Source organism: Drosophila takahashii, chromosome X, assembly GCF_030179915.1.
Source record: "Drosophila takahashii strain IR98-3 E-12201 chromosome X, DtakHiC1v2, whole genome shotgun sequence".
NCBI classification, from domain to species: Eukaryota; Metazoa; Arthropoda; class Insecta; order Diptera; family Drosophilidae; genus Drosophila; species Drosophila takahashii.
Genome location: NC_091683.1, coordinates 2679605 through 2823783, shown reverse-complemented (window position 1 = coordinate 2823783; position 144179 = coordinate 2679605). Strand labels below are relative to the sequence as shown.

At 39.2% G+C, this 144179-nt stretch overlaps 3 protein-coding genes across 4 annotated transcripts; 1 reads left to right on the top strand and 2 right to left on the bottom strand.

Moving 5' to 3' along the window:
* Positions 1–1602: 1602 nt before the first annotated feature.
* Positions 1603–46658, bottom strand: NetA (Netrin-A). 2 transcript variants are annotated; one of them, XM_017139785.3, is made up of 7 exons: positions 45061–46658; positions 18331–18519; positions 8145–8294; positions 7305–7457; positions 3211–3276; positions 2390–2753; positions 1603–2226 (listed from the first exon to the last, which is right to left on the bottom strand). In XM_017139785.3, exons 1-7 carry the CDS (start codon positions 46226–46228, stop codon positions 2085–2087), a joined length of 2232 nt encoding a protein of 743 aa, XP_016995274.2. In that variant the 5' UTR covers positions 46229–46658; the 3' UTR covers positions 1603–2084. The 2 variants fall into 2 exon arrangements, with proteins under 2 accessions (XP_016995274.2, XP_016995275.2); XM_017139786.3 differs by having other exon boundaries at positions 2091–2226; positions 7301–7457.
* A 2012-nt stretch (positions 46659–48670) lies between these two features.
* Positions 48671–76364, top strand: LOC108056077 (gamma-butyrobetaine dioxygenase). The gene is made up of 3 exons (XM_017139716.3): positions 48671–48867; positions 73610–74693; positions 75262–76364. The coding sequence occupies exons 2-3, from the start codon at positions 73792–73794 to the stop codon at positions 75584–75586; spliced, it is 1227 nt and encodes a 408-aa protein (XP_016995205.2). The 5' UTR covers positions 48671–48867; positions 73610–73791; the 3' UTR covers positions 75587–76364.
* Positions 76365–85586: 9222 nt separating this feature from the next.
* Positions 85587–143923, bottom strand: NetB (Netrin-B). Its single transcript, XM_017139715.3, has 8 exons — positions 143165–143923; positions 140899–142442; positions 87833–88021; positions 87312–87461; positions 87099–87215; positions 86967–87032; positions 86667–86898; positions 85587–86546 (listed from the first exon to the last, which is right to left on the bottom strand). Coding segments are annotated over exons 1-8 (2442 nt in total). The 5' UTR covers positions 143167–143923; the 3' UTR covers positions 85587–86404.
* Positions 143924–144179: the final 256 nt, after the last annotated feature.

Sequence of the window (144179 nt, the reverse complement as noted above, 5' to 3'; positions counted from 1 at the left end):
GACATTTTAATTTTTTGTAATTTTTTGCAAAAAATTATGATGGTACCCCTTATCAAAAATGCGAAAATTGGGTCCCAAATTATTTTTTTTAATTCAGACAAAAAGTGCACTGATATTAAATATTGGTTATTAGCTGCTCAAAACAGTGCGCTTTTTTGATTTTGGAGCATTTTTGGACAATTAACAGCAATAAATCCCTTAAGAAAAATGTCAAATTTGTACAAAAATCAAAATCCTGATTTTCCCCCCAAAAAAAATTGTATTTCGGTCATAAAAATGGAAATAATGGTCCAAAAATGGTGTGTCCTACCTTGTTGAACTCGTAGTTTAATTTTGAATCGATTTGCGTTCAAATCTGGACATTTTAATTTTTTGTCATTTTTCGCAAAAAATCATGATGTAACCCCTTATAAAAATTGCGAAAATTTCTGAAATTTTTTATTTTTCCAAAAGTGATGGGAATCGTTAGTTTAGGTTGTTAGCTGTTCAAAACAGTCGGTCTCTTAGCTCTCGGCCTTGATTTGTCCAAATTACGGATAAAAACCCGAAAAAAGTATATTTTTGTCTAAAATTCGAATAGCTTGCTTCTAAACTTCTAAACTATCATATAAATAAAATGTGCCGTTCTTTAGTAGCTGGTTAAATAAAAAAACACTAGATGCTTGCAATCATGATAAATTGCCGAATAAAAAGTGACAATTTGTAAACAAAGGGGAAGTAATTACAACGTGAGCAAAAAATGCTGAGTACATGGCATTCCCCTTATTTGTATTAAATCTGTTTTTTTATAACTAATTTATATTATCTGTTTGTCTTTTTTTTCCACCACCTAGCAGTTACTGAACATTTTAACTTAAAAATGTTTTAGAGACAAGAGAAAATAAACTGTTGCCTTTTAGGGTCTGCTAATGGGCTTGAAAGCTTATAACACATACGCACTGTTGCCAACGCATAAAAGTTAATTTAATCTAGGTGCAGTACATTTGGCATTTGTACACCAGTTATTCCAACGAAATTCATAAATTATCTGATAAAAATGGAATATATTATTTTTATTATTCGCTCAAATCCCAATCGTCATACGTGGCGTATGAGTAATTTGAAAGAAACTTTTAAAACCTAAATCTTAAAATCTTAAATCTTAAAATTAAATATTGTAGTTTTTAAATTTATTAATTGCTTATCAAAATCTACGATATTTAAGGGTGAAAATAAGATTACATTTTTTTGGACCGCTTGTTTTTAAATTCAAAAATCCCCACAAAACATCTGTTTGGCAATCGATAGTCACATGCGATAGTTTTTCAACAGTGTGGCAGCGCCCACAGCCCGCCAAATTCAAAAATCAATGAAATATGTGTGCATGTAAAATCAGTACTTTCGAAATATGGAACGCCATACCTTTTTGACCTCTTAATTGATGTATTCATATTTCGATCCATAAACGAAAACAAAGTAATTTAATGGAGCAGAAACCCATCCATTTTTTGACTACACATGGCAACGCCGGTTTACGAGTGGCAGCACCAACAATAAAAATGACATGGTGTGGCAGCACTACAATTCTCCCGCTAAACTTTTGAAATTGAAACTCTCGATTGATTTGCTCTGTACAATATTTATTAATTACGATTTTTTGCGAGTCATGCATGCATCAAGGTGCTTCTTACAGATAAATTATTGCTTACTGGCGCTCTTTTCGCTTTCTCGAGACTGCCCTAGTACGTAAATCGTTCACAAATGCTTAAACTGGGCTGACAGGAATCTTAATTTAGCGAATAATACAAGTCGTATATATAGATTACATAGATTACATGTATAGATACTTTCGTGGGTTTGATTGATTGATTGATTGATATATTAATCAATGACCGATTGCCTTGTAACAATTGAAGTTAATTAAATAAATTAAATACAGCTAGTTTGATTTTTAACTGCTACAAAATCGGTTAAATTGACATTGACATTTGACAAAATCACAAAAAAAAAAACAAAATGACACGATTTGATTGTTCTCCATGCTCTCTCAATCATTTCTTAGAACCTAGATTCTTGGGACTACTATTGCATAATCGGCTGGAGGATTACGCACAGGTGCGCGCCCTCCGTTGGAAGCGCTTCATGCGTCGATACCAGTCCTCCTTCCACTCGATCACTATGGAGTGCGGCCCGATGCCCAGGTAACCGGGTGGCGCCTCCGAGTCCCGACCCAAGATCAAATAGGATCTGCAAGAGATTGGGAAAGGAAATTAGAGGATAATATACCAAATAAGTAACAAAGCGAAAAATATTCATTAAACATTGAATTTAACTTAAATATTTTCCACTTTGATTTAATCACATAAAATATCTAATATTTCTAATATTTTCCATCTCCATTTCTGTTCACCTGTTTACTCTGATCTTGGGGCAGCGGCACTCCAGGTGCTTAGTCGGTATGATCCAGGTCATAGGACCGCGTTTTAGGATTGTACTCGGCATTCCGTAGACGTTCCCCGCGCCGCTGCTTTCGCCTGGCCTGCTGCGCTTGAAGACGGCCTGAATCTGCAGATCGTAGCGCTCCACTTCGCTGCTGCTGTCGCTGGGACTGGAGTTGGGATTGGGATAGTGATAGTCCGCCGGCGTAATCGATCCCGGCTGATCCTGGTCCATTTCGTAGTCCTCCCCGTCGGGATCCATTGCGCGTCGTGGAGCCTCCCTGCTGGCCGCCGCCTCGCTGCTCGTATCGCGACCAATTACTTTGGCCATTATTGCTAACGGGAGAAAAGGGTCGATTAGTAATGATTTTTTCAATGATAATTGAATAAAAACCAAAAAGTACTCTTTATTATTGGAAAAAATCTATTGTGGACTGTACTTATTTATATTAAAATAGATTACTGGATGAATAATATTTAAACAAATTTTTTTAAATGAAGAAATATATTAATATGTTATATTCATTACTTTAATTTTATTTTACTTAATTTTTTATTAAAGGAAAATATCTTTTGTGGACTTAATATTAAAATAGATTAAAAGCTGAATTTATTTTATCACATATCACAAATAATAAATAATATTTAAACCGCTTTTTAAATTTTAGTTAAATATTTTTGGCCAGAAAAGGATTTATCCCATTGGCAATTAATAAATAAAGAAATTAAGGAATATAATAATATATTTTCTTAATATATTCCTTTTATGTACTTTGTGATTTTTCAAACTCACCGTAGTCTCTTTTGCAGAACTTGTTTAGGTTTAGCCTTTTGGTGCTGACTCTGCATTTGCCGCATTCTAAAAGATCAAAATTCGAACGGGTTTACAATTAGTTTGGTAATTAGTAAAAAACGCTGTTCGCACTGTGTTCGCACTCGTCCTCAAAGATGAGTGCCACACAGAGCGAGCAATCACGTTCGCATTCCACACTTCCACATTCCATAGATGACATGAAGCTGAGCTAATGGATCGTAGTGATATTGTGTTAGGGGTTAATTGGGGATAGGATTTGAATGGGGCTCGTTCCCTATCCCTGCGATTTGTCCTTCGGCTGGGGCATTCCACTTTGGTGTTTACAATTTAATTGCGAAATTTATGTCTTTATGGCCAATGCCAATTAGCAGAAACAGAAACAGAATCAGAAACAGAAACAGTGGCAGCAACAACAGCAGTGATGCTCGATCAATTTTACATTAAGACTGCACTCGGAAAAATAATGCTATTTTATTTGATCGATTTCTTGATATTCCATTTCATAACTTCATCTGAAGTATTCGCGAAACTAAAAATGATATTTCACTTGATTGATATCTTGATATTTCATTTGTATGCATATTTCAAGTATTATTTTATTTTATATTTTCTGTGCTTTTTTATGCAATGAATTTTATTTAAGACTTAAAGTCTATTGAATTCTCTCTCTGTACTTTGACTTCGTGCCTTGGGCCGCCTTTTGTGGCGACTAAAATTAGCCAAGAAGTTTATATTTTGTTTTTCCTTCGGCTGGGAATTGCAATCTGCAATTTGTTTTTCTTTCTGCCGCCGATCGCAATGTCAAAGCAAACGTGACACAATTGCCACAAACTCGTCGATCTGTTCTGAGGCATAAACATTTTCTGTATTAAACAATTGAACTGGATGGAAAAGCGAAATAAACTAAAACTAAAATCGAAAGTGAAATGGCACTTTCCCTTGTCTATTTATGGAGATCTCCGCCTCTCCTCTCCTTCGATTTAAAGGCATTTCTCCGATGCACTTAGCTTACAAGCGATATTTATCGCCGTCATTTAAAGATCATTAGCCACGCCCCGAATACGAACGAAAATAACCGAAAATAATGCTGGGAGCTTCCTACAAATTCTGACTCACTACTTGGGAATCCTTCTATTTGTATGAAGGTGTTTTTAAGTGGGCCAAAATATCATTGAATTTCCAAGGAAATTTATAATTTCTCATCCCAAAAACTCTTTAGATAAATATAAAACTCGATCTTAAATATATTTACATTTATTTCTCATCCCAAAAACTCTTTACATAAATATAAAATTCCATCTTAAATATATTTCAATTTTCTTACCAAACTTTTAAACCTCTGGAAAACAGTCCAATCCACTTTAATTTGTGCAAATTTCGAGCAAACATAAATCTTGCGAGTAAAATTTTGCCAGTCATCAAATTAACATAACATTAAAATTGACCCACGACCCCCGGTAAACACACACACACCCACACTTTTCGCAACTAACTTTAAATTAACTCAAACTTGGACAGAATTTGAAATTAATTTAATAAGATTATCAAATTATAAATTCATAATTAACATTCATGTTCGCGCTGAGTGGTGGAAAGTGGGCGGTGCCCGAGCCAGCGCCACGCCCCCTCGTGTTGTGCCAATGAATAGCAAAGGACGAACTTTTTTGAGAGCCTGTGCCTGTGCTCCTCTGTCTGTGTGTCCATTTGCCTAACTCGCTTCTTGGTTACAGGGAAATGGAAAAAGGAAAACTTTCCACCGGCAACTTTTGCAACTTGCGCTTTTCTTTGCCGTTGACAAATAAATTTAAGAGGGGGCGCTCTTTAAACGCACTCCTCATCTCGATTTGCATTTTTGGCATGATGGATACAGGATGGTATAAAATGGTATGGGATGGTATAGGATGGCTGCTCCTTCAGCCGGAGGCCACTTGATATGCAACAATTGCAGCCAGAAATTGATCCTAGCCGTCTGGCAGCCATTCATATCTGGTTGCAATTTTAATGGACTTGCACAACTTGCTCCTCTGAGGTTGAGGTAATAAAATATTCTTTATCCACAGAGCATATTCTTACGAAAACTCAGAAAAAAATATTCCTAAATTTAAGGAATTATTAAAAAATAACAAAGAAATTTTTAAGATTGATTCCTATTTTTACGATTAGTTTTTCCCATTTACTCCTAAATTTGAAAAATATTTTACAAACACTTTGATAAGTTTTAGTTTGATAAAACCCTCCAGTAAATTAAATAATTGAAAAATACCCAAGACCTAAATAATTTAGAATAACACCTCCCAATTCCCTTTTTCTTTCTCATTTTCATTCGGTCACTTGGCAGTGACAATGTCACTCTATTATGATTATGATCAACTCGGCGCTTATATTTCCTGTGGCTTTTTAACTTGCTCAGTCAATTTGTCATTGTTTCCACTTGCAGCTGCATAAACGGCTCATCTTCGTCCTTGGATCCCTGGCTCCTTTCGGCCATCCTGCAGTGACTTTGCCTAATGCCTTGAGCAAATAGTTGGCAGCAATTAGCGGCAAAAAAGGAGGCAAAAGTACTGTTCATAAGTATATGCACTGAGTCCAGTACAGTGCGACTGAAAAGTAGGCGACTGACTGCTCTTCTCTTTGCCGCTGCAGCTTATTCATGGGAAATTAAATAAAAAACTTTTTTAATACATTTGCTTTGCCAAGTTTTCGCCTGCTCTCTGTCATTCTACACTTTCCTTCTTTCCCTCTTCCCTGTTTTTTTGCTTTCTTTTTGTCTTTTTGTGATGTTTCTTTTGGGCCCGCTTTGTTGTTGTTTTTGCCACTGTTGCTGCTGCTGTTTTAATACCCTGTAGTCGTAAATGTCCAAGGTATATTATATTAACTAAAAACTTGGAATATCATAAATCATATGATATATCTTTAAATAAAAGTTTTTAAAGAGAAACTACATTTCAAGTTTACCATAATTATTATTAAGTATTCGGATTTGAAGCAAGAAGAATGCAAATCAGTAGGAACTTTTCAGAGGAGGATTGAACTCTTGATCCAACCTACATTGAAAAATTTTAGCTTCTTTTTTGATTTATAATTTATGATCTATAATTTAATTTACCTATTTTTATTAATTGTTTAGAAATATCTAAAATAAACGTAGTGAGTACCCTGTATAAAGATCTGTCTTGTTTTTTTCTTCTTTCAATTTTATTGCAAAGTTTGTTTTGCTGGGAGTGAGGGAGAGTGTGCGAGCGAGAGGGGGCTAGAACTGGGCTTAGCATGATTTATGCTGCGTGGCGCATTTTGTGTGTGCTTGTTGCACTTCTCCCCTCGCTGTCCCTCCCCCTCGGGGCCCCACTGTACTTCCTTCGCCACTGTAACTAAAAGTTGCGTACAAACATTTGCGTTGTCTGTTAAGTGCCGTTGTCCTCGACGTTCCGCTCCCCCGCCCCCCGTGCTCCTTGTTTTTCCGCTTCCACTTTTCCTGACCGACAACCGACTGCACTTTAGCGGATTTGTGTTTTCTCACCCATTTGAAAGGATTACAAAGGCGAGGCAAGCGCCACGGCAAACTAAGCGGCTCCTTCGCCGCGGGCTTTAAACAGTGGGCCCTCGCTAATTGAGATATGCCATTTAAATACCATTACTAAACTTAAACGTCCTGAATTTTGCAGTTCTCTAGAAAAAGGTCTAGCTCATATGATCATTAACAAATTCCAGAAGTTGCCACATACGATCATATATCATATCATATATAAAAATTAACCCTATAATAACTTTTGTTTTTGGCTAAATGAATTTACTAATTAATTTAATATTTATATTCTGCTGTTCCTATCTCAAGACACATACTAGATATCATATCATATCATCCATAATATGAGTTAACCTTATTTTCTGATAATTAATTTATCTAATTAATTTCTGGTTATCTTTGCCCAGACTTCACTGTAACCACTGATAAACAATACTACCAGTTAGGATAGGAACGATGGTAGCGAAAAGGACTGGCATCCGGATAGTCGGTTGGTTAGCACACAAAACACAACAGATAGATATGGATATGAGAGGAGGCACTTACTTACCCCTGCCGCCCTCTGTGCGATAATACTGCGACTGGGCGGCCGTTCCGGTGGCGCCACTGCGATCGCCGCCCACAGCTGGCGAGGATTGGGGCTCATCCGGCTCGGGAGCGGTGTTCTGGGTGTCCAGCATGTTGATCATTCGCGGCGGTTGCTCTGCAATTGGTTTAGATGATAAATAATATATTCCATAATATATCTGCATGTCAGAAGAAATCATAGAAAATCCCTAGTACCCTCGAAGACTTTTAAATGTATAGGAGAATAATTTTCTAGTATTTCCAATATTTTCTAAAATTTTCTAGTGTTTAAAAAATACAGAGTAATTTTATTTGTCTAAGGGCCGGTTTCTCGAGTGCCGGCTAACATTTCTCGAACAGATAAAGTCCCTGCTAAGGCATTTTGGCTTTCTCGAGCATAAATGTGAGAGCTAACTTTGACAGGGACTCGGAGTCCCTGTTAAGCGTTTTCGACTCGATAGAATGACAGCTGATTTCCCAAAGCCAACTATGAAGATGAAACGAAATCACAGCTGACTTTTCCTTTAAATTATACCCAAACAGCTGATGAAATAATCGAAGCACGCCATTTTTTACCCTTCACAGCACAATTCTGTGCGTTAACAGCACTCTGTAATTGTTTCTCGTTCAGATAAATTAAAGTAGTCGAGAAAGCCGATTTGCTTTTACGAACAGTTTATCTGGTATTTAAGTTTTTCGAACAGATAGCTATCAGGGACTTTGACAGGGACTCGAGAAACCGGCCCTAAATCTTTAAAATTTTTCAGGAACGGAATGAAATCCTTTGGGCTACAAGAACTCAAACTGAATAGGGAATACTCACTTATGCAGGGGGCGATGTGGGAGCGGCTCTGCTGGTATCCCCTGGCACATCGGTTGCAGGTCAGTCCGGTGACCCCGTCCTTGCAGGGACATTGACCGCTGGTGCTGTTGCAGATCTTGCCAGATGAGCCGATCGGGTGGCACTCGCAGGCTGGAAATAAGAAAAAGACATACAAATTAGCTCGGCTAGATCACAAATATCAGATGGATGGAACGAACAAGATACAGATGCTGCTGACTTTCTGATTTCTGCTTTCGTGCTTGCCAAGCGTGCTGAGAGCTTAATGGACACGGTCCGGCACTTCAAAGACAAAATGGCAATCGCAAATCGCCAATCGCAAATCCACTTGAGTTTTACTTAAAGTCTTTCAAGTTCTGATTCTGATTCTGATACCCATTTGTGGTGCATTTCCCACCGTCCTTGCTCTCAAGCAGATTCGTTTATGAGCCGTGGAAATGTACATTAACAGATACGATTACGGTTTCGAGCATTCTGTATTGTATGTACGAATGCGAGTATATTCCGGCAAATTGAGTGCACGCCACCAGTTAACGGGGCTGTCCGCCGTGGCCGCTCCATGTCCGTTTCTTGTCCGTCCGCACACGGTTAATTGCAAATGAGAGTGCAAATGGGCCCGCCCAGCATTATGTTCGGTCCCCTCAACCCACTCCCCTTGAGCTTTTTGCCTTTATGGAATCAGTGTGCACTGGAACAATGCCAGTTTTTCGCGTCCCTTTATCAAAAGAAAATTAAATTCATTCGAATACGAGGTAGAAGCTGAATTATAAAATGAAGGCAATCGCGCATGCATCATTTAAGCGCAAAAATATGTTAAGGTAGACACTATTATAATTTGTCTACTTAAAGGAGTGAAATATATTTAATTTTATTTATATAGTAATAATTAAACCATATTTATCTGATTTTTTAAAGTCTTTTTCTGTGCTAAAATTTCACTAGCTATATGTATACAAATTCATTTCTGTTTCTAGAGAAGAAAGCAAGAAAGAAAACAAAATCTGCGTTATCCTTTATTTCACGACACTTGTCCTTGTTTTCGGGGGATTATTCGTGTCACATGTGTGGGTCTTTGAGACTATTGTGAAGGAAACCAGACCCCACAGTTGTTTCCTCAGCTGGGCCTGCTGCCTTCTGCCTGTGGGTTGTTTAGTTAATAAGCCGCTTTTGGCCACATTTAATGGGTCTTTGCGACGGCTGTTTGGCCAAAAGCTGTTGCATATTTAAAGATTTAACTTGTGGGGTAGGCAAAGGTGCAAGTCAAGTTCTGAACTGAATACACACTCGTAGCACTTAACCCCTTATTCAAGTACAATCGTTTGTAAAGATGCACAACGAAAATTGTCCTCTAAAAATAACTATTTGTTGGAAGTAATTTTTTGGGATACAATGTTTATTGTATCAGAAATTCATAGTTTCGATTTCCATACGAATTTTAAAGTAAACCAAATTATCGGTCGACTTTTTGCCATTGCAAACTAATGGGTTAACTAGGCCTACGGTTCATATCCCTCTGTCCTTTCATTTCCCCCATATCTACGTACATTTACCGTGTTCGTTTCGTGCGTTCGTGCAACATTTGGTAATTTAATCCGATTTACAATAAATTAAATGCGATTTATATGCACACAGTGACACATCCGGATGATAACAACAACAATAACGACAACGGCAACAACAGACAATAATAACTTGCAACAACAGCAACAATTCAGAGTGTCCATTGTTGCTGCCTGCAGGGCGCTTCATAGTCACCGAATGTTTCTGCATAGTGGGCAGAAAACAGAAAACATAAAGGTACGATAAAAATATAAAATGTGAATGAAAATAAATATAATAAATATTAACAAATAAAACTTTAGTCCCCTCTTCGTTTTTCACCTTGCATCAAATATCAAAATAAAAAAAGTACTTTTAATATTTATTGGAATATTTTTAGAAGACCGTAATTTTAGTTCCCCAAAAACAGGTATCGCATAACCTCTGAAAAGGGCCAATTTGTTGACCCACCTGGCTCCACTGTGCGACATACGGTGGGTTTGAGGCCAACAATATGACAACAATATGCGAGTTGTGCGCGTCGCGCTATCTGCGAAGTTCAGAGTGTGGGCCATTTGGACCTGGGGAATATGGTATATGGAATAAGGGATATGGGATATGGATATGGAGTATGGGGATGTGGGACTTGGGACTTTCAGCTTTTGGATATTGTTAAAATAAGCAAGCCAGGGAAAAAACGCAATGAAAGAGTTCATTACACATCCACTTCCACATCCACAACCCAAATCCATATCAGTGCTCGGCATTGGCATTGGCATACATATATCCCCGCATCCGTATTCGGATCCCATCTGCATTCCCGTTGCATTCCATTTCCATTTGCGAGTGCCTTTCCCTCTGTTTTTATCCCATATCCTATTCGGTATTCGCTTGGTTCGCATTGGCCGAGCAAAAGATTATGAATTTTCATTATGAGTGGCTTCATTTTCCTTTTTCGAATGCTACGTATGGATTTCCCCCAGAGCCATTTGGCATTTCTATTTAATTATTGAGGGAACAGGGAGTGCGCAGTGAGTCAGGGAAGACCTTTCACCACAGCAGATCTGATCTCCTTTGAATTTGGCTTGAAGAACTGGAACAGTGCGACCCGAATTGGGACAAAGAACGAGTCACTCCTTTTGGCTCTTATCCCCAGATCGATTCGGGTCAGGGTTTCCCGAAATAAATGCGCTCCTAAAGAGAATGAATCATGATTCGTGAAATTAATGCCCTGGAATCCCAGGGAAAGTGAAGCAAGTTTGGAATTTATACCATCTATTTTATATTTCTTATTTCCCATTTTTTTTACAAGGAAACATTAATTTCCCTCGCAGCGGATGCAAATCAGAATTATTTATTAATCGAATCCATATCATTATTGACTCACATTTTCCGGGGCTATGTACTCACCAGAACTCACCTAGAACTGATGATTTAAGGCCATTATCCACTCATTAGATCATTGATTTAACACAAATTTCTCGATAAGCAGTGCGCACCGATTCAGAGTTACCTCATTGAACGACCTATTAAACAGTTGAGTGCACAGAAATAAACATACACAGGTTCATGTGCGTATGTGCCGAATATATATTCGAATATATATATTTCGATGTTTATTCACATTTGCAGGTATGTTTTATGTTTTATGGCATCTGCCAGGCCCGGGATATTTTTAAATCAATCATTCGCAGTACTGGCAGGCTGGCATTCATTTGTGGATGAAATACACCGAATGAGAATGTGTTTTACCTCTCCTTTTACTCCCCTTGACCTCCGAGCTCCGACCCATTTGCATTTATTTTCGACAATTTTCTGGCTTTGAATAGGTGTATTTTTTATTACCCCAAAAAATGTGATTAAATGCTGCTCGATTGGATAAACGCCCAGAATCGCCTTAAAGGACCTTAATACCTTAAAAATTTTGTAAAGGTGTGTATTAAAAAAAAGGATAAAAAAGGTATTAAAAACCTAGCGAAATATAGAAGAAAATTTTTAAATTGTACCATTGATTAAAAAGTTATTGCAAAAAGGGCAATGCAAGCAGTCGAATTACTACTTGCTGTATTAATAATGGGTATCTGACAGTCGAGGTGCTCGACCCTAGCGTATTTCCTAGGTTTTCCTATTAAATTTGTGCACTTGAAATTAATGTTTTGCTTGCGATTCCAGGTAATATCCATTTAAGATCCCCTTCTTACAAGCACCCACACTATGTTTTTCTTGGCTTTCGCTTCCTTTCGCGAGGCAAACAAAAAATTAATTAAGCAAACCACCCACTCACTCACCCAACCAAAACTCAGGCCAAAGTACTGGGCCCAGTGTAAACATCATAAAGCAAATCAAGCGCAATTTGTTATTGTTTATTTCAACTTTGCGCAAGCAAACCCCCCATGCCCCCTCCCAAAAACCAAGAAAAACCACTGACCACTTTCCTCCAGGAAAGTGCGTTACATAAATTCACCGCAAAAGTCTCTTCCTTCGGCCATCAATTGCCATAAAATATTACCCGAAATTTTCTAGTCGAAAAACGAAAAGGAAAACCAAAAATTGTTGGCCATAAAGAGCACAGCTGCCACTAGTCAGGGGTCTATTGTTGATGCTCCTGGTAGCTATTTGTTATTATTAGCAAAAACAAAAGCCCACAGAAACATCGTGCAGTTTTCGAAAGAAAACCAAACAGACGGCGAAGAATTATGAAGAAGATTTCGCAGACAAAGTCTGCCCATCTCCGTCGGATGATTTGCAGTGAGAGATTACACCTGACCTGAAGTGGGATCTACGGCTCCTCCAGCCTTTAACACTAACCAGAACCGATCTATAAATATGGATAGTGACTGTACTTGTGCATTCGGGGAAAATCCATTTGTGCAAGTATACTTGGTAGCTGGAAAAATAAACCATCTGATAATTCTGCAAAACAATTTAATTTCAATTTCAAAAAAAAAAAAATTTAGTTTAATTTTGGAACAATTGAGTTATATTATAAAGTAAGAAATTTCTCACAGTTTTATTTCTCCATAATATTCTTTATTATTACTGCCGAATGCTTCAGGCTCCACATGCTCCTTTAAGTCGCGGATTACGCATTCAATTAAACGCACATATTCGCCATTCAACTACCGCCAATGATTCTCTCGAATGATCCACCAATTGCTCATGAATTTAAATGAGCCATTCGATTTAGCCCGAGAGCCTCGAAACTCGAACTTCGAACCTCGAAAGGCGATTCACCTTTGCCATCGCACTTCACACTTGAGTTTCAGTTCTCAGCCGGCGGGCGGAACTTTTCCTTGGGTCTTATTAATAAATCAAAGGCTTCGCGCGACACTCCAGGAAAAGTTGCTTTCCGATGGAAAATGGTTGGGAGGGGGGATTTTCCCTCGGTAAGCGGGAGAAAAAAGTTTATCGCGGTTGCAACTGGCGCAAAGTTCGCTCAACTTTCGTTCGTTCGGCGTTCAAATGAGCAAAAGCAAAATGTAAGGGAAAAGGAAAAGCCTCTTCTCGTCTTGCTACAATTTTCTGTTGCATGTACAAAGTTTTCCTGGTTTTCCAGCTGCAGGTGGGGAAATGGGGGGCGAAAATCGTCTCAGACCAACAGACGGATGGGAAAAAGGAAAAATAACTTTTCGCGCTTTTCAAATTGTGCGTTAAAGATTGAGGCGCCTCGGGAAATGGGGAAATTTATTTTCAGAGGGCCGGGGTAAACAGATCTGAATGGGCCTATTGAAAATCAAACGGCGCGCAGTAAAGTAGGCAATGCCGAATTGCCGAATTTTGTTGCCAAACTCTCGCTACTTCTGGCTGAAGTGCACCGTTTCGGAAAATGATTTTCCAACTGAAATGGAGAGGGGCTTAGGAATGAAGAGGGGCTGGGAAAGGGAAAATCGGGTGAAATGGCAGCGCCAATTTGACGCTCGAACAATTTGCACAGCTTTAAATGTCAGCTCGCATGCAAAATGTCATAATTCAAATTCGCCCTTGGGCGAAAATGTCCGAAATGTCCGTGGATGGGGCTTTTGGGTGCTTGTGGGTTAAACGGTGTAGTAAGCACATGTATGCACTGAAAAAATTAGAGTTCTAGAAAAGAAACCGGCTGAGAAAGGCAGAGCTCATAAAAAAAATTAAAAATTATAAAGGACAAATTATTATTATTATTAGAGGAGTAATTATTTAAAATCCCTTTACCTATTTTATATGATTTATTAATATTAAAATATATATTTTTTATGTATTATACATTTATTTATTTATATAATATAATATTTATTCTATATTTAAGCTCATCAAAAGTACAATAAATCATATAAAAATGGGTAAAGGGACACTAACTAACACAAACTTAGCTCAAAAATAAGTCAGTCTATAAGAGTTTGGTTCTTTCCCCAAAAGTTAATCAATCAAATCTGCTGAAATTGACTAGACTTTTGAGAATTTCGAGAGCATAAGCGATTCGTTATGACCCTCATGACCCCTTTTCCCTCATAAAAATCGTATTTGTTCCTCTTCTATCAATTTTTTTTATGCTACTTTGGGTTTTGTTTAGCTTTGTCACAAAATATTTGAAAGTTGTCTGTGTTCTGGGCATGAAGTTTTATAGCCTAGCCAGCAGAAAATTTGTCACGGGACTTAGTTTTGGTCGGCCCTAAACCCACCACCCACCACCCACTGATTCTACCGATTCTACTGACTGTGTAATAGATTTTTCCGGCTTAGTTTTTCGAAGCCACCTTGACATGTCGTATGATAAATGCATTTCGCGCTGGCATTCCCAAATTTCCGAAATTTCAATTAAGTTGCCAAGCGACCCTATCTGCGCCATCTAAAGGTTAACCTTTAACCTTTAAGCGATTCGGCACAGTTGCAAAGACGCGTTTTATGAAATTCTAATGATGTTTGACTGATTCATCCCGGAATCCTCCCCCACAAATGCGATGTCCTTGCCAACCTCATCCTCCCCCTCTTCGTTTTTTTGTCCGCATTTTCATGAACTTTGGGCAATAAAGAAACTTTTCCCCGCATTTCTACTACGTGTGTGTGGCATTATTTTAATTGCCGCTCCTGCTGTTTTCCATCCATGTTATTGCTGTAACATTTCGCACGTGACTTTCTGATTTTATGGCTTTTAATTTCACGTATTTAGTTACGGATAATGTTAATTGTATTCCAGGACATTCACGACACGCCCACCGCCCCCAAAAAGAGCGGGGGAGTTTTCCCCCATTTCCATGCGACACATGCGATTCGGCTGAGTCTTTTGTCACAGTTGATACGCCTATGAGTTCCGGGCAGTTGAAAACAATTGCCAGGCATTCAATTGTACGCCCTAATTACTGGGTTACGATGATAAACGGTAATATGATGGCAGATATGATATAATATGGGATAATGGAGGGCTGGCCTTGTCAACACAAAGGAATCTGTGGTCACTCGCAGCTCATCATCGCTTTGAGTTGATATAATAATAAAATTCATTATAAAAGGGAGAGTTTTGGAAGATGATGTTTTAAAATATATTATTTAAATGGCTACCAATTAAATAAAGAATAAATACCAAAGAATTATTAATAAATATTTAATTTAAATTTTTATATTAAGTATATAAAAATATAGAAAATTATTAAAATAAAAATCTATTTACAGGGCAAACAAAATTCGCTTTAACGATTTGCTCCTCCTGTTTTTATTGCCCTTATTTGGCATGGAAATTTAATGATGTCAAACGAAGGCAGCATAAAGTAGAGTATACTTTTCTGGGGGTTCAGATTCAGAGTCAGATTTTAATTATGAAAAGAGCAACGAACACGGCAACACATGCGGACAAGTGTATGAATAACGATTCGTTTACGGCCAGGATGTCGGGATGTCGGAAGGCTGCTCTCGTTGGACAAATAATAATATGTAATTTTCCGGTCATTGAGGCATTTGCACAAATAAGGAAATTGACTGAGCCGTTTGCCGAAATGAAATGGCTTTGACAACACGTGTCCGTATCTGTCCGTATCTGCAGCTGTCCGTATCTGCATCTGTGTGTAATTTCAAATTCCCAATCCCAATCCCAGTCCCATTTTCACATCCCGACCAAAACTCCTCTGTCTGGGCGATGAATTATGGCCTTTGCTCCATTAGACTTGACTTTGCCTTTGCCTTCCTCGAGTAAATCATTTGAATATTTAAATTAAATCAACTTCAAATTCAACTGCTGTATGCATAGTTTGCGGAAGTTAAGCTGCTTCCACACTTCGACCTAATCTTTTTCATTTAGGGCGGTAATTATAATGCGAGAATAAGTGGAAATATAATTTCCATTAACTAAAAGTTAATGGCTTTGAGTTTGAGGATTCGGAATGCAAAATGCGGATTGCGGTGGAAAGATTGCAGGTGCACAGCTTAAAACCACTGATTGATTGAATGGAAACTCAATGCTTCCATAAAATATTAACTATAAATTCCGAATTTAATTGCGGCTGTTGATTAAGAGTCTCTGAATCCTAAACTAATGTGAATTTGCCATTCAAAGGCAGAAGTTTATTTAAAGAAGGAATATGGGTAAATTAAATAGTTACATAGGCATTAAAAAGATTGATTGTGATTTGGGTTGTTATAAAAATGTATTTTAAACATACATTTTAAATAAAGAAACAAATAAATACAAATGTTACTTGTTAATCTTAATTATTCTTCTCTTTTAGACAATTTAAGGTCTTCAAATGGAATTAAATTTTATTTTCTGCTACCGAATATTAAAAGGAAAATACCTTTGTACACACAAGCCACAAAACAAAATGCCATTAGTAATGTGAAATTATTTTAAATTCATTTCGAACGCTTTTGGGGATGTGAAAAAGCCAAGATGAAACGAATAAATCACCGGATGTCCTCCGACAGTCGGCATCAGCTGGAGAGCATTCCTCATCGGCTCCTGGGCCACAAAGATTTTCCCCAACAATTTCGGTTGACTAATTGAAAGTTCGGGGCCAAAAAAGATGGAGAAGGCAGAAGGGGGTGAAGCATTTGGCAAATGGCAAACATGACGTAAAACATTTTGCCAACAAGCCAGCAAAAAACAATGACAGCCACTGTAAGGCGGGAATGTAAAAATCTTTCGAAACAAATTGCACGCGTGTCAAAATTAAAACGAATACATTTTTTATGGCCCCCGAAGAAGGGGATATAATTTTAAAAATTGTCGCAGCGGCGCCTTTTGTCTCGAAATCGAAATCGCAAATTCGGGGATATTTACGATGTGGCTTCGTTCCGACTTGGCTGGATAATTAATTAAAAATCGATACGAATTTGATTTGGATTTAACGGCTCTGGCTGAGCGGGCGCGAGAATTATGATGCTTAGTCAGCCGAAAGCCAAAATCCAGAATGCCGAAAGCCAAAAGCGGTTTCGACCAAAACTTCTGACATCCCAATGACAAACGACAGGCGGCACCCCCTAACACCTCCCAAAATCCCACCCCCACTGGGGCCTTTTGTGTTTGTTTACGATACTCGCAATTCGCAATTAGGTATAAATTTTTTGAATGTGAATTCCCAGCGGGATATTATACATATATGCATATACTATATATATTCGACACACGAAACTATAAATAGTCGAGTGGCTCAGATATTTTAGCCATGTGGGCCACCTGATTTGATTGTTTGCCAATGAAAATGATTGCAGGCCATAAATTTTGGTTGCTTCCTCTTTTTCCCCTCTATAAACCACATCCGTGTGTGGAGTTCTCGAAATTTACATATTTTTGGCAGTCCAATAAACATCTTCCATATCTTCAACAAAGAAAAGAATAAAATCACCTTAAATTTAAGGAATATTTCCTCTTTAATCATTTTATGATAGTTTTTCTTATAATAACCCACGGTATCCATCGCTTTTTTCTGCTCGATCTTTTTCTTCCCTAAATTTACATATTTTTGACAGTCCAATAAACATCTTCAATATCTCCAAGAAAGAAAAGAGTAAAATCATCTTCAATTTGGGAATATTTCCCCTTTAATAATTTTTTGATAATTTTTCCTATAATAACCCACGGTATCCAAGTATCCATCACTTATTTCTCCTAGATCTTTTTCCTATTCCGCGGACTTTGCTTTATTTTTATTGCTTCGATTGGAGCGCGTGAATTTATGGTGGTCATAAATTAGATTACAAACAACACACTCGAAGGTCGCCTGGGGACGGCCAAAGGGTTGCCACAGGGGGTTGGGTGCTACAAAGGGGGTCGTAAGGGGGTCAGAAGGGGGCGGCTGGCCCAGTTGGATTTCACTGGGAGCTAATTATTGTAAATTGAGCATTAATCTCGGGAGGCGGAATTTCCGATTTCACAATGCTATGCTTAAAATCACTCTCTTTAATTCGAATGATTGACTTCCTGGGGTTTTGGTTTTATAATTAAATCTTAGTATATTTTAAACAATTGCTTAAGATGAGAGTTCTGTTGAATGAGTCAGAGGCGTTGAATTTGTTTGCCATTTATATGATTATAAATTTCTAAACCTAAGAGGCATTTTTAAACATTCTTACTAATTAAGGTGACCCAAAAAAATATTTTTTTTTATTAAATTGCATCATATATAATATTTGCGATGGATTAAACATAATGTTTCTGATAACTTACCTTTGCAAACCTTGCGGTGGGTGAGTGGCTTGGTGGTGTCCCTGTAGAATCCCTCCTTGCACTGGTGGCAATTGCGTCCGGTGGTCGAGTGGCGGCAATTCTGGCAGACTCCGCCGGAGACGCCTTGGGACAGACGGAAGATCTCCATGTTGAAGCGGCACTGGCGGGCGTGCTTGTTGCAAATGCATTCTAAAAGAAAACAAGAAGACAAGTTCGGATGAGAAAAGACACATTGGTTAAGTGGAAAAGAGTCCGCTTTCAACGGCTTTAGCTTTCGATTGCCCAATGCGATAAATGGGGGAAAAATGGCAAATGGCTTTAGATTGGAAGATGAAATGAGTTGGGTTGGGAAAATGGAAATGGGATTGGCAGTGGATACTTGTCTAGCGGGATAAGCTGGATAATTTATGCGGCGATTTGTTTTGAATTACTGGGACTATCAGGCGGCGTTTTTCCCCTCGAATGGGAAATTTTAAATGTTAAGAATTTTTTAGAATTATAAATATTCTTCCTGTATTTTCTATTTATTTTTAAATTTAAATTAAATATTATAAACCATCTAGAAACCGGAATTTAATCTTTTAAAGGCAGGCCAACTGGCATTTGCCATTCGATCACCGAGGACCGGAGGCTTCTCCTTTGCTTATTCTGCTTATGCTGTCGCCTGCTGCTTGTTATGCTTTTGGCAAACAGTTTTGCTATTGACATTCGATGGCGACTGCTGCGGTTAGTACACAGAGAGAAATAACAATAGGAACCAAATGTTGGAAATTTCACAATAAATTATTATTATTATAAAAATTTAAAAGGATAAAATTGAGCTCCTTTTTCAAAGAAGTTACCCAACTTTTATTGCAATTTCCAATCTGTGGATACAAAGTACATAAACCACCTTTGCTTTTTGTATATGTGTACAACTTCTGCTGCTGAGTTGGCATCTTTTTGCTGAGGTTTGGGCTTGGGGTTTTCGGATCGAAAGGAGGGGCAGTCGGAAATGGACAGCTGAGCTGTCAATGCCAAAGGCCACGAATCTTTCTGCTGTTGCAGCTTGCGGCTAGACAAAAACTTGAAGCGCCTCAACCATTGTCCACCGGTCGAGGGCCCACTGTCTGCCGTCTGCTGTCTGCTGTCTGCGAGTCAGTCAGTGCAATCGACAGCTTCAGTTTTGTTCTGGACTGGAGCGCACATGCTGTAATTATCTTGCACAGAGGCAGACGAGGCGACTCTCGACTCCACTTTCACTCCACTCTCACTGGTTCGGAATCGGTTCCCTTGGAACCCGCAGCTCCCTTTGGCCTCCTGCTCCATTCCTCATTCTTCATTCCACAATCTCTAATTCCCGTTCCCCTGCCAGCCGCAGACAAACTTATGTCAGCGCAAATATTTGAACGCAGTCAGGGACTGTCGCATTCATACACGTCAAATAAATTCAATAACCAAGAAGTAATATACAATTAACTTAAGTATTAACTTAAGTATTAATTGCCAAAAATATTATATACCAAGAAATCATAAATCAGATATTTTTAGCATTATTATGAACAATTAAAAATTGTTGTGGATATTTTGGAAAGGTAAATTATTCAAACTAAAATAAATTATTCATTTTTGGGTCAATTGTTTTAAGAAATAAAATAATAAATCATCCTCTTTTAAATATTATGGAAAATGCATATGGCATATGACAAAATCGTAAAGATTTTCTGCACATTTTTTATCCATTGTAACCTTTTTCTACCAGTGTAGTCGCCGGAGCAGTCGGGAGACCGTTGTAGAACCGTCAACAAAAGCCAAGCAAATATTTAGAAAACGCAGAGAGCTCAAAGCACGGCGTGTGGCTAATTGACAAGCTACCAGGCTACCAGATATTTATACTATATGTACATATATATACCCCCCTGACTTCCGCCCCGAAAAGGGTTCGGTTCGGCTCGGTGTTAAAAATGCTAGATAATTAATTTTAATGACACACTTACGACCTGCGACTCGCGACTGCCGGCGAATGCCACTTGATTTATGGGCTGGGCGAGAGATTTTCGTTTTTCGGCCTTTTCGGGGCCATGTAAATTTGAGGCTCAGTTCAGTTCGGCGATTCGATTACAAAATCCCAGCCCATCCAGCTCAATCAAATGCGACTTAAAGCGATGCATAAAACCGCTCATTAGCCGGACCCCAAGCTGCTGTGTTATCCGAGAAAGGTGAGCCCAGTAATTAAGTTCAAATTTGATAAGTGGCCCTCAAACACTCTCAAAATCTCATCCCCCAAAATCCAGGGAGACAATGAAATCGTCAGTATCGTCGGTATCTGCATCCGTATCTTTGTCGCAGTTGCAGTCGCCCGAAATTAACTGCCTGGGAGAGTTTCCAATAAAAACATTTTTAGGCCGCTTAACTTTCGACTCGAATTAGTCACTCGGCCAAGAAAGAGGCATTGATTTTGACAGCGAAAGCTGGTGGGTCGGAGAAAACAAGGACATGAAAATGATCTATAACAGCTACAAAAGACTTTATTAATTTAACTTTTTTAAAAGCTTTCAAATTCACTTTGGTAATAAATAAAGCTAGTATTTCCTCGCAAACAAATACCAAAATAATACAAATATATTCCCACTTAATCAAAACAAAATTAAATATGATATGATTAATGTCAAAATGATGATTAAAACGTATCAATTAAAATACCGTATAAAGTATTTTTTTGTTTTTATATTTTTTTGGTAATAATTCAAGTTTGCGGTTTCTAAATTTTAGAAAAAATTGTTTAACCTCTTTTAAAGAGCCCATAACTCTGCGTTAATGGAATAGGACCTTTTTTAAAGAGGACCTCAACTCCTCTAGTCGATTGAGCTGAGTTATTTCTTGCCGGCCTCCAGAAATCGCCATTTGAATGGCTACTGCTTCCGGTACGCGATGCAAGTTGACACAGTGCAGTGCTGCAAGTTGCCAGTTATGAATGGAGGCCCTTTGATATCTCCCCAGTCCACAGCGAATCTCTAATTAACTGCCGCACAGGCGGAGTCGAATATTTTTGTTTTTCGTCGGTTTACTCCTCCGGGGGATTTCGTGCTTCTGTTCGTGGATTTCGTGGATTTCTGGTTTCTGGCCAGAAGCCGGAGCTTAGCAGCTCAGAATTGGCCAGCGAGGGCTGCTCTGCATCGAAGACCATTGATAATTGTCCGAAAAGCGTTCGCTTTGGCCACTGCCAATGCCCAAAAACAAACCGAAAGCCAAAACATTCCGGATCCATTCCGGAGCAGACCAAAAGCAAACGCAAACCAACCAAAAGCCAATCCAACGTTACGCTTTTGACTTGCTCTAAAGTTCTCTAATGTTTATGCGGGGGTTTCTTTATGATAATTAAAGCCTATATTTTTGATAAACTTGTATTATGCTCTGAGCTGGGATAATTTTGAATCAACTTTTTATCATAATTAAATTTATGAAAATAATTAATTTAAAATTGAAATTATTTTAGTTATTAATTTTATGAAATTATTATCATTATAGTAATAAAGCCTAGGTTTTTGATATTACAATTTTTACAATCCCTGCATAATTTCGCAAATTGGCCCCCGCATAAACGTCGTATCTGTTGATGGCTTTTTTATCCCCCCGTTTTTCGGGCCGGGGCTTTTCCTTGTCCATGTCCTGGCTGAGAGTTTTCAATTTTCCTCGCTCGACCCCTCGTTGTCGACATTTCATCGTTTTATGATTGATTGCGTTCGCCTCGCAGTGATTTTCGGTTACCGAAAATTGTGAATTGAATTCGTGGCGATGGAGGGGGGAAAATGGGAGAACGGGTAGGCGGGTAAGTGGGGATTTCCCCCGAAAAAGAGGTGGCTTCTGGTTGTTTGGTGCGATTGCGGTTGCGGTTGCTGCTGCTCTTGCGTTTTTCCACTGCAATTTGACAATTTCATCGCAAAATTGTTTTGGTGTTTGTGGCCGTGTTCTGTGCTCTCTGTGTTGTGTCTCTGTGATTTATCAAAAGTGGTCGTTTTACACACACAAAAAAACAGAAAACAGACAACGAAACAATCTTGTTTGGTAATTAATAATTTGAATTTTTGCGAGCCGAACAAAGCGAAATGCTTGTTCGCTTACTGAGTGATTCACAGAAATCACAAGCCGGGCAATTATGTCATCTCATCTCATCATCATCATCATCATCGTCTAGCGTCTGCATTCTGTCCAAGTATTCTGTATTATGTATTCTGGTTAACCCAATTTCGCCACTCTTTGAACTGAGCACTAGAACTACCAAGCACTAGAACGAACGTATATATTTAGTGTTAGTGCAGGGCGAATCGTATTTATAAACATTTTCATCGTAAACGCCCCGAAAAAACGGTCGTAAACAGCCAGAGCCACTTTCATAAATTGTTCGCACCGACTTCGCTGGAAGAGTCCGTCCAATTTCCAAGAGAATACCAAGAAACGCGTCCATCCTCATCATCATCCTCATCCACATGGCCCCAAAACATCCAAACAATGATAGCCCGGGGTCCACAAATGCCCCCTTTCTCACTACTTTCCCCCGATCCTAAATCCTAACTGCATTATAATGGGTAAGAGCAATTAACTTGTAGGTCTTTCTAACATATTTCGTGTGTCACCTAACGATCAAAAAGTCGCTTTGAGCCAAAGCTATTGTGGGGATTCCTTTTGAAATTCAGATACTTTGGTTTGAGTTGTCAGTGAATAATTGTTATGGAATTGGCTTGACGCTAAAAGATCAATAGTGAATTTGCAATTTAAAAGATTTAGCTATTTTTAATAAGTTACGAAAAATGGCGAAGAAAGTAAAGTAATTGTTTGACAGCTCCAAAAAATAAACTTAAATTGTATATTATTTAAATCACTTTTTTCAAACACTAACCGCCCGAAATAAAAATCTGTTAATTATGAGAAAATTATTCAAAACTACTTGAGCAACCCACGTCCGTTTTCGGACAATAGAACAAGAGTAATGGATTAAAGCTGGCCATGTTTCGTGGCCCACGCCCATTTTCATTCTCATTTCCCATTTCCATTTCCATTTCCATCTACATCTAATCCACTCCACTGCATTGCATTGCCGCCCCCTCGAGGCTTTTTCGGGGAAAATTTGAAAACATTTTTCTTTTGGCGCTTCCTTGCAGACTGCAAAACTGCAATTAAGGCGACTGCAGCTTTTGTTTTCGGTGTCTTTTTTTTTGCGTGCCGCAGCTGCAACATTTTCCTTGTCAACTTGGTGGCGAATAAAAAACAACGATTACAAATTGTTTGCTGCCTGTGGCCAAAATAAATAAATACAATAAAAAAAGTACACAAAAAACATCCCAGAAGAATGCATGTAGAATGCTTATAAATACATTTTTGGTTCAGCCATCGCTGGGAGAAGAAACCAAAACCAACTTGTTTTCAGCTTCAGCTGCATTCAGGGTTTTGTTCTCTAATTAACGCCGGGCGAATTAACATATAAATATATATGCTAGAGAAGGGGATCCAGCGATATCCTGCCGCTAATAAAAAACAATGTTCATGGCTTCACTTTGGGCCACACAGAGGCGTCGAAGGAGAAGGGGGGTCGATATAGGAAAAAGAATTTATGTTTGGTTTTTCGTCGAACTGAGCGTTCGGGAAAATGTTATGTTCTCTCTGTTTGTTTTTGGTTTTTTGTATTTAAATCAAGGCCCCGAAATTATTTCTGTGTTCTCTTCTCCTTTTAAATATTCGAATTCCAATTCCAACTTCAATTTTCGTGGTGCATTTTCTACGTTGCCCAAAAATTCCCAAATTAGTGCGGAGGACGCCGAGGAAAAACAATAAACAAATTTCCCGAAAATGCTTGTGTGGTGTGCTCAGCTTCGATTCTATAGAGACTATATGTATGGTGCATATAGGGTGGGTTAAATAAACGACTCGTTAAGACACATAAATAAGACGCTCTGGTTGCCTAATTAAGTCGCCCAGAAAAAGCCAGAAAAGTGGGCCCGAAATGAAAACAAAATAAGTTAAGTGAACGAACGAACGAACGGAGTTTCGAAATAAATTCTAATGTCCACTTTATACAGTGTGATCTATAATATGGCCAATGCTTTAGCAAGTTCTCCATTTGTGTATTTTATGTGCAGCCAAAAATAGGTCTAAAATTGTATGCTTATTTAAAAAAATATTTAAATAAATTTATTCATATTCTTCTCATCATTTTTAGTCATTTCCGATTCTCAAAAACCTCAAAAACAAATAATTATTAGGCAGCATAATTTTGAATTACCAACAAAAAGTGAAATCAATTATCCATTATATATCCCAACATAATTCTCTTCGCGGCAGTCCTCATTAATTAGTTTGGACAACTTGAGATCGCAGACAAAGCAAACTCAATTGAGTGTTGCCGCTCGCCCTTGTTGTTGTTCCTGAGGTTGCTGGTGTTGAAATGAATATGTATCTGTGTCGGTGTGTGCGTGTGTATCTGGCAGATAAACAAAACGGCAGCTAGATAAACAACACTTGCAGGTGAGGTGAAAGGTCTCCTCGGTCGCCCGCCCGCTGATCGCCCGCACCGCTCATGATCATCCTCATTCTCATCCTCCATCCCTTTCTCATTCCCCTTCACCCTCCAATTCCCATTCCCCTCGTACCGCTCAAGTGCACGTACCGCATCTTTGTTTTGATTGGGATTCAGATTTCGGATTCAGACTCGTGTGCGGATCGAATCGGATAGGAGAATTGGGATTTTTACACATAGAAAATAATAACCCTACACTGATAAAAGAAGCGTAGTAATTGCAAAGATTTTATATTTCATTAAAATATTTTAAAAAACTAAAAATGTTAAGCTTTGAATTTAATATGAAATACCTTTTTTTAAAAAAGTAAAAAATTGAAAGAAAATTTACTTTGCATCTAATAGTTTCTACCTTGAGTTAAATATTTTAAAAATAAAGATCGCAATTTTATTTGTTTTATATTAAATAATACGTTTTTTTATTTATTTAATTTAAATGCTTAATAGGAATCTTTGAATAAGATATGCAAATATTTATTATTATTATGCCATTTTCTTTACTGTGTATTCGTAAGTCTGCTAAAATATCTGAAATCTTTGTAAAAATATCCACTTTTAAAATTTCATTATTAATCTAAAATCAGGAATATGATTTTGAAGTGAGGTATAAATAAATAAAGATAATTATAATTTAAATTGTAAATAAAATAATTATATCAAAACTATATTTAAAATATCAAATTTTATTCAGTTTTATTCCCATTTTTTCTCTGTTCGTGGATCAAAGTGCTGCTGGTTGGCTTTGGAGCCAAGAGTTAAGAGTTAAGAGTTTGGAACTCGCGGTGCTCGTTTTGTGGTGTTGAAATGTCAGCCCGACACTTGCCACTTGCACATGGCCTCCAATTGCGGCAATATGTTTTGTTTAACATTTTTCTCGCCTTTTTCGGGGGCCTTGCATTTGCTGTTGCATTTGTATTTGATTCTGTTGCACTTGCATTTGTTTCATTTGCATTTTGTTTGTTTATCTTCTGGAGCTGTGCACGTGTGTGTTTTAGTTTTCCGAATCAGTTTACCATTTTCCATTTTTCTGTTGTTTGCTTTGCTGGGAAATCGTGGACTCTGTGCCCATGGGCCACGCCTTAATTACCATTTACCATTTATCTGCCGGGGGCTAATTCGAATAAATGATTTTTAAATGCGCAAAAATGCCCAGGCTACTGATTCTCAATAGAGTTGTAGATTGCATTTAATTAAGCAGAAAACTCCGTCACTCCAACCCTTTATGTTTCGTGTTTTCGTTGTGTGAATGTCAATTAAAAATCGTATCTGTGGCATCTCCCAGATACAACTGGTCTATCTCCGATGTCCGTTGGACAAATTCCCCAGAAACCTTCCATGAAATGCGATGCCTACGAAAGGTCAAAGATGCTGCTGTCGGCCACCAATGAAACATAAATCAGCTCCTCGTCCACAGAAATGCAGAAGAGTAGGAGGATGGGGGTCGAACTCTCTGGCGGAATTTTCAATGTCACTTGCAGATTTCTCAGTTTTTATTCTCCGATTACTTGACACTTGTTGCCTTTTTCTGGTTGAGTCCTACTCCACTCCACTAAGGGGTTATATATTTTATATTTTTAGTTTAACCCACTTTGGGGATATATAAATTATGGATTACAGTTAAATTATGGTAAAATAATTAAAAATATTCAATTTCAGCGTATTAGGATCTGATCTTATAATTTTTAAGGTATAAAATAATAATATAAAAAGCAAATATTTATGAAATTATTTTAGAAAGTAACGTTCTTGTAATTTTTATGTTTTCTATGCTTCAAACTCAGAGTGCAAAATAAAATCCCCTAAGTTAGAAATTATAAAAGACAATGACTTTGCACTTCTGATCCCAAAGATGATCATGATCCCTTGCCGTTCATGTGAAAAGGTCACCTATAATAATTTCCCGTAGCGCTCCGATTGCAAGTTATTTCGCAACTGTTGTAAGAGCATTCGGGTTTTCCCCAGAAATCCAGCAAACCAGCAATTCACTTTTTAAGTAGTTCCTCCCTCCTCTTTGTGTCATTTTCATTTTTTTATTGTAGTTTTTGGCAATTCGTCATGGTCAGGACCTGAGATATCGGAGTACGTGTAAAATCTCCAGCTGGGCGGCCTGGGCTCAGAAACTTAAATCCTTTTGTGTCTTCGGTCTTCAGTGTTCAGTGCTCAGTGTTCAGTTTTCGTTCTGTTTGCCATTTATGGCACTTAAGCAAATTAATAATAAGATGCCACCAGAGACCCAGAGAGTCGCACAATGCCACTGGATTTTGGGATATGACAATGAGCCAGGAATGGAATATGGAATGGGATGGTATGGTAACTACATATATACATACATGGCCATCATGAGATAAAACTAGCCTGGAAAAAAAGGGGGCGTGTCGGCCGCCTCAGTTTCGTTTTCATGGATTTTAATCTTTGTACCCCTCCGCTTTTTGCCACATTTCGGAGTTTTTGAGGACCAGGCTTCCATTGGTGCATTGTGCATTTATTGTCTGTTTGAGGCTTCGATTTGGTCAATTGTTCAATGAGTTTTCCGAGCAGCAGCTGCTCTGCTCTGCTCTTGCCATGTTGCACATTTTGGACCCGTCTCCCAGGCCCTTTTAATGCACTCGAAACAATGTTTAACAAATTTAGCATTTTCATAATTTAATTAAAAAAATATAAAACAACTAAAATAATTTTTAGAGCCATTTTGGGAACACTTTATAATTTTATTTTTAACGTTTAATACTTTGAATTTTTCTCACCGATTTATTAAATATTTCCCTCAGTGTTATGGAAGGAAAATGCATGCAAAACTATGTGCAAAGGCCAGGCAGAGGAGCCGCGTCCCTCGAGCAGACTTTGCATTTATTTGCATTTGTCCGTTGTCCGTGAACATGGACAGTGGGCACACGGACAGACGGACAGACGACCAGAAAGGCAGACGGTTGCGATGCATTCAAATTCGCATTCACATTCGCATTGACATTCATTCATTCATTCGCCGGGAGAAAGGGAGGGGGTTTCCCAACGGCCAAGCCTTTTCTTCTCTCGGCTTTCAGTTTTCAGTTTTCGGTTTTCGGAAATCGGAAAAGGGACCTAACAGGTGTGCAAACGGTGGTCGAAATGGAAATGGGAAATGGGTGCAGGGTGCAGGGTAGGAAATGCCGACTGGGCAGGGATAAAGCTGCTGCTAATCAATTAGTGACAACATAAATCGATTTCCATTGAGAGCTATTAAGCCATAAAAGTGGAAATCATGGATGCATCTGGAAATCGGGCAGATGTGAGGAGGTGAATTAAGGATTTGATAAGGGGATGGGATGGATGTACAGATGCAGAGTATTCAAGGTCTACAAGTTAATAAACCTGGCTCCCACATCTTTAAAGATTTTCTAAAAGTGTAAATGCCATTTTGTTGTGTTTAGTAATACCTATCAAAGTGTTGAAGAACATTTTAAAATTGGACCATTTATTAAGAAGTTCTTGGCAAATAATGGAAGCAAGCAATGCGAGCAGTTGATTTACTGCTTGTGATCCTTTCAAATCTCCCGGATTATCGTTCTTCACAACTCAAACTCCAATCTTCCCTGAACCATCTCACCTAAATTTCCACTGGATGTCTCATCATCATCACATTTCCTTTGCTAATACTTTCTACATACGATTCTAATGAACCTGTTCGCCTTGGCCTGGGGATATCTCTAGTCCCATCTCTACATCTCTAGTCCATCCCATAATAAACATTATGTTGTCCGGCAGACTGAATCAGAGGCCATTAAACCGAGTTCGAAGCGCTGTGATAAAATGATTGGATCCTTGGGAAGAATACCAAAAGCTGAAGAATCGGATGAAAGATGCATGGCATTCTAATGGATTATTAGTTTCTCACACGACTTCCAGGTCGCTTCCAGATGACTATCTTCCAGGCCAACGTGGGTTAAGTCAAGTCAAGTTGGGCTATGTACTCGTAGTTTGTAGTTTGACAAAACGATTACCCGATAGCTACCATTTGTGCGGCCCGAGTGCCATTCACCTGAGTGCCGCATAAAGTATATTGTCAATGGGACAGAGATATAGATACCGATGCAGATTTCGATTCAGATTCGGCCTGAGATTCAGATGCAAGTCGTGAAAGTAACATGAACGGGGCCAGCCAAAAGCAAATCACAATGGGCCAAAACAATGATAATAAGTAAAATGTGCAAGACTTTTTCCGCGACAAACAGCAATGTGCACTTGAAGAAAAATGTGGAACAATATTCTTGTGTAAAGTGGAAAAATACAATGTTAAATAATAATATTAAATAATATTTATAATTTCGAAAAATGCTAAGATTCCCCAAGGTTTTTGTTTATATTTAAATAATAATATTAAATAATATTCAAAATTTGGTTCTTTTGTTTTCTGTGTGATCATGATTCCAACCCAGCAGCTCAGCCGAATCTTTATTAATATTTGTACATATATTTATCTGGTCTTCGGTTTTCGGTTCGGTTTGCTGTTTTCTGTTTTCCAGAAACGCTCGAGGTCAAAGAGATAAACGGAAGCTGATCCGCGCTCCAATTGAACCTTAGGACAACGACTGCCGTCGGAGGGTAGACAATGCAATTTGCATATTAAGACAATGGTATCTATATCTATACATCTCCTAAAACTCTGCCAAATGTATCTGTATCTTCTGCCTTTTTTTCTGGCCATCCAAGCTATCCACTTTTCTATTTCTTGGCTTAGTTTTTTGGATAGAGAGAGAGTGAGAGGCAAAAGTTAATTGCTGGGGAAGAAATTAACACTTGACTGAGGGCGACGAAACCAACATTCAGTCCTTCAAGTCGTAAAAAAAGGAGGAAAAAAGCAGGAACAGAAACAGAAACAGAAGCCAGTGCAAAGTTACAGGCCAACAAGTGCAGATAATATTTATGGGCAAGACAAAGCCGCAACACAAGATGGCCATGTACGAGAGGAGTATCTCCCTTTACAGCCTTTACAGCCAGTTTTGTGGTCAGTCGTTCCCGTTCCGTTCGCCTACTATCTTATGCCATTTTACTTTATGGGACATTTTGCTATTTCATAAAGCAAGCCCAGAGGATTGGATGGGATGGTATAGGGACATCCTGGGTGTCCTGGCTGTGTGTTTATTAAATGCTATTCACAAAAGGCAGCCAGCAGAGGCAGCAGGCGGCCTAAAAAACAAACAAACAACGGCCACAAAAAAACAACAAAAAAAAAGAAAAGGTTCTTGCACTGCCCCTTAACGACTTTTGATTGCCGTTCCTTTGTTTATATAGCCTATCTTGAAGTTTTTGAAATATAATAGAATTATCAAAAAGTCAAAGAAGCCTAAAAATGTTCCCTAAGCTAATTGACTTTGGAAATAATTGATTTTTTAAAATGAATATAAATTTAATAAATAACATCGATTAAAAGAATGTGAGTATTACTTATGTTAAATATATATGAATATTAAATAAATATATATAACTATTGAATAAATATATTAAACATTTTCCGATACTTTTACTTGAAGAGTATTCTGTTCTTCGACCCAAGGCTTTTAATTTAAAGTTTTTTCTTCGTTTTTCTGGGGACACCCTGCTCTTTTTTCGTTGTCCTTGGCTATCACTTTTTCAACTTTTTGTGTGTCACATTTATCGCACTTTATAATTAAAAGATGAGCACAGAAAATATATGAAAAACGAGCCAGGGGATTTTTTCTTCGAGAGCAGCGGGATGGGATACGGATACCCCCTTCTGTAGCTATAGCTATACGAATTCCCAAAGTCCCTGGACGCTGACTTATCAGTTGGCTAAATAATGATAACAATAAACAAAAGTCGGGGCATTGTTGTAAACGGTTTCTCAGCTGCCGTTCCTCCGCTTCTTTTCCTTTTAATAAATTACATATTTATGCATCTTCACTTGACTTCTTCCACCGACCGACTGAAACTGAGTTGGCATAATTGTTGGCCCCACGCGATGCGATGCGAGGCGGCGGAAGATTAACAACTTCCGAAATGGCTTTTTTAATGACACCAATTATGAGTTTCTTATCGGGACAGCAGCTGGACACCTCAGCTCTTGGCTCCCTTTTTTCGGACACTTCTTCTTCATTTCGAACTTTTAATGAAGTAATTTTTCCTCTCGCTCCCCAAAAACCGGGGGAATCTTTCAGTGGGGGAGGTAAGTGTACCTACAAATATTATTACAGGGCAGGCGTCGTCGTTTTCCCGACTTTCGCTGCATTGTTTGTCATTTTTAATCTCGACTTCACCCACTTTTTACACGAGGTTCGAGGTACTCGTGGAGTACTATAGTGTACTAGATAGGTTGTTGCGGATAGACACGCTTTATAGGGTGGGGATATTGAAATTTAACTAAACCGATAAAAAATGTTTACGAATATTTTTTAAAGGCCTGGGTATTGCCTGAATAAATGTTATAATATATAAATATTAAATTAATTAATGGGTACTACATAGTCGAGTCACTTGGCAAAGCCATTTTCCCACATTTGTTTGCATATTGTATTGTTTCTTTTTTCCCGGTTCTTGGCTATATTTATTTTTCGGGAGCGCTTTGTTTGCCCAGCTTCTTAAATAGTTGAGTGTGATAAGAAAACTTTGAAATGGGGACAAAGTTGCCGTGAGGGAATCAACATGGGTAATTGGTAGCATTTAGTGTATAAAGGAGAATAAAATGTTATTTTCACAATTTCATTTTCTTCCGGGTTTTTATAAGATCCTATTCTATCATTGGGGTAACCTTTACGCTGTTAAAAAGAAATCATGGCTCTGCACTTCAAACTCCCCTTCAATGAGCGATCACCAATCTATTCACATCCACATTCATTCATGCAGGCCTCGACCATCCGTTCATTCATCGTCATCTTCATATTTCCACCTTTCACTTCCTCTCGATGGACTGAAACTGCAACTGCAATGGCCATAGCATTCCAAAGACCGGAATCGGTTTCGAAATATATTTATATTTGTCGCCTCCAATCAGGGGAACTTGACCGATTTGTTTACGCATGCAGATGGGCAACTTCAATTTGTTTGAGCCGATAATTTGGTGTTTGTCTTTATGTCGCTAATGAAGCCAATGTCGATTCGCCAGTTCTTCAGCTTGAGACTGCGACTGAGATAGAGGTTAAGATTGAGACTTAGTTTCCCCGACGTTTTTTTATACCCTTGCAGAGGGTATTATGATTTCAGTCAGAAGTTTGCAACGCAGTGAAGGAGACGTTTCCGACCCCATAAAGTATATATATTCTTGATCAGCATCACTAGACGAGTCGATCTAGCCATGTCCGTCTATCCGTCTGTCCGTCTGACCGTCTGACCGTCTGACCGTCTGTCCGTCTGTCCGTCTGTCCGTCTGTCTGTTTCTACGCAAACTAGTCTCTCAGTTTTTGAGCTATCGGGATGAAACTTTCCCAAAAGTCTTCTTTCTATTGCAGGTAGTATATATGTCGGAACCGACCGGATCGGACAACTATATCTTATAGCTCCCATAGGAAGGATCGGAAAAGAAAACGTTAAAAAAATTCTAGCTTCGGTGTTTTTTGAAATATCACCTTCTACTTTTGGGGATGTTATTTTTTAAATATTTCTGAATTTCGAATTAATTATTTAAAAAATCGGACTACTATATCATATAGCTGCCATAGGAACGATCGGGAAATTAATGGAAAAGTAATAGGAAATAAATTCTAGCTTCTTTCGTTTTTATTGTATTATCTTCTACTCTAGGATATGACTCTTTTTAAATATTTCCGAATTTCAATTTTAATTTGATCAAAATCGGACGACTATATCATATAGCTGCCATAGGAACGATCGGAAAATTAATGAAATTAATTGAACATTTTTGCGATTTGTTAATTAATAGGAATGATCTGCAAGGGTATTTAAGCTTCGGCTGGCCGAAGCTAACTTCCTTTCTTGTTACACCTTTCGATTGTGCAACGTCACTGTGGCGGAGGTGTCGGAGCTCCAATCTTCTGCCAGTCTGCTTGATTAATTAAATGTAATTGAGTTTTAATAAGCCGGCAGAGAGGCCAAGCCCTTCATCCCGCACCAGATACACTAGGAAAAATTACTAGCAATAACTTAATCCTTAGATTAACGATAGATAGATAGAGAATTTAAATAACTTAATTATTAAATTACTATCTGATATGCATTTAAATTCTTTTGATTTTATTAAAATATTAATTAATTGTATAGTTTCTTTTTTATGTTTTTATAGTTAGGAAAACCCTTTTTTCCGAGTGCCAGATGCGGGTGTCACCGAAGGTCGTAGGCAGTTGTCGAACCGCCAGACTCATTAACGACTTTAGCTTCAACTTCGGAATCTGTGATTTCTGAGATTGGGAAAGCCATCGAGCTGTGAGCCCTGAGCTCTCCACCAGCGCTTAACAATCACTTAGCGCATTATTAAAAACGCTTTTGATTGCGCTTTGGCGTGTTGGGTCGGTGGATCAACAGGGGCCCCTTGAAATAGATAGGCGTTACCTATCTTGGTTTTGGCCAGCGGCTTAGTATTAGTTACCCTAAACTTGCAGGGGGACTACCTAAAAATACTGATTAAATTTGTAATCATTTCTAGGAATAAAATATACCAATAGATGATAAAAAATAAAAATAATAAGGAACTGATTTGTATTATTCCTTAAAATATATTAAAAACTTCTTAATCTTGACCAAAACAATACAGTTTATATTCCAAATGGAATAACATTTAATGTTAGATGGTAAAGAAAATAAAAATATAAAAATTAAATTTTTATATCCCTCAAAATATAAAGATATTTTAATAATTCCAAAATTAGAGTATTTTCCATTCCGTAGTATATTCATCTCCTTGGGCACAAAAATTTCTCCTTCTCTATTTTCAGCCTTCGCCACATTTTAATTGACCATGGCCAAGAAGTCGCACTTGGAAATGTCTCAATCAAAAACAAAAGGCCAACGAAAAAGGCAGAAAAAACCGAAATCGAACAGAGACACACAACTGCCCACAGTAAATCTACATAAATTTTGTGGTCAAGAGGAAAGAGACACAGAATTCGGGAGGGAAAATAAAGTGAAAAAATCAAATAAAATATAAAAAACCAAATCGAAACTTTTTCTTTTGTAGATTTAGATGTGGTTGTTGGTGTTTCTGTTTTGGAAACACGCCCCAAACATTTTTTCTTCTTGGTTTTTTTTCTTTTTTTGATAATTTGCATTTGATTACAGCTTGTTGTTGTTGCTGGCTGCGAAAATTGTGGTTCCGGCAAAAGGCTTTGATTTCTAATCAGAGTTGTTGGATCTTGTAGAACGAAGATTAGGAGGTTTTCGTTTTGACACGGGTCTTACGAGATACTTGATCCCCAATCCAACCCAAAACTTGTCTTGTTTCCGACGAGATGATGTTGTCAATGTTCTTTGGGGACGACGTCGGCCTAATAGGATCGTTTGCAGACCTCAAAAATTAATAATATGGGAATTAACAACGGGAAAACGCAGCGACAAAAGGCCAAACTCAATAACAATAAAAGTAACAAGATGTCATAAAATTTGGGAATGGAGTGTGGTTCACTCGAAAATAAATAAGTAAACAAGTTGCCGGAATGCAAAAGGCCGGAAAAAGATGGTTGTAAGCGTTCAAAAAAGGATAATTACGTGCTTGAGCAGCAAACAAAAAAAAAAAGAAAATAAAACCAAATTAAACTGAGCCCGTCGTTTTGCCTCCGGCAAGTGAATGCCACTCCAACCCAAAATAAAATAAAAATAAAAATACAAAAAAAAACAGAGACAAGACCAACCACCGAAAGCAAAAAATGAAAAGGAAATCTAAAATTTGTCAAATGAAAATATTTTCAAAACAGGGAAAACGATGAGTACCCACCCAACCACCCCCAAGACAATGAAAGTTAGATTATTGTTGTTGGCTTTCCGAGTTTCCCTTTTCCGAGTTTGCCGCTTCGATGACTTAATCTCGTCGTCTTTTGGCGCCTGTCAGGATGCCAAAAAAGAGTCGAGAAATCTCGAGACAAGATAGTCCCGTCCCCGTCCGTTGGAAACCCTTTTGGATTTCCTTACCTTTCGAACAGGTGACCATTTGTCAGACCATCCCCATTCCCGAATCCGAACCCTCACCCTAACCCTCACTCTAAGCCAAACCCAAAACATCCCCATTCAGTCTGCGGGGGTTGGCTACGTTGGCATAGAACTTCAAATTGGTAAATACTTTCGCACAAAATATTTGTGTAAAATTTAATTAAAGCAAAAATACCCAAAATAACATCGATGGATGCTTTGGGATGTTTTGGTTGAATGAACGCCAGGCAATAACAAACTAGAGGGCCGAAAGTGAGCTGGGATCGATGGGGTCTACCGATGTCCAACTACCATTTTACAGTTCACATCCCGGACATTTTCTCTAATTGAAGGTAATAAAATGTAAATTTATTTAATTGTAAGCCAAAAGTAGGAGAGAATATTTTGATTTATTTTGCGCATTCGTTCTAAAGTCTTAAGGTATTTTAAAAAAGTGTTCTAAAATTATAATAATAATATATCCTTACCAAAAAATGCTAGAATATAGGTAGAAATTACACTAAAAATCCCCTTAAAGTCACACCTCCCAGGTATTTCCCATTAGATAGTCAGTTAGATCATCTTCAGTCCGATCTTGAGGTCTGTAATTAAGTTCCCAGAAGAAAGCTCTCTGCCGAAAATTCCCCGTGTGTCTGTGTGAAATGAATTTCGGACCCAGACCCACAAACACACTCGATGCCCTGAAAGCTGAAAACTGATGCCTCTGCCCGATAGGCGGCCTTTCGCAGCTTAAATCGGCTCAGAGTTAATTATTTGCCTGACCCTGGGCGAGACGTACACACACCTGCTCGAATGACCAAACCCCCCCCCCCCCCCCCCCACACACACCTCTTTTGGCCACGCCCCCTCTGCCCACAGCATCATCATCATTCGACAGTTTCAATTTTAATGGCTTTTAACAACGTCTCCCGCCTGATTTTGGATTTTCGGAGCTTTGCTTTTCCAACTTGAAATTTGCTTTTCATTTTCATTTATTTTATCTCATTTTATTTTTCCCATTCCTCGCTTGTTTGTTTATCTTTTGTTTGCCATGGGGACGGACGGACAGAGGCAGCTGGAGGGTTAATATTTGAATTGGCTTTTTTCCGCAGGCGTGGCAGCCGCCCTCCCAAAAAAAAACACAAAAACAAAATAAATAACAACGAAATTAAGAAACATGTTGCAATTTGGTCAACTTGCCTAATGAGCTTTTTATTTGACTAAAAAACTCAGACTCAGACGGAGAATATGATGTGTGTAAAGTGCTGGAGGGGCACTTGGATTCAGGGTTTTTCAGCACTTATTTAAAGAGAAGGTACAACTTTTTGTACTATGAGTTTAAATAAATCAGTTGATTGCTTTTTTTCTGTATTTTAAATAAAACGAACTAGATGTTCTAATGTGTTATTTTTGTTTTCTGAAGAACGAAAATAAAGCTGATATGAAGTAAAATTTTTAGGAGGAAATTGTAGTTTTCACCTCTTGATTGCACTTCACACCTTTGATGCACCTCATTCACAGCGCCTTCGTTTTTTGGCTTGGCCACTTTGCACACAACTTCTTCGCCTCTTTTCGGGATTTTATTTCTTTTTATTTTTTAGGATAAATTTACCCGCTGACAGGCAGAAATGTTCAGTACTTTACTCTCGATAATTAGGTGTATTTGGAGCAGATTTTATGGCATGTTCGCGGGAGGTGAGAAACTCGAAATGCGTACCAATGTTTCAGTGTTTGTTTATATATAAAACAAATCCAAGAACATATCAATCAAATGGGCTGACTAAATACAGCCTCAAAATGGGTTAGTCAGGCGCATAATCGGCAAACATACGAAATAATTTCAATTTTCATGGGAAAATAAAATACATTTTTTCATTTCCCGTTGATTTTTGGAGGGAATTGTATAAGATTTATGAGCAAATAAATAAATCAATTCAGGGAATGGAAAAATCTTATTAGAATCTTATTATCAGTAGATGAAATGTAAAATGGGTACACTGATAAAAATAGTAGTACATTTTAAGATATAAATTCCCTATATTTGAAAGAGTCTTTCCAGCTAAAGATAAATGTAAATGTTCCTCGAACACCAAACTGCATAGCTGGTCATCCGTAAATCTTCCCATAACCAACACGATCCCTATGTTTCATTTCTGTTTCTGGTCATTTTATGGCGCCCACAACATCGACTTCTGGGTTTTTTCTTCTTTTCTTGCAGTTTTTTTTTTGCATGGGCCGAAGGCTGAAGGCAAGGTGCAGGCGGCAACAATAAAAAGGCGAGATGAAGCCGCCGTTGCAAGTTGTGTTGCCAGTTGGTAGTGTTTCTTGGCTTTTTTGTATGTTTCTGTATGGCTGTTGCTCAAATCTCGAATCGCATGTCCAAGTGTTTTGAAGCGTGCAAGTTTGGGGGCTGAGGAGCTGTAGATGGGAAGCTGGGCGGCTGGGAAGCCGAGAAGTTGTTACTGCGGCATAAGTCAACATGTCGGCGGCAACACCATGTGCCATGTGCAATGTGCAATCTGCAATTCTGCCTCCTGCCTCTCTGTGTTGCATGTTGTAAATGTTAAGCGCGGCAGCAGCAGAAGCAGCAACTTTAGCAGCAACTTTTAGTAAGGCGGCGTTTTGTCGACGTTTTTCATCTGAGCATTTGCGCTTCACTGCGATTTATTTGCCCGTTGTTTGTAATGCCATTTATTGCCGGGATACTGAATACTGGATACCGAATGTTATGTTGTTGCTATTGCTGTTAAATGCTTATTTACATTACGTTTAGTGGCACTTCGGCTGCAGTTGCGGCGATTCCCCCGAAAAACACAGAAAACTGAAAACAGAAAACTTAAAATCGCCCCTCTTTTCCCGCCGAAGGTGAGAAGTTGCAGAAGTTGCCACTGCACACATTTTGATTTATGTGCTGGCTTTTTTTATGCTCATGTCCGATATGCCATACATATCATTAGGCCACAGCCAGTGGGTTGATCAAAGAGATTCGATGGGATTTAAGGGGTATTTGGATAGTTATTAATAACTATTTTATCACAAATATTCTGGCCATTGAATTACTTAATTATTATAAATTACTTTCCCATTCTTAGTGAATAAATGTTAGGGACACAAAGAAGAATCGACGTGTGCCCAATGCAAAATAGGCGTGTAGAGGTCACACTCCTGATTTAATGTATTTAAAATATTTTTTGTAATATTTTCTAGTCTTATTAATTATTACTCCACAACTTCTCCATCCACCCATGGACAGCTTCCTTTTTCCCGTGGCTTCCGTGTCTATTGTTGCAGACAGTTGATATTGATGTTGTTGTTGCGCATGGGCAGCTGCCCCAAAGTCGCAAGTTCGCCGCATTTCACATTTGGAAGGGAATTTTCGCCATTCGCAATTGAAATTCAAAGGAATTCCCAAGAGCAACACCCAGTATCAGTAAATTGTGCATATGCTTCTGGCTGCTGCCGCTGCTATTTATATGTACAAATGTATTAGCAACAAAAATGATTTAATAGATTCCACGAACAGACAGAACCCACTCCTCTGGAAACCCTACAAACAACCTGACTGGAGAGCCGCTGGCATTCCTCGACATTCCTCGAGTTTGTGTTGACATTTGCCCAGTTGGCCTGGCATTCACATTCACAGCCTATTAAAAATGTATCCAACAGCTCCAGCTTCAGCTCCATGAAGTATGCAACAATCTCTTGTGCCGTTTTCTTTGGAATCCCGCTGAGGATGCTGATGAGGATGATGGGTTGGTTGGATGGTTGGTTGGTAAGATCTGAAGGCAAAGGCAGCCAGCGCCCCTGATCCAATTAACTGCTTACACAAAACTCAAATGGCCAGACAAATAGACAAACAGACGAGCGAAGGGGTCGAGTCCTGTAAGTCGTCCTGCAGCCAGAGACATATGTATATAAATGTATACCCCTCCAAGTAATAACAGTTAAAATCAACGCACGGCATTCGTTCTCACATCCTTGCTGGCCCTTGGCCATTTTCTAGCAGACACACACAGATGAGGGATTTAAGGGGGGATTTTACCTTTTCCACCTTTCGAAGCAGTGGCATAGATGAAAAACCCAAGAGCAGTCCTTGCGCATTTTTAAACGATTCTGTACTGCCTCAGTAAGTTATAATCAATACAATTACTAAAAGTGGTAAAAAAAAAAAAACCTGATATATAACATATTCCCATATTTAATTGCCTTATTTAATATGAAAATATTCGAATTAAGGAGGAAAATATTAAATGAAATGTTTGTCATATTTTTTTTTTTAATATTTTGCGTCCTTGCAAAAATTATTTCATATTTAAATTCAAAGCTTAACATTTTCTACGTTTCTACTACGTTTTTTCATCAGTGTACAAATTAAAGCAATTATTAAAAATTGTGAGCCTGGTCAAAATATTGTAAAAAATTTTATTTTACCACTATTTATCTACTAAGTTTTTATGATTGGTCCAGATCTTTCAGATATCCTTATTTAATACATTAGTTAAAATCAAATTCGAGGTAATTTATAGAGTATATGCAGGTCCTTGATTCGTAATCAACTGATCCGCCTCAAAGCTGCTGACTTAACGTTTCGTCCTGTTTTGTTTTGGTTTTGTTTGGCTTTTGAGCTCCCTGTATCTATGTATCTTTGTATCCTTGTATCCTGGCCGCTGTTGCCCTTTGCTTTTGACGTTCGCTGGCTGATGAGCAATCCGGAGCGACGCTTTTTGGCTGCTGGCGTTGCGATGTGTGCATAAAAAATAATCATAATCACTTGAAAGCCAAGACCGAACCCAAAACCGAAATATGCAGAATTTTAAAGGGAGGAAAACATAAATTTGGCTACACAACTCAAGTGATTTCCATTTTCACTTCACCGGGCCTATTAAAAGGTATTTCTAAATGAATTCCCCTTCGGAATTCACAAATGTTGAAGCGCAAAAATTAAAGCAGGTGAGGTGGCCAAAGGTCGAGGGATGGGGTGGGCTATACAGGATATATGTGGATATGTCAGGACGACTGTGTGTATGTGTGCTGGCCAGTAAATCAGAGCGTATGGCGATGACAGCCTCGTCATAGACAGCCGGCCATCATAACGAATGGTCTAGGTGTCTAGGTATTCCAGTGCCCAAAACCCGAATCCCAAAGCCCAAAGCCCAGACCCACCGAATGGCAGGGCACCACCTGGGGGCTTTCATTTAGCACTGATGTCATTCTTCTTTTTTTTAACCCAACGTACCTGGTAATTTGAAATTTAGATTCAAGTACTTTTTACAAGAGAAATAAAGAGACTTTAAAATATTTCTATAAATAATTTCAAAGTTTTTGATTCTATTTTTCTACGAATTTTATTATTAGATGTTTTTTTTTTAATATTTAGAATTATTTTACAGGGCATCTCCTAGTCTAGAGCCTTGATTGTCCAGCTATTTCTTTTTTTTTTAAATTTTTTCTTTCGCACTGAAGTGCGCATTTGACAAGCCCGGTAAACAACAATTAAAATGACAACGGAGAAGATGGCAAGGCGAAAGGATTTTTGCACGTTTCGCTTTCTACTCAGGCCATCTTCCACCTCCTTTCAGCCCTTTGCCACCCATTTTCCTTTCCACGAGCTACACAAAAAAAGAGAGAAAATTCATGAAATGTAACTGATGAAAACTGACATAAGGCGACTGGGAAAACTGGGAAGGCAGGGCGAATGCTGTGCGAAATTATAGCCACAGGACATTCACACACAAAGCAGCGGAATCACAGCCAAACAAAGCCCTATCCCCTCGAAAAGGACGAGCAAATAACTTGAGGACATGCCAATGCAATTTCGAATCAATGTCCAGGAGAGCCAGCGAAGAAAAAAGGAGACAAGCCCGGAAAATGACAGGGAAAAAATCTGGTAAAAGCAACTAAAGCTGACTGATGGAAAATGCAGCCACAAAAGCAAAAGCAAGGTGATGGGGCCAAATAGATGAAATATATTCACGAAAGAACTGAGATTAAAATTTCCCTAGCCCCTATCAATTAGCTTTATGGATATATTAGGCTAAAAAGGGAGTTATGTAAGCAGTAAGTTGACTGCTTGCACTGCTTGCCTGCTTGCATCCAATTATTTGCTCATAACTTATTGATTAATGGTCTGATTTGAAGAGTTTTTTCTACATTTCTATAGGTATTAATAATCTTAAAAAAAGGTATTTGCACTTTTACAAAAAACTAAAACTACAAATAAAAAAAACAGCAAGTAACTCAGTTTCAATGACCTTGTGATACACTTTTCTAGATGACTACCTAATCATTCCATTCGACTTTGGCTAGACAAATTGTTTGGCTAATTTGCGCGGCATCTTCGTAAGCCCCGGCACATTTATCACCCGTCCATCAGAATCCGAATTAGATTCGGAGAAACTATTTCTGGTGCGGCAACAGCACACGGCGTATGAGTAATGTCTTGATTTGCCAAACGTTTTAACGGATTTAAATTTATTTATTGCGCGCCATCTCAACGCAGCGCAACACAACGCCAGCATTTAATTTTAGCCACCTCTTGAGTTTGTTTGTTTTTGTTTAAATTTAAAATTGAATTGAGAATTCCCTCTCTATTCTCCGCTCTTTATGACTCCCGAGTGCCTGTGCATACAAAGCCAACTATACCGATCTAGGAGGTGTGATAAACTGCATTCGCCTTATGATTGAGGGGTTAAGTGCGGGTCAAAGTTGTCTGCCATCTTAACTCATTAAAAATATATATGGATAGGAGGTAAATGCGCTCCTTTGTTCTCGACACCTATAAATCTAATGCGATTTATGCTCCGAGTTGGAAGTGCGAGTCTGAGTTTGGCAATTTATGGTAAAAGAATGCTCAGGATGGATGGTTTCCGGCGCGCAGAGAGAAATAATGGGATTGCATCTGTGCATTAATCACCATTTCTGGAGATGGTTTCGTAAAATTAGCGCTTTTCGGTTTTCATTTTGTAATCCTAAAGATGGCTTTATTATTTGTTGATCCATTTAATGATCCATAATTTTGGCCATCGGAAATATCGAAAAAAGCAGGCCATAAAGAATCCAAACTTCCGCCTTTGGGTTTTCCGTTTAAAAAAAATGCTCGATTAGAAACATATGCATTTCCAATTGTTTATTGCTCTTTCGACATGAAACAATAATGATATGTTACATTTTGGCATTTGAGGGCTTCCTATATTGAAGTTTAATGAAAAACATATTAAAGTAAGTAAGTATCGATTTTCATACTTAAATACTTTAATTGTCGATATTTCGAATTATGATACATTTAAATGAACGATATATTCTCTATTTTTGTCGACATAACATATCAGTCGATTCTTTTTGAAATACATCCCTAGTAGACATACCTGTTAATCTTATAAGACTTTTTAAATGTTGTTCCCTTTTCGTTTGGGAAATCATTCCATGTGTTTTTTTTTTGGGAGTGTGGGTGACTCCTAATTTGGTGAAAATGGCTTGCAAATTGCCTGCTGTCGCCGCCTCCTCATTAAAACCCCAGCTAAATCGTTTCGCAGTTAGTTAAGAGATAATATCTCGTTCCCTTTCATTCCTTTCCATTCGATTCGATTTCCATACCCAAATACCCATTTCGTTTGATTCGATTCGAATGCAATCTGCTCGCATATGTTCGTTTTTCCGAATTTTCTGTGGTTTTTTTTTTGTTTTTGCTTTTCACACCGCTCATCGGAAATATTTTCCGGCCTGGACATTTTCCGTTTCCCTTTTGCTTTCATTGTTGTTGTTTTTGTTGGTCGCTCGGTCTGTAATTGCTGCCTGTTGGTTGTTTTTGTAGCCGTTGTTTGAGGTCACATTGAACGTCGAAAAGCGGCGATGGCAACGTTAATTTCGTTTGTCCATAAACATGCTACATATGTGCATGAGCCGGGTTTTGTCCTTTGAACAGTTGAAAAATCGAAAAATGCGAAGGGGTGAGGGGTTGTTGCATTTTGCAACCCTAATAAACCGACGAAGGACGAGGACGGCGAGTCTGGCACACGTGCCGTCCTCTGATAAGAGAGCGTCTGCCCTCCATTTTCCATTTCCCATTTATCCATTTTCATTTTCCCGCCCCGAATGTTGGGTGTGACTGTGATTTATGCACTAAACAATGGTCCAAAGGTCCCGGCTGCATGTCCATCTCAACCATCTCCCCCTCGGAATGGATCACAAAAAAATCGCAATGTTATGGCACGTGATGACCACGAAGGACACTTTCATCAAGTGCCTGAAACACACACACTGAATGATGGACAAGTGTTTTTTGGTGCTCTACTATTACCAAGGATAGCATCTAATGAAAAATGGGTTACACTTTGTGTTCGATAATGATTTTTTCTGTTTTTGGTTTGATATGTGGAAAGTTTTGGAATACACATAGTTTGGAAAATATATACCATCTTAAAAAAAGAAAATAAAATTAATAATAAGCAAGTTCTAAGCCCTTTAAAAACAACAGTCTAAAAATCCTCTTAACTTATAGAGAACCCTCATAATTTTGTCAGTTCAAATTTTTCATGTAAAATATTGTAAATTGCGCAAAATCAAAATTGAAAACCCAAAAAAACCTTCCCTTCTCATTTTGTGTGTTTTATTCGCTCTTGTTGAAAATGCTTATCAAATTAATTTCGCTTAAATTCGCGCTTATTGTTCTCAGCTCAGCGAGTTTTTAGAGGGTTAATTGCGAGGGTTTATCCCGGGGACTCTGGATTCTGGATTCATGACTCAAAACTCAGTATTTGGGATATCGCCGTCGCTCTATTGTGTGTTGATTGAATGTTTGCGCTGTTGTTGTTTGCTTGTTTAGCCTGGCCAAAGGTAAAGTCTCGATTTCGATTTCATTATCGTTTTCGTGGCGAGGGTTGGTCCAAGAGTCTTGGATATACCAAATACCTCCCCCAATTTAAACGCCGCTCTACCTTAACTCTACACGTGTCCATCGAGTTGTTCAATTATGGCTAAGCCAAATCCGCAGCACAAACATTGATGCCTTCAGGTTTACCTCCTCGGATTTTGAGTTTCCTCCGGAATTCTTATCCTTCTGCCGGCAGAAAAAGAGCAACCCCTGGGCCCAAGTTAAGATGAAAACTAAACACACGCGACTGGCTTAAAAATTGAATTCTAATGGAGCTGTCGCCGCCTCCTTCTACCCATAATATCTCCATATCCATGCCAGATTACCATTTGCAACCCTGCCGCTGCTCTCCACCGATTTCTCTATATATATTTTAACTTTGTGTCCCGATATGTTTGCCCAACAGATTGGGCTGGATGGCCGAAAGCCAAAAGCCAGAGTCCTTGGGGGTTTTCGCATCGAAATTTCCCTTTTTCGGCTGGGATTGGTTTTCTGCATTTCTGGTTTTCTGATTTTCTGTGGGGGAAGTTGACTTTGCTCTAGGTAAAGCGAGCCCGGGATATTCCGCACAGCAGCCGGCAAAGGTTTAGGTAAAAGAGCCTCCGAGGCCCAGGTAAGATCCCTAGAGGCTCGAGCATTCCCTTTAAGCCCACTCAATAATATTGGCCAATAAAAGAAATCGTAATCCCATATTTCTATCCCCGGGGCATCTTGCCAATTTAAATATTTTATAAATATCGGAATTTGATGATGACATAATAATCGGAGGTACAAATATACTTGCGGCTGGTCCCAAATAATGTTTATTTGGTGAATCTCCTTTCATTACTAATAAATAAACAAATAGGCTTTATATTTCCAACCCTTTCCTAGAACTAAATTATTTGTTTCAAGCTTCCAACCTGCCCTTGATAATGAACAGTATTCTATTTAGACCTGAGTAGTTTTTAGATTAATATTTTAAAATGAGAAGGAATAATAGGTAATATATGGAAATATTTGATTTCATATTTCTTCAGATAACATACAATTTTTTTAATAAAATAAAAGAATATTTTTGAATAAACTAATTTCATAATCTCCCCAAAGTCTGTGTTTTATATATGATATATGTATGTAACTGATAATATGATATAAGTAACATAATATATAGTAATGACTTATTTATTATTAAATCATATTAATTGTAATATCTATATCATATCATATATTTTTTAATAATGATCATATATTTTTTAAGACTCACCCTTGCACTCGTTGGTCTCCTTGGCGGTGGCCCTTGCCCAGGGGCGATCGAAGTGGAAGGGCTTGCAGCGCTCGCAGTCCCTGCCGGCGGTATTGTGGCTGCACTCGCAGTTCAGCTGCCCGCTGGCGTCGGTGGAGCACTTGGAGGCGTGGCCGTTGCACTTGCACCGCCCGCCCACCGCGAAATCGGAGATGGCGTAGTGCAGTCCACTGCCGCTGCCGCTACTGCCCCCTGCGCCCTCGTGGGACAACTCGATGTTGTTGCCAGTGGGACCAGATCCGCCGTTGGCCAGTGGAACGCTGTACTTGCCCCCGGCCAGATCCACCGAGGCTCCTCCGTGGCCGGCATCCAGCGAGAGCACGGCCTGCGGATCCCCCACTCTCTGAAGGCGATGGAACACCACCCGAATGTCCGTGGCCGTCACCCAGTCCTGCATGACGGGCGACGAGTCCAGATCCTTGCCCGACGGTCTGCCCTCCAAAGTCCTGAAGGCGATCCTCGAGCCGCCCATGGGACGCGTGAGGTCCGAGCAGCGGGCCTCGTGCTCGTTGTGCCGCCCCGTCGCCTGGCGGGCTGGACGACCGAAGAGCCGGCGGCACTGGGAGCTGTAGAACTGGAAGGGCTGCCAGGTGAGGCCGTGATCGGTGCTCTTGTAGATGGCCATCGAGTCGGGACGCGGTGCGTGGGGACACAGCTGCAGGACCACGTAGACCAGCTCGAACTTCTTGCCCAGCGACAGGGTCAAGGTCACATTGTCGCCGCTCCCGAGGACGGGCTCACTGCGCCAGCAGGTCACATTGTTCGAGTTGTTGTTGTCGGTGAGGTAGCGGGCGGGAAAGCTCCGTAGGGGATCATTCGCATCGCAGGTGTGACAGGATCGCTCGTGCTCCTGGAACTCGCAGTACCGCTGTGGGTTAGCCGATGATCCCATGGATCCACAGGTGGAGCTGGCCACCACGGGCGCATCCAAGGCGGCGTTTACGAATTCCGGAACGCAGACCTTCGGCTCGCGGGCCCTGTCGTAGCACAGGTCATCCTGGGGCGGCGCCTGTTGCGGAAACATCTTCAGGTACTGATCGTTGGGAATGCCCGCGGTGCCGGGAATCCCCTTGAGGATCCCCAGGACAGCCAGGAGCCAGAGGCCACGGATCGCCGCCAAGGGAGGCATGATGTTCGTAAGTTTCACAGTCACTAGCGTTAAAAATCTTTAGTTTTTAAATGTTCCAAAATCTTTACAAAGCACTCGAAAAAAATAGTTCTGTGTTTTTAATCTCCAAATTCACTTGGGTTCACAATCTTTAGTTTTTAATTGTTCCAAAATCACAAATTTACACTTGAAAAAAATTCAGATTTTGAAATCGTTTTCCAAATTCGTTACTCAAAGGCGTTTGATCTCATCTCAAAAGTCACTGGAGTCACAGGGAAAAAAAATCACACACTTGAAATATTCGAAAATCGTCGCGTTGCGCAGGCGCGAATCGAAAACTCCGGATCTCCAAATCGCCAATCTCAAATCTCCACTCTCGAATCGCGGCGTTCGGCTCGTTCGGTTACGTCAAGTCGGCCTGCTTGTCCACAGTCGACTGTGTGTTCGTTTTCGTTCGGCTTCCCGGTTTCTCGTTTTCTCGGTTTCTCGCTTTTCCGCCTGCACGTGCGTGTGTGCGTGTGCGCGTGTTTCGTGATCGCCGCCATCAACATGTTGCCGCCTCTAATGATGCCATCGGATGCTGAGAGAGAGCGAGATGCTTAGCAACATTCTCTTGCTCTCTACCGCTACGCCGCTCTCTGCCTTTCCGCCGCTCCCTCTCTCTTTCGCGAGTTGCGCAGCTTGCCAGCAACATTGTTGCTAAGCACTCGGCGACACATTTCATTGCCGGTTTTTCGGTCGGCAAATAGCCACTGTTTTTTGTTGATTTAGCCCCACAAACACAAACGGGGCCACTCAGAATATCAAAACATTTGGCCCTCTTTCTGCACAGATCATCAGTCCTTTTTGACGCCAATCAAATATATATGTGTATACCTACAAACATCCAACACTGGGAACCAAAACTCAGGACTGGAATTCTATGGATCTGGAACCTGGAAGCTGGTAAGTTTTCCGTTTTTGCTATCTATAGCTGTAAAAAACTTTTTTGGAAAGGTAAAAACCATTTATTTCTATTTAGAATCAAAATTGAAAACAATAACCAACTACTACTGCAAATAAATCACTATCTGCAATAAAGATGTCTAAGCATGAGACCAAAAAAAAAATTCCAACCTTTTACGATAGTTAAAAAAAATAATTGTTAATAAAGTCAAGAAATTCAAAATGAAAACATTTTTCTGTAATTAAAAAAAAAAAGAATTTTTTAAAGGTCAAGAAAATTAAAGTAAAAGCATTAAATTTTTTTGGAGTAAGATAATTTTTTGTTTTACTTGTAAGTATATTAACCTGATCAATTTGTTTTAATAAACAAAAAGCTTATAAAATCAAAATCAATTTTTTTTTATTCCCAATACCAAAAAACGCGAAAGGGAGATGTGTATATTCCCATTCTTCTGCATCTTGTGTTTCTGCCCTGTGTTTACCTTTCGATGGCTATCGATAATAAAGACGCCTCGAATCTCCAATCTCCAACTCGAACTCTCGTTCTCGCGTTGGCCAAGTTATTAACTTGTCGTTAATGAAAATCATCAATTTTCGAGAGGGGGCGCGTAATTACGCCGAGCCGATGGCTGATGGTCATGCCGATGACGATGGCTTCATTATATGAAGCTTTCCCATTCCCATTCGCAGTCCCCCATATCCCATATCCCACTTCCCATTCCCAATCCATATCTATATTCATCCCACAGTATTCGGTATTCCCCTGCCCACTCCAATATTTTCTGCATTTTGCCTGCACCTTTCCGATAAGCGTTTCACTTTCAGTCCCCTTGGCTTTGTTTTGGCTTTGTTTGTTTTTATTTGGAGGCGCGTATAATTAGCTTGGATGTGTGGTCGGGTGGGCGTTGGGCGTATGGGCGTGGCAGCGGTCGAAATCGTATCGGAATGGGTCTTAATTATTCGATTTTTCACGAGGGCGCTGGAATATTGGTAATGCTCGCACCTAATCCGTAATTTAAATTAGAGGTTTTACCTTTAACTTTTAATTAGCCATTTTCCAAAATTAATATAAAATTGGTAACATTTACATTTGGTAAAGAAATGGGTAGAAAGGCTAAATGACTAAAATCCATAAATATTATTAATATAAGTTCCAAGTGCTTAGTTTTCAAAAGACATCACTAACATCTCATAAATAAATAGAAATTAAGGATCCACATATTTACATTTACATATCCCAAATTATTTATATCATTGTATTTTCCTTCAGGTAAATCCCATTCGATTGTCAAGTTAAATGGAACCAGTGATTAGAAGAGTGCTTTTCCTTTACCTTTGAGCCTCTGACTAAACAAACGCAACACCTACACCTATTGAAAGACAGCTGGCCGGCTCATTTCCGCTTCCTTTGTTGATGCGGATCCACTTCCACATCCACAACCACTTCCACATCCAAAACTGCTTCTGGTCGGAGGCTTATCGGAGGCTCCTTGGCTCGCAGTTCGGAGTTCGGAGGAGTTTCGGAGGAGCATGGAAGATAGGGCACTCGGACCCCAAAAGCTGGATCAGAACTTGTGCTTTATTACCTTGGCAGTAGTAGTGGGCGTGGCAGGAACAACCACAAAGCCCACGACCACAACATGACGAGGATGTGTATGTGGATACACTGAGCGAAATTCTGAATACTCACCATGGCTTTGCTGGAAAATTTACATGTAAGTCCATAAACTTTCTTATATTTACCCTTTAAGTTTTTAAATTACACACATTTTCCAAAGCTCTTCTAAAAAATTATATGATATAATATAATATCTTCACTATTTTTCTTTTACCTACCCACTGAATATTTTTCAAAAAGCTTCCGATTTTTCTCAGTGTTTCCTTGTGTTTTTGCCCCGCTCTGTTTGTTTGTATGGGTGGGCGGCCAGACAGTGCTAAACTTTGGCTTAATATTGGCAAGTGCGTAATGAAAATTGCATTGTCGTTTTCACAGAGTTTTCACAGAGAGTGGGCGTTTTGGTGGGGTTTTTGGGGATCCAGGGTCCGGGGCCTTTTGTCATTTGTCCTCTCGAATGGGGCGCAAAGTCCAAACGGCTTTCCGTTGGTCCGTTTGTTTGTTTGTTTGCCAGGACGGCCGACCGGCCGACCAGCCGGCGGCAAGATTTTTAGATTATGACGGCTCTACAATCCTCACCAGCTGGACAATATCCAGATCCGCTCTTTCCCGGGTCACCATGCACCAGGCGAAAAGCGGGGAAGTCAAAAGAAAGTTGTATAGTATTTAAAACGGGATAGAAAAAACCGAACCTCTAAGGGCTAATTAGAAATTATCAAGGACTTTCCAAAAATTCGCCTGGGTTTCTAAATCACCTAAAATATGTCTTAAAGTATGCAACAATATATTTTCTTAGTCACGGGATTTTACAAAAATCTTCAGGGTTTTTGAAATCATCTAAAAACATGCCTAAAAATATGCAGCAATAGTTTTCTTAGTTCGAAATTCCGCCATTTTAAAATACAATGATTTTTCTTTTACTCTCATTTAAGTTTAACATTATATAAATAGTATAGAAACCCTTTTGATTTCTTTGATCTCTATATTTAATTAAAAGTACTATTTTAGCCACGCTTTTCTCCCAGTGCTCATTGTTTGCTGTACTCGTATTTATTTGTGTTAGGACACTCTTTCACTTTATTGGTGACATCAATGAATGTGAACTCCCCACCCATTCCACTCCACTCACTCATCGAGGGTTTTGTAGATTCACACGCCTGCAACCCATTTTCCCCCAACAATATCCCCACCGTTTTTCGGGGCTTTGTGGTCACTTTTTTGGCCAGTGTTTATCTTTGGGTTTCTGTTTGTCTTTTACAAAGTGTTTGGCTCTGTCTGTTGGTCTTTGATTTTATTGCTCGAGCTGCAAACATGCAAAAAATACGACCGCACAATACAATACAATACCAACAAGAACAACAAAAAGATAAGTACAAATTTAGAATCAGGTAAAAGGTGGGTGGAAAGGGGGAGCAGGCGGTGCGGCTAAAACGCACAGATAGCTGACTAGATTCCTATCAGCGTCAATAAATAAAGTTTTTAAATGGGACAAGAAAATAAATATGTGTCTCCCTGTTGTCACAGACAACCCAGGGGCAAGCTACAGTGGGGCAAAATGAGTGATAGTCGGTAAAAAAGAATCCTACAATTCATTTGTAACAATTTCTTACATTTTGTGAAATATCCAAGTGATCAATGTGAACATTATGGCATTTTTGTCATAATTTTTTTACCACCTCCATCGATCTTTGATCATCCTACATTCCACTGTTATGAGCCTCAAAAAGGAGCACTTACATCGGCTCGCATCCTTCATTCTCCATCCTCCATCCTCCATCCTCCATCCACCATCCTCATCAGCTGCTGTCTTTCCGCTTTCCGCTCATATTGAAAAAGTTTGTTTTTTTCCGAGTATCTATAGCTGTGTCTTTTCGTCTCCCGGCCTTCCTGAAAAATTCCCCCGTCTCTCCGTCTCTCCCAGACTTTTGGTCTGGCATTTTTCTCCTTTTCTTTTTCTTGTCTTTTCCAGTTTCAGTTCCCATTTTCAGTTCCCAGTGTGTCTGCGTTGTCTGTTGGCTGTCTGCTTGTTTGCGCGCTTTGTCTTTTGTCTAGTGCAATATGCGTCTTGTCTTGGCACCACCCCCTGAACCCCCTACACCACCCCTTCCTCCCCCTTCCTATCACACTTTTCCACTCCACCCGAAAAACATGAGGCTGGAAAATGCAAGCGACCAATAATTGTGGGTAATTTAACCTAAATAGACTTTCGAAAATAATATATGGGTGGTTATATTACACTGGTCAGCACAATGCAATATTTAGTTTATTCTATAACTTTTTGTATCCTTAATAATAATATTAAAATTTATTTTATTATTTATTTTAAATTTAAAAAAATCCTATCTGAGAAATGAGTTTATTGGTTTAGAATAATTATATTTTTTTAATAATAATAAAGCTTCTTATTTTTTGTTATATTAATAATAAGTCCACTAATTTTATGGACCTATAAACAAGATTAACTTATGTTTTTGCAATATTCTATTTTATTTACTCAGTAAACTAAATAATTACGTAAACTTAACTAAATAAAAGGTGCACTTTTGAGGTAAACGCATTAAGTGGGGAGTGAAAACCTACGTGGAATATAACTTTTTGCTCTGGCAACTGCAGTTCCTGCCGCCTACTTACATTGATTTTCTAATTAGCTTTGTAGGAAGTGGAAGTGGGTGTATAAAGGGTATGAGGGGTATATAGAGAGTGAGTACTACAGGAAGGAAGCATCGGAAGCTGGCAAAGAATTGAATGTCGAAGTCAACTCGTGGCCATTAAAACCAGCCAATTACCTTCAAGACTCATTAAGTGCTACAAGCGATGGGTGGGTTGGATGGGTTGGATGGATGGGCCAGAATAGCTGGGAAATGGCCAGAACTGCCTGCAAAAGGGCTAAAACCGTGGCGTCCCGGGCTGTTAGCTGACCGTTACAATCGAATTAGGCGCCGCTCGCAACGCTAAATGCAATTAAAACTACAAGATGTTGATTACATTAGAAGTGCAGGACGAACAGGAGCAGGAGACCAAGAGTTGCAGGACCATGGAGCTTGGAGCCAGGACATTTCAAGCGTTTCACCACGACATCGCTGCCATGCCCAGCAAAGTTGCGGATCCACTGGACAAAAAGCAACAGCCAAAACAACTAACACAGCTAAAAGTTTTTCAACAATTCAATTTATTGATTTTGAAGCAGATAAGCCAAGGATTGAAGTATTCGATTTTGTTGAATTGTTTCTAGAACATTTTATTCTATATTTTCGATATTTTATAATAAATACTATGAAAAACGTTAATAAAATAGTAAAAAAGTTAATAATTTAATTTTGATCATTTTATAAACACTTAAGTTTTTAAAAAAGGCAAAAATTTTATCGAACTAATTCTTAAGTACTGTTCCCTAACAATTCTCGTTTAATAATATTTGTAATTATTATTATGGAACAAAAAATTCTAAAAATTTAATTAAATAGTTAGTAGTTCTATATATAATTGTATAATTTATTTAATGTTCTAGAACTTCAGGCTTTTAAATTGTATTTTAGTTTTAGAACTGTCAATTATTGTTTGTAGTTCATCTGCAGACATTGAGATGCTCGTTTGCTATACAGTTGTGTTCACAGTTTTTCTTTAAGTGTTCTAAGGTATTGAGCCAAGTCGTGTTGGCGACTCCTCTGCGACTCCTCGCCCGGCTACCGGTTCATAATTTATCCCTTTTTGCTGTCGTTGCCGTTGGTCCTTTTTTGCTGTCACGTTCCTGCCGAAAAATTGTTGTGGCTGACCAAAATTATTTCTTTTTTTTCGCCTCTCGCAAAAAACGGCAACAAAAGTAAACAGAAAACTTTGTCAACGTCGTGGGGCGAAAAAAAGGGGGAGGGAAGGGGGTTTTGGGGCAAGGACGGACCGAACTAATGTGTCAGCCATCACTCATCACACACTTACACACTGTGTGTGTGCGGACGAGCGTGTTTGTGGCAGGGACATAAACCCGAAAGCCGAAAGCCCAAAGCCGAAATCCTCAACGCTAATTTGTGCATGATAAATTATTTATGTTAAGGCGAAGGGCGGCGGAAACGGAAATGGAAGTGGAAGGGGAAGCGGAAACAAGCGCCAACCGCACAACGGACCACATAAGCCGACTAAGCGCAAATTAAAATCTGAACTTAACTTGGCCAACTCGTAAAAGCCAGCTCGAAATAACTTGTCAACAGGCCGTAATCTATAATCTGCAATCTATAATCTGTAATCTGTAATCCCCTGAACCGCTCAGCCAGCACGAATCATTCATTCGAATTCATTCACAAATCATTTCGCTCCCATTCAATATGAGTTCTTGATTTCAAAGTTTTCCCCTGAACCCAAACCCAAACGCAAATCCACTTTTCCCGGCTCTTCTTTTGCGCTACGCAAACCCACAGGAATGCAGACTTTCAGCTGGGTAATGGAATCAAAGGGAATCAATGGGGAATCACAGCAAATTCGAGTCGTTGCTTGGATAAACAGATTATACAAGCTAAACCAGTGGGCTATGAAATCGCATCGAATGAGAATGGAAATGGCAAATCGGAAAGGTGAAATGGCAAACAGGGAAAAGGTTACATATTAAATTTAGTTAATATATATTTAAACTTTTTAAACTGTACGTTTTAAATATTTTTTTCTACTTTATAAATATCATAATATTTTACTTTCATATCCGATCCCTTTGCATTCAAAGTCGAAACATCTACATTCGCATTATCGGGTTATGCAACTGCTTCAGAAAATTAAGCTCCATTTAAGGGCAAACCATCAGCTAATTGATTTAAGATTCCCTCTTCGCTCAGCAGCACCTGTTATTCGGCGCCCCTTTCATCCCAATTGGATGTCCATTTACCACCGGAGACATAATCCTTGAGCTTAATCAGCAGCTCCTTCTGCTGATGCTGATGCACTTAAAGTCATTTGCCTTGCCCTGCACCTGAACACTGAGAATAAAACGTTCTCGAGAAATGTGAATTCATCATTCATTTAAAAAAAGAAAAGAAATTTAGATACCCATGCAGATCGTAAGTAAAAAAAGTCTTTTAATTAAATAAGAGGAAACGGACAGACAAACGGACAGACAGACAAACGGACATACGGACACACGGACAAACAGACACACGGACAGACATGTTTAGTGATTCTGATAAAAGGTATAAAAAGATTACGTATTACTTAATTATTAATTTTATTAATGAAACAAACTATTCAAGAGTAAAAATATTATTAATAATTTTAATAATACGTATTACTTAATTATTAATTTTATTAATGAAACAAACTATTCAAGAGTAAAAATATTATTAATAATTTTAATTGGATGGCAATTAAAATAGATTTTAAATTGGCTAGATTTTTTTCCAGTGTGCACATCCCGCCGCCCCTTGGCCGCGTTCTCTTTGTGAGCTGCCATCTTCTTCTGCCTTCTGTCTGTTGGCCATTTCATTGCGTTGGCAAACACTTGCCGCCAGCTGGCGCCTTCATTTGAATGGCAACTGGTGCCGAAAGGGGGGGTTGGGCTGGAAATCGGGGTGTTGGCCAAGTCGGGAGCTCATCAAATGACGACTCCCGACTACCGATGGCCACTTTGCGTCTGCCTTTGTTGGCTTTTGGCTAGCTAGCTCTTTCCCTCGGCTGAAGGTGTCCGGCATTGTTTCAATTAGTGCAGGTGGAGGACGGCTCACCTGCATCCCAGTGAACGCCACTCATTAGCAGTGCTTGCAGTTTGCGGTCTGCGGCTGATGTCGGAACTTAACCACTCACCAAAAACCCTTCGAAATCCGAAAAAGGCTGCCCAGCCTCACGCTTCGACGCCCTTTGGCAGCCACTTGCTGAATCGGATTCAAAAGTCAGGGAAATGGGCACAAAATGTTGGGAAATTTGTTCTACAGAAAATACCTAATACCTAGAAAAATTAAAAAAAAATCGAAGAGACTTACCTTGATTTTTCATTGATAAGATGCGCATTTACAAACTACCTTGATTTTTATTACACTTCATTAGGACGATCTGCTCAAATCCCTTTGAATTTTTAATTATCTGCCATTTTTCGTGGTATACTTTTGTGCACCATTGAAATAGCATTGAAATTGTTTCCTGCTGGGAAAATGCTGGGATCTACCTCTGACATTTCTTGTCTGGTCCGCATGCTTTGTGCATTTATAATCATTTTTCATAAATGTCTGACCACTGGCCACTTTCCACTCGCCACTTTCCACTGGCAAAATGGCAAATGGCCAATGGTAGATGGTAAATGGGCTAGGAAAAGGGAAAGGAGCCCATTCACGTTTACTGTGACAGCTCTCAAAGGATTAGACGTGTTTCACATTTTAAATTGTTCCGATTCCGAGCGGCAGTCCAGTCAACAGATGCCCCCTCATGTTGCATGTTGATGATGAATCAGATGAGGTTGTATTTTGTATTTTGTATGTTGTATGTTGATGACGTCCGGCAGCTGGCCTTTGTCTCGAAACTGTCTAGGCGGCGATTGCTCAATTCGTTGGGGAAAACCCACCTATTTTTAGCACTTGGTGAGCATTTAACTAATGGTTAATGGGTAAGGGTTAATTTAACAAATGATTAATTTAATTTAACTAATGGTTATTTTAATCTATAATACATTTAAAACTATAAATATATTTGTTTAATTGCTGAAAGCACCAATTTTAAATTCTTGGTTAAACTAACTAATGGTTGATATACCAACACCTTAAAATAAAAACCTAGGAATTTAATAGTTTAATCTACAGTCAATTTAAATATAAATAATATTGTTTAATTGCTAAAAACGAGTTAATATCCTGCCCTGCATGTCCTTTGTAGTCCCTTCATTGCCTGATTTTTCGTTTTTCATCACCTTTGGTAGCCCATATATTTTTTTTTAACTTTTTGACTTTTGTGCTGCGGCAAAACTAAGCCGCTTACCCCCCTTCTCCCCGCCCCTGCCACGCCCCCTCAAATGGTTACGCCCATAAGCCTGCGCCTCTCTTTTGGAGCGATTTCCCCCCTTCAGCACTTTGGTTTGGGTAATTGACGTTGATGATGCAAAGAGATTATGCAAACCTTATGGCAACGCCGGCGCCAACTGAGCATTATCCTCGGCCAAGGATCTGTTTATTTTTATCTGGCGTCTCGAATGGCACCCCGAAAAATAAACATAATCATAATAATAATAATAACACATCTAACTTGGAACAACACATCTATATCTTTGTCATTGATTATAAAGTAAATACACAAATTTTAAAAATACAGTTGAAAAATTCCGTTTTTTCGGTCGTTTGTATAAAAGCTACTTTATATATTTCTCGGATTTAATTCAAATGATTTAAAAATTTCTTACATATCAAAATTTATCAGAAAATATTTATTTTTTAATAATGCTAAAATTGTATTTTGTAGTAATCTTCATTCCTTTTGATTCGTCTTGTTTTTAACTTGGCTGCGACAACTTTCTATCGTAGTTTGCTTGGAAATATGGGGGAGAGTTTTTATACTGCTTTTTATAAAATAAAACCTTTTATCGCTCCACAATTAAAAGTCATTTACAATGAGCCTTGACTCGAGGCCCCCGCACGAATCACATCGCCCTTTTGTCTTCAAGAGGCGCGTCTAATGAAGCGGCAAGAAATGGCAGCCATCCATCCAAATGCACTGGAAAAAAGTAGGCTAACGAATTATACATAAATTTAAATAATTATTTAATTTCCATCAGAATTACATACAAATTCAGGGGTATTTATTTAATTGCAAGTGCTTAGGAAAATCAATGCATTTATTTCTGCTTTTCTCAGTGCAGCGGTTTTAACTTCGATGGCAGCCGCATCATCATTAAGTAATAAGTCTTCGGTTTCGGACAGAAAGTCCGATAAAAAGCGGAAGAAAGCGTGGCGAGGTATAAAAAGTTGAGCCAAAAGCTATTAAAAGCCCAAAAGGCGCCTGCCGGCCACGCCCCCTTCTGCGGGCCAGAGGCAAAGCCAAACCGCTTAACGACTTCATTAAGTGATGGCCAATTCGCTGAGGGAAAATGGGAAAAGGGAGGAGGGTTTTTCCCGGAAGGTAAAATGAATTTAAGTTTTAAGCAAAACGAAGATGAACTCCGCCAGAGAAGAGAAGCGGAGACCAGTCAGTCACTCAATCACTCAATCAGGCAGTCAGTCAGTCGGTGAGTTGCGGACCAGAAGACCAGAAGGAGACGCCATCTCAAGACGTGGCACTTCCGTTTCCGCTTCAAGTCCGTTGCACAAAGAAGAAGGAGAAGAAGAAGAGGAAGAAGAAGCGGAAAAGGCGGAAAAAACGGTGAAAAAGGGGGGGAGGGGGTAAAGAAAAATGAACATTGCGCCAAACTGACAACGCTACCATTACCCTTTTTCTTCTCTTTTTTTCAAGTGTTTCTCCTCTTTGATTTCGCCTTTCCAGTATTTTTCACAATGGTCAAACCCCCCTACATTTTCTTCTCCTTTTTTTTTGTTTGCCATTTCCGAGCGGGGCGCGAAAAGTGGTTTCTATTTATTTATTTATATTCCCATTGTGCAACGCTGCAAGTAGCTGCGAAAAACAGCAAAGAACACTTTTCCTCACAGCGTTGCTCTTCGATTATTCGATTCGATTGGGCGTGGTTTTTCGATTTCTCCGATTTTCAGCCAGAAAACTTTCAAGAGATTACCAAAGTTGAGAGCCAGGGATTAAAAAGGGCTTTAAACCAATTAAGTTTGAGCTTGATTTTAAAGGGAAAAGTAAAGATTGTGGTTTTTGAATTTAGCTTAGATATTTTTAAATAAATTTAGAAAAAGGCATAACGAAATTTTATGAAAAAATTATTTACTATTTAAAATAAATATAATTAAATGTGTATATTATTTTCTTATTTTTATATGTTTGGTTTGAATTATATATTTAAATTTTAAAAAAAAATCCGTTTTTTCTTTTCTCATTCAAACCTTTTTCGAAGGTGTTTTCCCCAGCACAAAGGCTGAAATAAAAGTAGAAGATTTATAGGTTTTGCTGCCCTCGGCATCGAAATACTTTTCATCTTGGCATTAAAGTGTTTGTGGGGTGCCATCGATCAATCATGCCGACATTTATCAGTCAGTCGTCCATCTGTAAGAGACATCATAATTCCCGCTGCCAATTGGTAATTTCCTGACCTGTCCCTTTGACGATTTTCCATTTGCCATTTTCCATTCGCCCAGCCCCTTTCCTGATGTACTTAAGATGGAAAACTTTCGACTGAAGACTTTATGCATTTGTCAATTTGTTAAGCGCACAAGTTTCAGTTTCTTCTCCTTTGTTTCCCTTTTCTAGCTCTTGCATTTTGCACACGAAATACTAAGGAGGCAGCCAGAAAGGGATGGCGAAAGTTTATAATCTTTTACGGAGCTGAGAACTAATTGCAATGTAAATAAATTACAGGCGACACTTGCAGCGCCAGCAAAGCACTTTCAGCCTCCCCTTTCTCCACTTTCCCCACTTTGCCAGATGAGAAAGCTTAGCAATATTTCACTCAATATTCAAAAGCAGGCGGAGAATGCATTCTACATCTATGTCAACGCCCCGAGTCGCTCCTCCCCTGTCGAAAAACGCATTCAACTCGACTTAACTAACTATTAAGCACTACTTGAAGTTTTACACAGGATATATGCATGTATTCGCCTCGTTGTCCTAGCATCCTGCCAGAAAGGAGAGTGACTTTTACCAAACGCAGGGGGGAAATTGTGCTTGGAGGGGACGAACAAAGGGTATCACAACTATTTAATGCGATCTACTCGATCGCAGTAAAGGCGAATATATCATTTGATAAGTGATTTATTTTGAAACTCTTCTGAATGTTGGAAAAAATAAATTTTGTTTAGAGTTTTATCCAAAAATTACATTAAGTTCAAAGTACAAATATTTATTAGTAATTGATTGGGTTCACTCAGGGCGAAATCAGTTCTTAGCGAAAGCCTACATCATAGAAAGAATATTTGGTAAAATGTAGCTTTACTGGCTTGTCAAATGGTTGCAACCTTTACAAAATTAAAGTTCAGTTTTATAAGGTAGTATTTAGCTTAGTATTTTATTTCAGTATTTTACTTCAGTATTTTATATAGAGGGGGCACGTTGAACAAATAGCTAGGGTATTTAATATTCATAATGCAAACCTTGTGCAACTAATTCCTGTTTTTAGTTGTCCTTTGGTCGTTTGTCGGCATCGTTTGCAGTTTGTCCTTGCCGTCGTGTCATTACGACTTTGTGTGCGTGTCCCCAATGAGCGAGTGCCTGTGTGTGAGTGGGTTGTCCTTGTCGATTTACAAGAGTTGCAATTAGTGAGCTCTGCAGCCAAATCCCTTGTAGCTTTGGCAACACTTTTTGGGCGGTCCTGCGATCCCCTCCCTCCGATCGCCGTTAACCCAATCGAAGCTCTTTACCCCATTACCATTACCCCTTTTTGGCCACTTTGCCCCCTTTTAAGGGGCTAAAACCATTGTTTGCGGCGTGCCTTTTGTGCTGCCCAAATGTGTCGGAAAGTGTCTTGGCCCCTGCGATTACACAGGGAGAAAAAATAGGAAGAAAAGATTTTGGATTGTCAAATGATTGAAAACTATACAACTTTAGAGCTTTTGCTTCTTTTTTTTATTTTCTCATAAATCCATTACTTAAACCTATTTTATACCCTCTACTCGCAGGAAATTTATAAAAGTGTTAATGCCATTTTTAAAAATTTTTTAAACTCTATCGAAATGTAGAAGAAAATTTTAAAATCGGAGCATTCATTAAAAAGTTATAAGCAAATAATGGAATGCAAGCAGTGCAAGCAGTCTATTTACCGCTTTCCCAACTGTATTTCCCTTTTCGTTCACTGTATCGTGTGACATGTGTGAGTGTGTGCCGGTGAGATCCTGGCCGGTATATCCTGCAGTGTCCTGTCGCTGGCTTTCGGTGTGAGTGCGAGTGTGTGTAACTCTGTAACTCATGCCTATCAACTGCATCCGGCTGGCACATCCGTTTGGCAACAGCTCTCGGCTTTTATGGCTTTTAAATAGTTGCAGCCAGAAGTTTCGGCAGCCCCGCCCCCCTTTTCCGTTCGCCCTCTTTTGAGCCCTGTCAGCTGGCCACTTTTGGCAGCAGCGGCAAATTTATGACTGTATTAAAGAGTTTCACCCCTTTTCGAGTTTTTCGCTCACATAATTTTTGCATAGTTTTCGTCGCCCAAGCTGTCGACCACTTGAACTATGGTTCCCCCATCATCCCCCCGGAGATTCATCCAATAGTTCAAGTTGTACCAAGATATCTTTTAGAGTTTGGCCAAAAAATAACAAACAAAAAAAAAACGATTTGCTGTAAAGTTTTGATTATTCCAAAAAAAAGTCGAATAACTATCATTAACAAATTAAAACAAATTTTAATTCATTTATTTTCAAGAATACTATAATAAACAAAAGAGAACGATTAACAGATATCCAGATATACATAGCTAAAGGGAGTGCGAGGGAGATGAAGTTATACAATCATTAAATCGACTGCTTGCACTGCTTGCCATCCATTAGATGCTTATAATTTTGTAATAAGTGCTTTGATTTTTAAAATTTTTTTTGCATTTCGATTGGTATTAAAAACCACAACAATCCAAACAACCAACTAGTTTTTCCGAGTGCCTATTTAAATGTTGTTATTGTTCGTGTGGCTCGTGTTTTTCGTCCTTTGGCCAGTGCGTGCTGGCCATGTGTCTGATTTCCTGTTGCAGGAAGTGTCCGAGGATGTGGTCAAAGGAGCCGGACCCGGGATCCAGCTCGTGATTGCCGCAATGATACTTAAGGATCCCAAAGGACTCCATGGACCCCGGCGCCTGCATTCCTTGTAACTTCATTTGCCACTTGAAGAGCGCTGATAATGCACGCATATTATGTTGCCGCCTCACTTGCCACCAACTTTGTTGTATTTTTAGTGTTTAACATTAAGGACACGCCATCCCCCGTCCTGGATCCTTTTTATCCCACACATCCTTCACATCCTTCACCGGCATTGTTGTGAAAGCTTAGTCAACTTCAAGTCGAGAGTTAGTTTATGGTCGTCATCCTGTTGTTGTTTCCACTGCTGCGGTGTTGCCGTTGTCGTTGTCGTCTCAAGTTCTCATGTGAAGTGCACTCTTTATGTTAATAGTTGACACTAATTAGATATGTTTGCACAACAAAGCGTTCAGTGTGTGTGGGCCTGGTCCTTCGTACCTACACATATGTAATATGTATACATATTAAAACACTCGCACGGCAAAGTCTTCAAAGCAGAACAAAAGACTTTGTTAGTGTCCTCTTTTAATAGAGGCTGTGTGTGTCCTCTTGCTCTGCAGAGGTACAGGTGTCGCTAGCTAAGTGCGATGGATGGCCTTAAATGGGGCAAAAGAGACTGTTATTAGCCCAAGAATAGTACAACTATTTACAACAGTTTTCTTGACAACCTTCTCTTTACAATTTTTATTTTTTGACTAGGGTGGGGCTAAACCGACATATTAGAAAAAATATATTATTATGTAAGGATTCTAGTTATCCTACTCCCACAATTCACTGTTTAATGGCTTATAGCATTCTTTTTATTGCAACTCCTGTGGCTTTTGCCTCCTCCAATTTGTAGTTGCTCCACATAATCCAGCGCAGTGTTAAGCACGGGGCACAACTATTACTTAATCATGGCAGCCTGTTTAATTAATGTACCACGAGTTCACGCCACAAGTTGGTGTGTTGTTTCTGTTTTTGAGCCCTCAGCACTTTCCTTTTGAGAAATCCACATAAGCTGCATGATCTGCCATTTTCATGGTAGGACAAAGATAGTAGGATAAAAACCGAAAAAAATTTATTTTTGTCTAAAATTCGAATCCATATTTTCCACCCTAAAATATCAGTTTTTTTACCGAAACAAGGGAAATAAAAGCCCAAATGTGGAGTGTTATACCTTGTTGAACTCGTAGTTAAATTCTGAATCGATTTGCGTTTAAATCTGGACATTTTAATTTTTGGCCGTTTTTTTCAAAAAATCATGATGTTACCCCTTATAAAAAATGCAAAAATTGGTGAAAAATTTAGTTTTCCCAAATGTGATGGGGATCGTTAGTTTAGGTTGTTAGCTGTCCAAAACAGTCGGTCGCTTAGCTCTAGGCCTTGATTTGTCGAAATTATAGCTAAAAAACCGAAAAAAAGGTTTATTTTTGTCTAAAATTCGAATACCCGTTTTCCACCTTAAAATATTAGTATTTTGACCGAAACATTGGAATGGTCAATGGTCCAAATAAAGACTGCCATACCTTGTTAAGATCGTTATTAAATTTCCAATGTTATGGCATTAAGAAAATCATGATGTAACGTCATCAAAAATGCGAAAATTGGTCCAACAATATGTTTTGCCCCAGTCCCCCAAAAATTTGCGATATACCAGTCAATGAATATTTAGATTGATGCCTGGCTACATGTAGGCCATGCGAAGGGTTAAAAGCTGTTGGTTTAGGGGCTTATCGACAGCTGTGACCCTCCATTGTCAACGATTATGCTTGAGGAGCCCCGAAAATAGTTGAGCTGAGTTGAGTGGAGGAGGTGGAGCATCTGGTCGTTTAGCAGTCTACCGACCATGTCCGCGTCCGCCCACCAATCATCAAGCATCCGCCTTTGTTGCTCCTAATGAAATTTTAATTTGCTGCGGATATGCGCAGTCAGAGTGTTTGCGAACTTCGACAGACGCCGCTGCGTCAGCACGGGAATAACCATACATAGTTGGTATAGTATAGTAGTGTACTGCATACTGTATGTGTGGCAGAATGTGGCGGAGGTCGGGGGGAGGTGGGAGATATACATATGAAAACTTCACCACTCGATTGTGCCACTCACACACTCTACGGCACACACAATTACTTAGACTTATGTATGATTTATGTCTATGGTTCTCTTTGGCGCTATTGCCTTTTGCATACACTGCGCGAAAAGCGAGGAGCTAAGGGGTCGAAGATTGTTTATTGATTGGATGCATCTTTGAGTGCCTGTGCCTGAATATACGTGATCATCGAAGTTGCCGTTACCCGTTTGCAAAGTGCGGCACTGCAAGAAATCGTTACACATTTAATAGGTTCAAAACTGATTATAATATTTATTAGAAAAATATAATATTAACTGCTTTACTATATAAATATTAGAAACAATTTAGTAGTTTTAAAAAATAAGAACCGTTGCTTATAATGGTGTTAATACTTTAGCCCAAAAACTTTAATTTTGAATAAACTAATTTTGTATTCCGAGATTTTTAGAAAAACCAAGAAATTTAAATCTAGACTAATCTCTAAAATTCTCCCCTTAAAAATCGGCAAGTAGCAAAAATCACCCAAAACGGATTGACATAAAAATCTAAAAAAAAAAAAAAACTTAAATTCGGATATATATATATTTTGTGAATAGAGTCCCCCCTTTTTTCTGGCAGTGCACTCCGGGGAATACGTGTGCGTTGACTCACATTTGTGTTCCTGTTTCGGATTCTGTTGCTGTTTCTGTTGGAAATCTCGCTGCGTCGGCATCAAAATCAGCATCCATATAAAGTGGAAGCACAATGGTATGGAAATGGAAGTGGAAGTCGGTGGATTGCTGGATTGCTAGATGGATGGATGGATGGGAGGAGGGCTTGTCGGTGTTTAGCCTAATTTGTTGCGCTACCATGGAGCCATTCTCTATGGGACACTGGACTGGAGATCAGAGCTACATATGTACGAGATATACGTGGAGTGGAGTTGGGGGGCTCGGGCTCCTTGGCTTCCTTTTTTTTAAGAACGCAAGCGGCTTTGATGTGTGATTTGGTGTTGATTGATGGGATATGCAAAGTTTGATTGAAAACTGATGTTGTTGATGGGTTGTGAAGGAGTGGAGGAGTTCTGGTGTCTCTGTAAATCATCGAGAAAATTGAGTTTTGAAAGTTCGTGGAGAGCTTCGATTAGTTCTTACGAGTGGCTCTTCGGGGGATTTTCAGCTTTAAAGTCTCCGCCTCCTTGGATTACGACTCACTTAGATGACTTGACAATGATTTTGATTTTATTGGATTTATTTTGCTCCCCCACTTTTTTCTACTCCCCGTGACACGTTGGCTTCTGTGTAATCCAATTCGCAATTCGGTTTGTCTCGACTAAAGAGAGAAGAGCCATGAATTTTTTATCGCCCCGCATTACTCGCAGGTCTGAAATTTTCTGCAATGTAATGGCAAATGAAATACATAAACAATTTATAAACATGAATTATCACAAAAACGTAAAAATGATAAGGAGAAAATGCCATCACTCAGCTGCCGCTTGTCTGGCTCGAAAAAAAGGAACCCCCTTAAAAAAAAGAATCATGGGCTGTGGCTTTGGGGATAGCGATTTGTATAAAGTGTTTGTTGCTTCTCGTTTCATTTTTTATTATTTTTTTTTGGCTGTTGTGGAGGGCGTGTGCGTTACAAGACAATAATTGTGGGGAGAAACGGGGAGTGGTAGTGGGGCTATCAGAGTCCTAGTCTCGAGTGTCGCGAATAAATGTGATTACATCGCCTGCAGAGAGAATCCTGGAATCCTAGAGTACCAGATCCTGCAGGCTGTGATTTGTCATCCGCCCACTCATCTGCTTATTTTCCCTCCCTTTTATTTGCCTCCTCGTACAGTCTGGCCCCATTAATAAGCATCTGCAGCTCACGAAGTAGGCAGGACCAGCAGATTTATAAGAACTTAAGCTTGGGAATACGCAGTCAACGCAGGAATATTTGTCTCCACGAGTTTTGTTGATCTGTAAGGAAAACTGGATGAGTCGACGAATTTGGTTCCCTGGTTAATATGGCTTTTTGTGAACTAATTAAAGCTTTAAATTCAACTATTTATTAGCTACCATTATTAATCATTATTTTTATTTTATTGCTGTTGTATCCCACCAAATATTGGTGGTAGTAAAAATCTTTTAAAAAGTATTTATTGTCCTCAATATGTTGTGATTATCTGGAGAATATTTTGTAATTTAGATTTTTATATAGATTTTAGTATATTAATATAGATATGAATATTAGTGGAAAATAATCAATAAATCCAAAGCTATTTTATTTATTTATTTATTATTTTAAATTTTAAGCCAATTCGTATACATCTTTCCTTTAAATGTATCTATTTTCAGGGCTATTTATTTCCTATTTTATTTGACTAACTCCGTCGCGACTTCATTATGCCCCACTGCCGTTGGGAATTTTCCTTTTGGCTGCTTATAAGGGAGCCCCTGGCTGATGTATAACGGTTCATAATTTGACGCTGCCATAAAATCTGTAATGTTGAAAATTGTCCATTATCTTATATATTTTCCTTCGTGTGCTCACCGCTTTTTTATTGTTCTGGTTCTGGTTCTTTTTTTTGGGGTGTTGGGCTGGTGTTTAATAGAACAAATATTGAAACAACTCCACGGGGGTTGCTGGGGGGTTGGTTTCACCCTCAGCCCCAGCCCGCTTTTGAGCCCCATTTCATAGGCCATTGACCAGGGAGCTGAGTTGGTGGTCGGTTGGTCGGCGGTCGGTGGCCGGCAGCTGATTAATTGGTTTTCATTCCAATCGCCTGGGCAGCCTGAGCAGCCTGGCTTTTAAGGCTCTCAGTTCGAGCTGGGATTCGGGTTCAGAAGTTCAGAGGTTCGGAGTTCCAGAGATTCATGTCCATGTCCTGGCCACGTCGGTTGTTCGGCTGCTCACTTGCATGCGTTTTTAATGCGTTTATTAATTACATTCTGGAACCCGGAATCCCGGAAATCGCACGGCAGCAGAGGCAAAAAATTGTTTTGCAAGAGGTTCAACAATGTGTAAGTAATTGGAAGGGTCGTGGGCAAAAGGGGATGGGGAAAGGGCGGGGCTTACCTCAGAAACATTTCAAGATGTCCATCTCTGTCGCACTCAGACACTCAAAGTAAAGTAAAATTTGTGTAAAATTTAATAAAACATATTTTAAATTTTTTTTTTTTTTATATATATTAAAATTTCAACAATAGTGAATTAATGTTTTGGGATCTTAAGCAAACTAATTAGTTTAAAAAAATGCTTTAAAATTTCAATTATTTTCCGTGGGAATTCTTTTATTAGAAAAATAATTTTTTGTGAGTTCTAATACTAAATTTGTTACTATTTATTTTAAAAACAATTGACAAGTAAGAACCCAAAATAGTTCTTACCTATATTATTTTCTGTTGGAATGTTGGAATGAAATCTCCACTGTGTTTCTCCCGGTGTACCTTCCCATGTGCTTTCCGCGTACTTTGCGCCAATTAATTTGTTAAATAAACGCATTTATCCATCGTCCTGTCGGAGCGTCGGTGTGTGTGTGAGTTCGTTAATTATCCTTGGGCATGGACAGGACATTCATGTTAGGCATCAGCGGACACCGGGCAGCGTAATTGCATAACGGCAGACATTATATATATATCGCATATGTATACACGATCCTCCAAAGTGGTGGGCTCATCCTTTATTGGCCCATATATCAGGGCCGTTAGTCCTGCACATTTTCTTATTAATTGATTGGCCTTTGGACGATTGCGACTGCTTCTGCTTCTGCTGCTGCTTCTGCTCCTGCGAATGGTGCTCCTCCGATTGGACTGCCGCTTTTTAATTGAATTCCAGGCGAAATCCTCCGCTTCTCCACTTCTTTTTTTTCATAAATCAATTTTAATTGTAGGTAATTATTGGGGAAACTTTTTTTCCGCCGCCTGCCATCATTAATTGCGCTGAAATTATTATCATAATCGCTTTATTTCATTATTTAATACATTGTTAATGAGCGAATGAATGAATGGTGTGTGTGAAGGTGGAAGTGCCCAATTAAAGCCTACGTGTATTTCAATAAATCTTAAAGGGTTGGAAGAGTAAGGACTAAAATTAATTTTCCCTTTTCTACAAAAGTAATACGCCGTGACCGCCCTTTGACATTTATTATTCTATATCATATTTCAGACTGGTTTATCTTTATCTTTGAAATTTGCGGCGGAAAAGCACTTTGTTACCTCAATTCAGTTGGCATTTATGGGGGTCTCCGGAAGATGGAAGATCATATGAGAACGTGAGCCAGTCACCACCCCACTTGTAGTTTCGCCCACTCAAGGACCCTTGAACCCCCTTGTACACCGCACAAAACAAAAAGGGTAAGGGAGCCATTTCCGGTATATTCCTTAGTTCCAGAACCCCACCACGCAATTCACATTTCATATTTTGCGGCAATTTTCTATTCCATTTGTCCGCTTCCTTGGACTCCTTGGGTTTTCACTCCTTTCCTGCTGCTGTACGGGCCAATTTTATTGTTTTTTCGTCTTTACTCATAACAGAACCGGAGTACAAATGGCCAAGTTTATGGCTTGACCATTTCAATTTCATGCAGCTTGACCACATTTACAGCATCCTTATTCGCCTCCGACTACTTGAGGTCTCTTACTTTTTACATCTGGCTGTGCAGAGAAAATAACTTATACAACTAAGACGTAAAAGTTTAAATGTAATATAATATTTTTGTATAGAACATAATCTTGCAGAATAACCAGGAAAATTATAACGTATCTATTGGTTATCAGTAATTCAGTATATAAAATACATTTTCTTATTATTAATATCTTAATTAAAATTTAAATATTATATGCCAAATATAATTTGTTTATTAAAATATTTATTTCTGATATTATTAGGAATACAATTTAAATGCTATTTGCAAATTATATTATTTTGTGGACAGTGTGCCTCTTCTCTAGCTTTCCCGTAATCATCTTTCTCCTACTTTCTCAATTTCCTCAAGACACTTGAACACTTCGTTCCCTGGCCCTTTTCTTCTTCTTCTCCTGACCCCCAACCCCCACCCTTTTTTGCCCAGAAGTTGTTCAAACTGTAAGTATCATTGACCTTTTATGGATGCCCACGAGGGGGTTTCGGTTTTCTGTAGGTGGGGGATGGTATAAGTTCAATAGGCGCAACAGTTGCAAGTAATGCGGCGGCGGTCCAGAAAATTACCTTAAAATATAAACAAAACTGGGGGTACAATGTGTGTGTGAATTAGGGGGTGTGGTTCGGGGGAAGGGGGTTTCAGACTTCAGTTTTCAGAGCGTGCCAAGCTACGTGTGAAAATAATGAGCAGGCATGCCAAACACAAAGGCTGCGGGGTGGAAGTACAAACAAAAAATCGGGCAAAGAAACAAGGTTTTTCATTGAAAAGTGCAACCGAAATCCCTGGAAAGTTGTTTTCGAAACTCTTTCGCCTGAGTGTGTGTGCGAGTGTGCGTTCGTATGTGTGTGTGTGTGCGAGTATGATCCATCATTCAGTGGCTAAACAAACAAAGCTGAAAAAGAAGCAGAGCAGCAGCAGAATCAGCTAAACAGATGCACACTGAGCGAAAAGTAGGTAAGAGAATTTAGTTTAGAATTTAGAAAAAATATTAATTTAATTAATATTAATCATTTATTATCAAATCCTGTATGACTTTAAATTAAAGCTGTAGAAAAATACAGTTTTAATATATGTAAATTATAATAAATTATTAAAAAAGATTGAATAAAATTCTGAAATATTCTGAAATGCTATTTACAAATTTAAAAAAAAGTTTATCCTTAGAATTTCTGTCAGTGCAGCCAGTCAGCAGCATCCACGTTAATTTGTAGACGGCCGCGTTGAAAATAAAAATTAATATATGCCGCAACACGCTTCAACTTCCCATGGAACTGGGATTCCCATTTGGGGAATGAGTAGAGTAGTTGGGGGCGCTTTTTGTTGATTTTGAGCCAAAGCAAAGCAGAAGCAAAAGCAAAGCCAGAGGTAAAGCAAAAGCATAGTTGGAAATAGTTTCCATTGAAAAATCGCAGCACATACGTACAATATCGCTCTGTGTTTAATTGCGGCTTGGAAAAGCGGAACAGATATATCCGGTTTAGGATTTGGATCCTTATCCCCACAAACCTCATCCTCAATTCGAATTGTCTCGAAACTTTTCGGCAGCCACGCCTCATTGCCCACTAATTAAGTGAAAAGCGGAAGGAGGGGGTTTTCTTCTTATTCTTCGCCTCGGTTTCAGCTGCAATAAGAGGTTAATTTGATTTGTATTCCTGCCACTTGCCGGGCGAAATGCAGACTGCATTAAGCGCAGGATACTTGGGGTTAGCCCCCTCCCATCCCCTTTTTCCCTCCTTTTCACAGGACAAAGCTGTAAACAATGCGCAAACAACTCCTCAAGGAGTGCCGCTCGGAATGAGCTGTAAAAATTGCAGAGCAGAGAAAAAGGATATTTAGACGCGGCTTACCGAAAGCTCAGCCAAGGAAAACAAGATAACAGACTGGCAGACTGGCTGAAAAAAAGGAAAACCAAGGGGAAAATTCACAGGGACAGGGACAGCGACTTCTCCGTCTTCAGGAGACAGCGACTGTCAGGCAGACAATGTGTAAACTATGCAGGCTATATACATAAATACACTTATGCATGCACTCAAACTGAACACTGAACAGTGAACACTGAACTCGAAGCTGACTTCATCTTCGCTCAGGTCTGACATCGGGGAAAATGGAACGGAAAACGGGAAAAACGGAGCGGAAAACCCGCTTTAAAGCGAATGAATTCGTCACTCCAATACTTACAGCCAAATTTTAAGAATGTTTAAACAAATAAAACTATCACAAAAAAAACAGAAAATATTATTACACAATGGTTCTAATAAATTAAATAAATAATAAAAATTCTGTGCACTAAAAATTATATTAATAAGTACCAGGAATAGTTAATAAGCCTAAGGAATATTAAAAAAGGACAAAATACAAAATGGACCATCAAATTTAAATTAATAATATTTACTAAAACGAATTCTTCATATTTAAAATAATATTATAAAGTCCCAGGAAAAGTTATTAATTAATTAATTAAATAAAATATATATATATTTGATGAATAGGGTTATTGCTTACATTCAACTCAGTCTTCCTTAAGAAGATGTCGCGAATTCCGTAAACCCTTGGCGTTCTTCGAGTTCATTCGTTTCGACTCACCTGGGGTCCCTGCCACGAATTTCGAAATCCTCAGGAATGCGCCACTTGCTGCAGTTCACCTGCAAGGATCTTCCTGGATATACTGGATACACTCCTCCTTGCCAGTCCGAATGTCTTGGGCAATGAATTGCATTTCCTTTTCGTTTTCCTTTTTCCAGCCGCATTCGTAATGAAGACTCCATTGGAGCCCGAAAATAGGAATATATATGCACAGGTTGGCCAGAATCTGGCCTAACCCGGTGTTTGTTTGTTTGTTTGTTTGTTTGCCAACTGGCTGACTGTCTGTCTGTTTGTCTGTCTGACTGACTGGGCTCTGGGGCAATAAAATAAGCAGCCAAATGAAATGGCTGCAGACATTGCCATCTTGTAGGATGTTGCAGATGCCACCTGCCAAAAAAAAAAGGAAAAGAAAAGAAAGGCTCGTTCCCGCCGGAAAAAATAAGATATATGAAGCTACATAGTGGGGCGCCATTCTCAGGGGACTCGGCTTGTGACTGTGGGTGGCTCTAGCTGCATTGAGGCATCGAGGCATCGAGGCATCGAGGCATCTTGGCCTGTCGCAAATAGTGAAAATATTTACCAATAGCTGCTGTCCATAGCGATATCGAACCTCCTTGCCGAACCCGAACACCAACCTCCTCCTCCTTTCGCCTCTGTTAACGAGTGGCCTTTGAGCGGCACGTTCGTGTTTAGACTCTTAACACATTTTTTGGTCCTCAGTCCTGGCCCGACTGAAGTGCAATCAGCAGAGGCAGAAGGAATCAGAAGGAAGGCGCCAGAGTCTTGCGAGGATGACAGACTACGAGATACTTAAAGTCGTGTGGTATTATTTATATATTTATTTTTTTAATTTTTTTTTAAATTAGTTTCTAAAAAGCACGTTTAACGTGAGAGGATTTCCCGGTTGGATTTTTATCTATTTATTTACCTAACAATTTTTTTGAAATATTGTTGTTAACGTATTTTCGTAAAAATTAAATATTTAGAAAAACAAATCGGGTTTTCTAAGTCTAATTTATTAACTATTTCTATTCTATTTTTTATGGTTTATTTATTTATTTTTTTTTCCTTTTTTTATTTTAATGAAAGTTTTTGATAATGGCGAAAAAATTGAAAACATGAACGTTTTTCCTCTACTATAACCGAATTTTCTATTTTATAATACGGTTATTCAGATGGCCTCCACATCAACCTGGTCATGAGTATAAATATGCTCACTATTCCCTATAATCAGTGAATCTTATAATACCCTATACATACATCTACCCTGCTTGGTGGCCGGGTATCAAAACGCCGGATCTCGGATCTCGGACCGGCGGACATCATCCGCACGTACAACGTTGTCTCGCCCAGACAGTTTGCAAACACAGACCCATCCAAATCCATCCCATCCTCATCCTCCCATCCTCATCCTAATCCATTCGACATCCTGAACCCCCGCAGCCCCCAACATTTTCCTTTTCCCTTATTTACCCCATTGTTTTCCTTTCGCTGCGTGGAAAGGAAAGCCAAAAAGCTTTCACTGCTCTCCAGTTCGGTCTTAAAGATAAAAACTAGTGGATCAGCAGGCGGCACTTAATTACATGAAACGAAAACTGTTAACATTTCGGACAAGAAGACAAGGAGCTGGAACAAGAACAAAGATTCGTTTTAAGTGTTGTGGGGCATGTGACATGATAATCATCGCTCGGCATATTGAAGTATAAAAGCTGAAGCATATGATGTGATATGATATCAACCTCAAGGGTCGTCAGTGTTAATTGACCCAATTGCAGAGGGTTGGGGTATTTCATAGATGGATGGATGGGTAGCTTCTGAACTTCTGGTCGAAAGGAGGCGTTGACCTACAAAACGACGGAGAACGACAAACGACAAACGGCAGATGACCAAAAACGGGAGCCTGTTGCATCGCATAACTCGTATAATCTGATGCGATTTTGAGATTTGCGAAGCCAGGCGGAGGAGTAAAGCCAGAGGGGAATCGGGATGGGGAGTGGGGAATACGAATGCGAATGGGGAAAACGCGGACCTGAGTTGCTTTTAAAATGCAACAGTCGCCGGAGGACAGCGAACAGTCGAGTGCCATAAAAGGGGCTAAAGTACAAATCGTTGTCACATGTGAGCCGCATTTTTATGGCCGCCGGCTTGGGAATTTCTGCAACATTCAACATCCAACATCCCAGCATTCAGCTTCCAAAAGCCTCCGGCTGGAAACGCAGAGGCAGCCTCGCATGAAGAATTTATTGTCCGCGCTTTAAATGGTCAGGGCAGGCAGACATTTGGGCATCCATCGGACCCTGTCCACTATCCCCAATCCACCACCCCATTCAGCTGCACCTGCACTCAGAAACTAACTCATTTATCGTTCATAACAATTTAAAACTGTTTAGGTAAATCCCCGGCAGAGGATCTCTGAAAAAACGATTCGAAATGAATAAAAATCACACAGAAACATTTTAGTTGTTTAGAAACTATAAAGAAATTAAACAAATAACAGAAAGAGAATAACAATTTAATTTATTTATATATATTTAATTACCATTAAACTACTATAAATGTAGAATAAAATATATTGATAATTTCTTGATATAATCTATAAAGGTCTCCTAAAAAAAGGGAAGTAGTAAAAATCACAAAGAGCGGAGCGACATAAAAATATAAGAAAATAATCATAAATATACATTATTATATTTTTTTTAACACTTTATATTTATTATAGAAGAGTAACCCATTTTCTTTTCTAAATTAGAGTGGCTTATTAAATATTTCTAAAAATGTTTTTAGTGCATTATACTGTTGACTTTCTCCCAGTGTAGGTGCAACTGCTGCCCTTTCGAGTCGCAACTGCTCCCATTCAATTGTGCAACAGGTCAGCTTTGCCCGCAGAAGGTGCTGCAATTTTTATTGCTTTCAGGAGAATTGGGCGAGGCCCTTTAAAGGCTCTTGCTTTTGGTTTTGGACTGGGAACAGGAATTGGAATGAGAACGGGCCGAAGAGACCCGCAGGCGGACAAAGATGATTCAATTGATTGATTGATTGATTGATTGATTGACCGCTTCGCCACAGCAAACGACCAACAGTTGGGGAAGCTGGCTTCTCAGCCGGTGACGTCAAGCAATTCGTTGGTGGGATGTTCGGTGGGCATTCAAAAACTCAAGTTTCAGCAAAAATATACGAATTTTTTAGAAAATAACTTACAAATTTTAGTCACTAAGTGATTTTTAGTAAATTTTAAGTTGTTTTTAAATATTCTTTATGGCAACATTTACAATTTAATCATTTTATCTCTTTCTGACTAAGATAATCTTATCGCATTTCTCTACTCCCGGGGTGTCTACATTTTAAGAGCTAAAATTAACAAAACAAAACAGAGATTGTCGCAGATGTGCTCTCTGGCATGGGAACTAGTTCGTTGATAACACTTTGCTCTCACCCAGAGGCGTGCGTTCAGTTATTTTCAAGGGGCTCTAGCAGATATTTATTAAAATTATTAAATAAATTTATGTATCTTGGTTCTTGAGTAAGTGAAATATAATAAATAGTCTTTAAGCACATTAAATTTAATATTCTGCTTATCTATGATTCCACTTTTATCTGATAAAATAATAATAAAATAATTATATTTAATTTAAATATTTATTTTAAGGCTATTAATAGTCTCTTAAAATACTAAATTCGATATTTTGTTTATCTATGATTTCTTTCTAATGCTTTCTCTTTAAATAAATATTCAATAGGTACACTTATTTAATAACTATATAATTAACAAAATAAATTTATAATATTTAATAATAATATATAATTTATTTATTTAATTCAGATCCCACGCCTCTGTCCCCTGTTTGAATGAGCTGGCAGCCAAAGTCCAAAGACCCGATTTAGCCGCTGATTATGATGATGATGCTCGCTTTCTCCGGCGCCTCATTCGGCACTCAATGCTCAAGTCGATCGGTGGGCTACGCTACTCTATAAGAAATATTAAAATATTCCAAATAAATAAGCATGTGGGTGCCGAGATTACTGAGGACCATCAAACAGCATACCCAATTTACCCGCCAAATCAGTGCGAGGATCGTGAATGGAACGAATATCGAAGTTCAGCCGGAAGATGGAAAGCCGGAAAAGCTGATTTTTCCTTCAGTTTGGCTGCGTGACAATTGTTTGTGCGACGAGTGCTTCCACGGCAGCTCCAAGTCCCGCAAGTTGGACTGGGACAACTTCGATACCAGGATAAAGCCAGTGGATTTGGTGGCTGACGGGAAGGAAAAGCAGGTGGTGGTGCGGTGGAGTGACCACCATGAGAGTCGGTTCACCCTAGAGTGGCTCAAAGATCGCAGTTTCCAGAAGGAAAAACAGGAGGAGTATTTAAGGGAGTTCTACCGACCGGAAACGCAGCACTGGTCGGGCAAGCAGTTCCAGGATATCGCCAGGCACTTCAACTACGAGGAGGTGATGTCCCAGGACTCCACGCTGATGCAGTGGCTCCAATCGCTGGCCGTCCATGGGGTGGCCCTCCTCCGGAATGCTCCCCTGGATGAGGGGGTGGTGCGTCGCCTGGCCGAGCGGGTGGGCTTCATTCGACGCACCACCTACGGCGAGGAGTTCGTGGTTCAGGCCAAGCCGGGTGCCCAGAACTTTGCCTACCTCTCGCTTCCCCTGCCCCTGCACACCGATCTGCCCTACTACGAGTACAAGCCGAGTGTGAATATCCTGCACTGCGTCGTCCAGACGGATTCACCCGGCGGCAGCAACATGCTCGTCGACGGCTTCCACATTGCCGATATCCTGAGACGCGACTATCCCGAGGACTTCGAGAGGTTGAGTCGCGTGATCGTCGATTGGAACGACATTGGCAGCGAGGACGGAAGGAAGTTCCACAACATCTGGCGGGCGCCGGTCATATGGTGAGTGCTTAAATACCCATACCCTAGTTTATACCCTAGATTAGCAGGGAATGGTTCAAGAAAATATCTGAATTTAAATGCAAAATAATATTTATTTAACATAAATGCTTAAAATATAGTTCGAAAATATTAGGTAGAATGATAGGCCTTTTGATACTGATGTTTACAAAGCGAAGAACTAACAATGGGTCATTATAATAATGATATTTGTTATTTATGGGTTTTTCTTTATTGCTGTTTTTTTTTTTAAATTAAATAAAAGGTAATTTACTGGATTTTTGTATGAGGGGTATAAGAAATTTTAATTTGTGATTCTAGATGCTATAATATAGTTCCATTTAAAATTTTAATTATTGCGGGGTTTTTTAAGTACCAAAACCTTATAGTTCAAATGGGATATTATTATCCTTTGAATAACTTTTGAATTAACATCACTTCTTCAATGAAATTAGCCCATTATGGAGGCAACTGTGGTAAATCAGGGTTAGTTTTTTCTATTTGCTTGATTTTTCCAATGTGTGTTGACCTTCCCTACCTCCCCCCTTCCCCTCCCCTCCTCTCCTTTTAGCCTGGACGCCGAGGGGCGGTACACGCGGGTGAACCACAGCGTTCCGCAGCGGGACAGCCACTTCAACGTGCCGCTGGCGGAGGTGCTGCCCTGGTACGAGTCCTACGCCCGCTTCGTCCGCCTGGCGATCGCCGACAGCCACGCCTTCAAAACGCAGCCCGGCGACGTCCTCACCTTCAACAACATCCGACTTTTGCATGGAAGAACCGGCTACGATGATTCGGAAATCAGTCCTCGCTACATTGTGGGCGCCTATCTCGACTGGGACATCATCTATTCGCGTTTGCGGGTGCTGAAGAATAAAATACAAAGAAAACCCCAATAAAAAGAAAAGCGAGCTGCCATATTTTCCAAGCCATTTGATGTGAGCTTCTTATTTGAATAGTTGCCCCCGCACATATGCTACGAAATCTGGAAATCCATCTAATCCCGTTTAGCTTCAGGCGCCAATTTCGGCAGCTAAAGCAGTTAAAGCAGCTCAAGCGCAAAAATGAAAAGTTGAAAAAAATCACGATGATCCCGGGATCCAAAGAAAAAGTCACCAAGTTCTGGGGGAAATTATGGGCGGGGGTGTCTCGGCTTATTTGCATCGCGGCATCGCCTGACAAATCGTTTGTGAAAATGATTGACAGCGGGGGGAGTTGGGGGCATAAAGGGGCGGGAAATTGGCCAAAACACGTTGGGAGTGTCGAAAATGTGGCCAAGTTGAGAACCTCACACTGCGACAAATTTCGATTGCATACAAGATCATTTTTAAATTTCATTAATTTGTGTAATAAAAAATAAAATATAAATGGCTTATTTAAATGTCTGCCTGTATTATATAATAAATCAACGATCATTTCTACGTTTTTTACTGCCTATTAACCATAAATTGTAATTTTTGAAATCCCAATATAAATAAAATATAAATTTCTTATTTTTCCTATTTATATTTTTAGTTGTATTATGAATAATAACATTTTTTACAATACGAAGCATTTATTAAAATGTAATGAATATTGTAATAAAAGTAACTTAACTTTAATATGTGTAATACAAAATAGAATATAAAATTCTTACATAATTAAATATGAAAAATATAACATTTTTTACAATACAAAGTTATTTTCTTACCCTGGAGTTGGCATCCGTTTTCCGCCAGCCACATCTCATTTTGGAGTGCATTAACCTTAAGTAACTCTCAATAAGGAGCACCGTTAATCGTCTCCAGGTTCTCTAGGTGCCAGCATCCTCGGGATCCTCGAAGTGGCCGCCTGAATGGGGCGAAAGTACTTGGTTTCTAGTACTTGGGAAACCCGGAAACGGAAACGTAGCCGTAAATGTAACCCCCGTAGCCCACCGAGCCCCGAAAAAAACTTCTATGCCAATTTCCTTTTAAATATTTTATAGGGCCCCATTATGCCTACTTATGTCTTGTTATAGTAATAAAATAAAATTTAAAAGTGTTCAGACTGCTGGCGGGGGTCGGAAAAGTGTGTGGAAAAGTGCGGAGGTGGCGAGCGAATTGTTAAGAAAAATATGAAAAGTCGGCGGTAGGAAAAACCCACAACTCCCGGCCGCTGGAAAACATTTCGAACAACAGTTACAACGCCAGCAACTTCACATCGACAGCCACATCCCAACCCCCTTCCATCCCCACCCCCATCCATGTCCTTGCAATAACAGGAAAGCGAAAAACCTAAAGGAATACGAGTGAATACGAGTTGGGGGGAAAGCCCCAAAGGCGTAGAGGAAAAGGAAAAGCGGCCAAGATTTGCGGTCGAAATTCGGCTGTCGTGGTAGATTTTTGACCTGCAATCCAGATGGGAGATCTCAAGGGAAAAAGCATGTGGTCTTTTGAGATGGAAAACTGGAACGCACCTACATAATTCCAGAACTAGAATATCTTGAAAAAGTGCTGCCCAAAAGTATGCTAGAGCATGTAGCCCTCGATCTTTGATGGGAAAACTGTTACATACTTAGGGGAAATTTCTTACTTTCTAGTATTTAAGTTTTTAATATTAAAGTAATTAATATTTATATTTAATATTTGAAATAATATTTTTTTATTTTTTGTGTCGTATTCCAATTCTTGAAATTATTATCAAGAATATAAGTACCTAACATAAACAGTTATCTATTTATTAATAAATAATTTTTCTATTTTACATTTAATATTTGAAATTATAATATTTCTTTTTCGAATACAATATTATTCCATGAATCTTTTGTTTACAATTTTATTTTTTATATTCCTATTTAAAATACTTTTTAAATATGCTCCCAAAGTTAAATGCCGTGCGATTGATCTTCCCAACTAAGCGTAGTGCATTTATCCTTGTGCTCCTTGTAGCCAAGTGAAAGCATTTCCACGCTCTGAGTGTGTGTGTGTGTTTGGCCTACGCGTGTGTTGGTATTCCCTTAACACGCATCATGACGCCCAGACAAAAAGCGTAGTACAACTTCTTTTTCGTTCCGCACTTAGCCCCATTCCCCTTTCCACTTTCCCCCGCCCCATGAAAAGTCTATAAAAAGTTTACTTTTTTAATACTTTTCGCATTTATATGTAATAAAAATCTTGTAAAATACGCCTTTTTTGCACTTCACAATGCGCCCCATGTGAATGCCAACAGTCCCGGTCACCCCACTTTCTCCAGCCTCGACTTCTGCATCTCCAATCCCAAACCCCAAGCCCCAAACACGTTTAGGGTTCAGTGAAAAATTCTGTTTCACTCGACTGGCGAATGGCGTCTCTCTGGCCTCCGGCAATTTGCAACTATGAAGCAGCAGTATTCAGCTTGTCTTCAGTCTTCAGCCAGGGGCGAACTTAATCCAAAGATGCTGCCTTGCCTGCCTGAAGTTTTCGGATAAGTTACTTCGATTCCATGGATTTTGTATGGTATTGAATGCTCTAACAATATTCAACAGTCAATAATAAAAGCCAATTTATAGGCACAAAATATTAAGAACGATTTATCGCCTTTTTCATTAATTATTTTTATTAAGAAAATAATTTGTTTTTAGATAATTTAAATATTTAATCATACATTTTTTAAACTTCTTAAACTCTTTTTATAAAATATATTTCCTTTTTTTTAAATAACATAAAATATTATTTTATTTTTTATTCCCTAAGAAAAATACATTCCGTAAGTTAAATTTTTATTAAAACTAATATTGCATTTAATTCCTCGATTTTCGCGTGAGACTTAACAATTCTTTCCAGTGCTTTTGGTGCTGTGTCAACTTTTGTGTTATATTTGCTGCAACAGCAAGTGGCGGCACTTGAAATCCAAGCGGCGTAATTCCAGCAGACGATTCCTTCAGCAGAGGGCAAAAAAAAAAAACGCTTCTTAGCCGGGCTAAGCATTTCCTAGAAGGCCCGAATGGAAAAGTCTTTGAGCGTTTTCAAGGGTCTGGCTGTTGGTTCGGTGGCTTTGGGTGGTTGGTGTAACGAAAAACAACAATATTAGAGGGAAAAAGGTTTAATGCGGCCTAAGTTCCCATTCCCATTCCCGTTCCCATCTTTCTGGGATATCGTCGTGGTTGGAAGGAAAATACTGCGTCGTCAATCGGCATTTGGAATTTCCAGCCATGGCAACCATGGCCAGAATGAAGATGATGAGGTTGTGCAGCAGGCCACAAAATCCCCATCCCAAACCCAAACCCAAACCGAATCCCAGTTGCCTGCTGCTCCGCTGATTGGCCAACTAATCCCCGTATATCTTTCCGCAGGGTGGCGAATTTGGGTTCGTTTAATAGAGTCCCGAAAAAAGCAAAGGCGAAGCAGCAGCACAAGAAGCATTTTTCAATTTTTCACTTTAATCAAATTAAAATTCATTCGCTGCGCTTATGAAGCGTGCAGGCGCGTAGGGGAGTGGGTGGGCTTTCTGGGTGGTTTTTGGGTGGCTTTCCGGGGGGCGGGGGGCTGTCTGCCACAGACAGACGCCGCTTTGTCCCTGCATATTGCTTTGGCTATTGCTATTGGCAACCAGACCTATGGACCATCGACCATCCACCACCCAGCGGAGTTTTAGCGCTTTTTTTATGTCCTGTTTGAAAAACCATGATACCTTTCCGCAGGGGAGAGTACGGATTTCGAAGGCTCGAATCATTATTTCTCCTGTCCGACTAGCCGCCTGTCCCTTTCACTCAATTATTGGCAAGCCGGTATGATTCGTTATGCGAAATCTATGAAAAATTAAAAAAAATTCTTGTAAACCAAAAATCAAAATAAAATAAAAAAAGTAGAAAGAAAACTCAAATATTTGGAATGAATAATGGATACACATTTTTTTATGATCTGTTTATTTTTTTTGTTTATAATTTTTGTAATAAGTCAAAAGCTGCTACAGCTGATAAACGTTGACTTTTTAAAGCCATCTGCCTTTCTTCTTATTTTTAAAGAATATATAATTTATTTTTTAAACTGCAATTTCTCCTTAACTTTTGTGTAAATAAATAAATAAGTTGCTCTGCGTTTGGCATTACCCCTTAGTTTCAAGTTTCTGAAACTCCCCAATGAAAATTGAATATCCTCCTCCTGCTGACAGCCACTTACTTTCTGGGCTACGTGATGCCGATGCCAGGGTATCTCCCTCTTCGAGCAAACTCCGCAAACAGACGTGCCTCGCCACTTACATTTCTGCGCCACTTTTATTTCTTTGTCAAGTTTGCCAGACCAAAAAACTTTGTCCGTCGCTTTGCATTGCGGTTGAAGTCCTGCAGAAGGACGAAACTGAAAGCGCTGCAGGGCATTTTCCGGGCAACAGTGGATGTACATTTAGGCACGACTTCGAATGCAACGGCAGAAGCAGCCACCCCGGAGCCGTGAAATTTGATAAATATGCGTATTAGTTTCGGTTTCACTGCTCGAAGGACCTGAGTCCTGAGTCCTGGCAATGAGAGCAAAGCTCAAATAAAACTAAGAACCGGCCCCCGGGCGCAAATTTTACTTAAATTGCGCTTTAAATTAATTTTCGCCCGGCGCAAGGACAAGTGGCAAGTTTTCCCTCCCCAAAAAGTATGCAGCACTATGCGATTTGGACTTTCCCGGGCCAAAAGTGTCGAGTAGAGGAGGCCCACTTTGAGTTTGTGTGTGGGTTGCTGGCACAATAAACTGCTTATGCAAATGCAAAATCAATAGGAAGCTCGGGACCATCGCAATAAGTACCGAGGAGCTCCAGATGGGCCTTCCCCCTAACGAGACGAGACGAGACGACTTTATTGCCTCGACAAAGGGAGGATTCGATTTGCGTCCAAGACTTGCCCAAAATACGACTGAAAAACAGAAAAAAAATTTTTTTTTTTCCTAAAATTCGAATCTATTTTTTTGACCCTAAAATATTAGTTTTTGGGCCAAAACAAAGGAAATAATAGCCCAAAAATTGAGTGTCATACCTTTTTGAACTCGTAGTTTAATTCTGAATCGATTTGCGTTCAAATCTGAACATTTTAATTTTTTGTCATTTTTTGCAAAAAATCATGATGTAACCCCTTATCAAAAATGCGAAAATTGGGTCCCAAATTATTTTTTTCAATTCAGACAAAAAGTGCACTGATATTAAATATTAGGTTGTTAGCTGCTCAAAACAGTGCGCCTTTTTGAATTTGAAGCATTTTTGGACAATTAACAGCAAAAAATCCCTTAAGAAAAACGTCAAATTTGTACAAAAATCAATATCCTGATTTTCCCTCCAAAAAAAATTGTATTTCGGTCATAAAAATGGAAATAATGGTCCAAATATGGTGTGTACTACCTTGTTGAACTCGTAGTTAAATTCTGAATTGATTTGCGTTTAAATCTAGACATTTTAATTATTTGTCATTTTTTGCAAAATATCATGATGTAACCCCTTATCAAAAATGCGAAAATTTGTAAAAAATTTTATTTTCCCAATAGTGATGCGGATCGTTAGTTTAGGTTGTTAGATATTCAAAACAGTCGGTCGTTTAGCTCTCGGCCTTGATTTGTCCAAATAACGACTGAAAAACCGAAAATACTGTTTATTTTTCTCTAAAATTCAAATCTATATTTTGCACCTATCAATTTTTTTTAGCTTAAACAAGGGAAATAATAAAAACTCAGAACTTTCGAATGTTGAAGCTGCAATCGTTTTTATTTCGTTCATAGGTGTTTCCACTATACTTACCTTTACACAAACAAAAATTGTACCCAGTGCCTAGTTTAATCCCCGAATTTATACAGTTTTTGGCTTGATTTCGTTATTAGTTTTATTATTATTAGCAATTTGTCCACTTAATTCGATTAAACTTTCATGCTCTTTTTGCTTTCGGTTTTTTACTTTTTCAAGTACACATAAATGATATATATATATATATAACTTGGATTTTGCTCCATCTGCTTGTCTTTGATATATTTGTTTTCTTTTGCCACAAAAATTGCATACTTTATGTATTATGATTAATCATATTTTAATATTTAATTATATATATATATATTTATATATATATTATATAAGTACCAACTACAATACTTTAATATCAGACAATGTGAATTTCTCTTGCTTTTGTGTGTGTTGGTGTGTGTGTGTATGAGTGTGCAATTTATGATTCAACATAATAATTAGCAATAATCGAAATTGTAATCAAGGTGTATCTATATATATAGTTCTATCTTCTTCCTCTTCACTCGTTACGTTTTTTGAGTATTTACAAAAAATCTAAGAAAAAAATTGGTTTTCTTTTTTGTGTTTCTCTCTTTTGTTTTTGATTTTTGATTAGGCATATTTATGTTTTTAATATGTATGATATTTGTGTTTTTTTCTGTAGGCTTACCATATGAATAATTCGTTCTGGACAAACACACGCATGATATATTCATATTAGTCTGACCGAAAAAAAAAACATTAAATATTATTTAATAACTAATCGTGTTTACTTGCGTGTGGCTGAAGGATATGTGATTAGTAGGCCATATAAACCAAATGGGAAATGGGATCTACCATATAACATATAAATACATTTTAGATCTCCGGCTTCCCCTTCTTTATAAATATATTCCGTTTTTGAGGGGTATTCATTTATAATTAAGTTTAGGGTTAGGAAAAAAAGGTGTAAATAAATAAAGGTAAAACGGCTTGACATATCAACTAATGACTAATTTGGTTATGTTTGCATCTCTCTCTTTAAGTACTTAAGTAAGTTCATTCTTTCGAAGAAATTTCAATTTTTCAATTTTCTCATTTGTTTTGAATTAGCGGAAACGGAAGTCAATTTGTCAGCTTGTTTTGTCTGTGTTTGTGTTTCTGATGTTTGGTGGGCATTTCAATTCAATTAGTTTTTTAATACTTTTTTTGTACCAAATGCTAGTTAACAGTTACGAACCAACCCTACCCCTTCATTTGCAAAGCCTCTTGGTTAAGAGTTTTTATCCGTTTTTTATCCACTCAACTGTCGCTGCGTCAATTTATATGCTAATGGGACCTGCATCCTATTTAAAATACATATGCGACAACACGCCTGTTGCCACGCCCCCAACGCCCCCCGCCCCCCGTTGTGCGTTAAATGAACGAACAAAAATTGCAAAAAATAAAACAGAAAACAGGAAACCGAGGAGAAAAAAAAGAACGAAATGAGAAGAACAGAACCCAATTTATTTAAATCTATATAAATGTTTTATATCTCTGTGCGTACACGTACATTATATAAATTAATATGTGTTTTTTTTTGTCAAGGCCCCACTGGCCACGCCCCCCGCCTTCGCCGCATGCCGGTGAAAAAATTCAGTTAACGCAAAATCTCATTTAAATATGCATGAAGGCATGAAGCCGGCCACAATTGAATTTCTCATTCTCATTTCATTTCCCTTTTTTTGTTGCGTTGTGGAAACAATTTTTTCACTGACTATTTGTCAGCATTTATTCAAGGCTATTTTTGGGAAATTTTCAGGTGAAGATGGAAAATAGGGAACCATTTCTGAATTTTCTGAAGAATTCGGCATTATTTCAACAAATAGTTATATTTTGTATTTAATTTTCTGAAATTTAAAACTGAAAATACAATCCCTTTTAAATGCCAAACCTTTTGAATAGTTAATAGCATCAATTTTTTGCAGTTCAGCATCCTGCATAAAATGCATAAAAATGCGTATAAATGTATACAGTAAAAAGTTGACAATTTTGCATTTATTTGGCTTCAGGACACGCGTTTTCCATGAAGAATGTCCGTTTTCCGCCTCTCTTTTTTCGTTTTTTGGCCTGCATGTTGTGGGCACACGTGTGTTCATGACTCATACGCCACGTTGGCCGGCGGAAAACAGAAACAGATATGGATACAGATCCGCAGATCCACATCCACAGAGCTAATTATGCGTCCCTGGGCGGAGAGTGAATGCGAATGCGAACGCAACACAAATCTCGGCTTAAATGCCGCAGCATGTTAACTGTCCAACTCGGGACTCTCGACTCTCGACTGTCCCTGCATATGTTGCCCCCATTTTGATTTATCATACATCATGGTCACGGTCGGACCTGAATAACTTGTGAATGGGAATGAGATATGTGGCATATGGACGGGGGACACAACACATCAGACATCAGAATCAGACGTCCACAAAAGACCCAGAGAGTAGAGTAGGTGTCGTGTCGAAACTGAAACCAAATCGAAACCAAAACGAACAGAAAAGTCAGCTAAAGATCTCGATTCAGTCAGATGGCCGAACAGGCAGCGCATAAACACGAAAATAAATTCATTAAAACATTTATCAAGTTCGACACTTGGCTGTCATATATCATGTTACATTTTTGAGCCCGAAACATGTTTAATCCGCAGCAACATCGAATGTAAAATGTAACTGCAATCGTTGCTTTTTTTTATTTGGGGGGCCCACGAAGTTCATTTTTACACGGAGTACACGGAGAGAAATTTTTATTATTCATTTGAATGCGTGAAATATTTATTTCCTCATATCATTTTCTTCGCTTAAAATAAATATTAGCAAACCTGTTTCTTATTTTTTTTATTTATAAAGAATTTTATAAATTTATTCTGAAGAGTGCATTCTCGCAGCTAATTTCTCTGTTTGTTCTGCTGTTCAATTTGTGTTACGTGTTGGTTTTTGTCTCTGATGCTTATCAAGCATGTACAGTGGGCACCCAGTAAAGGAAACTATTGTGAAACTATTTAAAAAGTTATTTCTTATGAAGAAAAATAAATATAAAAATAATTTGGATTTTTTCCGATATATTTTTGCTTTTTTTTTATTGTTCAATTCCTAAAAATTCGTCTTCGGAAAGGCTTACTGTACCAAGAAGCTGCTGGAGATGAGTGTTCCCAGTGTTGCGTGGCCTACACATCGTGCTCCAAAAACAAGTTACAACCAGTTCCCCCGATCGCTTAACACCTCCAGTTTACGCTCAACTCTTGACGCCTTCGATTTCAGTTTCCGATGCGCTCTCAATTTGCATGCATAATTCAAATTGAAAATTAAATTCAAATAAATGCATTTTAAATGCCTGTTTTGCCGCTGTTTTGCGCCTTTGCCGCTGTTATTTTTATTTCTTTTTATTGATGCATCCATCAAAAACAAATTGGTATGCAAAAGCGCGTGAAAAATCAACCAGCAGATTGTCAATAAACATGTGCATAATTATCGGCAAAAACTGTTTGCATAAATTCTTGAGAAATACAGGAAAACCAGATGAAACCAACACAAATAAGTTCATTTTGGCAAGCCTGAGTTTGAATACCCTAGAAGCTTTAGGAAAAATAAATCAGCAGGACTTCGAAATTGCATCTGTGATATTTGCAAATATTTTTTAAGCATTGAAGCAAAGTTATGGACAAAATCCAAGTACTTCCTCTAAAAAGAGTATGATAAACTAGTACAAATAAATATTGTTGGACTAGCAACAAATGGTAAATATTTAAACAGCATTTTAGCAAATATTGGAAATTGAATAAATTCTTGGTTACGGTTTGGTTGCTAAAAAACGAGAATGTTTGCTCCAGCTGCATTGTCAGGGATATTCATTATTAGGCTATTGGTTTTAAGGCCCCCAAAATGAAGTATACAAATAAATATTGACATTGAAAGAGAAGACAATAATGGACTAATTAAAAACGGCATTGAATGAGTTAAACAATGATCACTAATTTTGAGTATTAAGTTTTCGGCATCATAAGAGATTTGATTTAGTTTCCATCTATTTGTTTTTCAGTTGATTTAAATTTTAGGTTTTCTTATGGCACTTTTAACCCCAAGTTTTTATTGTTTTGAAAAGTGAACGCATACCTAGGGCCAAAATAAATAATATATAAAGAATATAAAGGGAAAAATAATACTGTTTTTAGGGCAAAAGTGTGTACTTTTAGGAATAGAAATTCAAATAATTAATTTGTTTTTTAAGAGAATTTTTCATTCGTTAAAATGCCTAGAAATTTGATTGGTACGGGATATTCTACCTTCTATTCTATTGACTATTAATAATACTATTTTGAGGCTCCCTACTATTTATTGGCAAAAGTGTGGATGTGGACGGCTTGCCATCTGGTCAAGGCCCGTGTTTTGTTGTTGCTTTATGACTGCACTTATGTGTCGACGTGTTGGCCTGTTTGTCCGTTTTCCCCATTTCCCATTTTCCATTTCCCTCCCGGAAAATTCGCGCTTGTTTGCCTGTTTGGTTGTCTAGAATCGCGACACGCGACGCTTTTCGGCTCTTTCTCGCACTTATTTTCAATTTATAACTGTTTTTTATGGCCAACATAACCGTTATGGACACAAGCGGCCACGGCCACGCCCACTGCCCATTGGCCCATTGGCACGTAACTGTAATTAGCATTTGGTGTTTCATAAAAAGGGGCATAATATGTAGGGGTTGTGTATTTTGTGTGTTTTGTGTAAAGCGCTTTATAGACTAGAAACTCCCCTTCCACCGGAAGAAGAAGATGATATTCTAGGAGGGAACTGAGATTATAGGTTATATAGGTATTACTTCCGGTTGGGAATTGCTGACGACGGGCTGGGGACTTTTGATTTTAAGGGACCGATTTTCCGATTCGATTCGTTTAGATTAATTTATAGCATGATGCCGAAGAAGGTCAGAAACTTGAGTAAACTGTACAATTTATACAAAAACCGATACCTAGCCAAGTGTGTGAAATTGAAATCCGCTCTGACATATTCCGTTTCCGGTTCGATTCAACTGCATTTGCGTGCTCGCCGCTGGAATCGCTTCATGCGTAGCGACCACTCGTCCTTCCACTCGAGGACCACCGAGCTGGGTCCTATGGCCAAATAGCCAGGCGCCGCCTCCGAGTCGCGTCCAAGGATGAGATACGATCTGGATGGAAAATTTAAAGAAAAGTAAGGAGAAAAGGTGGGAATTAGATTGGATTTTACTAAGGATCTAAAGCAGGGGTGATCTCTGATCTAAAGGCTTAAGTGATATAATTCCACTCACTTGTTTAGCTTTATTTTGGGACACTGGCACTCGATGCTCTTGCGCGGCACCAGCAGCATCATATTGCCTCTGCCCAGCAAGGAACTGGTCGTGCCCGACATGGGATTCCGCTTGAAGATCGTCTGGATGTTGATCTCGTACTTGTAGATCTCGTTCTGTCGCTCTATCGAGAACTTTTCGGTGCTGATGTCCTGCGAGGCGCGATCGTGGCCAATGACCTTGGCCAAAATGGCTGTAGAAATAATATATTAAATATATATTATATTTTAATATTTATATTAAACATTCCGAACCACTCACCATAGTCTTCCATGCAAAACTTGTTGAGATTCAGCTTCTTGGGACTCGCCTTGCACTTGCCGCAGTCTGTGGGTTAGAAAAGGGATATTTTTCTTGAAAAACTCTTGCATTTTTTGCGCCCAGTGCACTTACACTTCTTCATTTCCTCGACCTGCGAACCACCGCCGTCCTTATAATCACCCGTGCCGCCTCCTCCGCCGCCGCCGCCAGCACTCTCGGCCTGAATCATGTTCGCATTGGTGGGCACTTCTGTTAATTGGTAAATAATAATGGGAAAAAATATAAAAGTAGCGGATTAGAAACCATGGAATCCGAGGATCTGCTTCGTTAAGAACTCAAACTCACTGATGCAGGGTGCCACGTGGGAGCGGGTCTGCTGGTAGCCTCGGGCACATCGGTTGCAGGTCAGTCCGGTGACGCCCTCCTTGCAGGGACACTGGCCACTTAGGTGATTGCACGTCTTGCCCGTCGAACCCACCGGATGGCAGTCGCAACCTGTGAGGGGGAAAGAGGGGACATGTCATCCTCATTAGAGCGTCTCTCCAACCATCCATCCATCTATTCCACACACACAGCTGTCTATCTGTCTGTCTGTCTATCTGTCTGGCAGACAGCTTATTGGACCACTGATTGATGACAGCTTATTATCAATAAACCCTGGCAGACTGACAGGAGTAGAGACAGGCAATACCCATTACTAAGTCCTTGGAAATACCTCATATTATATCCAAGAAAGGTTAAGGGACATTTCTTATTATAATAAATAACCAAATGTAAGAGATAAAGGAAATACCCCGTGAAAACCTCCCACTATAATTATAACATCTTGTTTAACATTCAATCAGACGAGTGAAAGCCGGACTTACGCTTGCAGACTTTGCGATGATTTGGCGGCTTAGTGGCATCCCGGTAATATCCCTCGCGGCAGTAGTGACAGTATCTCCCCGTAGTATCGTGCTGGCAGTTGTAGCACACACCACCCGAAACCCGACCCGATAGCTTGTATAGCTCCAGGTTGAAGCGGCAGCGACGGGCGTGTCCATTGCACTGGCACACTGGAAGAAAAATAGGAGAAAGGTTTGATTAGAAAGGGATAATTTATTATTTATTATCTAAGAACTAGAACACACATTTACCAACTACCTACCCAACTAACTAGAACCCTCATTTACCAACTACCTTTAATTAGAATCGGGAAATAATTATAGAAAATAATAATAATCTAAGAACTAAAACCCACATTTACAAACTACCTTCGGAAAGCGTAAAGTTACCACTTTTTCCTTCCCCCTTTTCAAACATAACCAAAGTCAAGTGACAACAAATGGCCAATGCAGGCAGTTTGCTTGCCAATAGTCTCACCAAATTACCGTCATTGGCTAACGAGCTTAACCCGCTCCCATTTTGTTATTATCAAGGATGGAAGAGCATCGGTTCCGAAGAGAGCTAATCATTTAATGGCAGTCCCTGCCGTTAGCCTCGTTTTTTCGTTGTTAGATGGATAGATTTAGAGGGTGGAAGGCGATGGGATGGGATGGTTTCGGGATCCCAGGGCATTTCATAAATAATTAATAATGATGGGAAACTGTTACGTGCTCTATTTTTCGGGCAGGTGCGGGGGCAGCTGAGTAGCTGAGCTGGCCCCCTTTATCCCCTGTCTTGGTTATGATTGATTATGGTTGTTGTTGTTGTTGTTGTGGGTGATGCTGTTGTTGTGCCCTTGATTGATGAAAATAAAAAAGAAGTAAGAAAACCAGGGGGGTTAAGGGATGTGGAAGCAGTAGCAGTACCTTTCATTTATACATATTTTTTTTATTCCCTCATTCGCCTCTCTGCCCTTTATCGATTTTCCAGACTGACCGCCCACTTGCAGGACGTAAATGTTCATTTAATTAATCGGAAAATATCATAAAATAATTTTAGCAACTAATTGGCAGTACTTGACTTCAATTTATGGTGTTCCAGGGACTCTGAGGCGAAGTCTCCGTTCCTTTGGCCACATTCCCCACTACCCACTCCCATTTACTTGGGAAAAAGGGCATTAAGGGTGATTTATACACAAGTGCAGACACACACGTGTCCTCTTTGTACATCTCAAACAGTTGAGGTCAAAAGCAAAGGTATTACTTTAATTGGTATTTCGTTAATTTGTAAAATATTTCTTGGTTTATATTTTTAATACTACTCATAAAAGCAATATAGCTTTAACTTTTTTATCAAAATATTTAAAGGCAAATGAATTCTATTCTTGTGCCCTCGTCTGTTTCTACTGGGATTGTCCGCCAATGCCCACGCATGAGCGCCTGTCGAGGGGGATTTCGGCATCGGGAATCGGGGATGGGTTGGTGATTGCCTTTGGTGACTGGTGCGACTATTGTGATTGCTGTTGCCTCATATTTTTCATATCTTATGTCTGCATCATCGACGAAGGCTGACAACAAAGGAGCTGCTGCCTCCTGCCCCCCAGAATGGGGGGGCGTGGCAGGAAGACAACGCGGATGGCCGTTCGCTTATTTGGCAAATAATAACAACAGCAGCAACAATGGATGTGGATTCAGACCCAGACATCGAGACAACCAGACAGACCGAACGAACGAACGGAATATCGTACTTATCGAAGGACCTTATCCATGCAGCAGGCACACGACATTGTCCCCCTTCTTAACCCATATTGTCATTCAGCTACTGCTCCTGCACAATTTTAAATGGATTTTATTTTCATCCGTCACTCGACTTCTCCGGGGTCAAGGCCGTAATGTGGGTTAAAGGGGGATACTTTGATAGAGGTTTCTACTAGAGGAACATATTAAATATTATTTATGATTCACTAGAAATAATAGAAGTATTTAAAGAAAATATGTTCCAGCTTTTGATTTAGTAAAAGTAATAATAAAAATAATAAAAGTGACCCTTTCCAAGTTAATATACAATTTTTTCTAATTTCTATTATTTTTAAAAAAATATTTTATTAAAAATAACCCTGTTACCCAAATACTTTAAGGGCATTTCCAGTTTGTTCGGTCTGACTTCTTCGCTTCCTTCGAATTCCTTACCGAGAGTCAGACTTATCATTATTATTTTCATCCTCGTCTCCTGCGTCAATATGAATCTTATTAAGAGCTTTATTTCCTCCCCGTCTCTTAATGATAACGATAATAATAATAGCGATATTGTCCGCCAGTTGGGGACTCCAATCCCCAATCCCCCCAACCAAATAGCCTCCGGGGCAGCGGCGTCCCATTGTCGTATCATCGTATCATTGCCATTGACACGCATTGTAATTGAGTTTGAGTTGATATTGCGGAACGATAAGCCAGCCGCATTCAACGGGAACCGCGAAAATTCCAGAGACCCCGCATAAATTCCATTGGCAGACAATTAGAAGAGCCACAAAAAAAAGAACAGAAAAAGAAAACCGTTGAATGGAAAACCAAAACCCCAAAAAAAGAAACAAAAATATTCCGAAGCTCCCGCCGATTAGCCAAAGTAGCACATAAATTTTCGGTGGCCCCGGAAAATCGGTGAGTGTGTGTGGAGGGGAATTGGGGTTTACTCAAGCATGGCCAACGATGCAGCCGATCGGCTTAATTGGTTAACAATAAAACGCATTTTTACGCGAATTTCCTTCACAGTTCATTTGCTGCGGCCCCATTACGTGTTCTGTATTCCGTAGTCTCTTTCCCGATTTTTCCGGGCGGCAGGGGCAGGGAAACTTCAATTACTGGGCCAGCGAAATTTGCACATCTTGGCCATTCGGCCATTTGGCCACTTGGCCTTCTTGAACAGAGAGAGAATGCCGTTTTTGATATACGGCCAGGCGAAGTCAGGTCGAGGCAAAGACCCAGAGAAGAAATTTGCAGGCGGTCGAGAAAAGAAAAGTTCATAATTTAGCTGCAATTTTAATTAAAAGCTGGCTGAAGGGGAGGGAAATGCGACAGGGAAAACGAAAAGTGGTAAAACACATGCAAGCCAGGCCAACAAAAGTGCGAAAACGAAAACAGATAAAGGAAAATAAAGGAAAACATGTGAAAATCATTTTGCACCCAGTGGATGGGGGAGGGGCTCGGGTTCCATAGATGGTACTATGCTATATGGTATATGGCATGGGGTTTGTGGGCATGATGATGGGGCCCGGCGCCGACAGATAAGCCCGGACCGGACTGGTCCATGCTCCATTCCATTCCATACCCCCTTCATAAGTCGACGAGTCTGAGAGTTATGTGCCCGTTTGTTGTAAAACGGCACAAAAATTATGGGCGAAAACCAAACACAGGCCTCAATTGTGCGGGGGGAGTACAGGGTAGTGGGGGAATGCCAGACGCCTTACCATCTATAAACTGGCTACAAAATGTCTAAATTTTTTCCTGTACCAAAAAGAAAAAGCGAAAAGTGGGAGGTGCTGTGCAGAAACCAAAAAAGAATATCAGAAAAAAAGAACTCGAGAGGCAAGGAAAGACAGAGTACGAAATACGATATGATATGATCTCGAGTACTTGTATTCCACATTCGAGTTGCTCTGGGAAAGAGGCGCCAGACTGTATCTGTATCTGCGGAATTCTGAAGAACGGAGAATAATGGGGAAGAATGAGGGAATTGTCCCGGGGAACAATGTTGCCGAAAGTGAGCGAAGGGAAATATGCCAAGCCAGCACGTTCCCATAAATCATAAAAAAGAATATAAGCAGTCGGATCTGAATCGCAGTCATAAAACACATAATGAAGCTTAATAGTGAGAAAAAAGCTATAAACTGCTATAAGCTGTAAGTCATTACCAGAAATTACTAGAAGCTCTCATCATTATAAAAATACAAATCGAGAGGAAAATCATTGTTATTTTCTCTCGTGCTATAATTATATTGAACGATTTTTTGTTGATATTTATTTTTTTTGGTAAAAATACCTTTTTGTTTTGCGGAAAGTTATGACCTGTAGTTTATGTAAAAATATGATTTTTCTAGTTGTTTTTTTGCTGTAACTTGGTCAAAAATGCTCCAAAATCAAAAAGGCGTACTGTTTTGAGCAGCTATCGGCCTTACAATTAATATTAGAGCACTTTCCGTCTAAATTAAAAAAAAAAAATTTGGATCCAATTTTCGCATTTTTGATAAGGGGTATCATCATCATTTTTTGCAAAAAATGGAAAAATTCAAAAATTTCCAGGTTTAAATGGCAATCGATTGGGAATTAAATAACGAGTTCAACGAGATATGACACTCCATATTTGGATCATTATTTCCATTGTTTTGAGCAAAATACTCATATATTATGGTGAAAAATAAGGATTTGAATTTTCGGCAAAAATAAAGATTTTTTCGGTTTCCCTTACTTATAACTGCATTATAAAAGCACAAATCAAGTTTGTACGGTTTTCTTAATAATATGTTTCTTAAGTAGCGGAAAATCATTGCCACTTTTTCCAATGCTCTCACATTTTCCAGCTGCCCAACTTTTTATTCTGATAATACGGGCCTGCCTGCTAATGATTAGACTTAACTCGCATAATTTTGATTATTTTTCATTTCGTCTGAATCAGCATTGAAATAAATTTGCCGTACCCCCAAGTTTTCCCCCCAAGTCACCGAAAAGTTGCTTTGCCTGCACAAAGAGTTTTCTGTTGGCATTGTCCTTGTTTTCTTTTTCTTCTTTACTTTTCCAAGGTCCTGACAAATTTATGTGACTTGGTTTTCTTTGTGTAATTTTCTCGCCCGTTGACAAGAAAATGTTGCCTGTTTTCACTTTCATTTCGTGGGCACGCCTCGCATTTTATTTTTACTATTATTTTTACGTTCTGGCTGCTTTATTTGGTTCGACGGCGATTTGTGTGTTTTGAGAATTTGGTGTGATTTGAATTTTCAATGGGATGCCCATTTGCAGAAAAATAAGGGGAAAATCAAGTGAAGCATGAAGACATTTTCCTCATTTTCTTAGCAACATTTCGTCGCCTGCCAATGATTTCAAAAAAATGCTGCCACGCATAATTTTATTTATTTTTCAATTTCGGCTCCTTGAGCACTCTGCCTGCTTTTCTGCCTTTCGGCTAAATCTGTTATGATATCCCAGAGAACGTGTTGACAGTTTTCCCCAACTCACGCGTTGGTTTGCCAAAACATTTGCCGCTTGAATGGCAACTGATTTTTATATTTAGAAACGAGAGAGTGCATTTGTGCAAAAGCAGCGAATATTTAGGGTGGTCTGCTTTCCTTTATTTTCTTCTCTTCATTTCTTTCCCAAATGCGTAAGGAATTTCGCTTCACATATTTTTTGTGATGATAGCTTATGCTAATGATGGCGAAAAGCTGAATCACTAAATGTTTGTTCGAAATGAAGATGATAAGAAAATTAACAAAAGAATTGCTATCAATTGGATGTGAAAAAGGTTGACAAATTTTATTAAAGGCTGTTGTTATTGTAATTTGAAGATAAATTGAAAAATATATATTAAATGATAAAGATATATATTAAATACAAAATTATATATTAAAATAATATAATAATGATGTAGTATGACATAAAAACAACTTAATTTTCCACTGGCAATCAATTCGCATCTTCAAGGAGTGTTAACTATTTTCCCTCACTAATTTCCTTTCGAATGTACATACATTCAACGCCCCCTTTTATTTACTTCAACGGAAAAGCGGAAAAGCAGGAAAGTGGGAAAGCGATTCTCCCACCGAATGTGACTGGCGAAATTGGCTTTTGCCTGCAAAATTATTTATGGCCAAGTAAGTGGGCGGGGTTGTAGCTTTTGCTGTTGCAATCGACACCCCCGCAAAAAACTGGCAACCGATGGGTGACAACTGCGCGACTGCGATGATGACGCCAACACGCAATTTGGCAAACAAATTACGCCAAAAATGTGCATTGGGAAACGGCAAAGCAAAATTGCAGGCCCAAAATCGGAGCCAAATCGGGCCACCCTTCCATTTTCCACCTCCCAAAAAAAAAAGGAAAAGCCTGGGCGTTGATAATTGAATTGAAAACTTTTTGGAGTGAAGCCGGGAAAAACGCGCTAAGACGCCATAATTCGAGAGATTGTGCAACTTTAGGGTCTCGCAGCAGTTAAAAACTGCTAAAATGGCGGAGGGAAAACGAGGAACGGAAAATTGAAATTGGGACGCGGCAGTGCCAAATGAAGGAGGAAAATTATTTGAACGCAGCAAAACTCATCATAATTCGTGGGGAGGGACGGGGAGGGGGGTGACCATAATAATAAAAGGTATAAATCAGATTTAGCCTTCCTCAACGCAACTGGCGGGGTGCTTTGGCCACTTTAACGAAGCCGAGATGCTGAGATACTTGATTGGCCAGTTTTGCAGAGAACTCAAGCTGCGTCGAGGTGTTAGGGAATGGTTCTTTATGGCTTTCAGGGCAGTTACAGCGAAATGTATTCCTAAGCCAACTTTTATTGGCCAAATGCTGGAATTTTCGGAGCCACATTTGGTATATTTCATTTATTTGGCCTTCAAATTTTATTATTAGTTTAGGATAAACTTAAATCAATAATATTGTTCTAAGTCCAATATAAATGTTGTAATATTTAAAAAGAACTTCAGAAAAAATGGCCATTTGATTAAGACCACTACGAGGCATATTTTCTGGATTAGAATTTCTGGTTTTTGGAAAAAAAAAGATTTTCTGTAGTGAGTTTTTTGCTGTAACTTGGCCAAAAATGGTCATACACATAAAAGTCGCACTGCTTTGGACAGCTAACAACCTAAACTAACGATTCCCAACACTTTCGGGGAAATTTAATTTTTCACAAATTTTCGCATTTTTGATAAGGGGTACCATCATCATTTTTTGCAAAAAATTACAAAAAATTAAAATGTCTAGATCTGAACGCAAATCGATTCAGAATTTAACTACGAGTTCAACAAGGTATGACACTCCATATTTGGAGAAATATTTCTTTTGTAATGGCTGAAATACTGATTTTTTTGTGTAAAATATGTTTTGTTCTGTATATTTCTAAAACTTGATATTACAATATTAATATTCAATATTTTTAATTTACCTTGTTTTAAAATATTTGAAAAAAGTTTACAAATTGTCATTATAAACTCAGTGTTACTACAATAGAATATTTGGGTTTTGTAGAACTAGGCATACTGTAAGCATACTTTCTCTTCGCGATCCATTACACTTGGGACTCATACATTAGCCTTTCTGGCAATGTCACTTGGCTTTAACCCTCCGCTCCCCCCGAGGCCTTGGTCTTTGGTCCTTGGTACATATATGGTTTTGGTTTGGAGTTCAGGCTTGGGTTCGGCTTCGGTTTCAGTTTCGAGACACAAGCATTTTTATAAGACATAAATTGTGCGATTTAGCTAAATGCGCTTCATGGACTTGGCCGGGTAATTTGTGGCCTGCCAGGGTCGTCGGTTGTATGTGAATGTATATGTATGTATGCAAAGGAAAATAAAGAAAATGGGAGGAGGAAAACTGCAGCAGCATTAAATTACAGTCTCATGCAGGCAAACACATCCACAGCCAGACAAGGCGACTCTCATATTGCTTTATGTCTATGCCTGAATTCCGTCTTCCTTTTTCCATTTTCCCCCGTTGGTTAAGCGCTTTTAATGGGACATTTTGTAAGTAAATTGCATTAATTTCACAACTTGGCTGTGCACACATTTTGTTCAAAAAAAGGCACAAAAAATAAGAAAGAGAAAAAAGCAAAGTTGTCAAAGTGCCATTGATGATCGAACGATTTATGAGCTCCGTCGAAGCCTCGATTACGATTGTGCGAGAACCGGTCGCGAATTCGATTTCAGTCGCAGTCTCAGTCTCTAGCTCAAATCAAAATGCAATTAAAAGCAGAGGATCGATCTGACGCAGCGGGAAAATGGCAATAGCTTTGGAAATTGCCTCTTCGATGACTTCGAACAACTGTCAAACGAGTTGGTTGGGTTATCCGGTTAGAAGAAGAAGAGCCCAGCCAAGCCAACCATTTCTGTACTCGAAATTCACCATTCAAATTCAGAACGATGTTCTTTTACTGCCCCCTTAGAACTTAGATTTAGATTTAGATTGCCAGTCAAAGTTTAACGATTTTGTCCTGTGGTAAATGGCAAATGCCACATAAACCATTTATTTATTTTATATTTTCGATTTTACCTGTCCAACGAAATGGCTTTCGTTTTATTGGTTTTAATTAAATTATAGACAAAATAAAATGTGCACTGAATAGTTTAAGTGTTGTATTGATCAGAAGAGCAGATAACTTTAAGCATGTACTTATTGTAATATTTTGTCTAGTAACAAAATAGCTTTAAACAGATTTTATTTATTATTATTAATCACCAATTGATAAACCCATTTTTGAATACAGTTATTTAACATAAATATATATCTAACAATTATTTTAAAAATATTCCCATAGAATATTTACTAAGAATAAATTCCAAGAATTTAAGAAACAGCTCCTTCCATGAAACTGTTTTAAAAACCAGCTTTAAGACAAAACCCTCCAGAGCGTAATCCTAATCTCAATTTCTGTGCGGTCAATGAAGAGTCTCAAAAACCCATAAGTCGCAGAGATATTCAACCCATTCAACATTTTGCACCTAATTGAGGAGCTTACAACTTAAATTGCCACTCGATGAACTCTGTTGTGGCTTTCCCTCGCTCCAGCTGATCTACATTTTTCCACCCCGACTTCCACTGGATTTTCTAATCTTCAGGCGGAGGGAAAATGCAGGACACAAAGCTCCTTTATTTTCCTCTTTATTTTCATGCTCGTTGTTTTATGTGTTTTATGTGCACATATGCAGACACACATGCAGGCGGTAAATATGCAGGAGAATTTGTATTTTTCTACCCTTTATTTTAAGAGGGGAAAAAGGAATATACGAATTTGGCATGAGCTTGAAATTATTAAAAATTCGATTCCACAGTTTGCAGTGCTTTTTCCTTTTTTCTAGGGTTTTGAGAATTCATTTTTGAAATTTTTTGTTTACCTCAATTCCTTTTTCTTTTTTGCAGCCAGTGAATAAGAGGTATTTTAAAGTCGATGCGGTCTTATAAATCCTTGTTTCTGTGTAGATTCCGAATGATTTTTCGTATTGTGAGTACGGCAAACGGAAAAATGCAAAGTCAAACTGCTTAAAATGCAAAACTAAAAGCTCTCGATGGCTATGTGTGTGTGCTAAGCGGCAAACAAAAGCTGTTGGAAAACATAGAAAACCCTTTTGCGAAACAAAGTGCAACTGCAGAGCAGCCAGAGGAGCCAGAGGTCGGAAAAGCAAGCATCTGCGTATTGACAAAGCGGAAAAACTGTGCAAAATAAGCAGCATCCACGTAAGCTTCACCCAGAACGCACCCATATAATATATCCCTAAGCCTTTTTCCATGGCGACGGGGGAGTCAAAGGAGCTTTAACTTGTCACACCGCCGCAGTTTTAACCCAGAAACATAAATATTGAAAGTGCTTAGCGCAGGGAGGTCAGGGGTTTCCTGAAACCTGGCTGGGACATAACTTTAATAGAAACTAGAAACGATATTATCCCATATATATAATATATAATATATATACTATTAATATATTTTTTAAGCCCTAAAAAATTGATTCGTATTTAAGATAAAAACATACTTTATTTTGGTTTTTCAGCCCAAATTTGTACAAAAAATAAGGTATTTGGATTTTAGACAAGCTTACAATTTATTTTCTATACTTGAACAAATAAAACCAAATTTTTATTACATATTCTCCAAAAACTCATCAAGTGTGCCTTCAGAAAATGATTAAGAACAATTGTCGGGCTATAAATTTGGCCGCAACTGTACACACATGGATATGTGTGCCAAAGCTAATTGAATTGATCCCCGACAACGCGTTGGGGGAAATCCATTAGCCGAGGTCGCTGTACATCATCTTTAAAGAGGAACTGACTCACGTTTCCACGGCAGGAATTGGGATGTGGGTTACGTTACGTATACGCCGCGTGTGACAACTTTGTCGTTCGCTCATCTTTATGCAGCCAGCGGACAAACACGAAATGTATTTAACTTAATTTAGTTCGAGTTACTTAAAAAAGCTTTTAAAAGTAACGGCAAACAAGCCAAACAAAGCGAATATATAAAAACAAGAGCGAGCGAAACCAAAACACACACAAACACGAAACAAAAACAAAACTTTCGGTTGGGCAGGGAATGCAAAACAAAAAAAAAACAGAACAAGAGAGCATTGCAGAAAGTTATGGGAAAATCGGCGGGGGAAAAGTGGGAAAATCCTGGTTAGTGGCAGAACACGGACTGCTGAACGTTGAAATTCATTAATATGCACATATGCAGATTAAATGATTAACTGTATAACTGTATAATGCACAGTTGAAAAGTTGGCGCTGGATTTGAAGATTTTCCATTTGCCAAAAGCAGGCCAAAAGCACTATCCATACACAGAGAAAAATAAATTATCAAATTAAATGAAATGATGATTACAGCATATATTTATTGAATAATTTATTTATATTTATTTATGTTTTTAGTGCAAAAATTTTCTATTAGAGTGCTATGTTCATGGTTCATTCTCTCTGTGTATGTATGTCCTTCGGTCGCAAAGCGGAATATCCGGCAATCCTAATGAGGGCCAAGCACTAAGCAGAGGGATCAGTTTGCCCAGAAAGCCAAAAAGGACATTTGGGCAGGGTTTGCCGTTGCTACACTGCTAGAAAATATAGTTGTTAGGATTCTGATTAATTGATAAATTCTCTTTATATTTAACTTAAAAACGTATATATATATTTTCTTATATTTATTTATACCGTTTTACTCTTCAGATTTCAGAACCCTTATTTTGAGAGCAAGGGATGGCTAAAAGCCAACGGATGATGAGGAAAGGAAAGAGCTTGAAGAAGAGCAACGCATATTTGCGTTTGCCGAGCTAAAACTATCAGCTAATGAAAACCCGCCGGGAAACTCCAGCCACCATCCATTTCCCCACGCAACCCCTTCTGGATCTTGGAATATTTGCTTGCCAAACGGAAATACATCAAAATAAATTCAAAGGAAAGGTAGTGGGTAGCAAAAAATGCTTCGCAAAGCAAACGTCAAAAGGGAAAAATGCAAATATGAGGATTTACAATGAAAAGGATGCGTATTTCGGGCGGATGTGGATGTGGATGCAGATGTTACAGTTGTGATGAGTTGCGGATATGAGAACACCAGTGGCCATTGGCAAATATGCCTAAACAAATATTTGGCACACTTTTCCATCCGCCCATCCTCTTAGCCAAAAAGCACCACATATACAACCCTCTTCAACTCGCAGAAGACCGAAAAAAGGGTTGAAAAGCGGCAGCGAAAATTTCTACCTGATGTCAAAAGTAATTAAATGAAATGCCAGCAGCAGAAGCAAGCCAAGGAACAACAACAACGGGCGAAAGATAAGCACACTCAAAGAAATTGGGGAATAAGAATGAAAATATTATATCAAGAACAAATATTTATACATTTCAGGCAAAAATGTACAATAAATTCAAAATTACAAACATTTACTGGTTGAGAAAAACATTCACTTAAAAATTTTAAATTTATTTTTAAATATTTCAGTATATTAATATTTTTTTCTTTTAGTTTTATTCTAAGAATTGACTGAACTTTTCTCTCTGTGCTTTTGGCACATACAAACATTGTACAGCTTGGATTTACTTGGAAAATTGCAGGAAAAAGCTGAACTAAGCTTGCGAGATGAGAAGATGCTGCAAAAGGTGAGTTCTGGCCGTTCTAAGAAAATGCAGAGTCTTCTGGGCAACTTCTTCTTCTTGGCCTTTCCCAAGGAACCATCATCCACTTAATATTTTGACAGGGTCTGGGGAAAAATGGTCAAACTGTCAGTGGCAGCATACATATTTTATGGTGTGCTACCATTTTGCATTAGTATAATTGACTAAAACTTTCCAAGGAGCTTCCTTCTCTCAGAAAAATTGAAATATAATTAAATAATATAAACGATAAATAATATAATATACATTATTTTTAGTAAATAACTGGTTAGTAAAACAATTTATAGTTTATGCCTCACTTTTCACCCACAGATGTAGAATTTTCCTGGTTATCAGGCAAATTAGAGAGCTCCCCTTTTCTGCTGTCAAACCCCATTGAATGCTCATTACTGCGAGGAGTTCTTCGAGTCATTAAATTACCTGGCAAAGATGCAAAGACGCTGACGAGGAACGAGGTGAATCGGCGGAAGATAGGGCAAAATTGAAGAAAAGCCATCAGAAAGGGCAAAAAGTAGTGGAAACTTTCGACAAACTTGGGCTCCTCCCAGCGAAGCCGGTGAAAAGTCAAAGGGGAAAAAGCGGAAAAGTGGAAAAGATGATGTAAAAATGTAATGAGAAAAATTTGTAAACGAAAACGGGGATTCTTCTTGGGTTTCCACAGCACAAGAACAATCAGCGTCAAAGGTTGACGAGGGGCAAGAAGGTTGAAGGTTGAGCAGAACTTCCGGCAAAATAGTGTGACAATGCCAACATCACCATTTTCCGCCCAGAATTTTCCATTTTCCCCTCGCTTTGAGGTGATGACTTTAAGTGAGCTTCGTCTCCCTCTCCCTTTCTCCGCCATCTATCTATCTCTTTCCGCTGTTTGTAGCCGTAAGTAGCTGTGTAATAAAATTACTTTTTAAGTGCGCCGCGTACCTGCGAGGAGGTTTTCAACTTTCTTCCTTTTATTTTTCAGCCAAATACCCAGACATCGTTGTGCTTCATCTGTTCGCAAACTGAATTTTTCCAGGCGGCGGTGGCTTTGGAAAATGAGGGAAAACGACCACTTCAATGTCAAAGTCTAAGTCGGAAGTCATTTGAATTATTTAATGAAAAAAGGAGGGGCTAAAAATCAGGTCACAGGGGGAAATGATCGTATGAGTAAAGGAAAATCGCCCGCAAAGAAAGAAAATAAAGCGCTATTTTATGACTGCGGCCGGAAAAGTGCAATATGCTCTTGCGCCTCCATAAAACATGCTGCAAATTATGAAATATTTGAAACTTTTTAGCCAAGAAATGTGTGGCAGCCCAAGAGGCGCCATTCGGTTGGCCAGAAACGCAGACGTTCGTGGGTGGAGGACCCCCATCTCCACCCCCATCCACCAGATGTGGTACTACGTAGCAGTATCCCGGGCTGCAGACCAACGTCTGGCGGCGCCGTTATGGGCATTTAAGTTTTCATAAGTTGTGCAAATAAATTTTAATCGAAAAATGTGCCAAAGCAATAACCAGGAGGCTGGGAGGCTGGGCGACTGGCTAAAAGATGCGACAACTGCAGTGAAGGAAACTTAAAGGGAGGAAAGGAAAGTCTGGTGAAATGGCAATCACTGATAAAAGTTGTATAGGGAGATTTAAGACGGACATCTCAGGAATTTATGGAGGAACCCCAACAGCACAAGCTGATATTTATTACATTTTTAGTCGAATTCAATGGTATTTTTAATCGTATTTTAGACTAATAAACCCACTGCGAAAAGAACGAGTGTTTTGATTAGCCAATTAGCTAAACAAGCGTTTTCGGGAATCTTAAAATGTTTAAAAAATTTTCGCATTGTTGATAATTTGAAATTTTTCTTAAAGGATTTTTTGCTGTAACTTGGCCAAAAATGGTCCAAAATCAAAAGGACGTACTGTTTTGAGCAGCTAACAACCTTATAATTAATAACAGTGCACTTTCCGTCTGAATTCAAAAAAATAATTTTGGACCCAATTTTCGCATTTTTGATAAGGGGTACCATCATCATTTTTTGCGAAAAATGGCAAAATTTAAAAATTTTCTGGTTTAAATGCCAATCGATTGGGAATTTAATAACGAGTTCAACGAGGTATGACACTCTGTATTTGGATCATTATTTCCATTTTTATGACCAAAACACTGTTTGTTTTTGGGGTAAAAATCAAGATCTTGATTTTTGGACAAAAATTAGATTTTTTCAAAATGGGGTTTTTGCTGTAACTTGGACAAAAATGATCCCAAGTCAAAAAGGCGCACTGTTTCGAGCAGCTTACAACCCTATAATCAATATCAGTGCACTTTCCGACTGATTTGAGAAAATTAATTTTCGGCCCAATTTTCACATTTTTTGTAAGGGGTACCATCATCATTTTTTGCAAAAAATGGCCAAATTTAAAAATTTCCAGCTTTAAATGCCAATTGATTGGGAATTTAATAACGAGTTCAACAAGGTATGACATTCCATATTTTGATCATTATTTCAATTCTTATGACCACAATACTATACTTTTTTCGGTGGAAAATCAGGGTTTTGATTTTTTGTACAAATTTGGCATATTTCTTTTTATAATGTTTATACCATTTTCCACCTCCCGTTGTATTTTTAATATAATGAAATATGGCCTCCTGAGGCATTATTTTCCTTTGCCAAAACTGCATTTATGCTCAGATAATTTGCGACTTGTAATCCCTGGGTCTGCCACCATTCGGATAAATATTTACATATCCCACTGGCTCCTCAACCGCCCCTTAACCCTCCCTTAACCCCCTTTCACCTTTTGGTAATGACATTAGCTGCTGCAGGGCTGGCAATTTGATTAGCACCCTGGCAAAATCATTAGCAAGGCCCAATGAAAACATGCTCCCCGCTCAGTTTAGTACAGTTTAGTGTAGTTCGGTTCAGTTCCGTTCGGTTGAGTTAGGGACACAATACGCAGTCCCGTCGAACAAACAGGCAAACAGGCAGGCAAACAAACAAACAAACAGACTTTGGGTGGGAGTTGGAGCTAAGAGAACATGTTAAACATATGCAAACAAGTGAATGGAGCCAGGAATTTGTCGAGTCGTATTCGGATTCAGATTCACATTCACATTCAGCTGAAGCTTCAGATCCAAGCTTGTTGCTCCTCCATGAGCACAAATAAGCAACAAATTAAATAAGTAACACAGGCCAAATCACAGAAGGGCGGATGCGGATGGGGCAGCATCTGGATAGCTGGATAGCTGGGAGGATTCTGAGGAGAAGGACGAGGACCCTGAAGACCCAAAACAGATAAGGCGGCTTAGCAGATAACACGAGACAGTCATTTGTGTTGACGAGCGGACAAGGAGCAGGCTCAACCAGATGCAGATGATGATGTGTGTGCTTCAGGGGGAGGGGGTTGGAAGGAGTTTCCTCTCCCTTTTCCTCCTCCTTCCAACCTCCTTCAGGGAAAGGGGAAGGGATTGGGTTTCCCCAAGGAGCCAAAAATGTGAGTCAAGTTCTGGCAATCACTAAAAATAAATTAATAATATTAAAGTTAATCTGTATTAGGTATTACTTATAATTTTAAAATTATAATAAGGAAATTACTTTTGAAAATCTCAAACTATTTAATATTTTTGTAGATCTATCACATAAAATAAAAGAACAATAAGTGCTAAAATAAACAGCTTTAAAGAACATTATTAACAATAATTTTAAAATATAATTTTAAACAAAATTATTTTTAAGAACCTGGAACTACTTAAATAAATCTTCAAGATTTTTCTTCAAGTGCAAGCCAAATTTGGCCATGGTTGAAGGGCCGCGTCTTGCGGAGTAAAGATGGAAGCTATCTTTTTGGTCTCTTTAATAAATTATTCCGGGCCAAGATGGAGAGAAGGGACTCTAGATTTCCGACTCCAGACTCCCGACTCCAGGTTTCGTGTGCGTGTCATGTAATTAATGCGAGTCAAATGAATGAGCAAGCCAACCGAGGCGAAGGCAAAGGCAAACAAATAGACAAATTATTCGAGGGGAGTCGCCATATGTGACTATGTGTGCCATTCCGTCGGGGCTTTGTACACTTTATACATTTTATACATTCTTAAAGACTAAAGCTGATCGGGAATACATATGCGCATCCAAAGAGCTCGAATGCCGCCTCTGGGGACACTAAGCTGGCATGGCCTTCGCCCATCGCATCGCCTTTCTTGCTTTCCTGCTGCTTCCCATAGCACACTGCACTGAGACAAAAGGTTGCCCTGCATCGAATATAAATGTTCTACAAAAATATCCACACTAGGGGTGGTTTACTATTGTTTAATTGATTAAATCAAAGTTATTTGCGAATATATTAAGTGATTAAAGTTTTATTTATTAATATAAATAAATAGTAAGTACCTAATTATTATATATTTTTATGAATATCCCTTAATGGGCACACAGACATTGAAATTTTTTAATTTATTCATGTCATATTCATATTTAGATACATTTAAAAAAAAAAGTATTTTACAATTTTATTATTTTCAATCCTTTAAAAAATATTACAAAAAACTGTTTTACACTTTTATTATTTTTCATCGAAATAAATAATTATTTAAACCTGAATTATATGTTCCACTGTAGTTTAAATGTCATAAGTTAGTCAATGTATTTAAGTTAAAAGGCCACTTAAAATATAGACATAGTTTTATAATTTCTTTTTAAACAGACATAATAAATAATATTTTCGCAAATATTTGTGTTTTTCGTGTCGAGTGATTTTTCCTAAGCGTGTCCTTTTTTTCCAAAGGGGAAACCCTTGGCATCCGGCACGCAAATTTCTTCGCGTTTGCTGCGCGTGCTACGCAAGCTGGCGATAAATTTTAATACCTAGGCCCAGGACGAAGGACGAGGGGCGAAGGACAAAGGACGAGGGGGCGGCAGACGCTGGCTGCCAAGGCGCATTTGAAAATTTATTGTTATTATGTGAATTTTATAAACGATGCTGCTATCGCCGGGCTCCCCGATGCTGCTGCTTTTGCTTTTGCCGCTGTTGTTGCCGCTGTTGTTGCACTTAATTAAATTTTATGTGAGCTCGCCCAGGACCAGAGAAACGGAAGCCAAAGGAAGCAAAAAAAGAGAAGGAAAACGGGGGACGAAAGGGATTTCCATAGGATTTCTGTATGCCGTATGAATGCGTCGAGTCCGCGCACACAAAAATTATAAACAGCAGCGGGTCCACTGACCCGAGTCTCTGAAAACCCCTAAAAACTCCAATCCCAATCCCCATAGCCCATTGCCACCCCAATTGCCTCCCATTGATAAGCAAACTTTCAGCTAAAGGCAGCAGAAAATAATTTGTTTTTCGCCTCTTTTTTATTATTTGCTATTTACGAGGTGTTGCAAAAGAAACTGTCTAGCAGAAAGGCGGTGACCAAGAAAAGTTATATTATGTTGAAAAGGATATTCTATACAAATGGATGGTAAATAGAAAATAAAAAGAACATTCAATGGAATATTTCAGTAATATAAAACTATTAAATCAGGTAAACAAAAATCTCAAAAATTGTGCTTATAGAGAGACTAGTTATTGCTAGTAAAAGTAATCGTTACTATTGACAAATGTTTATTTCAATTATTCAATAAATATTCCCTACGTTTTAATTCAAGTATAAATAATCCTTATTTGTCAGCAATTTAGATTTAACCGCCATTGGGGATTCGATTGGATTGGATTCGATTTCCCAGCGCATTTTCCGAATGAAGCTGTTGTCATTCAATACCCACAATCAGCAATTATCCACTTTACGATTCGGGCCATGAACATCTACTGATTGAACTGAAGGCCAGAGGTCCAGAGTTTCGAACCTGAACTTGAACCTTTCCCCCGTCGACCTGCTGTCACTCCATTTCGGCGTTTGTTTAATTCAAATTATTCAGAAAATACCTTGGGCCAGGAAAGGAATGGACATTCCACAGGGTGGCGCGAAAGCGAAATACAAAGCAAATTCAGGTCAATTCCCCTGGGTTCCCTTTTCCCCTATATAAAATATATAAAATCGCATCGAAATTCCAAGCGTTTTACGACGAAAAATGCCCGTCGAAAAGTCATCGAAAAATGTTTGGGATTAGGTGTGAGGTGTGAGAGGTTCGAGGTTCGAATGTTGGCGAAAATGTCAAGGAAATTCCAGCACATTTTTTATTGAACAACTTCGATTGAGCGATGCTTCCACTTCCCTCTCGCATTTCCCAGTGAATTTTCCTCCACTCTTCCCTATTCCTCGAGTTAAATAAACTCAGTACAGAAATCGAAATCCTTTTAAAACGGGTTCTTCTTCAGATGGCATTGGCAACACTGACGACGACAGCAATAAAAAGCGCAAACGACAGCACAACCCTGTCTTTCTGTCTTTTTCTTGAAGGAAGGAAGGAAATGTCGTCATTATTGAGCAACCTATTCGGGAAAAAAATCCACAGAAAAATAAATAGAGAACGCGGAATTTACACTTGACAATCCAAAAGGGGACTCCCCTTCCTCCACAAAGCAATATGCAAATGTGCTAAGAATCTCACAAATTTGTTAAGCAAATCGAAGGAAGAAAGCCAGCAGGGCGTGTAACAAACCCAACCGAACCAAAAACAACCCGGCACATTTATCATCTGGCAGTTGAACAGTTGAACGAGTGGGCCGATATATATATATGGGGTGGGTTGGGTGGCCTGTGAATCACCCCGTGATTTATTCATGTGCCAGGTAACAAGCTAACACCATAACACCACGTTGGGGTTAATGGCGGCGCAAGCAATTGCCGCATTTTGCCGGTTTTATGAGCTGCCAAAGAGAAGAGCTCGCCAACTAGAGCAGCCATCCCCCATCACCCCTCCAATTGCCATCCATCTCCCGAACATCAATAAAAGATTTGTTCCTTTTCGGGCTGCCTAAATGGCCTCATAACGAATAAAAAGATAAAAAAAGGGAAAAGGCGAATACCCTTCAACAAAGTGATAAACTGAAGACTTTGTATATTTGAGTGGATATTATCACGTCAATAGAAGGACATGAAACTACTTGATACTTTTGATTAAGAGAAGATACTTATGAGGGATTAGTTAAAAATTCTATTATATTTATATTTGTTTCAACAATTTTATTTCCTGATTTTCCAAGATATTCTTTATTCATTCTCTGAATTTTATGATACCTTTTAAAAGGGCAAAGGCAAAGGGAAGGCCATAAATTATGGAAAATGGTCGAGGAGTCGTCTAGGCGCCTTAATGGTGGTAATGGCGTAATCGATTGAATTAAAGAATATCTCCCCGCCCTTTAATGTCTCTCAAAATCGTGGTATGCATTTATTTAAATTTTTTATACATCGATAAATACACGTGTACGGCTTTGCATTTCACCGTGAACGCCTTTGAGGTGGCGCCATCTAGTGAGCGCTAATCTCTTTGAACGCACGAATAAATAAAAATAATTTGGCATCGCTTAAAGCGAAAGCTAAAGCTAAAGCCGCCCACCCACTACCAAAAACCCACATTCATCCCCCCGTTTTCCAGATGAAGACTTCAAACAGCTTTACGCCCGCCACCTGGCGGGGGTTTTCGGGTGGTTTTCGGGGGTTTCGTCGGTGGGGAAACCCTCATGGCCTGGTCAAAACTTAACCGATTTCGGCTGCCACTCTAGACGCGTCCTAGTTAGTCGCGACTTTGATAAGGATAAAGATCCCTTTGAAATACCCTGCGAATGCGAATGCGGCTGCGAATCGGGGAAGCGGAACTCAAAGCGGATTCAAATTTGATTTCGCTACCGCAAGGCAAGGTAAACAAAAGTTTGCTCAGCCTGCATGCAAATTAAATTTGAATGCTCTTCAATGAGCCCACACACCGCTTAATACACAGGAAGTAAATTCAAGAATATTAGTATTTTATTTATAAATATAATAATTATTAGATTTTAATTTAAAACAATAAAGTAGAGTCCTAGTTTTTATGGAAGTGTAATGTACAGTAAATATGGTTTAAAATAAAAACCTTAGGACTAAAATTAAAATTCTAAAATAATATTTACAGTGCTTTAAAAGAATCGAAACAAACAAGAATATATTTAATAAAAATTTAGAGATGGAAAATAATTTTTTTTTGCTTAACTCTTTTTTTTTTAGTGTACAAGAGAGTTGCCATGGTGCGAGTGGGAGTTCGTCTCGCTTTCGTTATCATAAGACAAATGGCAGTTGGCAAGGACGGATGGGTCGCGACTGCATTAAGCAGCGATTATCCTGCCCCTCTTCCTCTTCCGGCCTAACCGACTCCGCCCCCAGGTTTCCATTCGAAAAGTTGCCCCAAGTTTCCAAAACACCAAACACACGTATTATATATTCATACTCGGATGTTGTGCGAGCTAGCTGAAATTTATGCTAATGCTAATGCCGCCGCACCAACTCATCTCCGCCCATCTGCCCATCCGCCCATCGCGGTTCCCTGTAATCAAAGAGCGTCTGCCTCTCACATGGCACAATTGCCAAAAAAGAAAACTGCGGGCTAAAAGGGAAAATGCAGGAAAATGCAGGTGATAAATGTCAGTTGGATCTGCAAAAACATTTAAACTTTGGACGGAGACATTTTTCTCACATTTTTCATCTCAATTTAACGACTCTAAAAAACTTTCATCTAGCAGAAAATTGCAGTGTTACTTAAAATCTATTTAATCAGTATCTAAATATATTTTATTATTTTAGTTATTATTCAAGAAATTCTATTGGGTTTTTTGTGTTTTTATTTAATTTATTTAAGAACAGAAAGAAAAGAAATCAACAAAGCATAAATTATTTTTAAATTGCCTTTAAATTTTTGGTTAACGAGGTGAGACAAATATGGCCATTAAATAATAACCACATATTATTATATTATTAATAACCAATTTATTTAAGCTTAAGATTGTAATTATATTGTAATACAAAATCGTATTTCGAATAGCTGCAAGTTTGCAATGAAGTAACCTTTGCTTTAAGTAATTTCATAGTCAATTCGCTGAGGTTTCACCGAATTATGCAACCGAATTATGCAAAAACACACACTCAGTAGTCACGCCCCCTTTTCCACTTCGGACACACTGTAACCAAAGGCCAGGGCAATTATTAATGTTAATGTATTCATTACGGTTTGCTTCCGTTTGCCGTTTTTAGTGGCCAAGTCAATGGTCAATGGATTGGGTGGGCAAAACTGCGCCAGAAAACGAGCAAACCGCAAGCAAATCGCACGGAAAACGCGAGGCCATAAATTGAGTCTGCGATTTGTGGGATCAATATAGAGGAGTTCGAGTTCGAAGGGTTTGGTATAATATGGTATATGGTATGTGGTATAGTGTGCCATTGACTTTAATCGCGGGAGTTGCAGGCTGCTCGGGTAGGAGGATGATACCCTCTGGCTTCTGGCTGAGTGACTGCAAATGATACTTTAATGTGACAGGCGGTTTTCCCAACCGAAGGTCGTCTGGGGGGTGGGTGGTGGTTTCAGTGGGTGGAGTGGGTGGTGCAACTGCCGCCAACAGCGTGCTGATGATTTTTGCACCTTTTTTTCCTCTTTTTTTTTATATCCCACTGTGGTTTCCTGCTCCATTGCTGTCATAAAATGGAGGAATAAAAAAATGAGAACTATCCCATCCAATTCTCTTGTTCACTTCTGCTGCCTTTTTCACATTTTCCACACTTTTTTTCTACAGCTCTCTTTTGCTATTTTCCCTTTTTGCGTTTTAATTCCCCGGGCGCGCTTTCAACGCTTGTCATCGCACCGCTAATGGCGGCTACATGTCAACCACTTATATCACTCGACTGCAGCAACGGCTATAGCCTCAGATTCAGATTCAGATCCAACTTGGGCTCTGTGCTCCCGAAGAACGAATAACGAAGAACGCAAGCAGCCGCAGCTCTTCCTGTTTTCAGTCACTCATGGGGCAAAGCTGCTCGTTTTTCAGCCGTTCATTCATTCGTGGCAACGTCATCGGAACACTGGGAAAAGAATACCAGTCTACCAGGGAAATTTATAGAAATAACACATTGATAACTTAGAAATCGGATTATATGCAAAAAACTTATTCTAAAAATTTGATTCCTAAAAAATGTTCTACAAATGTTCTAAAATGTACCCAAAAATTTTGATGACCATCGAATTAAAGTTAATACTAATATTAAATAATATTATATTTCTCTTAACTTTTCAATACGGTCAAAAAATCTGGTATACCTAAAAATTACATTTTAAATAAGCTTAAATTTTTTATCCCAGTGCAGCTGTAGCCACCAGTGCTCCTCGGCAGGTGGCGCCACTGTGTGCACCGTGGAGCGTCAAGCGTGAAATCGCTTTGCAGGGCTGCCAGTCACCTCGGTCTCCACCTCTCTACCCAGCGAATATCCAGCCAACCGGCGAACCAACCAACCTGTCGTCATAAAAATTTGTGTACACACACAACAACGAATGGAAAGCCCAACCAACAGAAGGATGCAGAACAATGTGTCGAAAGGGGGCGGATGAAAGGGCGGTGTGGAAAAATGCAGGCAGACGACAGTCATGGAAATTCACCGCAAAACAGTCAAAACAGCCAAAGGGAATACCCTAACTTCACTTCACGGCAAATCGTTGCAGCGCTTCTTGAGTTCTTAAGTTCCTAACCGGTTCAAATTGGGATCGGTCTCTGGGGAGGCAACAAAGTTTGAAATATGGTTACTAGACTTAAGGAGGCCTAAGAAGACATAAGGTATACATCACAGCAAGTTAACCGAACGAGAGCCATAAAAAATGCCAACTGTCATTTCTGGGCTATTCGCGAAGGGAATAGATTAGCTTTAATTTATTATCATCATTATTTATTTTTTATTTGTAGTAACTATGATAGTATCTTTCTCTTTTTTATTAAAACTAAATACTTATTCTTTTATTCCTTAGAATAATCAGAACCAACGGCTGTCCATGAATAAATTTGAACGTATCAAAGACTTAATTGGGAATTTCATCAATGACCGAAAATAGAACAGCTTGAAATGCATAAAGTCTTTAGAAGTATGCCAGTGGTATCTTCTGCTAAAAGCCATTCACACAGCTGGCTAAATTTAAACCTAAAATTCGGTTCGCTGATGATGATCTTACGAAAAGACTAAAAATACCCGGAAGACGCAGTAAAAACCACAAGTCTTCCCGGAAAGATTTGTCTAAATTTCAACAAAGCAATGATCGCTGGTTCGGGAGATTTATGAGCATGTTGTGTGATCTGTTAGCTAATGGGCTCTCTTTTTGTATATAGAATATGCGAAAAAGGAACTCTAGGAGAGGAAGAGAGACCGTCATAACGATGTTGCCAGCTTGGTTTTATACCCTTCAGAAGGGGCGCCTTTCGAGGGGGGTTGACATTCGGCGGGGCAGGTGAGGTGATTCTGCCAAGACACAGTTTCACTAATGAGTTTCCGTCTGTACACTGCGTTTGTCGCTGGTCTGCCGTACAGATACGCCCTCCTCCCTGGTAAATACACACTTTTACTCCTTTTACCCCCTCTTAAATCCACGCCCCTGGCTGATGATGTTGCCTAAATAGTGGCGGCGATAAAGGACTGGCTATATCCAGGGGGCTTAAGCAAATGCAGTCAGAATAATAGAATATTTATCATAAAAATAAATAAATAAAAAAAAAAAATAGAAAAAAAAAATAAATTAAATAAATAAAAATAAATAAAATGCTTAGGCTCCGGCACTCTCTTATTTAGATTTTTCACAGTGTATGCTCAAGGGACTGCGACTCGAGTTTGGAATGAAAGGCGATGAAAGACGCCTGCAAATGAGCTGCAGCCTGGCGATGATGCTGCACTGCATCCGTCGACGGGCAATGCCATTAACCATTAGCTGGCTTATTAATTGGCCAGACTTTGTGGCGCCTCCGCTGGCTCTGTTCTGCTTTTTCCTTGTGCCGACTTTTATTTCCGCCCTGTCCGCCTGTCAATTGCACAAGTGGGGCGGCGCTTCTTCGTTGACTACTGCCTTCTGTTGGCTGTTTGCTGTTTGCTTTGACAATATCAACAAGCAAACAAGCCAGCAGTCAGCCAATCCATCAGTGAGTCATTCACGCGCTGACAACTCAAACAGCAACATAACAGGGACAAGGTCGTTTCTCCAGTCGCCAGTTGAAAGTCTCCAGTCGCCTGTCACCGGCGAAATAAGCTAATCCCAGCCCCCTGGAAATTGAAATTGAAAGAACGATGGCAACATTGCCAACGACAACATGGTTAAGTATCTTGGAATAATATTTACACTTTACGCAAAAGACGCAAGGCAAACAGCAACAAAAGAGGCGAAGGGATCGACTGGGAGATACCCAATATTTATTTTAAAAATATATCTAATATGTTTTAAATGCCCTTCAAGAAGCCGATAAGTTAGAACTTGAAAAATATCGTAATTTCGATTATTTTAGATATTTAATATTGTATCCCTTGAAAACATCGGTATTATGGAAACGATATCCATTTGTTTTAAGCTTTACTAAAATACCCATCAAATACCTCGCATCGCATACAAACCAAAGGGACAGCAGATGATGTTGACTCGATAAGATGATGAAAAATAAGGGCAAAAGAGCCAAAGAGTCTCCTCCTTCGCAAATAAGTTAATCGCTCTGCCAATGCGACAATGGAGCATGTGGACCCAGAGAAGGGTCATCTGTGGAACTTCGAACTGGAACCGGTTGGCCACTCTGACCCTCTAACAGATAAAATGAGTTAAGTGGGAATCGGAATTATGGAAGCCTCGAATTTAAGACTTTTGCAACGGAAGCGCTGCGATATTGGTGGCCAGTGGGTTTTACGATGCCACTGAATTTACGATTTGATTTGCTTCTCCAAGTCCCCTGAGTTTGCGGTGAACGGACTTTAAAACGAATACAGGTTTTGTCTGTTCAAGATTAAAGCCATTCATTGTTTTTTAGAGGCAAAATGGTAGGCGTATGTGATTAGTATAGTGTAGATCTTATTATTAAATTTACATTGCAAAGAAGAAATTAAGTGAATAAAAAATCTATTAAATTTCGTTTAGAAGTTTCGTTTTCCTATCACGCCCTAATTTTCTTCTTGCCCAAACTTTAAGCGCAAATTACTGCCACGAAACTTTCCAAGTCCTGATTTGCATATTGAACGTTTTAGCGTTTTTGCGAGTGTACAAAAGCAGGCTGCCGCCGTCATATTTTTAGCTTAACCTGCTCATTTCGACCCTCCGATGGCTGATTTTGCCCCCCTTCCCATCCGAAAATCCGAGGAAGCCGCACGCAAAACTATTTTTAAATGACGCCGGGATGCAGATGCAGACAAAACGGCGCAGACAACGATGCTCGGGTGAAGAAAGGGGAAAAAGGGGAACTTATTGGATGGAAGAGCCCACCGCCCGGCACCTTTTTGACTTGGTAACCGGGTCCAAAGACCAAGACAAGTCGCCGGGTTTTGAGCCAGAAGAGAAAAGGCCAAAGCCAGACCAAAAGCTGCGGTCGTTTCATCTCGACTGCTGCCGCAATTGAAATTGCATTTGCATTTCCATTTTCCATTTGAATTTAATTGAATCGCATTGTTTTTCGGGGGACACCGGAGGATCTGCCGTGGATCTTAAAGTGGAATCAGCATCGTACATCGTAAATTATCCATTTAGCGTTATGGCCTCCGATGGCGAGGCTTTGATCTCTGCAGTTATTAGATGAGATTGGATGAAGTAAATAAGAGCCACAAGTCCACAAAGATCTCAACAGAATGGAATTCAGAGGAAAATTAAAAATAACCATCGCTTTAATTTTTTAAAAACAAGTCTAGATCCTGACTTTTCGCACAAAAAAATCAGTATTTTGACCAAAACAAAGGAAATAAAATATGGAATGCCATACCTTTCTGAACTCGTAGTTAAATTCTGAATCGATTGGCATTAAAATCTGGATATTTTATTTTTTGGGCATTTTTCGCAAAAAATGATGATGTTACCCCTTATCAAAAATGTGAAAATTTGGTGAAAAATTAATTTTATCAAATCAGTCGGAAAGTGCACTGATATTTATTATAGGGTTGTAAGCTGCTCGAAACAGTGCGCCTTTTTGATTTTGGAGCATTTTTGGCCAATTAACAGCAAAAAATCCATTAAGAAAAATGTCAAAATTGTACAAAAAATCGAAATCCTTATTTTCCCTCCAAAAAAAAAATAGTATTTCGGTCATAAAAATGAAAATAATAATCCAAATACGGAGTGTCCGACCTTGTTAAACTCGTTATTAAATTCCCAATCGATTGGCATTTAAACCTGGAAACTTTTAAATTTTGCCATATTTTGCAAAAATTTGTGAAAAACTAAATTTTCCCGAAACTGATAGGGATCGTTAGTTTAGGTTATTAGCTACTCAAAACAGTCATTCTTTTGGCTATGCGCCTTCTACTAACTAAATTATAATTGAAAAACCGCATAAAAAAAGGTTACTTTTCCAAAATCAAAGTTCTCAATCTGTTGCCTTTGAAATGACCACCCAAAAACTTGCGATATCACTTTGATATCATTTCGAGAAATAATAGTTCCCACACAGCTGAACTTTATAGTTTCCACTTTCCGGCTTTCCCGGCTTCATTTGATCAAACACTTTGGGCCCTTTAATTGGCCAATTTAGTTGGCCGACTTTTATTTCCCTTCGTTTGTTTACTTTGCCACTCCAAGTTGAAATGGGGAACGGGGAACGGAGAACTGGGAGCCGAAGGGCCCAACTTCATCTGCAACTCAAAGTCCGAGTCCGAGTCTGGCTTTTGTGTAATTTCCAGAGAGATAATTGAAAATTAAATGCTTTCGACAGCTGAACATGACCAGGGAGAGCTTGGGCTTGGCTCCATTCGTTTCCATTCGACTGCATTGTCGAACGAGTTATTTAATTAGTTTTGACGCGGTGTTTTCCCCTGAGCCACCCGCTTAATGCCCCTTTCACACTGACACCGATCGCGGGTCGAGAACGCTGGGATCTGCGGGGGAAATGGAAATGGGTTTTTAGATTGATCGCGTGCGTCTCTAGTGTCTCACCTTCTTGATGGAATTTCAATTTCGATTCTGTGGTCCATGACTCAATTTAAACACAAAAAAAAACAGAACTGAGGATGCCAAAAAGGAGACACTCCAGCATCCAATGGACAATGGCCAATGGCCAATGGCCCAATGTTCAATGATTGAGGGTCTTTGGATGTTGGATGGGAAGGTGGGAAAGGAAGGAGAAGGGGTCGGTGATGGCAACAAACAAACAAGATTTCACAATCAGCGCTAGACCGAAAAGTGTGTTTGAATTTAGAGTTAAATGGCAGAAGGCAAAGGCAGAAGGCTTGGGTGACTGGCATCCAACAGGGATGCCCCTGTGACGCAAACTGTGACTGCTACTTGTAAGCAGTGATTGTCAATCAATAACCAATAAATATTGATGATGAAAAATTAATTATGTAATTATTTGTTATGTATTTATATTTTTTTTTTGTTTTAAATATTATTTATAATATTATAACTAACTTGGAGAACGGAAAAACTAGCTACTACTATTAAGGAATAAATTTACATAATATAAAAAAAGAATACAAAAAAAAGAACTTAGAAGAAATAATTTTCTTCGGATTTTTTTAAAAAGCAACAAAGTTTCCATCCATTAAAGTCTTTCTAATTTCCTGCCATCACAGCCACACACTCAGTTATCACTATTACTGGCTGCTAACGAGTTTGCTGGCCAAAACAGCTACTGCTTCTGCTGCTTCTGCTGCTCGACTGGAAAATAGTGGAGTAAATGTACATAAATGCCTCCTGCCTTCGAGCAACTGAGCAATGTTTGGCCAGTACAGAACCCCCACTCTCTGATTTCGCATGACAACCTGCAGGAGGCAGATTCAGGCAATCGTTGGCGGAGCAGAGAAGAGAAGAGAAGATATTTCATGGCTCTGGCCTTTGGGCCATGAAAGTGCACAGTTGTCAACTCTCAACGGGCAGCAAAAACAGAAGGCAGCCGACAGAAGTTGAAAGAGCAGCAGCCTCGAAGGGAGTGGATTTTCCTGGGGGAAAGGACACCAAGGAGAAGACAACTACAACTGCAGACATTCGAATTCGGATTTGGATTTGGATTTTAACGATCGCCGCTGGCCATACACTCGAGTTTGAGGCTTTGCGTTGAGGCTTTGTGTGAGTGTAATTGAAGCGTCGGGCCTTTTACCACATGGCTTTTACCAAAGGCCACCGAATCGCAGGGAACAGGGAACAGCTGGATTTTGGATTTTGATTCAGATGATTCCGATGAATCATTGCATCGGAAGATGTCCGATTTTCGTGTTCAGTTTGGACTCCTGAAAACTGCAGAGGGAAGTGCACAAAAAGAAGCTGGGATATTTCTTATTCAAGTGCAAAAGTATTTCTACAAAAAAAAATATTAAAAAACATCACAAAATAAACCGACAAAAACGCCTTTGTTTTTGAGATATTGAGATATATGGAAATTTACTAACTAAATTTATGAAATAAGATAGTTTTTTCCTTATTTTATGTAAAATGATGTAATGAGGGTCATCATAATTTTGTATTTCAAACACATTTTCGTGGAAATTTCTACCCAAAAAGAAGAGATCTCACGATTGTCATGCGCCTGTCACGCGTGAATCACGCCACACTTTTCCACTTTTCCATCATGCTGGGCCTTTGTCTTTCACGATTTGGATTTCGGACAGATTGGAGTTCGCTTTGCAGCTGCGTTTTCGGCGCCCACGTCAAAAACAGCACGAGAAACAAGAAGTGAAGAGCGAAAAACAAAAACTCGAACTCAAACAAGAAGAACCAAAGGCAAAACAGCAGCAGTCAGCTGTAGCATAAATCATAATTTGTCAGCGTGAAATTTGGTTGACGTCGCTGCTGCCGCCGCTTTGTTCGTCCTCTCCTTTCGTTTTGTGTGAGATTTTTATTATTACCTTTTTTTTGTGTATGTGGTTAACCTTTTTTTCAATTTAGCTGCCTCGTTCCTCGCATTTTTCTTCATTTCATCTGCATTCTTCTTGGGGATCTTGCGGGGTCCGCTGCGCTTCTTTATTCGCCTGTCGCTCTTTTTTAATTAGCCGAAAATGCGCTTGACGACAAATAACAACATCAAAACAAAGAGAAATTATAATTTATATGCTTTCTCGGCTGCTCGGCGTCTCGGGTTCCCCCAAGAAGAAGAAGCTGGAGAGGGCGAGGGGGGAACTGGGTCAACATGTCGTATGCGCAATGCGAAATTCACAAATTTACGTATTCGCCCCGTGTGACTCAGGCCAAAACGCCAAAAAAGCAAACTGACACTGACAATGCCCATCACTCAGCGACCCAGAGAAATCCCAGAAAGTGGGTCAAAAAAGAGGATACACGCGATTCCGGGGGGAAAATATGATGCAATGCAATTATTGGGTATTTCAAATATTTATTTATATGTTTTTGGATTTTTTAAATATTTATTTGATTATTTAAAATATTTTAAAATATTTTTGGGTGTTTTAAAATATTTATTTAATATATTTTGCCTCAAAAAAAGTTAGAAATTCCTTTCCTGTAATTTGCGCCACTTTCTTCTGGGTTCTTTTTTAAATCCCTTTCGAAAATGACCAACAGATCCGAGGATTTTTATTGGCAGCACATATAGTGCACATATATGAAAATCAATTTATTTGGAAAGCCGGGTAAACAAAAAGGGAAAGAGCGCGGAACAACCAACAACCAAAACCCATATTAAAAAGAATCTCCCAGCGGATTCTTTAATGGCGGCGGAATGGTCACTGGACTTGCTATGTTTTTTTCGCCTTTTGTTTTTGTTTTTGCCAATCAAGTGCTCCTCGTTCGTCGGTCGATGAATAAATGGCAACTGTAAGTGAAAACAATTCAAATTAAACATGGTCGGGGCCATGTGCTTGAAAATTGCAACAGAGGCAGAAACTTCAATGGAAATGCGAAAACAGAAAAAGCAAAAAAAAAAACCAACGAGAGAAAAAGAGAAAAATCAGCAAGTGTACTTCAGGCTAATATCACAATCGCAATTACACGGACTCTCTCGCCTTCGCAACCCCCCTTTTTAGAGGGGGAGGGGGCTGGTCCGCCACTGGCCACTGGTGAAAATGTATTTTTTGTTCTAACGAAACAAAAGCAATTGCCCGACGGCCCGGCCAGACTGAACTCCCCTCTTCCCCCGTAACTCCCTACGAAACTCCACTCCCGACCAATTCCCATGGGGCTATTGGACATTGTGGAGCCTTCAATGGACACACACGTACGTACACAGCAAAAAATATTATATTATACTTTATTTTTAAAAAATAGTGCACACTTTACTACCCTTTTTTCTAAATTCCTTGGCAGGATATATCCTATATATCTATATTTGATTTAAGTTCTATTGGTTTATTTAACCTGATTTCTTATTTTAAAATTTGTGGCGTTGTGTTTTTTCCCCCAGTGCACACACTTATAATAGGCGGCCACTTGGTCTGACTGACTGAGCCTTTGTCTCCGGACCCCAAACGTTTCCAACTGTTCGCAGGTAGCCAGCAGCAGAAGTTTGTTTGTTCTTTTCGCCTTTTTTTATATTTGTACATATATTTTTTTTTGTTTTTTTGACCTGTGCCCGTTGGGCAAGTTAACGGAAGCAAGCAATTTAGCTGCTAAGAAGGCCGATAGCAGGGAATTGGCAATGGCCCCTTTGGGAGGCCACAAGTATATCGAGCTGCGATTGAAAAATCACTGACTTCTGAGGTGCACAGCTTTAAGCTGTGGCTGGTACTCTCATCCCATAAAGAGAATTAATATAAATTTCTTTTTGAAAATTCCATTCTAGTTCAATGAATTGCTTCCCATTACATTTTAGTATTTGTTTGGTTTTATTAACTACTTAGAACATTTTTGTGGTTGGATATAATTTGTAATTTGGTTGATTTTCTTTTTAATAATACATCTATAAGTAATAAAAACCCTAGAAAATCCGGAAATAGTAAATGCATTATTATTATTTCATTATTATTATATTTTAGTATCAGTTTTAATGGGGCTTTCTTTTTTGGTTCCATCAATACTGTATTTTCCCCTGATTTCTTTCCATTTCCAATGACATTTCCTTTGCCACACTTTCTAGTCTAGTCGAAATTTTGAAGCGTTTTGCATATTGCGTAATTTGCGCGCTTTGTTTTAATTAAAATTCAAATGCGTTGCAATTTCATTAATTACCAGGCAGACACACACAGGCAGACAGACGTGGCTGATGTGGATGTGGCATGGTGCTTTGCCTGGTGCCACTTGCAGGCATTTTATAGTTGGGAGGCTTTTGAAAATGGCGCTGACGTGACTCGACTCTCTCTCGAGTTCAGTGTTCAGTGTGCTTTTGTTGCTGCTGGCGATTGCATTCCAGCAGGGCAACGGGCCATGAAAGCAAACGCATTCCCATCAGCTAAGCGGGGATGCCCCTACACTGAGAAAATTAATCGAGCAAAATGACGTTCTTTAATTGAACCCATTTCCCTATTGTTTCCCTTTTTGGAGAAAAAATGTTTTACATAAATCAGGAAAATCAAGATCTTAATTTTTAATAAAAAGGTAATATTTGATTATAGATTTTTTGCTATAACTTGGCCAAAAATGCTCCAAAATCAAAAAGGCGTACTGTTTTGAGCAGCTAACAACCTAATAATTAATATTAGTACACTTTAGTACACTTTAAAAGAAATAATTTTGGACCCAATTTTCGCATTTTTGATAAGGGGTACCATCATCATTTTTTCCAAAAAATGGCAAAATTTAAAAATTTCCAGGTTTAAATGCCAATCGATTGGGAATTTAACTACGAGTTCAACAAGGTAGGACACTCCATGTTTGGATCATTATTTCCATTTTTATGACAGAAATACTTGTTTTTTTGTTGAAAATTTTTATATTGTGAGTACACAAAATTCTCAATTTCCGATGTTATCTCTGTTCTCTCTGTGTATCTCCTATGGAAACCCCATAAGCGGTGAACCGCATTCGCACGAAGCCTGTCCAGCAATTCAGCCCCTGGAAACCCCTTGGACCCCCCTTGGAAACCCCTTTCAAACGCCACTGTGTGTGTCAGTCAACAATTCAATTAACGTGTTGATGATTTTGCGGCATGCAACATGGCGAACGAGTTGCAAATGCAACGAGAATGCCTTGCCGCGTCGCCTGTTGTTCGGTTTTCAGATTGCCACCCAAAACCGGAGCCACCCACCCATCGAAATCACCCACTTAAGCCACCCACTTCACCCACAGGCGTTGCCTACTTTGCTGCGTCAATTTGTCAATTAGTTTGCCAATTGTTGCCAACACTTTTCATTCTCACTTTCGCTCGCGCTTTTTCCAGCAATCCACCGCCTCAATTAAACAAATGCTCCATTGATGATGCTCTGCCGAAGGCCAAAGGCAAGAATGCTCAACACTTTCAATTAAACGCATTAATTTTATGGGATTACGCCCCCCTCCCGTAGTTTTTGGGGGCGCGGCAGTGTCCCATTTCTGGCTGCCATCGTCGCATATCAAATTTAATTTGCTCATTTGCCCTAAGAGCTTTTAATGTGTCTTGGGTGGTCGTGGTTCCTATCCCTATATATAAACAGCATCCCATCCTCTGGCCAAAACATCCCCAGAATGCGTGGCTTACCTAGCAAAAATGCGCCCCCAATTAAATTCAATATTAAATTGAGCAAAACGCAATTAACTCCAAAAGGCAGAAGGCAGACGGCAGATGACGATGGCCACAACTTGGAGGCGAGCCAGGTCCACGGGCCATCCGCAGAGCATCCCCACCATCTCTATATCTTTGCCATCATCGCCGAGGAGGCGCCCATTTCTGCCCCATTCTCATACCGAACCCCATCTAAATTCTCCTTCCCTCAGCCATTTTCATAGGCACACAGGCAGACGCACAGCTGCGGTTAAGATAATAGCCTTGCTATTCTAATAATTAATTATTAATTGTTGAAGAAAGAAACACTTTGACCGACTAGAATGGAAATGTAGTTAATTTTTAATTTTGAATGCAAATAAATATTATTACAATATAAATTTAAATATATTTAATATTTAATATTTTATATAATATATAATATTTTATTATATATAATAATAAATAATAAGCAATATTTCCAATTTATAGCACTATTTTCTTGACCTATACTGTGCATTTAACATAGGTATAACGCGTATACGACGCGTTCGCCCCACAGACAGTGATTTGCGGCATACAGATACAGTGGGCCATCGATAAAGGGGGAAGTAGAGCAAATTGGGGAGGGAGTAGAGCAGGAGGAACCCAGACACAGCATGGGTGGCAATATAGGAGACAATTGGCAGTAACTCTGCTGCATTTCGATTAAGAAATCGATAAGGAAGTATATATTATAGATGAACTTAAAAAGAAAGAAAGAGCTAGAGAAACCTACAAATATTATATTAAATCTTTAAGGTTAAATCTAGAATATTATATTAATTATATCAAAGTCTATGGTATTAGGATTCCTCCATATATCACTTGATTGGGCTTTCATCCCAATTATTAACGAATCATCTATACCATATAAATCCAATTAATAGTCACTAATTTTGCACCCACTGTGCCAGTCAACCGCTAGTCAACTGTGTTTATGAGCCGCTGACTAACTCCACAGGCAGTTTGCAAGTGGAAGTGGAAGCTGCTCTTGTTGTCGCTGGTTGGGCGTTGAAACAAAAACGAGGAGCAACAACGGGCAACACACAGGCTACATAGATAACAATCAACAAGGTTTGCCACCCCTTCAACCTCTGACCCCGACCACGCCCCCATCTGCCACCTGACAACCCACCGCCCACTAAAAGCTGCTGTGTAACCCGCTGGCTACGTTTGCCAATCTTAGATGTCGGCAAACATTTCGTGTTCGTGTTCCTCTGCCTCTCGCACAAAATGTTCTAAATGTTCTATATGTGCTATATGTTCTATGTGTGCTATATGTTATATTTATGCACACTGCGGAGAATCGGAATATACCATTTAAAACCTACAATTAATTAATAAACTAATAATTACCAATTATAGTTAACAATATATATAATAATAACAAATGATAAATAAATTAATATTAATATTTAATTTAAATGATTTTTCGAATTTAAAGTTGTAAACATTATTATATTATTATTTCTCTCCATTAAATCAAACTACCTTATAATATTATATTTATCTACAATATTTATTTATTTTGATGCTTTTATTCTTTTTTCCAAGTGGGTTGTTTCGAATCCCGGAATCCCCCGTTTATTTCTCTGAATACCCCCTCAAATCCAGCCAAGCAGACAACCAAAACTTTGGCTACAGCATGCAAAGTGTTTAATGTTTCATAACACAACTGACGAACTGCGACAAAGGATGGAAAGATGTTTCGAGTTCCGAGTTTGGAGTTTCGCATTTAGAGGATGGGGAACTCCAGAAGTCAAGCAGAAACTTACGCAATTGCGGGATGGGTGGTATGAACAAATGTCATTGCAATCTCACTTTCAGTAGACAGTCAGTTTAAAAGACCTGCAAGCCATCGTACATAAATGCCGCATATGCAGTTCGAAAAGGTGAAGTTTTTAAGGGGGACAGGAAACACAGATCATTTGCCATCATAAAGAATAAAGATTTCTTGTGATCGAGACTTTCCGTGACCTTAAAAAAAGCCTGGCGCCTATATCTGTAGACATTTTGTAAAAGTGTAAATGCTATTTGGTTGTTTCTATTAATAACTATCGAAGTGTAGAAGAACATTTTAAAATCGGTATATTTTTTAAAGAGATATGAGTAAATATTGCAAGCTGCGTGCAATAAACGTATAATATTTCTACGATATTTTGTTTGTACGCTAATATTCTTAAGATATTATTACAAAATTCCAATTTGCGATGGGCTTATCTTTCCTAGGCTTTCTTAGCCCGAAACCGAGCCGCCTTATCGATAAGCTAACCGAACCGAACCGAAACGAACCGGTCCCAGCCCCATCAATCTGCATCAGCATCAAAATGCCATCGAAATGCGGCTCATGCATATTCATTTGACCACCGGCACTTGGCACGTTCCTCCTGGACTCTTGGCAACATCCAGTATCCAGTATCCAGTGCTAATACCAATACTATTACCATCCAATACCATCCCACCTTCAATTTGTTTGAGGCACGTAGCGGTGGGTGTTGCTGTGCGCAAAATGCGCAACTCAATTGCAATTACGAGAAATGTTAGCTTATAATTTGATTAAACTTTTCAATTACAATATGCAATGAAGTTGCTCACTCGACTCTTACAGCGGCGGCAGCAGGTACGAGGGCGTGTTATCCGAAGGGGGCGTGGCCTGGGCTTGGGATGACTGCCCGGACTGCTAATTCCCACAATTACAATTTGCTGGCAAAGCAATCGGGAGCAAGTAAAGTCAACTCCCAGACCTCCCAGTCAGCAAAAGGAGAGCGAAGGAGGAGCGAAAATAGGGAAATAAAATAAGTACGGAGGATTAGAGTTCGAGACCAAACCGAACCACTCGACTACCCTGGAGGATTGGGGCTAACAGAACCATGATATTATAATTTGCTATGTCATACATACGATATTATGGTTACTTGTTATTTTAACTATATCAAAACTTATTTGAAAATATTTTTAAAAACTCATAAGTGATTTCATATAATATAATCCTCTAATATAAACTTTAAAAGTTATTGGAAAAACCTGATAAATAATATCATATGAGGGAGATAGTCATCTGGTACAAATTTTCTAAATTAGGGATATTATATTTCTAAGAATTCAAAGTAGAATTGAATACCACTCAACCTACAAATACCTTAAAATGGCTATCCATTATATATGATCTCTCATGAACTTACGATCTCTAAGCACCTTTTAGACCAGCTAAAGGGCTCAAAGCTCTTCTTAGAAAGGGTATTAAAATTAAGTTGCAGGCGGCAGCACCTGCAGCCTGGGATTCTGGAATCGAGGGGGGGATTGGACAAGAGGCTTGGCCATGCGCCAGCCAAAGAGTGGAGCATATGCCAAGGCCTAGACTTGCCTTTAGGCCGGGTTCCCTGGGTCCCTGCCTTTCTTTCTTTTTTTTCCCTGCATTTCTCACCCCCTTTTTTGGTAGAGCCCCCCTTTTGCGCCGCCTCTGTCGCCAGACTGCTGCTGTCTGCGTGTGGTTCATAATCTTAAATTGCCAGGCAGGCCCAAGTTCGGCTGGGTTTGGTTTCGGTTGGTTGGTCGGATGGTTGGAACCCTGCCATGTACGTGCTCATGTGTGCAATGCGATAGAATTTTCTTTTTCCCTCGTCATCTTCGCTTCGTTTTTTTTCCTCTTTTTTGCTGCAGGTTAATCTAAATTAGTAAAATATACACGCAGAGGCAGAGGCAGCGGGCTTAACTAACTCAAAGGTAAATAGACAACGTCACCGTCGCGACGTTGCAACGTCAGCAGCAGCAACTCTTCAGTTTGTTTGTTGCTGCTGCTGCTGCGATGTTGTTGCTGCGATGTTGCTGCTGTGATGTTGCTGCTGCCGCATTGAAGTTGCTGCTGCTGCTGCTGCGGTTGTGGATGTAAATGGGGACCATCGCATCGTCATCGTATTCGTCGTATCGTATTCGTCGGCGACGATGCTAAAACCAAAGTAAACTTTAAACAAAACTTGGCACAAAGCAAAAGCCTGACGTCGTCGTTGCGGCCCATTGATTCGCCAGAGATGCCAAGTGGTAAGGTGGACCGTGACTTCGTGGTTCCATATACCACAATGTAAAGGTCTTAAAAAGAAGAACTATTCGAAACAATCGATTGGAAACCTTAGCTTTTGGCATTTTTTTAAATTTATAAACTAGGAATAAATCCCAAAAATCCTAGGCCTTAACCTTAAGTTAACCCTGTCTTAACCTTACCCTAACCTTAAGTTACCCCACCTTTCGTGACAGGAAGTCACTGCTCCCGGTAGTCACGGCTTTACTTCCGTTTACTGTGACTACCGAGAAACGAAAGCTTTACCTATTTTAATCCGATTTGCTTTCACAATCACGTTACAATAACAATCGTGACTGCTCTTCAGCTTATTTTTCCTTTTTTTTCTGTTTTTTTTTGTCCGCCCACAAGGAAAGGCACATCTCTATTCGCCATTCGCTATTCGCAACGAGCATAAGAGGATTTTCATTAAAGCGCATAAAAATGTGCCCCCTCCTGTGGCAGTTGCCATTCTTCTTATTTCTTATTTCGTATTCTTCTGATTGTGGGTATCTCCGCATGCCGATACAAAACGACCGAAACAGAACAGGGGAAAAAAAGAATTGTAGGTATATAAATATGTATATGTTCCAGGCAGAGGAGACACTCGACTCGACTTTCGACCTCAGAGTCGCAGCTTCAGCCGGAAATGCGCAGGGAACAACAACAACAAGGCGCGTGCCCCAACAACAGGCATTGCCTTGGCCTTTGGATCAAAAACCCCACCCCCCACTCCTCCTACAAGTTCTACCTTCACCCTGACAACCTCCCTTTAACCCCCAGTTATTTGGCCCAAAAACGCAGCCAAAGGTAAACACAACTTTCATGTCTACACAAAAAGAAATCAGACTAATTTAATTGGATTATTTAGATCTAACTTTACAGATCTATTGTAATGGAATAATAATAATTTAGAATTATTAAACACATTATTTTTTAAGAACTGTATATTAAATCTATTACAATAGAATCTATATAATATCTATGTAATAAAAGAATCTCTTTTAGTGATTATTAAATTCATATTTATTTCTATTTTAAATATAAATCTACTGAATATTTAGATTATATTTATTTGTATATAAAATAAGCTGAACAGTTATAAAACACCTTTAATCGTCACGTTTCAGAAACTAGTGAATATTGGGTTTAATCCAGACCTTTTGCCTGTCCCATCCAATATGCACGTAATTTAAGATCCAATTAAGCCTCATTACGACTCCAGTTTCTCTGTGTACAGGACATGACCATCGCACTCATACTCTTTCAGCTTTTATCTGCTTCTTTTTTCAGGAGCAGCGCAATAGATGTCACAGATTAGTAGCAGCTTGTACCGCCCCTGGAGTTTCAGTTGAGTTCAGTTGAGTTGAGTCTGCGGCTCAGCCGTTGTCGCTGTCATTAAAAGTGTAATAAATACAGCGGAACGCAAACGCAACGCACCGCAGCAACATGCAACTGCAGCAGCAGCAGCAGTCGCGACAGCAACAGCAACAGCAACATGCCGAAGCAAAGTCAAGTACATCGTACGTTGTAGTATCATTTGCACGTACTTGTCACTCGAGTCGAGCCGTCGTCCTTCTTTCCCTCAATTCCCCACCAGAAAATCCTCTTCAGAAGAAGGCTTCTTCTGGGCTACTCCCTGCTGTTGCTGTTGCTGCTATGATGTTGCTGTTGCATGTTGCTCCTGCTGCTTTTGCTTTTGCCCAGTGGCCAAAGTCTCGACATGGTGGCTGCTGTGCTGTTTCAGTTATTCAGTTAGATTGCCCTTTGGGCTGCAAGTTCCCTGTTTTCCAAACTCCACACAGAGAGAATAAACCATTTTTGTCCAAGCTACAGCCAAAAATCTATTAGAAAATGATTTTTTATAAAAAATTGTCAGAATTTTGGTCATAAAAATGGAAGTAATGATCCAAATATGGAGTGTCCTACCTTGTTGAACTCGTTATTAAATTCCCAATCAATTGGCATTTAAACCTGAAAATTTTTAAAATTTTCCATTTTTCGCAAAAAATGATGATGGTACCCCTTATAAAAAATGCGAAAATTGGATCCAAAATTATTTTTTTTAATTCAGACGAAAAGTGCACTAATATTAATTGTAAATTCGATAGCTGCTCAAAACAGTACGCCTTTTTGATTTTGGAGCATTTTTGGCCAAATTACAGCAAAAAATCGATGAAGAAAATCAAATTTTTGCCAATATCAAGATCCTGATTTTTCCCCTTTAAAGAAAAACAGTATTTTTACTTGATTTATTTTCTCTGTGCAGTTCCCTGTTTTCAAGGCCTAGACATCTTGTCAGCATCTCAAACAAAACACACTTCCGAGGCAGTCATGTCCAGTCGGCTGCTTCTTTCGACTGACAATCATCACTTGAATAGTCCACACTTTGCATAAAATTAATATTGAGTCCTCTGGGTTCTAAATTCTGGACTCTGGAGTGAAAATCATGTTCATCGCGAGTGTTTTAACGGCTGCCACATCCGCCGGCGATTCTCCTCATCACTTTTTTCTTTTTTGCTCGCTCGCATAATTCGCTTTTTTTTATGCCAACTTTGTCATTTCAAATATTTAATTTTCAAAAAATAATTTATTCATTTCCGGCCAAAGTGAGCGACCCGACCCCTAAAGGAAGGAAAAATCCTCCTCCACCGTTGATGAATTTTCTTCGTTTCGTTTTGATGTTTTTATTTGCGGCTGCCGACCGCAATTTCGATGGCTTTGTTTTTTTGAGGTGTTGAGGAAATTAAAACCGAACCGTAATGAAAAGAATGGCTATTGATGTCATCTCCCCCGAAGGAAAGCGAGCCCAGAGGCGAATCATCGGCTGTCCAGTGAGTGGGAAATGTAAACGAATTTATGCATCAATTGGCATTATGAATTTGAGCAGAAGATATTGGGTTCCGCGATTCAGATTCAATAAGCTTTGTGATTGCTCACTGGTCAGTGGCCTAAGCGAAACTAAAGGAATATCTTAGCTTTCTGCACAAAGATATCGTGGGTTTGTAATACTGCCTTTTTGCTCTTTTATTTCGCTGATAAAAAAAGTGGATTTTCTATTTGGAGTACAAATATTTAATAAAAAAAAATATAAAGAGATTTATAAGCTTTTAAATTCTGTAGTTATTCCATTATTATTTCTTAAAGTTTGATTTTTCGTTTATTCCCTTTGAAAACGAATATTTTAAAATACCGATGGTAATTAATTGAGTTGGATTTATTGAAACCACAAATGTTTCCAGCATTTTCCATTTTCACACGCTTTTAATGGCCAATGAAAGTTAAAACGGCGTATCAATTGTTCCCGTAGTTTGGAAAAACACTCGGCAGCCGAGTGATTAATGGGCAGTATTAAGCGAAAGTTGAATCCATTCGTTAGAATGTTTCGCTCGCTTAATGGGTTAAACCGTAAAAATCACTCATACGCCATGTGTGCATCGGGATTTTTTGAAAAATGCTGGCACTTAAGCAGCAGTGCAGCGAAATCAATCAAAATCAAAATCACTCGTGCACAGCTTAAAAATGCATTCGATTTAATTATCGCCTATAAATTGGAGACCCCTTAAATCATCGAATTCCCCATTTTCCAACCCCATTTTTCGAGCATATAGGTATAACCTGAGTTCCATACAATCTCTTGTTAATTGTGCGGCTTTTTGTGGCGTCGGCATCGGTATCGAAATGGGAATCGAACTGAATGAGTGAGTATCCGAGTATTGGCGATTGTTCTCCGATGAGCCAAACAATGGACTCCCAAAAGTGAACAAATTCCCATTGTCCAAAAAGGTATTCGATTATAAAATTTATAAAATAGGGGGAGATGTGGGCAGTCATTAATTTGCGAGTGTCTCGCTTTATTGCCTAATTATATTGGTTCAATCAATTTGGAACGGTATTCTGGCCTTTTTTCCATTTAAATGTTTTCACCAACAAAAATTTAATTACGAAAATTTATTCCTAGTCACGTTTTTGGCATTGTGGCTTTTTGATTTTTCTCTCTGAATTTTGTGTTGAAAATGTTGACAATTAACGATTTAAATTGCCTATTCGCCGCAGCCGAAAAATCATTCCTTTTTGTTTTAATGAAATGTTTTTCTAAACCCTCAGTTATGCTAATAATAACTTTTAGGTGTTTATATGTGTTATGCGTGTGGCACAAGAACAAAAAACAACAAATGATCCATGCAACATTTTAATGAAGTCGGAAAATATGTGAGATTTTATTAGTGCATTTTATTGTTTTTCGTCTGAGTGCGTGTATATTTGTTTAAAGTGGGTGGCTCTTTCCTTTTTCCTTTTGTTTTTTGTTTTTTGTTAGCTCGTTCAGCTGCCTTTTACGGCCATAAATAATGCGTAATGAACCGGGACTGTAGTGGAGAGGAGTGGAAACTAAATCACTTTGTTAAGCTCTTTCCAAACGTTTTTGCGAATTTTCAAAAGTGCCCTGTAATTACGAGGATTTACGAGGGGTATGATGGGACCACATAGCATTGTAAAAAATAGTGGTAAATATTGTTATTAAAAAATCTACTGGACTGTTTTTACACTTTTTAATTAACAAAATGCATTGCAAAGTAATTTACCTGGTAGAAAAAAATATAACATTTTTAAAAAATCTTTTAAAAAATGTTACATTGTGTGCTCTTGCCGTTTTTAATTAAAATAATTGAGGGTAAATAATTTTACAGGGTAACACCTTTTGCAATCACCTTTCCCGCCCACTCTGCTTTCACATGTAAAATGTTGAGCACTTTTGTGTGTGCATATGAGTCTTTTTTTCCCCTTTTTTAATTAGCCTGCATTTTATTGCCGCCCTCCCTGGGATCCCTGGGCTCCCTGGGCTTACCAGCTCATTAGGGGCCCTGGCATCGGCACCACAACAATACATCATTTAAGCCTTCATTAGTTTATCGGCCACCGTTGGGTCGAAAGTTATTAGCGACAGTTTAAAATTAAATTGGCCTGAAATTTTACATTTTATATTTTATTTTCCAACTTTTTATATTTTTTCCCCTGGTTTGTTGTTGTTGTTTCGTTCTTGTTAGCATATTCATTTGAAAGTTAATGAACTCGTCAATTAATTTTCCATTGTTTGAGCTGCCGCTGGGCAATGACAAATAATTCAATATTAATATGCCGTTGCCGGGACAGGCTGGCCATGTTTTTGGGGGCGGGGGGTTATTGAATGGGAAAATTTAAATTATTCCCAGCTGAAAGAGAGCTTAAAGAGGGGCCCATGTATGTTTTATTTTCCCTAAGACACCCAGTTTAATTATGATTTATCAGACAAGCGAGATATTAACATGCAAAAGGTAAACTTTACACAAAAGCCATCATACATTTTTTTAAAAATAGAAGCAATAATTATACAAATTTATTTTCTTTTTCAACTACTGAAACTTGATATTTATTTATATTTTATGACTAGATCCTTTGAAATTACAATTAGCTCAAAATTATAATTCTCTGCTTTTAGATTACAAGATCACACAGAAGATACATTCTTACAATGACCCTGAAAACACGATGAAATGAGATCAAGCCATCAGACAGCCACAAATCCAAGAGGAGCTCAACCGCAAAGTAATTCCAATGAAGATGGGGATGGGCGGATGCATTTCTCATTATTGGAGTCTGCAGAGTCACATGTAGCTACATATATATAGCCACACATATCTCCGACTAACCCACACACCATTCATCTTTTTCGTTGCATAAAAACCACGCAATTTGCTACACTTTTAACACTTGCACGGCTCAATGAAGTGCAACGAGACGCACTCAACTAACCACCCCCGTCCGCCGCCGCCCCTGCGGCCCAGAGGACCCAGAAGTCAAAGCAAAAGGCCCCAGAGAGCGATGAAAAAGAGGAGGCACTGTGAGGGGGCTAGGAAATGGAATCTGAAATGCTTTTGCTGCAGAAGGGATTCAAACTAACCGAAGGCCGCATGATTCTGCGGTCAGAAGAGAGCCTCCCCCCTCTCAACCCACCGCTACCACCACCACCCATGGTCAGTGTAATCGAATCTCTGCGCTGACCCCCCCTGAACTCCGCCCCTGCTCTTTTGGCTGGCTTTTATTTGCCTGGCTTTTCATTTGGCAGTCAACGCTACGCTTTTGCGCTTTTCAACGCTAACGACTACGTGCCGCAGTTTAAACTGCCTTTTGCCCAACGTTCGTCCCCCTTCGCCCCCCTTCGACACCACGCCCCTGCTTTTCTGGCCCACGTGCAATTCATTCAAAGAAAAAATCAGCCTCAAATTGCAAGGAAAGTTAAGGAATTGAAACAGAAGCAGAAGAAACTCGCCATTAAAACGGCGCCTGAAAAGTCTATATTAAGCTGGAAAAAAAGAAGGGGGATATAATAATAATCTAACCCGAAAACAAATTCAAATTGGAAGTAATTAACACTTGAATGTTGCAGCAAAAGGGGGGAATATCTCGACAGACAGGCAACAAATCGCTGCAACTTATTAACACCCCTCCACTTCCATTTTTCATCCATTTTCCATCTGCTTTGAAATTAATTTGTGTGCGTGTGTTTGGGGGACTGGGACCCCCGTTGGGTTTGGGTTACCTCACTCACGCCCCATCGAATTATGGGTCCACAGTCTACAGATTACAGAGAGGTGCTAGTGCTACGACCGTAAAAGTTTCCCCCCACCAAAGTTTTTTCAGTTTCCGCACTTGAGATTTCCAAGTGGATTCGGTTTGTTGAAAATGGATGAGGCTGCGAGGTTAGTGCTAAGAAAATATCAGCTTTTAAGCCGAAAAATAAATACGGTATTTATAATCACAATAAAATGTACAAATATTTAAATACAAATGTAAAAATGTACAATAAATAAATACCATTTAAATATTATTAAACTATAAGAAAAAGCTTAAAACCATCAAGAATCGTTATGAATATTTTCACCAAAATTTAAATTATATTTTATCAGATTTTCTTCTGGAAAAACATCTGAAACACAATTTACTTACAGCTCACTTTAAATTGGGTACAAATTTTCGACTTGTAATGGCCCCCACCAATTATTGTATCCCCTTCTCAAGCCGCAGAATCCATTTCCATTTCGCCCAGCACTTTTCTTCATTAACACACACACTCAAAGCACTCACACACACACACATGGAACGAGAAAATGCTTTAATAGTTTTTCCGTGCCTTTAATTTATGTGAGTTTTCAAGGTAGCTAACGAGGTGGTAAGAGGGGGAGATTTGTGGTGTTTTAGGAGGGGTTGACGGGGGGTTAACGGGGGCTAAGAGGGGACGAAGAACATTGTAAACGAGCCTGCGACAACGCCATTCGATTTGTCACCCCCTTTCCCCACGCCCATTTCTCCCCCGAATTCATTTAGATTGCTATGAAAATTGCTTTTAAATTAAGTTCTGTGCGGCTGGGGAAATAAAACCGACAACTAACTAACCAAACATTATTTCTGTTTTCCTAGCTACCTTTTCAAGCACTCGGAATAATAAATTAAGCTAAATTTTTAAACATAATAAAAATATTTTGAGAACATTTTCAACCAAACAAAATAACGTTTTAACTTTTAATTACCTTTAATTTATTACCTAATTTTGAAGAATTAAATTTCCCACAATTTTCTACCCCTTTTCTTCCGGTGTATGTAATCGCAGTTGTTCGTTGGGTGTTTTAATGTTGTTGTTCGTGTTGTTTTTGCATCGGCTGCGGCGTAAAACAAAGCATTTGGCAATTAAAATACCGCCGGACGGCGGCTTTTCACAGGTGGCCACAGGTGGGCAGCAGGGGCATTTTCCCAGTGTTGTTTCTAAGTGCTTTGCCAAGGAAAAGCCGCAGAGAAGGAAGCAAGGAGTGCAGCCCGAGAAATTGCATTTTCATTGAGTCAATTGAGCAAGTGAGCAACTGAGATATTGAGCGGCTGCAACCCAAAACAACCCGCAAATGCCACAGGAAAATCGGGGGAAAGCGTCGGAAAAGCAGAGCCAACACATCGCAGCATAAGTCAACACTAATTGCAATTTGCAGCTAAACAAAAAACGGGGTGGCAAATGGGCGAGAAAAAGGAAATGGAAGTGGAAATGGAGGAATGTATCTTTAAAATACATGACAGACATAAATAAAAGAGGATTTTCGGCGAAGATAGGAAAAGAAATGCACTAGGAAAAACGTAACTTGTACTTTTTAATCTAAAAGTATTTCAGTTTTCAATTTCCCAGTGAAAATAAATGAGTGCCTATATATTGGCAGAAACGAATCAGAAGAATTAAATACAAATAAATAATAATAATAATAAATAAATATATTATTAAAGTTTAGAAAAATGACTCTTTTTTTAAGTAAACACTCAGGATCTGGGTTTTTAGTAAAAGTAGGATTTTTCTTAGTGTTTTTTTGCTACAACTTGCCCAAACTTGCAAATTGATTGGGAATTTAATAACGAGTTTAACGAGGTATGCCACTCTGTATTTGGATCATTATTTCCATTTTTATGACCAAAATACTGTTTGTTTTTGGGGTAAAAATCAAGATCTTGATTTTTGGACAAAAATTTGATTTTTTCAAAATGGGGTTTTTGCTGTAACTTGGCCAAAAATGCTCCAAAATCAAAAAGCCGTACTGTTTTGAGCAGCTAACAACCTAATATTTAATATCAGTGCACTTTTCGTCTGATTTAAAAAAATTAATTTTGGACCCAATTTTCATATTTTTGATAAGGGGTACCATCATGATTTTTTGCGAAAAATGGCAAAATTTAAAAAATTCCAGGTTTAAATGCCAATTGGTTGGGAATTTAACAACGAGTTCTACAAGGTATGACATTCCATATTTGAGCCATTATTTCCTTTTTTTTTTGACAAAAAATGGATTTTTTATGTAATGTAATAATATATAAGTATTTCTTTCAGTGCGCTTGTGTGGGTGATAAATAGACAAGTTGGCAAATTTAATTTGCACAGTTCATCGCAAATGAAAAGAATTGACACACAAGTGATTCAAAAGAGAGAAACGCCGAAGGCTCTCGAATAATTAGTGAATAGTAATGTGAACTTGCGAACTCCAACGGCGAACTGAATGAACTTGGGTGCAAAATTATGCTATTTTCAAAACAGAAACGATTTTCAATCGAAATGGGTTGGGTAATCAGGGTCATCGTGTAATTAAAGTCAGCAGTGATCTACAAAGTGCCTGTAATTTGTATTATTAACTTTTCTCAAGAGCACTTCAAGTGAATTATCTTAAAAATTGAATTCTCCAAACTCTGTGGCAGGCAAATGCACTTTATCATGTCGTTGGTCCCATGTTGCCATGTTACTTCCCGAAGTAGGAAACCTCGAAAAGTGAAAACAAAACCAAAGCACAGGGAAAACAATGCAGAAAAAACAAGGCAAGGAAAGCGAGCAAATATATGGTAGTATGTACTTCTGGGCTGTTTTGGGGTTTTCGGAGGACCAAGACCAGCACCAAAAATCCAGGACCAGAGGGTAAACAATATACAAAAGCAAACAGAACGAGGGAAAACAAAACAAAGCACATCCACAGCCAAAAAACAAAACAAAAAACCAAGTAAATTTCTCTCTCTTTTCAGAGTGAAAAGCGAGCAAATTAATTGAAATATGCTTCTGTCGCTGGCAAAAACAGCAGGAAAATGGAAAATGGGGGGAAAAGTCAGAGGTACACAGATGGCACTCGCAAATCGGAATTCTTCCTCATCTGACAAATGGATTTGATTGCTTAATTCATTAAATATCCACTATTTGACTGTAATCCGAATTAAGCAATTCCTTAAATTACATTTAAATCCCTCACATTTTCCACCTCAATCCTTTTGATTGATTGCATTCTTGCTTATGCAAATATCTGTGCATATACGAAAATGCTCCTTCAATCAAGCAATAAATTAACAACTTGTATTTCCTCGTTTTGCCTTTTCTGCTCTGCGGTCAACGTCAAAGGCAACGGCATTTGGTCAGTTGTTTGATATCATAAATTACAATTTAAATTTTATAACGAAAACTAATTGGAGCGATGACGACAGATTCGAGACCCAAAAGAGCTCTTTGAAGTGCTGTGCTCTTTTCTGTGGCCCAAAGCGAGTGATGATGGTCGATAGGATAGGAATTTCGGTCTCCTAACCACAAGACAGCCAAAATAGCCAAAGCAGCTGCAACAGCTGGTGGCTCTGACCAAAAAACCAAAGCAAAAAAGTCATAAAAACATGACTTGATGCGACAACGGGGAGGGCGGTCAATCACAGCCACTTCCATCCACAATTTTTGATTCCACCTCCATATGGGCACCTCAGAATGGAACCAAGAATGGATCGCGTGGGCGTTGGGTGTATGCTTAAAAAACTTAAGCCGCTTGCGCTACAAAACCGCCAAAAGGCTTTGGAACACTGGGCTAAATCAAATCTGAATTACAGATTTTGGAAATAAAATAGGCTGCCTTTGCAAAGATGTCTACTTTTGGTATCCGATTTGATCGGATAAAGAACTTTAAAAACAAGTTCTATATTCTGTGAATTGCTTTTCCAGATTAATCTGCTTTTGAATGGTTTTATATATATTGCTTTTCATATATTAATATTTATTATATAGATTTTTATTATCTATTAATATTAATTTCTGTCTTTCTTTCAAAGTCAACCGATTAAAAATTGTTTAGAATACAGATAAATAAATTAAATATAAATATAATATATAAATTACATATATAAATTAAAAAATTATAAAAAATATTTATACATTTTTTGCTTAGATTACATAAATATTTAAAATATTTCAAGAATGTTTCAATTAATATTTTAAATCAGTATACAAAAGGTCTAGTGTTTACTAATTTAAAATCACATTGTTTTTTTTCTCAGTAAGAAGGTTTTATTTTTCTACAAAACGCCGAAAAATGTTAAACGTAAGACAAGAAGCTATATGTACCTATCTGTATATATAGTGGCAATAAGTAGTAGGTGGCATTTAAGGGGGCGTGGCAACTACCGATTGTTGTTGGCGCCGCCAAATGCTTGCGCAAATTAAAAAGTAATTGCTTGAGAAAAAGTCAGAAACAGAACAGAAAATATGCAACAAACAGCAGCAGAAGAAAAATAAGAAGAAGTCGGTGGAATGTGGCGTTGATGGCTCTGGCTTCCAGGGGAATGGATTTTGAGAAGCGAACAGCGAAAATCGAGAACGGAATCCGAGGTGGCCAACAGTTTGTGTAGTTGAAAGGTTTCAAGTTGCCAGCAAAAAGCCAAAAAGTCATCAACTTATCGTTGTTTTTCGGTTAAGAGCGAAAGGGCAGAAAACAATAGAGTGCAATATATAAGGAGGGTGCTGAATGTTGGATTTTGGACTTAGATTTGGGATGTTGCTCGGGGGAGCAATTAAATAGAAGTAAAAGTGATGAATCAAAGTGAGAAGGAATTAGAGTGCTGGCCTAGGGAAGCCATTAGTTGGATAGTTTGGAACTGGAACTGCAAGGATATGCGGGTATTCCCCGAGGTATTCTCCCTATTTGAGGAAATTCACTCTTCCCATTTCAAAATTCATTCCGAATATCCTTATAAAACTTATTAAAATAAATTCAAATCAGTTTATAAATCTAGAATGCATAGAAAATAGAAAAGGAAAAGATTCCCCTCTCTTAAATAAGTAAATTTTCAGTTACTTTGAATGCAGATGCCTTGTAAGATTCCTTTGTAGGTTCGATTCACACAGAAGATAGTTTCCTTTTGAATGGTCTTGGGCTCCATTAATTGAGTCCTTTTTGTGCATTCCATCCTTTAGCCTTTACTCAAAAAAATCACTACTTCATTCATTAAATGGCAAATGCTCAAAGGCGCCACACACAAAAAAAATAATCAAGCGTAATTCAGACTTATTAGGATTCCCAGGGCGAATTTCTTGAATTCCCGGCATTCAGCCGAACAAATCACATCCATATGAAAAAATACAAACAGTCCGCTGCTGCATGCAAATTAAGTACAGTCGCCGAGTCCTGAGTCGCCAGCCACTACACAAAGGACACTCATTATGCAGTTCCATGTAGTTCCCCACAACCCCTTCTACATTTTTCTTTTTTTCGCTTTTTTTCACGGCTCCCTTTAAATAAAAAACACTCTTTTTTCCGCAGCCACATACTTTAAGGCGTCCCGCCAGTAAACAAAAAGAGTAAAATAAAATAAAATAAAATAAAAAGCGGAGGCAAAAACGCAAAGCAATCGAAAACGGGAGAAATTCCAAGCGAAATGGAAGCTGCCAGCATTTTATCACATTGACACGCCACGCCCCTTCAAGCGGAGGGCGGTGGTGGGGGGCGGGGCTGAAAGCCACAGTGTTGCGGTTATGCAATAAAATGTTGCATTTTGCTTTCGCCCCGACCAGAATGGCCCAGAATCCTCGTTGCATCCTCCATATGTGCAACAACTTAACTGCCAACCGCTAGGTAACTCTTACTGTTTTACTATTGCTACTGTTTCTCCAACTGATTCCCCCGGCACTGCGAGAAATAACTAGTTGTTTTCTGAAATTTAAAAGAGTAAAAATAGAAAATAACTACTTTAGCTACTCCCTAAAATTGATGATCTAATGCCTATGATAATTATTATTAAAGACCAATAAAATCTATCATAAATCCTAAATAAAAACTGTTTCTTTTTCCTTTTTTTTTGAGTGCACTGCGTGGCACTGCAACTTAAGCTGCGGCAATTTGTTGCAAGTCAGTTGTGGGTGCCATGGATGGGGGATGGAGATTCGTGGCTCCGTTTACATTTACACCTCTCCCCGGACAGTTTAAATGCGCACAGCTGGCGGGATTACCGGGCGGAATTTGCAAATGTAAACGCAGCGAATTAGTCGCGCCCCCGAACATTTCGAACATTCCGAACAGCCCTCGGAAAAAGGTATAGCATGGGTATTGGGAACAATATCACCACCCTCGCCTTTGCCATTCAGCAAACACACGGCACACACCCACCCCCGAGGGGGAATAGTAAACATATGAAAATCACACACAAATAAATGTAATAAACAAAGCGGCCTAGAGTCTCAATGAGGGAGAGAGTCGAGATGTCGAGATGTCGAGTCCATCCGAAAATGGACAAAATGGGCAGGGGACAATCCGAAACAACCATCGATGCCCCTTGGCTTCTCCGCTCGGTTTCCCCGGTTTAGCGATTGCAGCCTGCCAAAAAATTAACAGATGTCTCGCATTAGATGCGCTTCACTCGACCCCAGAGACCCGCGAGCGGCGAGCCAATGAGGCGATTTAAGCCACAGTGGGTCGAAAGCAGGCCATTAGGGGGTTGGACAACCTACAGCATGACATGGAAATAATTAAGAAGTCAATTGGTGGAAACTTGAGAGTTCTAGGTTTAAAGTCGTATTAAGATGCCGAAACTTATCTAAATTTATTTATTAATCTAATTTTTTTAATATAAGGTATTATAAAAAAAGATTTTGTTGTATTCATAATATGGAAATTGAAAATGGTACAAGTTATTTGGAATCTAAACTATTTGAATAAATATTATTATAAACATTTTGTGTTACGAAGCAGTTTTAAAATCTATATAAAAATAACCACCATTTGCACCACTGTGCACTGGTGAGCCAGGGAATTGGGAGCACTTTTTGGACAAACGACGGAATCGAGACAAATCGCCAGCGAATAAAGCAAATCGGAATAAAGCATTTTAGGTGGGAGAGGAATTGGAATTGGAAATGGGGAAGGGGAAGGGGGACCGCGAGATAAGCCACACGGCAGCAGGTAGCAAAATGTTTACTTTTCCTCCTTTTTCAATATTTACTCTTTCTACTAGATCCGTTATTTGGCCATCACACCATTTAATGCCCTTCTTTTACAAACGGGAACTTTGAGTTTACAATCCCGACAATTATTATCATTACACATGTACATGTAAACATGTAACTATGTATATTATTATTATTATTATTACCATATCATATTAAACCATATCAAATCATATGATTATTAATATTATATCATTATTTTATCATTTGCTATACAAAATGCTATAAAGTTTGTATCACAAGGTATTTATTTTAAACTTCATAACAGTTTAAGTGCATAATATGTGATATTTGAGAATTTGGCGTCATAAACATTATCGTTTTGTGTTCGTAAATCTTGTTGGATAGTTAAATGGTCAGCTGGAGGAGATTGCAAGTGCCGGAGAGGAGCGTTCATGGCTAGACAGATGGTTTTGATAGGGAAATGGGACAGGATAGTACAGCAAAGTAAAGAACAGGGACAGCCGGCGGCTGGAATTTCGCCAGACATAAATATTTTTTATCACTTTCCGAGCGCTCCATCTTGCCAACCCACCAACCAACCAACCAACAACCCTTGTTCCCCGTTTCCCCCGCACTGTTTATTTCGTTGCATTTGTAATGAAGTCCGGATTTCGGACTGGGGATTCCGCCGGAGACTAATTCAAATTTAAGCCATAGAAAATTAATTTTTCCCGACTCCCCAAAAAACGTTTCGCGGGGTGGTTGGAAAATTTGGAAGTAGACGGACAACTTTGGGCTTATTCGGTGAGCTTAGTGAGCTTCAAGGTCGATAAAGGGCCGTTGGCCATGGGTTAAAGAGTTTAGGGCTTAGGGAAATTTTTGGCCAGGATCCAGGGGATCCCCATTGTTTACGCAGATTTACGGACATTAGCCGAAAAAATCCCCCGGCGAGAGTACTTGAATTTAATGTCAATATTTCACTTGAATTTTAATTTATCATGAATAAATATGGTTAGAAAAATGTTGAATATTGAGCTTTAACTGATACCCAGTAATTTTATTTAATATATTTTTTGCTTCTCCTTCTAGCTAATCCTTTTTCCAGACGAGAGTAGTTCAATTAATTTTGAATATTAGGGGCTTTATTATTAATAAATATGGATACAAAAGAATCAGCAAATTATTTTTGACTTTAACTGATACCCAGTAATTCTATACATTTGTTCTAGCTAATCCTTTTGGCTCGTTGGCCATTTTCATCGTCAATAGTCATGGGATTTTCTTTTTTTTTAGCCAAAAGCCATAAATTAGTGCCGACCGACGTTCCATTGAGTCTTTAAGCTGACCTTCGACCCCAATCCCCCCCAGGCTGAGCTCCACCCACTTTTGGGCCTTCGTTGGTTGGCTTTTGATTAATTCTGGATGAGGACGACGACGACAACGTCAATGGTCTACAGAAAGTTAATCGTTAGTAATTTATGGCCCTCTGGAGGGCGTGGCCGCAAAGGTAATACATGGAATATATAGGTACAGGGAATGGATGATGATGATGAAGATGGCATAAAAATCCTAATACACATTCCCGGTGCCAACCAAGTGTTGACTAGACAATCGTCGAGGCATTCAACTGCGCCATTCCGATTTCGATTCCGATTCCGATTCCTCGTCTCGAATAAAACACCAAAAATGCAAAAAAGAGAGGAATGTGGATGGCAATTTGGAGCGATGAAAGAGATGATGGTATCGATGGCCAGTGCAAGGCTAAAGTACTCGAATGCAATTGGAGTGACTGAGGAGGGGGAGGCACAATCACAATCACCATCACCATCACAATCGAAATCACACAATGCTCGCAATTGAAAACGCCACTCGAATCCCTATCTTTCCCTCCCATCCCGAAACCCATCCCCAATCCCAATCCCATCCAGCAAATGCACTCAATTGCACTGTCCAGTGTGAGTGACCATGAAAAGACCTCTGCTCTTGACCAAGGGCAGCTTCCAAAGATCAATATCAATATCACACCATCAATGGAGGGGGATTCTGCAGCTTTACAGTTCTTCAGTTCGGGTTCAATGAAAGAACAGTCGCTTTATCACTTAAATACTCAGGTCAACACATTTATAATGGTAGATTGTAATAGAACTACACTGCTGATTTTTTTTAATATATAAAAATATATTTAAAAGGGACTTAAAGTGAAACAATTTAAAGGTTTCTTATCTTCTTGGCAAGTATGTATTTTACTAGAATATGATAGTTATTAAAATAAAATAGTTTAAGCTATGAAGCGGGGTAATCATTTTTCTAGGATTAAAGATAAAAATTCCCCATGTTATAAAGGTGACTTTAAAAAGGAGTAAGTAGAATAATTTTGAACCCCACAAACACCTGTAATTTATGGTTTCGATGGGCTTTGAAGCGGAATACTCATATTATAAGAAATGTTTCACAGATTAAAGATATAAATTCCCCATTTAATAAAGTTGTTTTTAAAAAGGAGTAAGTGGAATATTTAAGATCCCCAAAAACTCCTGTAATTTATGGTTTCGAGGGGCTATGAAGCGGGGTACTCATATTATAAGAAATGTTTCAAAGATTCAAGATATAAATTAACCATTTTATAAAGGTGCCTTTGAAAAGATCCCCAAAAACTCCTGTAGATTCCGGGTTTCTCCCGGTTATAATGGGTTATATAGTAGCTATAAGGTTCGGTAGTACTCACTCTTGCACTCGTTGGCATCGTTGTCGGTGGCCCTGCCCCAGGGGCGGTCGAAGTAGAAGGGCTTGCAGCGCTCGCACTCGGGACCGGCGGTATTGTGTTTGCAGGCGCAGGTCATGGTCAGTTTGGCTGTCGTCTGGATACTCCGTCCAAAGTGGGCGGGGGCGGCGTTTGCGGGAGAGTCCTCGTCCTGCCCGTCATCGGTATCCGATGATGATCCTGATCCTGATCCCAAACCGGAACCCACAGTGGCCACACACTCGGAGGCATGGCCATTGCACTTGCAGCGACCGCCGACGGCGAAATCGGAGACGGCATAGTGCTGCGAAATGGGCAAAATCACCGAGGAGGGCGAGGTGGTAGCTCCTCCTCCTCCGGGGGCAACTGTACTCCCACTCGGAGTGACCTTGGGCTGCTGGGTGGTACTTTTGCTCTGATAGTGCTTCTCGTACTTGTGCTTGCCCTGCTGTCTTTCCCTGCTTAGCTTGGTATTCAATGATGATATAGATGACTGTTCCCCATCGCTGGCATAGTCCAAATGCCCCAGATGATCATCGTCCAGCTCTAAGTGCTTCTTGGGCTCCTCGTACTCATCGTAGTTGGCATTATCCCCACTATCGTTGTCCTGCAGATTGTAGTCACTGTACTCGTCCTGATCATCGCCCTCCAGCTCGAGATCCTCCTCGCCATCGTCCTCCTCCTCGCGACTTCCGCCCATTTCATCGCTAAACGAATTGGCATTGTTCTTCTTGACCTTCAGCAGCTGCGGCGGCAGCTCCAGTCTATGAAAGACCACTCGAATATCCGTGGCCGTCACCCAATCCTGCAGGACGAGCGATGAGTCCAAGTCATTCGCCGAGGGTCGTCCTTCCAAAGTGTTGAAGGCAAATCTCTGGGAGGCTCCTCCACCTCCACCACTATCATGTTGGGAGTTAATACACCTGGCTTCCAACTCATTGAACTTGGAGATTTTGGCTCTATCGGGGCGACCATAGAACTTGGTGCACTGGGAACTGTAGAACTGGAAGGGCTGCCAGCTGAGGCCAAAGTCGGAGCTCTTGAAGATGGCCAGCGAATCGGGACGCGGCGACTTGGGGCAGAAGCTCAGCGATATGTAGGTCAGCTCGTACTTCTTGCCCAGCGACAGGGTCAAGGTGACATTGTCGGGCGGCGCATTGCTGGGATCGTGGGGCACATTGACCCCGCCGGAGCGCCAGCAGGTCACGTTGCTCGGATTGTTCAGGTCGGTGAGGGACGAGGGTCCATAACGCTGGGCCTCGCACTTCCGGCACTCGCCTATGGAACCGTCGCGGAGGAGCTCACAATATCGCTCCGGCTGCTGGGATCCGCAGGTGCTCGATGCCTGGACGGGATTCCCATAGGCGGCGTTCACAAAGCTGGGCAGGCATTTCCGCGGCTTGCCCTCGAAGTAGCAGGGATCGTTGGAGGATATGCCGGCGGCCGAGGAGTGGGATCCCAGTCCCAGTTGGACGATGGCCAGTGCCAGGATCACAGGCAGGCAGCTCAGCAGTCGGCCCATCCTGACCCTGAATCGGAAATGGGTAGAACTAAGTAGGTGATTCACTTTGCTGACTTGGCCTTCTGACCATCTAGCTACGAATATTCCCGGGTTTTTGTATAATGGATTCCATAGAATGGAACCCTTGAAGGTAAAAACAACTATAGTTGGTTCCCTAACTTCACTTATATTTAAATTAAATTAATTATTATAAAAACTATATATAATTACTGTAGACAATTTAAACATTTTCATACCATCTCAATATAATACTTCTTATTCAAAACACTTTTCACTTTTAAATACTAAACAAATGATATATAGTTACAGTAGAAAATTGAAACCCACTATCTGAGTTTATGAATTCCTATACACAGAGATAAATATTCTAGCCAATCTGACTTGAATTGGGATGTCTGTTGAGATAAACATTGTAAATATATTGCCAATTCAACTTGATTCAAGCACCTTAAAAAACATTTATAACTTAATAACATTTCGTTCTATTTTTAGTAAAAGTTTTTTAACCCAGTTAAGAAATTCTCTCTGTGTAGCCCTGAGAACCCCACTATGTTTTCAAAATGAACTTTATCTTCCTTTCAAAGCAGCCACTTGAACTACCCATTAAAATGGGAATAAGATAACTCGGACAATAAATTGTAGTTTCTATTTATAATCCTTATTTTAACACTATAAAATCAAGGGAATATTCGAAGCTTTACGAGATTCCGGCGGCAGCTTGTTACGTACATTGGCTCGAATGCGAATACCTCGTTCCCGACGGGACTCGTGTGTCTCTTTCCGTTTCACTGTTTTAAATGTGCTTAGTATTTGGCTGTCTGGGTCACACTGCACACTCGAGAGGATCGCGTCGGGGTCACCAAACAAACAACAAACAACAAAAACCAAAGACGCGGTGGCGACGGCACTCGCGGCGTCACTGAGTCTGCCACAACAGCATGCAACAGCTGCGAAATGCTCAGTTCAGTCTCAGTTTTAGGAGTTCCTCACTTGCGATGCGATACGATACGATACGATACGATACACTCTCTTCTTCGCTCAAGAACCAATTCTCCAAACCGATTCTCCGGGCTACGTTGCCACTCGGTCAACGGCCAGCGTGTTTCTGTTCGCCACGGCGACGTCCTCGCGCCAATTGCCCCCAAAAAAGGTCCTGTGTTCTGTTTCGAATCGGTCGCTTCGTTCCGAATCGTTTCGCTGCGTTCCGAATCGTTTGATGATTCTCTCGTCCTAACACACTGTGATATATTCAACTCCTTGTCGCGGAGGCTGCTGCTCCTTCCTTGTCGCGCTCTCTCTCTCTCTTTCGCTCTTGCTCTCTCTCTCTCTCACTCGCACAGAAGCACAAAGAAAAAAATAGGAACGAAGGCCCGACGCGCACTTCGGTTAAATTCGACTTCGACCGCCTCGAAATCGCCTCGGAATCGCCTCGAAATCGCTCGCTAGCGCGCTCAATGTTGTTCACCTGGCAAACTGATTCGAACAACTGTTCCCCGAACAACTGAACAACTGGCTCGGTCTTGGGTTTCTGGTCTTGCTTTTGATGTTGAGAGCGGATGCTGCTAGCAACATTTCGTGTTGCTCGGCAACATTTCCCATGAAATCTCTTGATGTTTATAAAATAAATATAAATATTTGAACAAATATAACTGCATTTAAATTAGAAAAATGAAAACATAATAAATAAAATGCCCAGCAACTTTTCAAACAATTTCTTAATGTTATTAGAAGTGCATTTAGACTT

Coding starts and splice junctions, on each gene's coding strand:
- NetA (XM_017139785.3), bottom strand. CDS start 46,228: ATGCCTCCCTTGGCGGCGATCCGTGGCCTCTGGCTCCTGGCTGTCCTG. Junction 3,277..7,304: donor TCGCACAGAGGGCGGCAGGG/GTAAGTAAGTGC, acceptor TTGATCTTTTAG/AATGCGGCAAATGCAGAGTC. Junction 2,227..2,389: donor CCCAAGATCAGAGTAAACAG/GTGAACAGAAAT, acceptor AATCTCTTGCAG/ATCCTATTTGATCTTGGGTC.
- LOC108056077 (XM_017139716.3), top strand. CDS start 73,792: ATGTGGGTGCCGAGATTACTGAGGACCATCAAACAGCATACCCAATTT. Junction 74,694..75,261: donor TGGCGGGCGCCGGTCATATG/GTGAGTGCTTAA, acceptor CTCTCCTTTTAG/CCTGGACGCCGAGGGGCGGT.
- NetB (XM_017139715.3), bottom strand. Junction 86,899..86,966: donor GTTTTGCATGGAAGACTATG/GTGAGTGGTTCG, acceptor TTATTTCTACAG/CCATTTTGGCCAAGGTCATT. Junction 86,547..86,666: donor CCCAAAATAAAGCTAAACAA/GTGAGTGGAATT, acceptor TTTTCCATCCAG/ATCGTATCTCATCCTTGGAC.